Below are 121,896 nucleotides of genomic sequence, written 5' to 3' on the forward strand. Positions count from 1 at the left end.
AGGTGACCACGGTGGAAAAAACATGTCTCCACATACTGTAAACATTAGGGTCATTCCAGAACTGGAGGACATTTTACATCCCAAATAATCCATGTACAAAATACTAAAACATGCAACATAAATATATCAAATAAGTCTGGAGTTTCCCCTAAAATGCCATTTTTTTTCAGTGTGTCCCACCCCACTGACGACCAAACTGAATGTCAATAAAGCAGTCAAAATTAAATTTAAACCTCCTTTTTTTGGTTTTATTTTTTTTCCATTGATGTCTCTTGTAATTGTGGGAACATTTTTTAATCAACATAATGCTTATTATTCATGGACGTGTGTCCCACAACATGTTAGCAGAACCTGTTGATGTTTTTGTCATTTTGTGTCTTGTGTTTGTCATTTACATCATCAAACAGTGTTCCCAAAGAATGTTTAGAGCAAAGCTATGTCCTCTTTTCTATTTTTCATGTTTTTATCACATTGTCAGCCTTGATTGGATGCCTCACTCTACCTCATATCATCAGGATCAGACTCATTCTTTGGACTGTTTTCCATCAGTCAGTTTGTCTTCTTGGTCAGCAGTAACAGCTAGCTAAATATCTAGCTTCTACTGCTGAGAAAAAGCTAACATTAGCATGGATTAGCAACCCTGTTACTGTAATTAGAGCAGGGTTCGCAAACAAGACAGAAAACATGGAATAAAAATGGTACCATTGATGTGTAAGCTGAGCCAATCAAACCTTTCATAGTTAATCACCTATTATTGATGAATACGGAGCAGAAAACTGTAAAAGAGAAGGTTTATTTTTCTAACGTTTTAAAGCCCAAATGTCCTCCAAATCTGGGATGAGTAATTTAACTATCTCCATGTTTTCTCTCCAGACATTTTCTCTACTCCGAGAAAGAGCTGTAGAAAGATGTTTCACCATGCTGAATGTATCGTCAACATAACAACAGACAGGCCACAAGGAAACACAAAATGTTTTGGACACGGTTTGGGCTGATGTTGGACAGATTTTAGACGTGGTTAGTCTTTGATTTACAGCTGGCTTTAGATTGATTTTGGACTGGTTTGGGACTGGTGTGGAACGGGTTTTGGACACAGTTTGGTCAGGCTTTGGACTGGTTTTGGGCTAGTTTGGGAAAAAGATCTAGACTGGTTTTTAGAATGGGTTTTGGACAGGGTTTGTATGGTTTTGGACTAGTTTGGGAAAGGGTTTCAACTGGTTTTGGACAAGGTTGGGACTCCATTTGGACTGGTTCTGAGCTGATTCTAGATTTGTTTTGCCTTTAGTTTTGGACTTGGTCTTGGGCTAGGTTTTACTGAGCTTTGGACTGGTTTTAGACTGTTTTTAGACAGGGTTTTGGAATGTTTAGGACAAGTTTGGGACTGTTTTAGACTGGTACTAGGCAAGGTTTTGGACCATTTTGATAGGGTTAATGTAATTTAATAGGCATATCATTACTATATTTCCACAGCCCATAAAACCCTCCTGTCCACCTTTAGGACTAACTGGATTCACCGTCATGCTGCAGGATTCACCGCTAACAGGAGCATTTAGCCGGTGTAGCGTCAGAGGTTTTCTGGCTGAGAAGGGGAAGCATCACTCCCTCCCCTTCGCCTCCCCCTGCCTCCCCCTCCATGTAAATGTGAGGATCTGACTGGAACGCAGAGGGTAATAATGGCATACGTGTTTTACATGAGTGCAATGAGGCGGTAAACTGCTTTGGGTTTGTCTTTCAGTCTGTGTGCGGGGACAAACAACATCTCTAATCACAACTTCACCCTCTGCCAGAACAAATGCTTCACACTGATTATCAGACGCACAAATGTGGCGAAGCCGAAGCAGATATTCAGTCATTTAATAACACCATCTTCCTTCTGACTTTCAAGCTGCTGCTCTGCTACTGAAAGAATCCTTCTGTTTATTACAACTTCGGTATTATCTCCTCAGTTTGACAGTCGGTGGAAACAACACCTCCGTCTTTTACTGCTGGTTTGCTTGATTGCCTCATGTCAACAATGTTTGTATTACTGTATGTAATGCCTGGACAAACCCATCAAAACCGTCTGATTTCCATTCAAATTTCACACTAACCTGATAAAATGCAGCCAACAGGACAAAAACTCTGCCAACATGAGGTCATTAGAGCTGGAATAATTAGTGGGAAGGAGGTGAAACTTTACTTACATAGAAACCAGAGCTTTAGTTCCAGGAACTAAAGACGAGGAACATTCCAAGAGACTGCATTTGAGTCCTCGTTGATCTAAAATTATTTTTTAGACTGGTTTAAAGCTTAGTTTGGGCCTTGTGTTGGTGATGTGTTTGGGTTGGATTTGGTCGTAATGATGGACTAGTTTTGGATACATTTTAGGCTGATTTTAGCTTTAACTTTGAACTGATGCTGCTTTTCATTTTATGCTGGTATTGGACTTTGTCTTGGTTTAGACTGTGAGGTGGCTTTGGACTTGTTTGTAGACTACTTTGGGTCTTCATTTGGACCTGGTTTAGGTCTTAATTATGGACTAGTTCTGAGCAGGTTTTGGACCTGGTACGGAACTTTGAACATGGTTTTTGAATAGTTTTAGTCGTGATTTTGAGTTGGCTTTGGACTGTTTTGGCCATAATTCTGGATTAGCTTTTGCACTTGGTTTTAGACTGGTTGTGGACTATTTTTGGACTGCTTTTGTACTGGATATGGTCTTGATTTTTAGCTGGTACTGGACTTGGTTTGGCCTATTTTTTCAGATTGCTTCAAAGCGGTTTTTGATTGATTTTTAGGTGATTTTGGACTTTTTTGGCTCTAATTTTAGACTAGTTCTTGGACTTGATTAGGACAGGTTTTGGACTGTTTTGGCCTTAATTATGGACTTGTTTTGGATTGATTTATAGGTGACATTGGACTTGTTTTGATTCTAGTTTTGGAATTGTTCGTGGATTTAGTTTTAGATAGATTATGGACTAGATTTATACAGGTTGTGGACTGTTTTGGCCTTAATTATGGACTTGTTTTGGCTTAGGTTTTGGATAGGTTGTTGGACTTGTTTTAGACTGGTGTTTGGACTAGTTTCAGACAGGTTTTAGACTGATTTGGCCTTAATTATGGACTTGTTTTTGATTGATTTTTAGGTGATTTTGGACTTTTGACTCTAGTTTTGGATTTGTTGGTGGATTTGGTTTTAGATAGATTATGGACTAGATTTATACAGGTTGTGGACTGTTTTGGCCTTAATTACGGACTAGTTTTGCATTGATTTTGGACGTGTTTTGGCTTTAATTTTGGATGAATTCTTGGACTTGGATTTAGACAGGTAGTGGACTAGTTTTGTACCAGTTTAACGAGCTCACTGTTTGCTTTGACTCTTTAGTATAACACACAGCTTTAACCTGCATTTTCCAAACACTCGCTCTTGGAGTCATTTTGCGGCAGTTGAGCTCGCAGGCAGTCAAAGCTGAGAACAACAACCAGCTTTCTGCTCACACAGTATAATAATAGTTCACATTTGGTGAGAATTGCACAGAGAGCCTCTGAAGGAAACACAAAACTGACTGGGCTGTTAGTACAGAAACCTCTTGCCAGCACAAGACAGTCGGTGTGAGTTTAAAGCGTTGGTTTAAAAGTTGTAATCGTAAGCATATGCACCACAATCTGTTCTGTTATTTATTGGTGCGCTAATCACCGAGCACAGCAACATTTCCCTCCTCTCCCTCCTCGCCGCCTGCACGCACGAGTCTGGAAGGATTTCACAAGTAATAATTCATAGGCTAATCTCACTCCATGACTCTAATTAACGCATCATTAAAAGCATAATTCAGATAATTATAATTTCTCACTTTTTAAATGAGAGATGGGGAAGAAGGGGAAGGGTGTCTGAGGAGCCAATTTAGTGAGTGAAACAGATTCTGAGCCGAGTGGAGGCTGGAAGGAGGAAAAAAAACACACAGCACGACGGAAAATAAAGAAACAGAACACCAGCGACAGTAAAGTCAGAGAGGAGGAAGAATAAAACTCAGCGTCAGGCTACAGTTCATCCCCATGGTTCTGAAAGGGTTTGGTCACCTGCAGTTGGGTCTTCATTCTGGTTTAGTCTTTGTTTTGGGCTTTTTGTTCCGGTTTGAGATGGTTTTGGATTGGTTTAAGGCTTATTGTGGACTGGTTTTGTTGTGATTTCAGACTTTTTTGTGTTTGGTTCTGGACTTGGCTGTAGACTTATTTTTGACTGGTTTTAGACTTTTGTCTTGTTAAAGCTTTGTTCTTGTACTAGTTTTGACACTTGTTGGATTTGATTTCAGGACAGTATCTGCCCACATTTCGGGTTTATCTTGGACTGGTTTTGTTCAGGTTTTAGACTTAAGTTGGACTTAATCTGGACTCTGACTTCATTTTTGAGTGGTTTTAAGTTTTTGTTTCTCAAATCGGTTTTCATTTTAGTTGTGGTCCCATCTGGGACTGGCTTTAGCCCTGGTTGGGGCTTTTATAAACACTTGTTTAGACCTAGTTTTGGGGCAGGTTTTGCAACAGGTTTGGGGTTTGCTTTGGTTTCATTTTGGACTGGTTGATGCTGGTTGTAAACTTCATTTTGGGACTGGTTTTGTCTTTGGTTTGAGCCTTATTTTGGACCAGTTTAGGACCATTTTTTGGCTGATGTATGGCTGTGTTTTGTCTTGTTTTTAAACTTTTTTGTACTTGGTTCTGGACTTCTCTTTGGGCTTATCTGGTCCTGGTTTTATGCTTTATTTTGGATCTAGTTTTATCCTTGGTTTAAGGCTTATTTTTTCTTATTAAAGCTTTGTTCTTGTACTATTTTGAGGTATTTGAAACTTGGTTTTGGGGCTGGGTTTGGACTTGATTTTAGGACTTTATTATTCATAGTTTGGGGTGTATTTTGGACTGGGCTCTGGACTCTGAATTCATTTTAGGTTTATTTTCTAATGGTGTTAGGCTTTCATTAATTTTTTTTGATGGTTTTAGTCTCATTTTGACCTGGCTTTGGCCTTTTTTTGGATTTGACTTCCTTTGAGACACCTGAAACAAATCCTTTATGATCTCATCCAGTAAAATTCAAAAGATTATTTGTTACTGTCACCTTTTTTCTGGGCTTTAAAGATACAAAACTGGAGATCTTTTACATCTCCATACCCAGGTCCAGCTGTCTGACTGGGTCCTAATGAGGTCGTCTATGAGGAGTTTCAGGTGGGCAGTGTGATGTCATCGGAAGGCGGGGCTTTAATTTCCTTCCTGTCGACCCTGCAGATGCTGCTGCTTCCTGGCGACTGTCCAAATTAATTATCCCACCTTCAAACACACCTCAGCTCTCCTATCAGAGGTGTGAACGAGGTAAGCATCGCTCTGTTCCATGTTTCCAGTCGAAGACCCAGCACCTTTAAAAAAACCTGTCTGTTAAAATATGCAGCTGCAGCCATTCGGGGTTTTACACCGTAAAAAAGAAGAAGAAAAAAACAGACTGAGAAATGTTCAAATCTTAAAAACACTTTCTTAAATTCATTTTCTTTCTCACAGTAACCAGGAATGTCTGATGATTTATTTATTAGGAAGTGAGATGCAGTTTTATGGCCCATCCTTCAGTCATAGTTTTAAAGACGACTTCACACCAAACATTATCAATAAATCAGGTTTAAGTCCACGAGGAAACAACTTAGAGCATTCAGATAATTACTTCACAAAAGGAAAAGAGACACTAGGAACAGAGACGTAATCATCATTATCACTCCCTCATCACTGCTAGGAGCTTCCTGGATGTGCTGCAGAGTTCAGGCCAAAAATAAGACTCCTGACATTCTGCAGGAGCCCAAATCTGTTTAGAGGATGATGAAAGATTTAGCTGATGATCATCCAGCAGCATCTCAATGTTTTCACAATAAGTCATGACTCACAGGTCCACCTCAGGCTGACGAACATCCCAACACTAGTCACTAGCATGTCTAGGCTAGAGAGTAGCATTTCTTGGCTAGTCATGAGCATCCCTTTCAAAGTCAAAATTGACTTTTTCAAAGTTAAAATCCTAAGGTTAGCAACGAGGATCCCTAACAAACACAATACCACTCCTGAGCTAGCAAGTAAATAGCAAATAGCCTTCCTTACTAGCATCCCAAGGTCAACAAATAGCTTTTCTTTGGTAGTCACTAACATCTCCATCAAGGCTAACAATTAGCATCTCTTGGCTAGCAGATAGCATTCGTAGAGTGGTAGTTAGCATAGCCGATAGAACCCAATCTTGAGAATTTCATTCCTTGGCCAGTCAATAGCATCCCAAGGCTAAAAAACAGTCCTCCTAAGGTTGTAACTAGCTAAACTAATAATAGTTTAGTAATACTAACTGTATCTGTCCACATTTTGGGGTCTATTTTGGTCTGGTTTAGTGTAGGGTTTAGACTTCATTTGGACTTGGCTCTGGACTCTGGCTTCATTTTGGAGTGGCTTTAGGCTTTTTCTTCTCAAATTAGGGTTTCATTTTAGTTTTGGTCCTAGTTTGGACTGGTTTAACAGTGGTTTGAATGTAATTTTGGGGCCCTGGGGACTGGCTTGGACCTGTTTTGGATTCAGCAGAGGGTCTTGGGTTGAGGTTTGCTTTGGGATTATCTTGAACTGGCTGTTGCTGGTTTGAAAACCTATTTTGGGACTGTCTTTGTCTTCAGTTTAAGGCCTATTGTGGTCGGGTTTTGTTGCAATTTCATATACTTTTTTGTGCTTGCTTACAGATCTCCTTGGGTCCTACCAAGCTTCCCCGGGGAAGTCAGTAGCTATTCAAGGCTAGCACCTAGCATCTCTGGGCAACAAACAGCATTCCTAGCTAGCTTTGTCCGCAAAAGGTGGATTTTGGAGAAGAACAAACCAAAGAGAGAAACTTATTTCTTAGTCTGCAGTCCCACACTTCATAGTAAAAGTGATAAAATATGCACTCCAAAACCCCAACCTGAACCAAACGGCAGCACTCTGAGACCAGCAGTCATCCTCATTACGTGCTCTGGATTGTTTGTTCCTTCTCACCTGTCGGAGAGCTGGAGGTGTGAGCTCCGCCGCCTCAGGTGTAGAGATGATATCACCTCCTGAACAACAGAGTCGCTGTGATTCACACACCTGAACGTCGCTCTACCTGGAGCCTGCGAGGGAAAAGAAGACGACGGAGGAACTTCACACTCAGGCTGAGAAAAGTGTTTTTTTTTGTCGCTCATTGTTTAGTTTACCAGGAATAACTGGAGGAGCGGTTATCGGAAAACGTTAAAAAAAGAGATGGACGTTTGCTGTGGCTGACTGAATAAACAGAAGCTGTAGCACGAGACACCTGGAGATAAAACTCATGTGAGTGATGTTACTACGGAGACGTTAAGTCCTGCTGGTTCTAAGAAACATAAACAATAATCAACAGAGGAAGACAAATTATCCTATTATCATCGTTTAACTGTGCTAAAAAAAATACATCTATAATTGTCAGTTTTAAGTTATCCTCCCTGGGCATTTTTTGCAGAAATTTGACCCATTCTGTTCGAACTTTGCGTCATTTTGTACCATTTGTCTGGCATTCAGACAGATGTAGGACACTTTGGAAGATTTTTGAGTCAATTTTTTGGTCAGTTTCAGTCATTGTCCACATGATTTAATTACTTCTGTTTGAGAAATTTGAGCCATTTTTGACCAATTTTGAAGCCATTTTAGTCAATTTACTCAATTATTTTGAACAAGTTTCCAGGTTTCAGTCGTTTTTGAGCCATTTTGGACAAACATGGAATTATTTGGACCATTTTTAGAGCATTCAGACAATTTTAAGTCATTTCAACATTTTTTAAAATAATTTTGGAGAAATTTGAGCCATTTTTGGACAAATTTTATCAATTATTTTCAACATGTTTCCAGGTTTCAGTCATTTCGAGTAAGGTTGAGCTGATTGGGACAAACTTTGAATTGTTTTGGACATTTTTCCCCCCAAGCTTTCAGAAAAGTTTAAGTCATTTGAGACATTTTCCAATTATTTTGGAGAAATGTTTAACCATTTTGGGCAATTTCAACTAATTTCAGGCAATATTTTAGTCATTTTGGACAAATTTTGAAGCAATTTTAGAAAACTTTCTCAATTATTTTGGACAAGTTTCTGTTATTCTGCCAAACTTTTTGTCATTCTGGACAACTTTTTCAATTATGTAGATAAGTTGGAGTCACTTTGGACACATTTTGAACATTTTTTAAAATAATTTTGGAGAACTTTTAACAATTTCAAACAATTTTGTTGATCATTTTGAATAAATTTCCATGTTTCAGTCATGTTTGGCCAATTTTGAGCTATTTTTGAACAAATGTTGATTTATTTTAGTCAATTCTTTGGCATTCAGGCACATTTATGACATTTTGGATGATTTTTGCATTCAGACAGAAAGCTCATTTAAATTTTGGAAAACTGTAATTTCATCCTCACACGTAAAATAGTAAATTAATATTTGTAAAATATAAAGATGATGTGGACATCTGCTTATTTTTTAAATTTATTTTTATTTACAGTGAATGTGTGAATTCTAAGGGTAAATTTGAAAAGTAACAGTTAATAAAAAAATATCCCATTGCCACGGTTTGCAACTGGCTAACCAGTCCAGTTACGAGCATTTCTAACAAAGACACAAAAAAATTGCATTCCAAGGTTAGCCACTAGCGTCCATTGGCTAACAAATAGTATCCCAGACCTGGCAGTTACCACTCCTGAGCTAGCAAGCTAGCAAATAGACTTCCAAAGGTGGCCACCTGCATCCTCACTAGCATCCCTTAGAAAGACTGTAACCTCCCACGGTGAACAAACAGCATCTCCATCAAGGCTAGCAACTAGCATCCCTAGGCTTGCTGATAGCATTCATGGAGTGGTAACTGGCATCCTCTGGAAAGCCAATAGAACGTAAGCTTGAGAATATCATTCCTAGGCTGGTCAGTAACATTTGTACACAAGCCATTAGCATCCCAAAGCTAAAAAAAAAGTCCTCCTAGGGTAGAAACTATCAACTCATAGCATTTCTAGAACAGTAACTGGCATTCAAAGGACAATATAAGTTCAAATACAAGAAAATTTTAAATGCGGTTTGGTCCTGTTTGTTATGGTTAAAATCTAAATTCACATATATTTCTGTGACTTTACTTATTATTATCTATAATTCAACAAAGGAAGGGAAAAATCTGATGAGAACAGATAAAAACTACATTTTTTAAAGTTTTTTTTTACAGTGCACATTGTTATTCATAAAATTATCTCATGTAATGTTGATCACTTCGTATGGGCATGGAATCATTATTGTAATGTAGAAGGAATCAAAGCTGATAAACTCCCCTTTATTGTGAAAAATCTTCACCTTATTTTTGCTGTTTGCAGCTTTAAGCAACTGGAAAGCATAAAATGGAACAAGGTGCAACTCTTTCAGGTACGTTTCTGTGTTTTGAACTCATAATTGAGTTAAACAATGGTAGAGAACAACATAAACGGTTTAAAATCAAATGTTCTGATCAGGTTTGGGTGCATCTCTGAGTTTCTGCATTTAGGAGATTCTAAAAATGAGGCTTTCTTCATTTTAACATGTGTTCAGTCTCAAAACGCCACAAAGACTTCTTGATTTTTCCAAATGAAGCTCCAAAAGACGACCAAACTAAACTCAGAGTCGACTTACCGGCTGCAGACGTCAGTTTCTCGGGTGTCTTTATCCTCCGTAGAGATGTATAGAAGAGTAGATACGCCACGTGCCTACATGGCGGCCATCTTGGAGGGGGCAAAGCTCCCATTCAAAGCAATGCATGTACGCTGAAAATAAGTCATAATTTGCTCATTCCTCAACCGATTTTCATGTGGTTTACTTTATTGTCAAAGTCAAAACATGTACTATTAATAGAGAATATTTGATCTGAAAAAAACAAACAGAAAAAGGCTTCCTACAAATGTAGCCTGCAATTTTAGTTATCTTATTATTTAGGTCCAGAGGCCAGGGAATCTTTTCAGTTCAGCCATTACATATATAAATGTAAATACTTAGATATGTAGAAAATGTTTTTAGATCAAAAGATTTAATTGCAAATGTAATCTATTTATTTCTTACTAATATTAATTTATTATTATTTATTTATATCTCTCTCTCTAGGCTGTTTTATACATATAACCAGGAGCTAGACTAGAACAGGATAGAGTTATTTGCATTTACAATAAAAAAACACAATTATTATTAATATAAATTACTTATTTTTTCTCTCTCTCTTTAGGATGATGTATACGTATAAGAAGGAGATAGACTAGAACAGTTTGTTTAGTTTTACAATAAACAACTGAAGTATTCTTATAAATCAGTTATTATTTATTATTCTTTAATCCATTATTTAATTATTTCGTTCTCTTTCTCTAGGTTAGGGTTACAGGTAGTATTGGTGGTAGTAATAATAACGTGACTACTACTAGCAGTAGTGGTAATAAACTGGCTACTGCTGCTGATACTGTCACTGCTACTACAACTTGTAATACTAGTACAAATGCTGACACTACTTCCACGACTCTAGCGGCTACTTATACTACTACTGCTGCTTGAACTTTTGGTATTACTATTACTGCTTCTACAGCTACAGCTACTATTAATAGTCTGGTATTTGGTTGTCCAGCTGTTAGCCCGTGTTAGTGTTTTGCTAGCGGCTAACTAGTTAGCTCTCATAGACTGGAAGCTCTCAACAAGATTTAATAATGAAAAAAGAGCCAAAAACTATTGTTACCTGTGGAAAGTTATTCCAAGTTTCCTTGTCTTGATCGTCCGACGTAGTGTGCAATTTTATTTAGCACAGTGAGCCGGCATTCTTCTTGTTTTTGTTTTCGTGCCATTGACATCAATGGAAAACACTGAAACTTTGCCCCCACTAGCTTAGCGTCTCCGTCGGCACGCCGCTCAGAGGGGCGTGTCGTATCTACTGATTCATATCTATTTTTTTTGTTTTGTTTTTAATATTTATTTCACAAAGTCACAGGTAACATCCAAGAATCATATCTATGTTGTCCTCCAGGTACACTTCCTGGTTGTGATGCACCTTCCTGCTCAAACAGGAAATGACGGCTTTTAAAAGTTTCTGGGGAGTTTTATTGGAATCTTTTTGCTTCAAAATGCACAAATCAGTTGGTCATTTTTCATGTTTCTTTTCCAACCAGGTGCTGATTTATTGATTCTGCCGTACAGACAGCACAAAATAAAAAGATATAAACAAAAAGCACATGGAAATAAAATTAAAATACAACATTTAGAACCTCTAATGAAGGGAGACAGACATTAATAAGGAAAACGTTTATGAAAAATATTAACATACCAAACAAATAATTCAACAGATGCTTGTCTTTTTACAAGGATTTCAGTTCTGTCCTTTTAACATAAACAAATGATGTTGCTACACAATAATCCAAACGTAGACTCATTTTTAGCATCTTATTTTCTTTAAACGTCTTTCGTCCACAACCCAAACTCGTCCACAATGACTGAAGATAAAAAGCAGTCAAAGATTAGTTTAAATTTGTCTGAAATGGTTTGAAATTTGTCCAAAATGACGAAAAATAATCCTGAAAACAACTCGAGATTTGTCCAATAATAACAAAAACTTGTCAATTAAAATATAACATTTGTCCAAAATTACTCTTACTTTAAATGACAAAAAATGTCAGGAAATACAGCATGCAAATGAACTGAATCAATCCTGACATTATTTTTGATGAACGACCACAAAACTACAACCGTTACAAGTGTTTAATTTTGTTCTTTATATATTACAACTCGCTTTTCTGCTTTCTTATCTACACAATATCAAATTAAATCGTATTTCTTGACATGCTTTGGCTCATTAGCTGCTTTTAAACTCTCATAAACTGTCAGAGTACGACTTGTTTTATCATCAGTGTTATAAAATCTCAACTTTTCTCCTCCAAATAATCAAACATTGTTTGATTTTTCTGCAATCTGTGGCCGTTAAAGCGTTGAAATGAAGAAGAGAAAAGGTGGAATTTGTCCTCACGAAGCTGGAACAAAACAATAAAAAATTAGACACAAAACAGCAAAAACGAGACACAAAATAAAACAAAAAACACACAGAAGGAGATGAAATGCCAAATACCAAAAAACAAGACACAAAACAAATATAATGTGATGGAAATTTAGACAAAAAATAAACAAAATGACAAAACGAGACACAGAATGGCAAAAGCAAGACACAAAATGACACAAATGAGACACAAAACGAACAAAAGACACACAAAATGAGGCAAAACGCCAAAACTGAGACAGAAAGCTATAAAAATGAGACACAAGGTGAGACAAAAAGCCAAAACTGAGACACAAAACTATAAAAATGTGACACAAACCGAGACAAAATACCAAAATGAGACACAAAACAGTAAAAACGAGACACAAAATGAGACAAAAAGCCAAAAATGACACACAAAACAATAAAAGCAAGAGATATAATGACCAAAAACACACAAAATGAGATAAAATACTAAAAATAAGACACAAAACTATTAAAACATGATGGAAACTGAGACAAAACACCAAAAATGAGATGCAATGTGACAAAGAATTAGACACAAAACAATTAAAACAAGACAGAAATTGAGTAAATACCAAATATTAGACAGCTATAATGTGTAATTGACTTGTTTTATCATCAATGTTGCAAAATCTCAACTTTTCTCCTCTAAACATTCAACCATTGTTTCATTTTTCTGTCATTAAAGACTTGAATTGAAGAAGAGAGAAGGTGGTTGAAGCTGGAAGGCTCTGAAGTCTCGGTATTTAAATGTAATTTCTCTTCAACCATGACTAGTCAGAGCGTTTGCTTCCAAATGAAATGTAACAGGGACGCTGCAGCCGCTGATTTCCATCGCCGCTTTCTTCCTGGCTGCTGGCTGCTGAAGGCCTGGCGCTGCAGATGGCCGCCTCGTGCCCAGTCCGAAATTTTCCAACACAAGATGTCTGGACCGGCTCCCGCTCGCCAACGGCCGGCTGCAAACACAATGACGAACGTCCAGTCACGAATAAAAACCCGATCGATTCGACATCTAACCCCCCACCTGCTGCAGAGACGCTTTTATTCATCCCAACGTCTAAAATAGACGCAGGGAACAACTGCTGCTGTTTGAGGTGGACTAACGTGATGAATCAGGACATTTTCCTGTCGTCATTCCGGCGGCTAAACGTCACAAAAAGCAGCAAGTTTCTCTTCAAACTTTCTCTCTCTGCAGAACGTCTGAGATGATGTTCTGCCACCGATTGTGGCGTAAGTGTAGGAGTCCTTTTTGTTTTCCAGTCATCTCTCGTTTCTTGGATCGGCCCGGCCTCATTGTTCCTCTGCGTTTGGAGATAATTTGTGCGTCCCCTCCTCTCATGGTGGGAGTCTGAGTTCTGACCCGAACAGACGACGCCGCTCGGAGCCCAGCTTCCTCCCAGATGATGTGGTCGGACGTGGGAAGCGGCCGCGGCCTCCAGGACGCCGGCGCCGGTGGGAGTTTGGCCCGCTTCGGCCTGACGTTGCCGTCGTGGGCGTCGGCCTGGATTTGGGCTTCCGTCGGGACGTTCAGATGATCTGGGACGGTTCAATGTAATATATAATATAGATATAAATGAGACACAATTAATTAAAAGAAGAAAATCCACACACAAGTCGACACCAGGTTAAAAATATGAAACGCCAAAACTGAGATGCAAATGACAACAAAATGAGCAACAAAATGAGAAAAATGAGACACAAAATGACAAAAATAGAACAAAAAATTATGAAAACGAAACAAAATGAGAAAAGCGACACAAAAAATGATAAAAATGAGACACAAAATGAGAAAAACTAGATAAAAAATGATAAAAATGAGACAAAATGACAAAAATGAGACACAAAATGGCAAAAACACGACACAAAATGGAAAAAAAGATGAAACAGCAAAATGAGACAAAAACGAGACACAAAATGATAAAAATGAGACTGAAAATTTAAAAAATTTGACACAAAAAGGCAAAAATGAGACATTATATAACAAAAATGTTACACACGATAAAGATCGGACACAACATCACAAAAATGAGACCGAAAATGACAGAAATTTGACACAAAATGAAAAAAAAATGAGACACAAAAGGCAAACATAGGACACAAAATGACAAAAACCAGACACAAAACTATGAAAACCAGACACAAAACTACAACAAATAAATCATTTTGGTGAAATTCATTTCACTGCAGTGGAATCAGACCCAGTAAAAGAACCAATCAATGTTGTGCCACGTCGAACTTGCAACAAGTTCCTGGCAACCCGGTCTCACGGGGATTCGTGAAACTGTGACCTAAGTTTTTGTTTCGGTTTCGTGCGCACCAACACGATGTCGTCATGTTTTTCGTGCAGCTCACCACGAACGAAACCGGCTGTGGTAATCACATCTGAAAGTGGTTTATACCGGCGGATTCATGACGATCTAAGCTGTCCATCGGTGTTTGCGGCCGCGGCCGCCGCCGCCGGACATTCTTTAAATTCCTATGCGAATTCGTCGGATTCATGACGATCTAAGCTGTCCATCGGTGTTTGCGGCCGCCGCCGCCGCCGCCGCCGCCGCCGCCGCCGCCGCGGCCACCGCCGCGGCCGCCGGACATTCTTTAAATTCCTATGCGAATTCGTCGGATTCATGACGATCTAAGCCGTCCATCGGCGTTTGCGGCCGCCGCCGCGGCCACCGGACATCCGGCCGCAGCGGCGGCCGCAAACGCCGATGGACAGCTTAGATCGTCATGAATCCGCCGGTATAAACCACTTTCAGATGTGATTACCACAGCCGGTTTTGTTCGTGGTGAGCTGCACGAAAAACATGACGACATCGTGTTGGTGCGCACGAAACCGAAACAAAAACTTACGTCACAGTTTCACGAATCCCCGTGAGACCGGGTTGTTCCTGGAGGAGTTCACCAAAGACTTCAGTTGGAGAAAAGTTCCAGTTCTGTTCTGGATCTGAGGAAACAAAGTGACACCGCCGATCTGTAGCGAATAACTCAGTTGTACAAAATCAAGAAAGAAGACTTCTACGATCTTTTTGCTAACGTTTACTCCAGTCCAACAGAATGTTCTGGTCCAACATCATCACCTGGAGGTGGTCACCAAGGACTTCAGTTAGAGACCTGCAACTAGAAAAGTTTCAGTTCTGCCACAATTTGCATCAAATACACTGAAAATGTCCTCAAATGTAACCGGCTTTATCGTCCCTCTTCCTGTAAATGGGACCATCATTTACTAAAAACACTACTTCCTGTACTGAAAAAACCTTAAAACCCTCCATCGAGATCCTCGAACTGCAGTTATGTCCAGTAATTAGGACTCACATTTCACTGTGGTATAATAATGTCATTTGACCACAAAATTACAACATTTATCTGCAATGAAATAAAAAACATCTAATAACAACAATAATTTTGTCTCTCCTTTTTTTATTTTCCAAAGTTTCTGTCCAATTTATGTCATTTAGTGTATCTCTGTAACTGTATTGTCCCTAAGTTTGCTTTTTGTGGTTATTTCGCGTCTCATTTAGTTGTTTCATCTAGTTTTTGGTCATTTTGGGTCTCATTTTTTCTCATTTTTGTCATTTTGTGTCTTGTGTTTCTCGTATAGTGTCTCATTTTTGTCATTTTGTGTCTTATATTTGTCATTTTGTGTCTCATTTTTATCATTTTGTGTCTCATTTTTATCATTTTGTGTCTTATATTTGTCATTTTGTGTCTCATTTTTATCATTCTGTGCCTCATTTTTGTAATTTTGTGTCTTGTGTTTCTCGTATTGTGTCTCATTTTTGTAATTTTGTGCCCTATTTTTATCATTTTGTGCCTCATTTTTGTCATTTTGTGTCTTGTGTTTCTCGTATTGTGTCTCATTTTTGTAATTTTGCGCCTCATTTTTATAATTTTGTTTCTCATTTTTGTCACTGTGTCTCATTTTTGTCATGTTGTGTCTCAGTTTTATCATTTTGTCTAGTTTCTGTCAAATTATTTCCATTTTGTGTCTCATTGTTGTCATTGTCTCATTTTTTTCCTCATTCTGTGTCTTATTTGTCTCATTTTGTCTTGTTCTTTTCGTTTGGTGTCTCATTTGTGTCTTTTTGTGTGAAATCTTTCTCAATTTGTTTCTCATTTTTGTCATTTTGTGTCTCATTTTTGCCATTTAGTGTCTCATTTTTGTTAATTTTGTCTCATTTTTGTTTAATTTTGGCATTTTGTTGCTTGTTTTTCTCATTTTGTGTCTCATATTAGTCATTATGTGCCTTATTTTTGTCATTTTCTCTTGTTTTTGTCATTTTGTGTCTCATTTATGTGACATTTCTGCCATTATTTACAAGATATTAATGATTATTTTGTGCTTTTTTTGAAGGTTTTATGACTTTTTAAAGGGTTTTTTGCATCCATGCTGACAGGTTTTTACATTTTTTTTTCCCCTCAGGATTTTGGATTTGGATTTTGTTTTACTGGTTAAATCCCAGTAAACCCACAGCGACGACTGCATCTTCCACATCTCAGCAGCTTTGTGAATAAATTATCGGAGCTGCTGAGGAACACATGACTAACGCCTCCCTGCCGAACCTTCTCCTGCTCTTTTGTTGTGTTTCTGCTCGACCGGTTGCCACGGCGCTGAACACCGGCGGTAAACAAAGACTTCAGACGAGAGCCGACGTCTGTCCGAACGTCGCCATCGTCGAAGAAGCCGAGACGAAGGCCTCAGATGTGGTCAGGTGACTCACGGTGAGGAGCCGCAAGGCCATGAGACGCTTCCTCCTCGACAGACAGACAGCAGGAAATGCTGGAGTTTAAAATAGAAAAAGCTGCAGTGGAAGCTCGCTTTGCAGGCAGGGAGTAGGCTGCGGTAAACAACATGTGGTTTTTGGCAGGCGTTAATTTTCACCCATGAGGGGAAACCTGGAAGGATGACACATATTCTGTCAAATTCCTAATTATGGATCGTAATTATGAGACTCGTCTGAGTGTTGCAAACTGATACTTCCTCCAAATGACTGAACGGCATTAGTGTAAATTAATGAAACTACACAAACCCAAAAACGGTTCAACAGAAAGACGAAACATTTACACTTCTCGGGTTCTACTAAGCAGTGGTTCATTCAACCAAATAACGCCCAAAAACAAGATGAGGATTGAAAGAAAATGTCAAAAATGAGACACAAAATGACAAAAACGAGACAAAATGAAACAAATGAGACACAAAGTGATAAAAAAAGAGACCCAAAATGACAAAAATGAGACACAAAACAAAACAGGAAAACACAAAATGACAAAAAATGAGATGAAACAACAAAATGAGAGGCGAGATGACAAAAAAAAGCTTAGTTAGAGACAGTCACAAAGGGACACTAAATGACATAAAATAGACAGAAAATGAGGAAAATCAAGACACAAAGCAATGGAAGGGAGACAGAAAACGCCCAAACACGAGATGAAATGACACAGTTGAGACGCAGTATGACTAAAAAAAAGCCACAAAAGGACACAGAAGACCAAAAACTAGACGAAATACCAAAACTGAAAAGCAATATGACACAAAATGAGACAGAAAACAATTCAAACATGATGGAAACTGAGACAAAACAAAAAAAAAAATTAGACACAAAACAAGAAAAACAAGACATAAAATGAGACAAAAAGGTAAAAATGAGACATAAAATGATAACAAACGGTCACAAAAGGACACAGAAGGCCAAAAACTGGATGAAACGCCAAAATTGAGACACAATATAACACAAAAAAAACTGTCACAAAAGAAAAGGAGACACAATTGCAAAAACAAAACACGAAGACACAAGACACAAAACAATTCAAACTTGATGCAAACTGAGACAAAACACCAAAAACTAGACACAAAACTATCAGGTAACTGTCTTTGTCGTCCATCTTCCTCTAAATGGGACCATAATTTAGTAAATGAACCACTTCCTGGATTGAAGGAAACTTAAAAGCCTCCATCCAGACCATAAACTCTTTATCAAAGTGTTGCGTCTTTATTGTGAGTTCTTAGAACTGCAGTTATGTCCAGTAATTAGGACTTCTGGTCGTTGCGGTGAAGTTCATCTCACTGCAGTGGAATGAGAAAGACTACAAGAACCTGCAACAAGTTCCTTTGAAGAAACGACACCTGGAGGGGGTCACCAAGGACTTCAGTTAGAGAAAAGTTCCAGTTCTGTTCTGGATCTGAAGAAACAAAGTGACACCAGCAATCAGTAGTGATGAACTCGGTTGGAAAAAAACAAACAAGAAAGACGACTTCTACGATCTTTTTACAAATGTTTACTCCAGTCCAACAGAATGTTCAGTCCAACATCGCAATTTAAAACAGAAAGACTGGACGTGCCAATTGGAGGCCCATTCCTGACGCCGTCTAGAACCAAAACCAGCTCCAACCCGGATTCTGTTGACCTTTGAAGGTTCATGTGGAACTTTTAAGTCCTGGACATTGACAGTTCAAGTCAGTACATCTCCAAACACTTGACTGGATTTAATACAAAAGAAAGAAAGCACAACAATTCTGCTTCTGTTTTAACTCTAACGGCACCAGTTGGCGTCTTCGGTGAACCTGTTTGGTCCGAAATCTTCTCAAAATGCCAAATTTCAGTTCTTTATGACTTGAGCTCCTCATTTTATCGTTGTTTTTTACCTTGTCCAGCCTGGAGGTCCCTCTAACTACAGGACTAGTTAATCAAACACAACAGTCTTCTCAAAATGGCAACTAGTTGTGTTTTATTGACTAGTCCTGTAGTTAGAGGGACTTCCAAGGTGGAAAAGGTTAAAAACTATGATAAAATAAGGAGCTCAGGTCACAAAGAACTGGAATCAAACGGCAAAAATGAGTGAAACCTTCAGTAGACTTTAGCTGAACGTCATCTCTTCTTGGACTCCCGCTCTGACTCCTTTGTTTTGCCGTTTTTTGGACTCGGGCCTCCAGAACTCGGTCCAGACGAGAGCATCGAGAGACTCAGGCGGAGAGGGGAGGCAGAGGGAAGCAAAATGAGCGTTTAGCGGCGGTGTGAATTGCCTTTCGCACCAGACAGATTTCCTGATCCCGTAATGGCTCGAGCTTCCCGGTGTCGGCTGCACATGCTCCGGAGGCCTAATGAGGCGGCATTAGCCGGGGGAGCGGCGGTAATTAGAGCCAACGTCAGCGCCGAGGACAGATGGCACGCTAAGACAAGCCTCCCGACTTCACCTCCGACAGAAGAGAGGGAAGAAGAAATGTGTCAAAGAGGGAAAAGAAAGACGCCAAACGTGTCCGAGAAAAGAGAGCTGAGAGGATCGAACACGGAGGTTTATTTATAACGGAGCGAAAACAGAAGGAAAACACTCGCCGGTGCAGACGCACACGATTAGAAATAAAACCACACTGCAGACATTTAAACCCTGGGAGTCCTTTTAAAAAGATGCACAGAGGTCCTTAAAGACAAACACATCTAAAATATTCACACATTAACAGATGATTTTATGCAGTGTTAGATTTAAATAAAAATCAGGACCTTAAAGACAAAAACCTCTGCAATGAATTCAGTTAATTATGACGTGCTAAGTGGGATTTAGGGGTCGATTATTACAGTCTGGGATGTGTGAATGATGATCATACATTGGTTCTGATGTGTAAAAAACTCTACTATGAATATTATATATCTACACATGTAAAGGTCCATGTCAAGAACATATCTTTAATGCAGTGTTTTACAATAAAGACAAAACAAAAACTAATTCAAATTTGGGACCTTAAAGACAAAAATGTCCACAAAACAAACTTAAAATGTTATATATTTGTATATTTTTATGAAGTGTCAGATTTTTTTTAAATGAATAAAGTATAAGAACAAACATATTTATTGTATTTCACTTTAATTTATTTTATCGTATTTTATTTTTACTTTATCTTTTAAAATTTTTTAAATTACCTTTTTTATTTTTCCTATTCTACTTTATTTTTTATCTTTTTAAATTTCATTTCACTTCATTTTATTTGATCATATCTTATTTTACCTTATTTTTTTATCCTTTTTAACTTTATGCTATCTTTTTATATTTTATTTTAATTTGTTTTTTATGTTATTTTATTTCACTTCATCTTATTTTATTTTACCTCATTTTGGTTCATTTAATTTTATTTCACTTTATTTTTATCTTATTTTATTTTACCTAATTTTGCTTTATTTCATTTTATTTCAATTTATTTTATCTTATTTTATTTTATTTTGCTTTATTTTATTTTATTTCACTTTATTTTATCTGATTGTATTTTATTTTATCTTATTTAATTTTTTTATCTTTTTTATTTTACTTTATGTTATTACATTTTTTCTGTTATATAATTTTATTTCTATTTTTTTACTTATTTTATTTTACTTTATTTTATTCTGTTTTACCTTCACTTTATACCCTAATTTTCTGTGTCGTCTTGTTGTTTACACCTTTATTTAATATCCATAATTAATAAAGTCTAAATGACAGAAAGGAGGACAAATAAAAGGGAAAACGGCTGCTGATCGGGAGAAAAAAAAACAGGAAATGTGTGGAAAAGGAAAGACGAAGCGTCGCAGAGACGAAGGGTGAGAATGTGGAGGAAGATCGACAAAAATAGACGAGAGGTGAGGAAGGAGAGGAGGAGGAGGAAGAAATACGAGCAGAAGAAACAAAATAAAAGGACGACGAGACGAAGAGGACAGAAGAAATAAATCCAGGAAGAAACATCCAGATTAAATCTGAAGAAGAAGAAATTTTAACATTCTGTTTATCAGCTGAGAAAAAAGCAGGAAATGAAAAATAAAATACAACTCTGCAAGAGAAAAATATTGTCTTTTAATCAAATATTCAGCAGAAAAATGTCAGCATGTTTCAATATTTCATTATTTAGTTGTAATTTAGATTTTTATTACATATTTTTTGACTCATTTTAAAATTACATTTTGTTTTATTTAATATTTTTCACTTTTAATATCATAATTTTTTCTTTTTTCTTGTAATTCTGACCTTTTTTCTTGTAATTTTGGCCTTTTTTCTTGTAATTTGTCTTCTCATTTTTAATTATCATTTTAAATCAATTTTTAATTTTACTCTTTTTCTGTTTTGTGTCCCATTATTTTTTTGAATTATCATAATTTTGACTTTTTAAAGCTGTACTTTGGATGTTTGTTTTTTTATCCTGTTTCTGTGTTTATTTTTAGTTTCAGTAGTAATATTTGCATATGTAGATTTTTTAGAAAATAATTTGTACTTTCATCATAATTTATCAAATATGAAAAATAATCTGGACTTTTAAATTTTGTGATCATAATTTTAACATGTTTCATGATTTGAATTTTTAATCATTTTTTAAAAAATGTTTTATTCCAATTTAATGTTTTTACTTTAATATTTAGACTTTTATTTTGTACTTAGGACTTTTGAAACGTGTAATTTATTATTTTAAAATAATTTCAACTCTTGAATTTTGCTGTTTTTTTGTCATATTCATAAATTGTTTCATAATTTGGATTTTTAAATCTAATTTATTAATTTTTTAAATCATTTTTTATTTTGTAATTTTATGTTTTCAAATTCATCATTTCCATGTTTTTAAATAAATAAATTTATATGTATATATCTTTCTTTGGGATAGATAGATAGATAGATAGATAGATAGATAGATAGATAGATAGATAGATAGATAGATAGATAGATAGATAGATAGATAGATAGATAGATAGATAGATAGATAGATAGATAGATAGATAGATAGATCTGTTTAATTTGGAGTTTCTCCAAAGTAAAACCTGGAGAATGAAAACATTTCTGAGCTGTTTGACTTCTTACCTGCAAACGTGACGATGGAGGAGATGTTTTGACCTCTTCAGGTGTTTCACTTCCTCTGTGTGTGTGTGTGTGTGTGTGTGTGTGTGTGTGTGTGTGTGTGTGTGTGTGTGTGTGTGTGTGTGTGTGTGTGTGTGTGTGTGTGTGTGTGTGTGTGTGTGTGTGTGCTTTCAGTTGTCGTGGCGACAGATTGGCCTTCGGGCACTGCAGGTGTTTGAGGAAAAAGAAGGAGGGAGTTAAAGAAATGAAAGAGAAGACAGACGGACAGAAAAACAGACGATGAGCTCGTTTATTTACCTCTTGGTGTAAGCCCCACTCCCTTATTGCTAGCAACAAGTTTCTTTTTAAAAAAAAAAAATCTGGTTGGAACAATTTCAGCTCAATTCCCTCCAGTTTAGTTTCTTTTTTAAAAAATCGTAAACTCTGGGCATTTGAAAAGTTATCGGTGAAATTTTATCTTCATTCATCAAACATTTATCAAGATTCCTTATTAATGGTCCTTTTAACCTTATGAATCCTTAAAATGGCAGAAACGAGACACAAAATGAGAAAAATGAGACAAAATGGCAAGAATGAGACACAAAATGAGAAAAATGAGAAACAAAATACGAAAAAATTTGAAAAATGAGGCAAAATGAGGAAAATAAGACAAAATGAAAAAAATTATACCAAAAATGAGACACGAAATTACAGAATTGAGAAACAAAATGAGAAAAATAAGGCAAAATGAGGAAAATGAGACACACAATGAGTAAAAATGAGACACAAAATGACAAAAATGAGAAAAATTATAAAAACAAAAACTCAGAAAAATTAGACATTAAATGACAGAAATGAGACACAAAATGAGAAAAAAGAGAAAAAAGAGAAGACACAAATGAGAAAAAATGAGACAAAATGAGAAAAACAAGACACAATGACAGAAATTGATAAAAATGAAAAAAAATAGAAAAAATGAGACACAAAGTGACAAAAGTTAGACAAAATTAAAAAAAACTGGACAAAATGAGAAAAATGAGAAACAAAATGAGAAAACTGAGACAAAATGAGAAAAATGAGAAACGAAATGAGAAAAATGAGACACAAAATGAGAAAACTGAGACATGAAATGAGAAAAATGAGAAACAAAATGAGAAAATGAGGCATTAAATGAGAAAAATAAGACATAAATGAGAAAAAGTAGGCACAAAATGACAGAAATGAGACACAAAATGAGAACAAGAACAGAAATAGGACAAACTGTTTCACTGTGTTTGTAAAAATGATTAAAAAAAAATTAATACCTGCCATTTGTGGTGTCTCCATCTTGTTTCTGGTCTTGGTAACATCTGTGGAAAATGCTGGATGTTGCTTCCAGGATGGTTTTATTGTGGAAGCTTCTGTGTCTGGAGTTTGGTGCTACATAAAATTCTGTGTTCCGTGAAAGAAAAACAGTTGATAAACAGAAACTTCCAGATTCATTCAAGATAGAACCAAATCAAAGCTTCTGTTTACGACACATTTCATGGATTCTGTTTCCACGGAAACCAGATTTATTTCAGCTGCTAACTAGACGTCTCCTGACTTTCTTCTTTCCTCAGATCTCTGGAGGCCTTGACTTGAGCCTCGGCGGAGCTTCTTGGTCGCTTCTCCTTTCTTTAGAGACTCTTGTGTGGAGGGGAGGCCGACCGGCTGCCAAGAGTCAGACAGATGGCCGTTTAAAACCATCCTCCAGGACCGCCAGGCGATCCGACATATGCTTCTCCATCAAATGGCCCCAAGTCTGGTGGAGCTGGAGGTCACCGGTTTCATCCCCAAGGCTGACCGGATCCTGGATGATGGACCACCTATAGGATGAATCCAGACCCCACAGATCCACCTCACAGTTGTCTGCTGCAGCTTTTAGCCACCTCTCCTGGACTTCATCAGCAACCTGATCAGACAGAAGTCAGGAGGTCACTCAGCTTTCTGAAGCACTTCTAGGTCCTTTAACATCTTTCTGAGGTTCTCATTTTGTCTAATTTTTGTCAATTTGTGTCTAGTTTTTGCCATTTTTGTTGTTTCGTGTCTAGTTTGTGTTTCATTTGTGTCATTTTGTCTCTCATTTTTTATTTTGTTTTTCTCATTTTGTCTTATTTTTCTCATTTTGTGTCTTATTTGTGTTGTGTAGTGTCTGATTTATCTCATTTTGTGTCGTGTTGTCATTTTGTCTCATTTTTGTCATTTTGTGTCTCATTTGTGTCGATTAGTCTCATTAATCTAATTTTGTGTCTTGTTTTTATGTTATTTTGCGTCTCGTTTTGTCATTTTGTTTCATTTTTCTCATTTTGTATCTTATTTGTGTTGTGTAGTGTCTCATTTATCTCATTTTGTGTCTTGTGTTGTCATTTTTTCTCTGTTTTGTCATTTTGTGTCTCATTTTTCTCATTTTGTGTCTTGTGTTGTGTAGTGTCTCATTTATCTCATTTTGAGTCTTGTGTTGTCATTTTTTCTCAGTTTTGTCATTTTGTGTCTCATTTTTCTCATGTTGTGTCTTATTTGTGTTGTGTAGTGTCTCATTTATCTCATTTTGTGTCTTGTGTTGTCATTTTTTCTCAGTTTTATCATTTTGTGTTTCATTTTTGTTATTTTGTGTCACATTTTTGTCATTTTGTGTCTCATTTTTTGTCATTTGTGTTGTGTAGTGTCTAATTTTTTGGCATTTTGTGTCTCAATTTTCTCATTCATCTCATTTATCTAATTTTGTGGTTTTCTCATTTTGTTTCATTTATCTCATTTTGTGTCTCATTTTTTTTCTCATTTTGCCCAATTTTTTCACATTTTGTCTGTTTAATATTTTTTAGTAGTCAGTTTGTCAGTGTGGGTATTTTTTTCTACTTTTTGGGATTGTTTTGTGTCAGCTGTGTTCAGCAAAGTGAAAACACATTGTAAGTTTGAGCAAACATTTGGTCATTGTGCACCTTTTTGAAGTTGTTTTCTATCACATGTTGCTTGTTTTGTATCTTTTTGAGATCATTTTACATTCTTTGAAGCCATTTTACATCTTTTATAGCATTTTGTTGTGTCATATTTTGGTCCTTTTGCATCTCATTATAGTTGTTTTCTTTCACATGATGTTTTGCATCTTTTTGTAGTTGTTTTGTATCAAATTATGCTTATTTTGCATCTTTTTGACATAATTTAGCATCTTTTGGAGATTATTTTACATCTTTTGGAGATAATTTTACACCTTTTATAATATTTTGTGTCATATTTTGGTCATTTTACATTTTTTTATAGTGGTGTTCTATCACATTCTACTTGTTTTGCAACTTTCTGAGGTCATTTTGCATATTTTATAGTACTTCTGTTTCACATTTATGTTGTTTTACTACTTTTTGAGGTCATTTTACATCTTTCTACGGTTGTCGAGTGTGACATTTTGGTCATTTTACAACTTTTAGTGGTTTTCTGCGTCTCATTTTGGTAGCTCTGCACTGATTTATTGGAGCGTAGAGGAACATTTTGCAGCTGTGGATTAGTTAAGAACTACTGCATGTCTCAGATCTCCTCCTCCGACACCCCAGAGGACGGGGGTTGAAGGCTTTTGGCAGAGAGTCCAGCGGAAATGGGAGGACGGGTTGATCAAAGCCGGCGTCCGTCCCCCTCCATAACGAGGTGAAGGAGGTGGGCGGAGCTCCGGAGGGCGGCAGACGTGACGTGAAAGTCTGTGTTTCCGGCTGCGATAACCTCTGCAGGGGAAGTGACCAGCAGCGGCCTTTCTGCTAATTGAGGGGCAGATAAATCAGAGCGCTGCCGGGAGGCCGAGGCCCGACAGCGAGGCCTTTGTGTGGCAGCAGATCAGCCTCCGGAGGGGCAGCAGGAGGGGCGTCTTCACTAATCCTGCAGGAACAAAGTGGGATTATGGGTTCCCAGCGGCATGGGGCTGCTCCTCCCATCACGTCATTAGGCGGCTTTACAGCGCTCGGCCTTTCTGGAACCCCGACCGGCCCGAGATCAGCCCACCACAAGGTCTAATTGAGGAACCAGGACGCCGGTTGTCAATGAAGCCATGTTTCCCCGCCGGCGCTTTGAGAGGCTCGACAAAGAGGATTAGTAACGCTGATAGCTGGAGGAAGCCCAGGAGTTTAACTTTCTCCTCTGGAGCTTTCTTTATGTCAAATTAAGATATTTAGGAGCAAATGCTGCAGTTTTCTCTTTATTCCACGGATCAGCTCTCTGATTATGAAGTCTGTCTCATGAAAAAGCTGCAAAACGACCAAAATATGTCACAAATCAACCACAAAAAAGATGCAAATCAACCAAGAAAACATGCACAAAGACCACAGAAAGTTTCAAACTGACCATAGAAAGTTGCAAAACGACCACAAATGCTTAAAAAAACAGCAAAAAATATGAAAAAATTGACCACAAAAAGTTGCAAAACGGCCAAGATATGACACAAATTAATGACAAAAAGATGAAAATTAACACTAAAACGGTGCATAAAGACCACAGAAAGTTGCAAATCAACCACAAAAGTAAAAAAAATGAGCACGAAAAGTAGCAAAATAGAGTCCAGCTTTCTCCCCTGGAGCTTTCTTCACATCAAATTAAGATATTTAGGAGCAAATGCTGCAGATTTCTCTTTATTCCTAGGATCAATTCTCTGATTATGAAGTCTTTCTGATCAAAAAGTAGTAAGACAATCAAAATATGACACAAATCAACCACAAAAAGATGCAAATTATCCAGAGAAAGCTGCAAAACAACCACAAAAGCTTTTAAAACAGCAAAAATATGACACAAATTAACCACAAAAAGATGCAAATCAATCATAAAAACATGCATTAAGACCACAGAAAGTTAAACAGTAAAGTAAATTATTTCATGTCATATAAAACAACCCAAAAAGGTTAGAGTTAACTGATAAAATTGCCCAAATATTACAGAAATGACTACAAAAAGATGCAAATAAACCCTAAAGAGATGCATAAAGATCACAGAAAGTTGCAAAATGATGAAAATATGACACAAATGAACGAAAAAAACATGAAAATCAACCATTAAAACGTGGATAAAAACTGTAAAAGGTGCAAAATAGAGTTTAACTGTCCCATTTGGAACTTTCTCTGCGTCAAATTAAGATATCTAGGAGCAAGTACTGCAGTTTTCTCTTTATTCAGAAAATGAGGACAGGAAGACACACAAAAAAAGTTAAAAATCAACCAAAATGAGACTGAAAATGACAAAAAAAATACACGTAAAATAAGCAAAACGACAACAGAAAGACAAAAAAAGAGCAAAATGTGATGGAAAATGACTGGAAGACACAAAATGAGTACAGAAAGTTAAAAATCAAACAAAATGAGACAGAAACTGTCAAAAAAAAATACATGAAAATAACTTAAAATGACCAAAACAGCAACAGAAAGTTGAAAAATGACCAAAACGTGACATATAATTTTCAAAAAAAGGTAAGAAATCACGACAAAAACATGTGAAACCAACAAACTGTGATGGAAAATGACAACAAGGAGACACAAAATGAGCATAGAAAGTTAAAAATCAACCAAAATGACAGGCGAAATGACAAAAAATACACGTGAAATGACCAAAATGTTGACAGAAAGATGTAAAATGACCAAAATGTGATGCATAAAGGACACAAAATGCCAACAAAATGATGGAAAGCAATATAAATTATTATGTAAAAACATATAAAATGACCAAAATGTGACGGAAAATGACAAAAATACACATAAAATGACCGTAACAATGACAGAAAGTTGAAAAACAACGAAAATTTGATGAAAATGATTACAAAAAGGCACAAAATGAGCATAGAAAATTAAAGATCAACCAAAATGAGAAGCAAAATGACAAAAAAATTCCCACGTAAGCTGACCAAAACGATGACAGAAAGATGAAAAATGACCAAAATGTGATGAAACACCGACACAAAAAGCAGCAAAATTACAACAAAGGGATGTAAAATGACCGAAATGTGACGGAAAATGACGACAGACACAAAATGAGCATAGAAATCAACTGAAATGAGCCGCAAAATGACAAAAAAAGTGAGAAATGACGACAAAAAGATGTAAAATGACCAAAATGTGATGCATTAAAGAGAGAAAAAGCAGCAAAATGACTACAAAAAGATGCAGAACAACATAAAATGTGATGCAAAAACATGCAAAACGACCAAAATGTGACGGAAAGTGACGACAGAAAGAAAACCCTCCGAGTGGAGCTCAGATTTCGTCGCCAAACTCGGACGTGAAGTTGGCGTCACGTCGGACGCTAATGAGTCCCCGCATCACCTAATTGTCCGACAAACTGTTCCTCTAATGTCCGCCAGTGTGTTTGTAAAGTGTGCTAATTTATGCAGGACGCTGAGACGCCTTCTGCCGAGCTGCTTCTTCCTCCACAATAACACACCTCCTCCTCCTCGCCTCAACCTTCTGTTCTCCTCCCTCCTTCTCACTTTCCTCCCCCCTTTCCTCCCGTCTCTCCCAGACAACTGTGACAGTTTTAATTCTGACCGCTGATTAGCCCAAATCAATTAAGTCCTCCACGCTGCGTCCGACAGCAGAGCAGCGAGGGGTATTTAGAGTATTTAGGCTCCATTCAGCGGCTCCAGCCTCCTAATCACCCTTTAATTACAGCCGGAGACTACGGGGGCCTGAGAGGGACACGGGGAGGGTCCAGGGTGGAGTGGACCAATCAGGACCAAGCTCCTGATGCCTGATTGCACAGCAGGAGAATCAATTATCGGAGTTCCTGAGGACGCAGAGCTGCTCAGGTTGATGGAAAACCAACAAACTCTAGAGTGAAAGTTGGAATTAGAGAATGACCTAATCATCAGTGAGTCACGGCTGCTGTTTCGGAAGTTATTCACGGTCGACTTACACTGGAAAGAACTGTTTCTACTTTGTATTTCAGGTCTTTCTCTGACAATATCCCCACAGAATGATGCAAAATCACCACAAAATGATGCAAAATCATCACAAAAAGATGCGAAAACACCACAAAATCATTCAAAATCATGACAAAATGATGCAAAATCACGACAAAATGATACAAAATCACCACAAAAGGATGCAAAATCACCACAAAAACACACCAAGTTACCACAACGAGGCTAAATCACCACAAAATAGTGCAAAATCATCACAAAAAGATGCAAAATCACCACAAAACACACAAAGTTACCATAAAGATGCCAAATCATTACAAAAAGACCCAAAATCATGACAAACAGATGCGAAAACACCACAAAATGATTCAAAATCATCACAAAAAGATGCAAAATCACCACAAAACACACAAAGTTACCATAAAGATGCTAAATCATCGCAAAGTGATGCACAATCACCGCAAAATGATGCAATATCATCCCAACAAGACGAAAAAATCACCACAAAAATATACAACGTTATCACAAAAATGCTAGATCATCACAAAAAGATGATGGTGGCACTATGAAGAATGGCGGTGGCAGCATCGTGACATGAAGTCATTCACGGTCGACTTACACTGGAAAGAATTGTTTCTACTTTTTATTTCATCTAGAGAGGGAGGCCACCAAGACGCTTATGACTGTTCTTCATCAGTCAAAGCTTTATGGAGACAAAGAGAAAGACTCTGTTGGAAAAAGGTCAAATTAAATCTGGACTAGAGTTCACCAGAAGACATGTGGAGACTCTAGAAACACTTAGAAGAAGGTTCTTTGGTCTGAGGAGACCAGGATGGAGCTTTATGTCCGTCAGACTGTTTGACACCAAATACTGAACATCATCACAAACATCCCCACTGTGAAGCACGGTGGTGGCAGCATCATGATGTGAAGCAGGCAGTAAATGTTGTGTTTTATCTCTTGTTGTGTTGTGTAGTTGTTGTGTAGTTTTTAGAGTCTCTTCCTGTGTGACTTGTTGTGTTCAACTGTTTTCACTGTCGGAGTGAAAACAACAAATTCTGTCAAGCTTTTTGTGTATTTCTGTGAAACTCCGAAGGTTCTAAACAGAAATAAACTCTGAACGTGATCAACCTCCACAACTCTCCGGGAAGCAGCTGATCCAGAACCGTCTGATTTCCCTCCTGGCGGCGTCCAGCAGCTCCACGTCTCAAACACAAACAGCATATGTCGAGTCGTCGCCGCCGAAACGCTAAAAACGAGCCGTGTGAAGGAGCGGCGTCCTGCTAACAACTTCGCCAAACAACAACAGCGCTGCTGCGAAAGCGGCGCCGAGAACAATGGCCGCCTTGTTCGGTCGGCGTGTGGTTGGCACGGCGACGGCGGCCAAATATGTCACCGCAACATGTTTGGGACCCGAGTGGAAGAGAAGCCGACGATTCTCACCGAGAGACGGAGCTGCAGAGGAATCACAGAGGAGGAAAGAAGTGTCTGAGGCAACACAACAACAACACAATAACAACAACAACACTACAACAACAACACAACAACATAGAGACGGAGCTGCAGAGGAATCACAGAGGAGGAAAGAAGTGTCTGAGGCAACACAACAACAACAACAACAACACAACACTACAACATAGAGACAGAGCTGTAGAGGAATCACAGAGGAGGAAAGAAGTGTCTGAGGCAACACAACAACAACAACAACAACACAACACTACAACATAGAGACAGAGCTGTAGAGGAATCACAGAGGAGGAAAGAAGTGTCTGAGGCAACACAACAACAACACAATAACAACAACAACACTACAACAACAACACAACAACATAGAGACGGAGCTGTAGAGGAATCACAGAGGAGGAAAGAAGTGTCTGAGGCAACACAACAACAACACAATAACAATAACAACAACAACAACAACACAACACTACAACATAGAGACAGAGCTGTAGAGGAATCACAGAGGAGGAAAGAAGTGTCTGAGGCAACACAACAACAACACAATAACAACAACAACACTACAACAACAACACAACAACATAGAGATGGAGCTGTAGAGGAATCACAGAGGAGGAAAGAAGTGTCTGAGGCAACACAACAACAACAACAACATAGAGACGGAGCTGTAGAGGAATCACAGAGGAGGAGGGAAAAGTGTCAGAGGCAACACTACGACAACACAACCCTACAATAACAACACAACAACAATAACTCTATAACAACAGCAACGACATAACAACATATAGACAGAGCTGTAGAGGAATCATAGACACAACACACCAACAACAACAAAAACGGCACAACACAGAGACACAACAACACAGCAACAACATAGAGACACACACAACAACAACAACAACAACGGCACAACAACGCAGAGACACAACAACCACCACCAACAGTAACACTAGAACAACAACATAACAAAACAACACAAACCAACAGTACAACAACAACAACACCACAGAGACTCCACAACCAATAACAAAACAACAACAACAGCAACACTACAACAATAACAACACAAACCAACAGCACTACATCAACATAACACAGACACAACAACACAGAGACACAACACAGCAACAATACAGCAACACAGAGAGAAACACAACAATAACACTACAACAACAACACAACAACGGCAACACCTAATTTTGGAGACATTTCTGATCATTTTGAGTGAGTTTTTGGGGATATTGTGGACGTCTTTTGAGTCATTTTGCACAATTTCTGAGTCATTCTTCACAGGTTCAGGGGAAAAAAGTGCATTCTGGGTAAAGTTTAAGGCTCATCATGTGTGGAAGAAGAAACCAGGATCATCGACTGAGAATTTACTGTCAACTCATTCTGCTGCTGGTCGGTTAGAAGTATCACATGACTTAATTATGACATGGAAAAGTTTGAGTGTGTGTGTTACAGCAGCTGTTCACCTCCCTGTGGTTTTGGTTAATGATGGAAGACAAGCTGCAGATACAGATGGTGGACAGGTGGACGTTTACTGCTGAACAACACTAACCTTAATGTAACGTTATTGCAACCTTAACTTCAACCAAACAATAACGTGCTTTCAGGATAATCCTAATATGTAAATTACCTGAACTTAAGGAAAACATAATCTCATTATATTACTTACGTAAACCTGATGTTAGCATAAACCTGATGTTAGCGTTAAACCTGAGTTTAAAGTTAATCTGATGTTAACGCTAACCAGATCTTAATGTAAACCTGAACTTAATGTAATCCTGATGTTAGCTTAAACCTGATCTTAACATAAAATTGTTAGCAGAAACCTGATGTTAGCGTAAATCTGATGTTAGCATAATTGTGATCTTAGCATCAACTTGATCTTAATGTAAACCTGATGCTAGCACCTGATCTTACCGTAAATCTGATCTTAGCATAAACCTGATGTTAGTATAAACCTCATGTTAGCATAAATCTGATCTGAACATAAACCTAATGTTAGCATAAGCCTGATTTTAGCGTAAACCTGATGTTAGCGTAAATCTTACCTTACCGTAAACCTGATGTTAGCATAAACTTTATCTTAGCATAAATGTGATGTTTGCATAATTCTGATCTTCGCATAAACTTGATCTTAACATAAAGCTGATGTTAGCTTAAGCCTGATCTTATTGTAAACCTGATGTTAGCACCTCATCTTAGCATAAACCTGATGTTAATGTAAACCTGATGTCAGTGTAAATCTGATCTTACTGTAAACCTGATGTTACCATAAATCTGATGCTAGCATAAACTTGACTTTAGCATAAACATGGTCTTAATGTAAACCTGATCTTAACAAAAACATGATGTTAGCATAACCCTGATCTTAGCATAAACTTGATATTACCATAAACCTGATCTTAACGTAAACCTGATCCTAACGTAAACCTGATCTTAACGTTAAGCTGATCTTCGCTTAAACCTGATCTTAATGTTAACATGATGTTCAATTAAATTTTATGTATATAGCGCCAATTACAGTCGCCTTTTTTCTTAGCATAAACCCAGTGTTGACAACTCCTCAGTAAGGAAAGTAGCTATATGCTGTCCTAAAAGTCATTAGAAGTCGCTAAATGACGTCATCTCCTAATTTGCATATTTCCCAGTTTGCATGTAATTGTAATCAACGTTGTCGGAGAGAGGAATAACGTTGTGGAAGAGATGAAAAAGTGAGTATAAAACACCCAAAATATGTTTTTTTCACTAGAGGCTAAATGCTGTGGTTTATTTTAGTATGACAGTGAAAAAACATTTTCATTTATATTCCGTTCCCTAAGTCTGGATGGGACCTGTAGTGACTTTGCGCATGCGCGATTCATCTGCCGTCTGGCCGCGGAGTGATCAGACACTGGGACTGCTGCGGAGTTACTGGACTGACAGCCTGTGCTTTGGGAGGGGGAGAAGCTCACAGCAGCACCTGCTGCTTGTTGAGGACAGTAACTACAGAATGATCCGAGTTTTCCTGTCAGAGTCTCCAAAACGGCAGAAAAAGTCACTAGATTTGTAGCTAGTCGCTTTTGACAAAACAAGTCACTAGGACGCTTTGGAAAGTCGCTAGATTTAGCGAGAAAGTCGCTAAGTTGGCAACACTGCATGAACCTAATGTTGGCGTAAACCTGATGTCCAATCTATCAATGAAATCACAATGACAAGTTGTAGTATTGGAATAATTCAGGAATATATGTTCAAAATCCTTATTAAACAGATTTGTGCTCCTGTAATGCAAATACACCAGCAAATACATGATACTGCAGTGAGCAGTAACCTGACACATGTATGTTCAGGTCCACACATGCAGACGCTTCAGTGGGTCCCTGTAGGCAAGCATTAGCTGTGTTTAAGGTGTGCAGGGAGCTAGTTAGCATCATCCCGAGGGTCGTCATTAGCGACTCTAAACTCCCCATTTACTGTCTGACGAAGCCGACAAACACCAAACAAACAGCAGAGGAGGGAAAAACGAACTTCCACTGTAAAACTCTCACCTAATACCAAACATTGACGATCAAAATGATGGAAATGTTACTCAGAAAAGCCACAAAAACCAGGAGGACCAATATGGATCCCTGTGGAACTCCTTTACCAGATACCCGGAGCTCTAAAAATTCAAACAATCCACCTAAACAATCCTATCTGACCACAAAATAAATATCTGGAAAAAAATGAAACGTTTCCAATGTGAAATTTAAATTAATGTTGGTTTAATAAATTGTCCATAACTGCAAAGAATCGTCAGAAATAAATCAATTATTATCCAAAATGTGTCCTAAACTGCTTAAAATTTTTCCAAAATTTCTCAAAAGTTGTCCATACTCTTAAAGAAGTCCAAAATGTGAAAAAGTGTCCAAAATGACACAAAATTGGTTCAGAATTGTAGAAAATTGTCTGAAAGAATCCAAATATTGTCCAAAATCTGTCCAAAATTGCATAAAATCTGTCCAAAATGACACAAAATTTGTCCATAAGTGCAAAAAAAGTCAATTATTATTCAAATGTGTCCAAAACTGCTTAGAATTTGTCCAGAATTACTCAAAAGTTGTCCAGAAATAGAAAAATGTGTCTTAGATAAGCCAATTATTTCCCAAAATGTGTCCTAAACTGCTTTAAATTTGTCCAAAATGACTCAAAATTTGTCCATAATTGCAAAACATTTGTCCATAATTGCAAAAAATTGCCCCATTTAATCAAATTTTATTAATCCAATTGTTATCCAAAATTTGTCCAAAACTGCACAAAATTTGTCGACAATGACTCAAAAGTTGTCCATAATCACAAAAAATAGTCCAAAATGTGAAAAAATGTCCAAAAATGACACATTTGTCCTTAATTGCAAAAAATCATCTTAAATAAGCCGATTATTATCCAAAATGTATCCAAAACTGCATAAAATTTGTCCAAAATGACTCAGAAGTTGTCCGTAGTTTTTGTAAATATGATCATTCACTTCTTGTTAAATTAGGATTAATAACTCAGTTTTACAGGTGTTGGCCCTGCTAAGCTAAGTTAGCCGCCTCCTGGATAATTGCTAAGCTAAGTTAGCCGCCACATGGCTAATTGCTAAGCTAAGTTAGCTGCCACCTGGCTAATTGCTAAGCTAAGTTAGCTGCCACCTGGCTAATTTCTATGCTAAATTGATTGCCTCCTGACTAATAGCTCAGCTAAGTTAGCTGCCTCCTGGCTAATTGCTAAGCTAAATTAGCCACTTCCTGGCTAATAGCTCAGGTAAGTTAGCTGCCTCCTGGCTGATTGCTAAGCTAAGTTAGCTACCTCCTGGCTAATTTCTATCCTAAATTAGCTGCCTCCTGGCTAATAGCTCAGGTTGGTTAGCTGCCTCCTGGCTAATTGCTAAGCTAAGTTATCTGCCTTCTGGCTAACGTATGAAACTCCAACAATCATCTTTCAACAGAATGCTAACATGTGACTCGTGTTCAGATTTTTCGTTTATTCTTCCGACACTAAGTCTTTCTCTCTGGGGAGGCTTTTGTCTTTCAGCGGGGTTTAAACGAGGAGGAACATTTCATTCCTGTGTGGTGTTAATCCTTCCTGAATGGAGCTTTAATGTTCTCTCCTGGTTAACGAACAAAAGCAGCCTGTAATCCTCACTGTGAAGGATTCTACACACAGTATCAGAATATGTGGATCTGCACGTCTGTTTTAGAATAGCTTCTGAGTTACTGTAAACCAACTGCCAATCATAATGGACATTTGTTGTCATTCTGGACAAATTTTGGATAATAATTGACTTATTTAAGATGTTTTTTTTGCAATTATGGACAGAGTTTGTGTCTTTTTAGACACATTTTGGATACTAGTTGGCTTGTTTAAGACACATTTGTGCATTTCTGGACAACTTTTGAATAATTCTGAACAAATTTTTTAGCAGTTTTGGACATATTTTGGAGAATAGGGGAGTTATTTCAGATATTTTTTGCAATTTTGGACAAATTTTGTGTCATTTTGGGCAAATTTCAAGCAGGTTGGAAACATTTTGGATATTAATTGGCTTATTTAAGATGATTTTTTGTAATTATGGGTAACTTTTGAATCACTTTGGACAAATTTTAGGCAGTCTTGCACTCATTTTTGGGTAATAATTTGCTTATTTAAGACATTTTTGCAATTATGGACCAATTTTGTGTCAATTTGGAAAAATTTTGAACAGTTTTGGACAAATTATAGATAATAATTGCCTTATTTAAGATGCTTTTTTCCACTTATGGACAAATTCTTCTATGTTGGACAAATCTGAAGCAGTTTTGGACACATTTTGGAAATTAATCAGTTTATTTAAGATTATTTCTTGCAATTATGGACAAATTTGTGTCATTTTGGACACTTTTTCACATTTTGGACTATTTTTCGTGGTTTGGACAAATTTTAGGCAGTCTTGGGCACATTTTGGATAACAATTGGCTTATTTAAGACTATTTTTTTTACTAATTTTACTCCATTGTTATGGAATTCACTTTTTTGCTGAGGTTTTCTCTAACTAGCAGAGGTTGTGCCACATCTGTTTCTATGTAATATATAAATTTAAGGAGTCTGAGCCTCTCCCAGTCTGCACCACAGATGGACGAGCGACTTGATACCCTCCTCAGCTCAACAAAAACACTTCAAGCCTTCGCCTCCTGCAGCAGCACCTTCGGGTGGAGGGGGAGAGTCGGAGCAACGCCTCCGGCCATTGGAGGTGAGAAGATCTAATCCCGATTTAAATGATCTGGCACTTTACAAAATACACCACAATTAGCCAGATAATTACACCAAGCCTTCACAGCTGCAGCTCAGACCTGCTGCTGAGTGTGTGGATGTTCGTTACACAACGCCAACGCTAACATGGTTGTGTTGCTGTAAACTGGGCTCAAACATCGACTAACTTCCGTTGGTTTGGTTGGAAAAGTCTGCAGCTTCAGGCTTTGTTTTCTTATTGTGTGACTCGCTGCACCTCAGGGCTGCAACTCACTGATTTTATATTGCTGTGCTCTCATTTATTATTCAAATCCAAAATCTGTCCAAAGTGACCTGAAATTTGCTCAAATATTGTCCAAAAATTGTTCTAAAATCCCCAAAAACTCATCAAGACTTCCAAACCTGTCCAAAGTAACTCAAAGGCTGCTTTGAATGACAAAAATCAGGAGAAAATGACTCAAAAAATCCACTCAAAATGATTCAACAAATGTCAGAAATCACTCAGATGTCAGCTCAAAATGGCTTAAATATGGTTTAAAATGACAAAATCTGTTCAAAATATACAAAATCTGTCCCAAATGTCTCAAAAAGTGAGTACAACCACTCGAGTATTGTCCAAAAATGACTAATAATAAAGTAGTTTTTAATTGTTCATTTTTTGAACAAATGTTTTGTCCAGAAAAAGTTGCTTCAACAAAAACTCCTCCAAACCTGTCCAAAGTAATTCAAAAGCTTAAATGACAAAAATCTGTAGAAAATGACTCAAATATGATCAAAAATAGCAAAAATCATCTCACAGTGATTTAAAAATATCCGAAATCACTCAGATGTCAGATTAAAAATGACTCAGATATGGTCTAAAAAGACAAAATCTGTTCAAAATGTTCAAAATCTGTCCAAAATTACTCAAATACTCTCTAAAAAAACATAAAAATCTTCCAAAATGCCACAAAATGTGACTAAAATCCCTCACATATAGTCGAAAAACTAATAAAATCTGTCGAAAGAGAGTTAAAGTGTTTACAAAACGACTAATGATTTGTCAAAATTAGTAAAATCTGTCTAAAAAAATCCTCTTAAATAAATCCATTTCTCTGCAAAATTTGTCTAAAACCGCTTAAATTTTATCCAGAATGACGTAAGTTGTCCATAATTGCAAAAAATCGTCTTGAATAAATCAATTATTATTCAAAATGTCTCTTAAACTGCTTGAAATTTGTCCAAAATCACTCATAAGTTGTTCAGAAATGCAAAATTCATCTTAAATCAGCCAATTATCATTGAAAATGTGTCGAAAACTGCTTAGAATTTGTCCAGAATGACTTAAAAGTTGTAATAAATGGAAAAATGTGTCTTAAATAAACCAATTTTTGTCCAAAACATGTCCAAAACTGCTAAAAATGTGTCCAGAATGACTCAAGATTTGTCCAAAACCACAAAAAATAGCCTTAAATAAGTCAATTACTATCCAAAATGTGTCCAAAACTGCTTAAAATGTATCAAGAACAACTCAAGATTTGTCCAAAACCACAAAAAATAGTCTTAATTGGTATTCAAAATGTGCCCAAAACTGCTTCAAATTAGTCCAAAATGACAAGAAAAAATTGTCCATTATGATTAGCAGTTGGTTTACAGTAACTCAAAACCTGCTTGAAATCACTCAAAATATGTCCAGAATTTTGAACTTCTGCGGACAGATGTGGCACAACTTCTGCTAATTGGACAAAACCTCAGTAAAAAGTGAATTCCGTATCAGTGGAGCACATTTAAGATTTAAATTGTTTGTGTGATTTGGCGTCGGTTTGGTCTAAAATGCTGCGATAGATTTCAATCAAAGGGTAAAAAGGTTTTTAAATGCCTACATCTCACTTCCTGTTTCCTGTGTTTTGGTTTTTATTTAAACCGTCACAAAAAAACACGTCTCAAACTGGCGGCGCCTAAAGGGAAAGTGTCTTCAGTAATGTCTTCCTTTTCTTGTCCGATCGCTGGAACGTTTCCCTCCGTGGACTCGGCGGTGTGATTTCCACGCCGCCGGCTCTTTGGTTTAGTTAAGTCAACACGGCTGGAAAGTGGCCGATCAAACAGACTATCGGGTTACGCTGCTGTCAGCTCTGAGTGTTACATCACAAACACACCTGACACACCTGAGTGCTTCAGGAAGGACTTTAGAGGATTAACAGCTCCCGAGTGAGGAAAGAAAGAAAGAAGCTCCGTCACCTTCCACCGGTTCACCACCAATCAGCGTCACATTTACTTCAAACGGCTCAGAACACGTATGACTGCATGTAATGATTAACGTGTTGGAGGTATGTCATAGCAGAAACCAACTGGACGTCTGTGGGAGCTTCTTGAAGACGTTTCACCTCTAAGAGGTTGTCCAATACGCCCAAAACAACGGAAAATTTATACAAAATGACTCAAAAGTTGTCCATAATTGCAAAAATCATCTTACATAACCAAAATATTAGCCAAAATGTGTCCAAAACTGCTTTGAAATGGTCCAAAATGACAAAAAATGTCCAATATGATTGGCAGTTGGTTTACAGTGACTCAACAGTTTTCAAAATGACTGAAAATTTGTCCATCATCGCTAACACAAATTTGCTTGAAAAAGTGTGTTCCTCTGCAGATATTTTAAAACACGACTGCGTTTGTTTCTGAATCCAAACACTTTCCTGCAGATGTCCAATCAGATTTTAAGCATTTTCTTTGGCTTTTATAACAGTTTGAGGCGACTTTAACGAACAACTAAACAAACATTAATGACTCTGACGTTCTGTCGTCAATCATCCTGTACGTTTAGGTCTAACCTGGACCGATGCCACAATGAAAGAATAAAAAGAAGCTGTAACTGTGAGCATTTCATTGGTAGCTAAACCCGTCATTTAAATCCTGCCACGCCCTGCTTCATTGCAATCTGGTTTCATTCTGCTGGGTCGAGTCCAGAACCAACAAGGCGTGTGCTGTCCCTGTTTACATACCACAGACGTGTGATTGGCAGTTGGCGTGTAGCTTCCTCTGCTGATTAGTTGACACACGGTGGAAGCGCTAACAGGAAGGAGGTGTATTAAATCCATCCACTTATAAGTCGACTGGTCAAACGGTGATTAGCTCCTCTGACTGGATGCTAACGTGAATAAATTGCCAGCTAAGCTACCATGCTGCTAGTCATTTCTGGACAAATGTATGTTCCTTTTGAGTCATTGTTGGCATTTTTAAGTTTATTTTGGAAAATTTTTGAGTCAATTTTGGTACTTTGAATTATTTTTTGACAATTTTTGGATGATTTTTTTTTGTCATTTTGAACACATTTTTTGCTAGTTTGGACTCATTTTGGGTGATTTCAGACTTTCTAGTTACTGGTTTAAATAACGTTTACAGTCATTTTGGAAAATTCATCAATCACTATGGACAAATTTGGAATCATTTTTGACAAATGTATGTTCATTGCAGACAAATTGGAGTCAATTTTGGTACAATTTTTAGTGGTTTGGGGCAATTTATCAATCACTATTGACAAATTTAGAGTCACTTTCAGAGAAGAGAAATTTTGAGTCATTTTTGGATTTATTTTGGACAATTTTGGTACTTTGAATTATTTTGGACAAAATTTTGTGGTTTTGGGTGACTTATTTTTGTCATTTTGGGAACTTTTTATTATTATTTTGAACTCATTTTGGGTCATTTCTTACTTTCTAGTTACTGGTTTAAACCGCTTTTACATTAATTTGGACCAATTTTGCTGTCACCGATCCATCAAATTTATGGGCTGTATCTCTGGCAGGGTTCCAGCTCAGGTGTGTGGAGCGGTTTTCTAATCGGCATGTCATTTACAACGTTTACTCAATCACATCGTCCAAAATAACGTCACGTTCACTACGCCGTTGCTGTCGCCCTGGTACGATGATGGACAGCATCAGTTTGTGTCAGATGAGTTTTAATGGATGTTCTGGAGAGTAATTTATGGCTGCTTGTCACGACCAGTTTACAAATCCAAATGCCAGAGCTTCCCTCCTCCCTGAGAAACGCAGAATGCCTCTTGCTACAATCACACACTCATCTGGCTGCTAGAATACCTGTTATTATCCCCGACAGGTATGAAGACCTACAGCTTCACACATGTCAGGTAATTTCCACACGTCCGTCTTTCAGAAGAGAAAAAAGCAAACACGCCACCGTGCTGCGCTCGCTGGAGGTGTGTCGTCTCTGGATTTACTACCAGACTTCTTCTGTCTGCTTAAATATATCATTATTTTCACATTTCCTTCCTGCGGGGGTCTGATGTGGACCTACATGCAGGTTCACCACAAGTTTCGAAAAAAAAAAGCAAAGGTTGTCGTGGGGAAACGCAGTTTAAAAAACCAGAAGCCAGACCTCTCAAACTTACTAATTAATCCTCATTTGAATCTAGAAGAAAATAAAAAAAGCATATTTCCTTTAATGGTACATAATCCTGGGATTCAGCTCGTCTTGTTGCTTCTGAAATGTCCCTTTAAAATCAGCAGCGTTGACTGTTTCTGTAAAACTAGTTTTTAATGGAGGAGTTCCTCAGGGAGCGTGTTTCGGTCCTCTGACTTTGTTGTTTTAACATTGTCAAAATTTAAACATATACAAAAAAAAATCAATGTCTGCACTATCAATACAATTTAAAATAAATCTGAACTCAGATTTACAAAACTGAAATAATTCTGCACAATTTTTTAGTAATTTCAAACAAATTATGAGTAATTTTGAACCACTTGTATGTCAACTGGGACAAATTTTGACAAAATGTGAGTCTTTTCTGGAAAATGTTGGAGCCATTTTAAATAAACTTTCAGGTTTATTTTAACTAAGTTTTAAAATTCAGTTTGGAAATAATTTTGAAACCGTTTTACATCACTTTGGACTATTTTTGTATTTTGGGCAAACATAAATTTGGAAACATTTTAAACCACTTTTATATTAATTTGCACCAGTTTTGTGTCATTTTATGGAAATACTTTGCTTCCTTTATTTCTGAGTCGTTTTGGGCAATGTATTAATCACTATAGACAAGTTTGGAGTCATTTTTGGGCAAATTTTGAGTCAATTTTGGACAATTTTTTCATTAGTTTAGACTCATTTTGGGTAATTTCGGACTTTGTAGTTGTTGGTTTAAACCACTTTTACGTTAATTTGTACCAATTTTGAGTGATTCTTTGGAAAACATTTGCTTCCTTTTTGACAATATCTGAGTCATTTTGGGCAATTTATTAATCACTTTGGACAAGTTTGAAGTCATTCTGGACAAATTTTGAGTTCATGTTGGCATTTTTTTAAAATTCATTTTGGAGGATTCTTGAGTCAATTTCGGTAGTTTGAGTCATTTTTGACAAAACTTGGTGATATTGGCTGATTTTTTTTGTCATTTTGGACACATTTTCAATTATTGTGGAGTAATTTTGGTTAATTTTTGGACAAAGAGTTTGGGTTGTGGCCAGAACAAGACATTGGAGAGTGTCGTCTTGGGTTTCCGTGTCGTCTATTAATCTTAATTATCTCAAACTATTCCACCGTTTCCTGCCACTTTCAACGTTTCTCCATAATCTAATCAGAGGCTCCATAAAGAACAAACCACCTTTAACTCCTTTGCAGGAGCTCAACGGAGGAAGTCTTATCTGATCCAGACCACTTTAGGACGACACCTGAGGTTTCCAGGGCGATGATTTAACGAGGAGGAGCTCCAGCCAGGTTCAGACAGGAAGTAAAACAAGCGCTCAGGTTGGCTAAATTCAGTTAAGCTTCCAGCCGTCATCAGTCACTTTATCTGTGAAGGAAATCTTGTCCGTCGTTCGTTTCTGTCAAACCGTTGCATTCGCACATTATTTACTTCTCAGGTCACAAAAACTGCAGCCAACAAGTGTTTTAATGTGAGAAGTGAACAAATACCTGAGGATAGTTCAGCTTAATTCAAGTTCAATTTTATCACAAACATCTGAAAAAACAGAATACACTCTTTAAAGTTTAGTGAAGAATTCAATTTCAGTCAAACATTTTACCATTTTATGACATTTATAGTATCTCTGGATAATTTTTGAGTCATTTTGGAACAGATTTTTGCCGTTTTTAACTAATTTTAGTCATTCTGACCCTTTTTTTGGGACAATTTTGAGTCATTTAGGCCATTATTATATCATTCTGGACTGATTTTTGAGATATTAACCAAATTATAGTCATTTAACCTCTTTTTTTGTGGATAATTTTGAGTCATTTGGGCTATTATTGCATCATTCTGGACTGATTTTTGGCATTTTTGTCCTTTTTTTAAACCAAATATTAGTCATTTGGACCCTTTTTCTTGGAACAATTTTGAGTCACGAACTTGCTTTAGCCATCTTGGAAAGATTTGTTTTTTGTTTTTTTTTGCCATTTTTGACCAAATTCGAGCCATTTTTTGACAATTTCCTTTCATATTGAAAAATCTTTAAGTCATTTTGTACAACAATTTGGACTCTTTTTTTGGTATCATTTTGGACACATTTCTAAATTATTGTGAACTGTGGATAAATCAGACTTCTGCTTTAGGACCGCAGACATCTTTTTAAAATAATTTTTCTGCAGTTTTGAGTCATTCAGGACAACTTTTGAGTCATTTTAGACTATTTTTACGCCACTTTGGATGTATTTTTGCCAAAAATAAAGACTTCTAGTCTTTATCGACGAGGGGAGAAAAGTACTAACCTTGTACTGAGAGTGATTCTCCATTATATAGAGGGTTTTCATTTTAGTCTGTGCCTGATTCATAAAGACTTCCAGTCTTTATTTTTTCATTTTTGGACATTTTTGAGTCACTTTAGCCTTTTTTTTGTCTTCTTGTAAAACCTTTTGGTCATTTTAAACACATTTTGACCCAATTTGAGTCGATGTTTTAACTATTTACTGTCATTTTGAACAACTTTTTAGTCACTTTGGACTAATGTTTTTGACTTTTTTGGACAATTTGGCTTAATTTTGGACTAAGTTCAATTACCTTGGGGGAAGTTTTTGTCATTTCAGGTAGATTTTAGTCTTTTGGACAATGTTTGAATAACTTTTAGACAGATCTTTGCCATTTTGAACAACTTTTGAGTCACTTTGGACCAGTGTTTTTCTTTTTTTTGACAATTTGATGTCATCTCATGGAAGTTTTTGTCATTTCAGATTGACTTTAGCCTAATTTTTAGAGAAATACTTGCCATTTTTAACACCTTTTGAGTCACTTTGGACCATTTTTTCTCAATTTGTGGACATTTTTGTGTTATTTAGAAGAGCTTTACTCGCCTTTTTTGTCACTTCAGTTCATTTTGAGTCGTTCTGTACAGATTTTAGTCTTCTGGGCAATACCTGAATGATCTTTTAAACAGATTTTTGTCTTTTTAAACAACCTTTGAGTCACTTTGGACCTGTGTGGATTATGCAGAACAACGTGTTTTCATGTCTGATTGATTTCTCCATCACGGATCAACCTGTGTCCAGTGTTGTGGATGAAAAATGCTAACCAGGTAAACACACCTGTCGGCGTAAGCAGGGCTGCAGGTAAAAGCCTGACGTCTGTTTACGGTATCAGAGTCTTTGTCTCTTTACATCGGTGAACCTGTTTTTCTCTCCGGACGTACCTGTGCAGGTAAACAAACAGGGAGGCGTTCAGCGGCTAATTGTGTTCAAGTGGAGGAGGCCAGGAGGGGAGAGGAGGAGAGGGGGGAGGAAACAGCTACAGGAAGAGCCTGAGGGGGACGACCCACCTGGACACACACACCTGACTCACAACACACACACACAGAAAGAGAGAGAAGAAATGCATGAGTGTCCCTCACACACACCTGAAGACAAAGGGAGTGTCTATCAGCACACCTGAGCAGCCCCGCCCCCTCCTCACCTGTCAACACCTGAGCTCAGGAATCAACTTCCTGCTATCAGCTTCAAAGAGTCGCAGCGACAGATCAATGATCCCACCGATCGATCAACAGATCAGCAGAAGCTAAGCCATGTTTGAAGTGGCCGTCCTGTGATTGGTCGAACCGGAGGCAGGTGTGTAGGGAAACCTCCCAGCATGCACTGCAACACAAAAACATCTCACAATAATACTGCAACTTTACACGACTAAAATACATTTCCAGGGTTTGATTTAATGAGATTATGTGTTCTTTCTCTTTATAATGTTGAATAAAAGATGTTTAAATGTTGAAAACAATTAAATGACATAAAATAAAATCTATATTTATGGGACATTTATTAATAGATTAGATGACAAACTGTAACTTTGGAGTCAGTTCGACGTAGTTTTTGTCATTTGTGTGATAATTTCTGAGTCGTTTGGAGAATATTTGATTCATTTTGGACAAATTTTGCAGAAACGCTGCACCAAAATATTCTCAATTTCCATTTAAAAGCTTTTAAGAAAAGGAGGCAATAATGTCCAAATATTACTTTACACAGCATTAAAATCAGCAATAATTACTGTTTTAAACAGACATTCACTGTTTTTGAAAGAAAATGTGTATATTTTAGGGACTGTAAAACAGTTTGTGTCTGTTTGTGGTTGTTTTGTGTCTCTTTGTGGTTGTTTTGTGTCTCTTTGTGGTTGTTTTGTGTCTCTCTGTGCCTGTTTTTTGTCTCTCTGTTCTTGTTTTGTGTCTCTTTGTGGTTCTTTTGTGTCTTTTTGTGGTTGTTTGTGTCTTTGTGGTTGTTTTGTGTCTTTTTGTGGTTCTTTTGTGTCTTTTTGTGGTTGTTTGTGTCTTTGTGGTTGTTTTTTGTCTCTCTGTTCTTGTTTTGTGTCTCTTTGTGGTTGTTTTGTGTCTTTTTGTGGTTGTTTGTGTCTTTGTGGTTGTTTTGTGTCTCTTTGTGGTTCTTTTGTGTCTTTTTGTGGTTGTTTGTGTCTTTGTGGTTGTTTTGTGTCTCTTTGTGGCCGTTTTGTGTCTCTGTTTAGTCATTTTGATGCTGGTTTTCCAGATATATTGTGTCCTTTCTTGGATCTTTGTGTATTTGTTTTCTGTCTTATCTTACATTCAGACCGATGCGATGGATCCGGGACAGAAATAGAGAATCTGAACGTTGAAGGAAGCAGAAACTCTGAAATGCTGCTGGACTCTCAGACGTCCTCGGACATGTCGCTTAGATTGAAGTGCAGCTTTTTATCACCAGGACTCGGGGGCCATTTTCACGGCGGACCGAGGTCGTGTCGAGACGCATCGGCGACCCGTGGACTCCCGCTGAACCGAACACTGGAGGCGTCACTTTATAATCGAGTCGCACCTTCAAGCCCGCGGTTCAAAGACGAACGACTTTGCTATGTGGACACAGAAAACAGGAAGTTCAGTTTGGAGAAATGAGATCCGAACAGGATGAGGCAGGAAGGAGAACACTCTGCAGCAGCACGACTGTTTCCTCACATGAAGGAATGAAAGAATGAATGAAAGAAGGATGAATGAATGAATTAATAATGAATGAAAGGATGAATAAATGATGATGAATGAATGAATTATGAATAAATAAATTAATAAATGAATAATAAATGAATAATTGAATTAATAATGAATGAATGAATGAATGAATGAATGAATGAAAGGACGAATGAATGAATGAATTAATTAATTAATTAATTAATTACGAACGAACGAACGAACGAACGAACGAACGAACGAACGAACGAACGAACTAATTAATTAATTAATTAATTAATTAATTAATTAATAATGAATGAATGAATGAATGAATGAATGAATGAATGAATGAATGAATTAATAATGAATGAATGATCGAATGAATGAATGAATATTTGAATGAATGAATGAATGAAAGAATGAACAAATGAACCAATAAATGAATGAATGAACAAATGAACGAATGAATGAATGAATGAAGGAATGAACAATCAAATAAATGATTTAACAAATGAATGAATGAATGATTTCTGGGGGCTTTTTTATTTTTCGTAGATATTTTATTTTTTGTGGATATTTTAGAATTTTGTATTTTTTATACATTGTTGTGCTTATTTTGTATTCTTGTTTATTTTATATTTTTGTGGATATTTTAATTTTGTGGATATTTCATATTTTCTAGACATTTCATGTTTTCGTAAATATTTCATGTGTCTGTGTTTATTTTATATTTTTGTTTATTTTATATTTTGTAGATATTTTATATTTTTGTGGCTATTTTATGTTTTTGTAGATTTTGCGTTTAATTTTTGTATATTCATACACGTTTGGTTTTCGTCTTCTGTTCTGAACATTCTTTTGTCCTGATTTATTGCAAACAATTTTATCTTCTACAAATTAAAAGTTTGTGTTTTCCATGCCTTTCCCTCCAAACCTCCACAGAACGTCCAGAGAACGTTGCTGTGAGTCGGCGCTCTTCCTCCTCCACAGCTCGTGCTTTGTGAGTGCTGACATTTTTGGAATAGCTGGGCTGCAGGTGAAAACACGTCGCTGTGAAATGCAGTTTAGCTAATGGTGCACCTCCTGCAGCAATTTGTCCTCCACAACAACACATAAATTACCGTTTAGGAGACGACTGGAGGCCCGCGGCGCTGCAAGACGCTGACTGACAGCCGGGCGAGGACGGCGGCGCTGCTCAAACCGAGGCCCGGAGACCCCTGGGGGTCCGCCAGGGGGGCTCCAGGGAGTCCCCGCTCACATCTCAGCTTTGATTTACAAGAATTTCCCCCCAATTACAGACTGAAAGAGTCTTTAGATTAAAGTCACTGATCTACAGGTAGCTGTCTGATCACGTCGGCTAGCTCAAGCTGTCTTTTATTTCACTCTCTCTGTGGTTGTTTTGTGTCTCTTTGTGATTGTTTGTGTCTCTTTGTGGTTGTTTAGTGGTTATTTGCAGTTGTTTTGTTTCTTTGTGGTTGTTTTGTGTCTCTTTGTGGTTGTTTAGTGTTTATTTGTGGCTGTTTTCTGTTTCTTTGTGGTTGTTTTGTGTCTCTTTGTGGTTCTTTTCTGTTTCTTTGTGGTTGTTTTGTGTCTCTTTTTGGTTGTTTTGATGATCGTTTTCCAAATATATTCTGTTTTTAATGGATCTGGACAACTGCAACTAAAATGACTAAAAAAGGAAAAAAATTACCACAAAAAGACAAAAAACTACCTTGAAAGGTTCAAATATGCCAAGAAAAACATGCAAAATCACCACAACAGGCACAGACATCACCACAAAAAGTACCAATATTACCACAAAAAGTACCAAAATTACCATTACCAAAACTACCACAAAAATGTGGCACAAAAAACAAGCAAAATAACCACAAAAGCGGCCGAAATTACGATAAAAAGAGCCACAACTACCTTGAAAGGTTCAAATATGCCAAGAAAAACATGCAACATTACCACAAAAAGTAGTAACATTACCACAAAAAGGACCAAAATCACCACAAAGAGACATCAAACAACCAACAAAAAGTGCAAAAAGAAACACAAAAACACAGAAAACCACAAAATATGCAAAAAAAAAAACCCCACAAAAGGACAGAAAACAAAAAGATGTGTAAACACTAAAAGACAAGAATGCAAAAAATAGAAACACGAAAGACATAAAACCACAAAAAATGTAAAAAGAAGTACAAAATAATGGCAAAGACACACAAAACGACCAAAGACAGACGCCAAGTGAACACAAAAAACACTAAATGACGACAAATTGATCTAAAACCACCACAAAGAGACAAAACAACCACTGGTCATGTTCGGTTAAATCTCATTTCCATTCCTTCTTCTGCCGTTTGTCGTTTTTATTCCAGTTTGTCAGAAATGTGAAGTTCATGACAAACTTGTTGTCATTTTCAAACTGAGACTTTTAGTCCTCTGAGCCGTTTTGAGCTGAAATGTGTAAAAACTCTAAGACAGAGTTCAGCAGAAGGAGCTTTAAAAGACTTAAACTCATTGGAGAGCAGCTGCAGGAAAACATTGAACTCATTAAAGAACCGTCTGATGATTGGTTTTCATGTCTGCAGCTGATAAATGAACTTTTAAATCGCTTTCCAGTCGTTGAACATCAGACAGGAAGCTGAAGCAGCTCATTCCAAACAGCACAGCGCCCTCCAGTGGCCGCTCTGAGGATCACACCATGCAACAGTTACTCATTCAAATGGCTTTCATTCATCCGAGAGCTGCTTTTATTATCAGATTATTAAACATGTCTGCTTTAATTACAACTTTATGCCACGTTCAGTGGTTTAAATGACACAAACTATTCAAGATTTTCACTTCAGCTGCTCATCAAAGCAGGTCTTCTCTCAGTGTGTGTGTGTGGTAATATTGTTGTAATTTTGCATAACTTTGTGCTATCTTTTGGTTTTGTTATATTGTTTTGAGGCTATTTAGTATTTTTTGTTTATTTTTGTTTTCATTTTGTGTAGTTTTGCTGTCATTCTGCATCTCTTTATGGTCAATTTGTGTGATTTTGTGTCATTTGATGTAATTTGTATTATTTTGTGTCACTTTATGCTCGCTTTGGGCATTTTGTCCTTTTTCTTTGTTTTCTTTTTTATAATCAGTGAACATTTCTGTTCCATTAAGATTATTTTGTGTTGTTTTGCAGAAATTTGGTGTAGTTCGTGGTTATTATGTGTCGTTTTGTGGTAATTCTGCGTTGTGTTTTAATATTTTGTGGTCATTTTGTGTTGTATTGTTGTAATTTCAGTCTGCGTCTCTTTCTTGTCATTTTCTCAGATTTTCTATCATTTGTTCTTATTTCTTGCCTCCTTGTGGTGACTTCGGAACTATTTTCTTCCCTCTTTGTTGTCTTTTTCTGACATCAGTTGTCATTTTTGTTCTTTTACGATAATTCTTGTGTTGTTTTGTGAAAAATTTTGTGGTCATTTCATTGTTATGTGGTTGTTTTGTGGTAATTTAGTAATTTTGCCTTATTTTGCGGTCATTTATGTAACCAGGTGGTAAACAGAGACGTTTAAATTAACTGAACTCCACTGAAATCCCTGTTTGTGGCTCTTCTGCTGATTTTCGGTTTGGACAGCAGGGGGCGTATTGTGACCGGAAGTTGTGGCAACAGAGACAGTCGTGGATCGGGACAGGAAGAAAATGTAAATAATACCGTGTTTTGAAAGACTGAAATGTGAAATATAGTGACAGAGTGGTAAATTGTTTGTTATTTGCATTGAAAATTTACTCCATGTCTGTTTACTGTGCGCAGGAGTACCGATGGGGAGAGAATGAAAACACTACACATGTGCTGCGGGTGCTAATGGTCCGTATGCTAGGGAGGAGACTTCCGGTGTATCATTTTATGTTCTTAGTTCCATGAAATATGACTGTATTTTTATATGCATTGTGTTTTTTGTGTCGGTTAATGATGAGATATTTGTAACTGCTTTTTTGTTACTGCAGCATGTGTTGAGCACAGGAGCTTATACAGGGCAATGTGGTAACTGTGTGTTTTATTTATCCGCGAGGTGCCACAGCTGTATGTTTCTTGTAGGTTTCTATTTTTGTATGGTTCTAGTACTGTTTCTGGTACCGGTTCTTATATTATTGTGCCACAGGTTTTGTGAACCACATTTCATTGGGTAATTTGTATTATATGTAAAATAAATTGGGAAACAAAGAACTCCCCACAAATTTAATTTGAAGTATTGGTGTCTGCTTTAACCTGGCTTCATTTAGTGTTACCTTGTAGTCATTTGTTTGGTATTGTTTTGTGATTGGGTCATTTTGTGATAATTTTCTATGTTTTTGTGTCACTTGGTGTCATTTCTGGGTCACTTTACAGTCAGTCTGAGTGCTTTTGTGATTATTCGTTGTCATGTTGCGGTCATTCTTTCTGCTTTATTTTTGTCTTTGCGAAACTTAACTGAATAATTTGACCAAAAATACTGTTTGCAGTTGAATCAGGCAGAACATGTAGATTAATTACAGGCAGGAATACAGTCCTGTTTCATATCATTTACTAGAATTTGTGCTATTTCGTGTCACTTTATCGTCGGTTTCTTGCCTTTTTTCTTCTCTCTCTGTTGTCCTTTTGCAGAGTTTAACCTCTGAATATGTTTGGTTTGTGTAAAATCATTATCCAGACTTTAAATAACATGATGGATTTTATATATTCAATTTTTACATTGATGGTTATGAGTTGTTTCATGTTGATCGAATTTGTAAGGCAGGAGGGGTTGCTTTGTTTATTCGAAGCGATTTGAAATGTAAAATAATTGAGTACATGACTACAGTAATTGAAGATTCAATGGAATGTTTAAGTATTGAGATTGAAATGAAGAAACAAAAAATATTGTTGTCTCCTGTATATATAGACGCTCTGGGTCAAGAAAACCCTGTTCATAGAAAAGTTGGATCAGTTACTAGATTGAATGAATGACAATAAAATCTCTGTAATATGTGGGGATTTTAATTTAGACCTCTTAAAGGTGTCAGGTACCAATAGTTCTGATTTTTTGGATGTAATGTACAGTAAAGGGCTTCGCCCAACTATTACTAAGCCTAGTCGAATAACCTCTTTTTCTGCTACATTAATTGATAATATTTTTGTAAATTTGCCTTTGAACATTGTTAAAAGTGGTCTTTTGATAAGTGATACAAGTGATCATTTACCTGTATTTCTTACTCTTGACTGTGAAGTACAAATAAACAAAGAAAAATATAAAAGAATGCTTAGAATGCGAAATGAGGAAAGGGTAAATAAATTTAAGGAAGATTTAATGAGGGAAGACTGGAACAGTGTTTATGATGCAAACAATGTAAACAAGGCCTATGAGGATTTTTTACAAACATTTCTGTGGTTATATAATAAAAACTGCCCAATAAAGACAGTGGAAGAAACAATTAGAAGTAATAATAAGCCATGGATAACAAAGGGGATATTGAAATCTTGTAAGAAAAAAATAAGCTTTATCAGCACTTTATAAAGTATCGAACAGTAAATTCAGAGAAACGTTATAAAGCATATAAAAATAAGCTGACTAGCATAATTAGACAAGCAAAAAAGATTATTATACAATTTTGCTATTGCAAAACAAAAATAACATTAAAGGTACATGGAATGTTTTGAGAGATGTTATAGGTAGCAAAATGACTATTTGTCAACCGTCTTATTTACTAAATGAACAAAATGTGGAAATTCGTGTAGAAAAAATGGCACATGAATTTAATTATTTTTTTGTGAATGTCGGCCCAAACCTTGCAAAATCAATTTCTCCAGATGATAATAAAATACACACGTGGACAAAATTGTTGGTACCCCTCAGTTAAAGAAGGAAAAACCCACAATTCTCACTGAAATCACTTGAAACTCACAAAAGTAACAATAAATAAAAATTTATTGAAAATTAAATAATCAAAATCAGCCATCACTTTTGAATTGTTGATTAACATAATTATTTAAAAAAACAAACCAATGAAACAGGCCTGGACAAAAATGATGGTACCCATAACTTAATATTTTGTTGCACAACCTTTTGAGGCAATCACTGCAATTAAACGATTTCTGTATTTGTCAATGAGCGTTCTGCAGCTGTCTACAGGTATTTTGGCCCACTCCTCATGAGCAAACAGCTCCAGTTGTCTCAGGTTTGATGGGTGTCTTCTCCAAATGGCATGTTTCAGCTCCTTCCACATATGTTCAATGGGATTCAGATCTGGGCTCATAGAAGACCACTTTAGAATAGTCCAACGCTTTTCTCTCAGCCATTCTTGGGTGTTTTTGGCTGTGTGTTTTGGATGGTTGTCCTGTTGGAAGACCCATGACCTGCGACTGAGACCAAGCTTTCTGACACTAGGCAGCACATTTCTCTCCAGAATGCCTTGATAGTCTTCAGATTTCATCGTACCTTGCACACTTTCAAGACACCCTGTGCCAGATGCAGCGAAGCAGCCCCAAAACATTACTGAGCCTCCTCCATGTTTCACCGTAGGGACAGTGTTCTTTTCTTCGTATGCTTGGTTTTTGAGTCTATGAACATAGAGTTGATGTGCCTTACCAAAAAGCTCCAGTTTGGTCTCATCTGTCCAAAGGACATTCTCCCAGAAGCTTTGTGGCTTGTCAACATGCATTTTTGCAAATTCCAGTCTGGCTTTTTTATGAGTTTTTTTCAGCAGTGGTGTCCTCCTTGGTCGTCTCCCATGAAGTCCACTTTGGCTCAAACAACGACGAATGGTGCGATCTGACACTGATGTACCTTGGCCTTGGAGTTCACCTTTAATTTCTTTGGAGGTTGCTCTGGGCTCTTTGGATACAATTCCAACGATCCGTCTCTTCAATTTGTCATCAATTTTCCTCTTGCGGCCACGTCCAGGGAGGTTGGCTACTGTCCCGTGGGTCTTGAACTTCTGAATAATATGAGCCACTGTTGTCACAGGAACTTCAAGCTGTTTAGAGATGGTCTTATAGCCTTTACCTTTAAGATGTTTGTCTATCATTTTTTTTCGGATGTCCTGGGACAATTCTCTCCTTCGCTTTCTGTTGTCCATGTTCAGTGTGGTACACACCTTTTCACCAAACAGCAGGGTGACTACTTGTCTCCCTTTGAATAGGCAGACTGACTGATTATGAGTTTGGAAACACCTGTGATGTCAATTAAATGACACACCTGAGTTAATCATGTCACTCTGGTCAAATAGTTTTCAATCTTTTATAGAGGTACCATCATTTTTGTCCAGGCCTGTTTCATTAGTTTGTTTTTTAAAATAATTATGTTAATCAACAATTCAAAAGTAATGGCTGTTTTTGATTATTTAATTTTCAATAAATTTTTATTTATTGTTACTTTTGTGAGTTTCAAGTGATTTCAGTGAGAATTGTGGGTTTTTCCTTCTTTAACTGAGGGGTACCAACAATTTTGTCCACGTGTGTAAGTTTGAACAGTGAGAGCAGAGTCTTGCAGTCTCTGTATCTAGGTGAAATTGATGAGAATGAAGTGATAGCAATGGTTTCAAAACTGAAAAGTAAAAAATCATGTGATAGTGATGGTCTAGATATGTTCATTATTAAAGAAAGTATACATTGTATATTAAGCCCATTAACCTACATATTTAATTTGTCATTCAGTACAGGGGTATTCCCAGATAAGATGAAGGTAGCCAAGGTTATTCCTCTTTTTAAATCAGGCGAAAGGAAATGTCTTACAAATTATAGGCCAATATCTTTACTGTCTCAATTTTCAAAAATATTGGAGAAGCTGTTTGTTAAAAAACTTGATTCTTTTATTGAAAAACATTTGTTGTTACATGAAAATCAGTTTGGCTTTCGAAGTCGCCACTCAACAGCCTTGGCATTACTGAAAATCACTGAGGACATTACCACACAATTAGATAATAGGAATCATACAATTGGAGTTTTTATTGATCTTAAAAAAGCCTTTGATACGCTTGACCATGGAATAATGATATCCAAACTACAGAAATATGGAATTAGAGGGATTGCATTAGATTGGGTCGCTAGTTATTTAAAAAATAGACAACAATATGTTGAGTTTGCAGGTTATCAATCCAAATTAGAAACAATTCAGTGTGGAGTTCCACAAGGCTCAGTATTAGGGCCCAAACTTTTTATTTTATATATTAATGACCTCTGTGAATTTTCAAAAGTGTTGCGCTTTGTCCTTTTTGCAGATGACACAAATTTTTTTGTGTCTGGAAATAATTTAAAAACATTAATAAAAACGATTGAGACAGAAATGGTCCTGCTTCGGAAATGGTTTAATAAAAATAAATTATCATTAAATTTAAGCAAAACAAAGTTTATGTTGTTTTCAAATCAAAAAAGTCCAGAAATTGTAAACTTGAATTTAAATGGACAGTGTATAGAAAGAGTGTCTGAATTTAAGTTTTTAGGAGTATTCATCGACGAAAAATTGAAATGGAAGTCGCATATTGGACATGTAAAGAAGAAAATATGTAGAAATATAGGTGTGATGAGTAAAGTTAAATATTTGTTAAATTATAATGCATTGAGAATATTATACTGTTCTTTAATTTTACCGTATTTGGTATACTGTTTGGAGGTTTGGGGTAATTCATATCCTACTCATCTGTTACCCTTAGTTATTTTACAAAAGAGGGCTCTTAGAATAATTAATAAAGTCGCTTCAAAAGAGCATACAACAAAACTGTTCCTGAAGTCAGGACTATTAAAATTGAAGGATTTAATTGTTTTACAAACATTAATAGTCATGCATAAAGCAAAAAAAGGCTTGTTACCTTGTGGTTTGCAAACACTTTTTACTTTGAATAGTGAAAAAAGTAGAAGAAATCTTGACTTTAAATATAAATCTGCAAGAACGACTCTTAAAGGAATGTGTGTATCTGTCGCGGGTGTGGAAAAATGGAATTCCTTGGAAAAAGAAGTGAAGCAATGTTCAAACATTTTGCACTTTAAATGCAAGTTTAAAGAAAAAATATTTAACATTTACGCAAAGGAGCAATAACAATGATGTAATTGATCTGTAGATTGATTGTGGCCATCTGATGTTTTTTGTTGTGGTTGTTTTCTGTTTGAGTTTGGAAAAAAGACTGGGGTAGGAGTTAAAAAGACTTATTCTTCATCCTACTCCTGTTCTTGTACATGGGATGTGTGTATTTTGTGCTTTATAAATTGTATCCATTTGTTGTTGTTTTTTTTTTTACGCATTACCATGGAAAAGAATAAATGAAATGAAATGAAATGAAATGAAATATATCAGATAAAGAAATGATCTCTTTTCCACTGATCTTTAAGATAAGACTGAAGTTATTTTGATGAATTAGTAACATTTCAGTCACAGCTACAGTCACTGATGAATAGAAAACTGCATTAAATGAGTCGGACTGTTTTTTTTAGTGCTGCTTAAACCAGGAAAAAGAACTGGTCTGGTAATGAGGTGGAGCATAGAGACATGAGGAGACTCACAGCAGCTTTTATCCAACATCAACCTTCACCTGGACTCACCTGCATCGTCTCCTGTCTCACCTGTGTGCAGCTTTTTCACTCACTCTGGGCATTTCCACATCAGGATTCATTCTGTGCACAAACTCAGCAGCTTGTTGAATCTTTGTTGAGTCAGACGTGGAGCAGCTGCAGAGATTCATCAACCTGCTGCCTGATGTGACAAACGGCTTCTTCACTGCTGTTTTCTGACACATCTGATGGTTCAGCTTCCACCTGCAGAGTAAAAACTAAACGGAGATGAACAGCAGCTCCGCTCTCATTTAGGAAAAACGTTCAAACTCCCACAACTGGACTCATCTGACATTTTCACATCTGTGCTCTACAGATGTTGATGTTGCAACAGCTGACTCACCTGAGATACACACTGTCCTCTGCTGCCTCCTGGTGGACACTCTGGTCAATCACAGCAGTCAACCACAGATCTGAAGGGATGATGGGATTTTTCTACAAGGAATGTTTTGGACTCTGGACACTGAGTGTGAACTTGGAGGAGCTTCAACTCTGCGTTTGTTTCACTGTCAATCTTTGTTTCTCTTCTTGTCTCTTTGTTAACCACGTGGGGTTACTGCATTTGGTGCGGTATCTAAGGTCCCCTGCTCAATTGTGGAGTTACAGGTCAGCAGATCAAGTAGGAAGGGATATACGTAGAATGATCAAAATTGATAAAGAGTATCATGCATAGGCGTGATTCTGCCATCTACTGAGGGCTCGTCTACTTTAGTATGTCGTCCAAAATGTGACGGAAACGTGGGTGCCTGTACAGCTCAAAGGGTTACGCAGGTGAACCATGTAGAGGGGCTGGTCTCAAACACAGCAGCCCGGGTTCAATTCCTGCTTGTGGCCCTCTGCTGCATGTTCTCCCCATTTTCTGTCTCCTCTATCTCTCCTATCAAATAAAGCTGAAAAGGCCAAAAAAATAATATAAAAAAAGTGACAGAAACGTCATAGTTTAGTATGTCGTCCAAAATGTGACAAAAACGTCATAATCAACCACGCCTGACGTGTATGTCAGCGGGGCTACTGCATTCGCTTCGGTATCTGGCTGGCTGGGTAAGTATGTATGTATGTGTGTATGTCCGTTCCGATATCTCTGCAAGTGCTGAAGTCAGGAAAATCAAACTTGGCACTGAAGATCAGTCTAAGATCCCCTGCTCAGTTGTGGAGTTAGAGGTCAGCAGATCACGTGGTTCAGACCTTTACTGAGGGCTCGTCCGGTTCCCCCTTCAAATGAAGCTCACTGATCTCTCTGATGGAAAATAAACTAAACGCTGGAACATACATGACATGTTGTGTGAAAGTCACATTTCAACTCCATCAAATTCCAGGAGAGTCGCTAGGAATCCTCTTCTAGATTTGTTGTCAACAGACTCAGTGTGGAAAAGAGAAAGAAGAAATAAAACACCAGATGGTCGCAGCTGAAATAAGATGACTGATTTATTGAAGGAAGTTGTTGAGTTAACACAAATCAAACAACACAGGTGACAGAAAAAGGAGCAACGGAGGGCGACGGATGCTACTGAAAAGAAATCAAGAGAAACTACAAGAAGATTTCTGACTACAAGTTAGAACCAAACTGAACTCTCCTACGTTGAGCAGATAAAAGTCCAAATGAAAACCCTGCTTGGACTCACCTACACTCACTGCCCACAACTAAAGCTACAAACAGGAGAAACACCTGCTGTGGAATTTTCAGGACATTTCATCTCAAGCAAAAACTAATATGTGCTGGAAAAGTCCTAATTAAACACCTGAAGGCCCTGAGTGTTATTTACAAGCTGAGTCAGGATGTGTTTCACGATCATGTGTTAATAAAGGTCAGATTGAATCATTACCAACCATGACGTCATGCTAATGTGAGGACAAAACTAAAAGATAACTCTGGAACATTCCCACAAACAGACCAAGGGCTGAAAACCTGGAATTGAGGCTCCAAGTGGGCAGATATCAGTCAGAGTGGAAACATCCTGAAACTTCCTGCACACTCTGCAACCTGACATCAACCTCCAACGGATCAAGTCAACATTAACTGAACTTCTCCATCATTCACTGTGTGGAGCTGCAACACTAAACTATACAGGAACAACACACTTCATACTGGTTCCCAGTCCACCTCCCAGTAACATGGTCCAGTCAGAGTCTCTACACACCAGCTGCTGCTGCTGCTTCAACCTCTGGATCATCAGGACACTTCATCCTCTCAGCACAAACACCGTCCTGATCAGCACCACTTCCATCTGCAGAGAGAAGAAGAAAGATCAGAGGAGATGAATGAGTTTGATCAGCATCAAATGTGTTTCTCTGCACATTTCACTGCAGTCCACAGTGGAAACAAACTGCTGACGGTCATCAAGCTTCATTACTGCACAAACTCTTCACTTACAGCTTCACTGAGAATCTGCAGGTTTACAGGAGACACTGGATCTTTGCTTTGATACTGACTGTGTTCAGTAGAAAACTGCTGGAAGCAGCAGAGACTGATGGAACCTTCTACTGACCTCAGAGTCTTCAGGCTGCAGTCTGGACTCTCCTTAAGATCTAACAGATGTTTCACTGATGAATCCTGCAGGTTGTTCTCACTCAGGTCCAGATGTTCCAGATGGGAGGGGTTGGACTTCAGAGCTGAGACCAGATAATCACAGCTGATCTCTGACAACCTGCAGCGAATCAATCTGAATAAAGAATGAAAGATGTGTATAAAATCATTGATGATCCATCAGATGTGTTCAGGTTCTGAATGTGCAGATCAACATTACTTTGTCCTCATCAATCATCCATCCATCCATCCTCTATACACTGCTTTATCCTCATAAGGGTCGTGGGGGGTGCTGGAGCCTATCCCAGCTGACTCGGGCAAAGGCAGGGGACACCCTGGACAGGTCATCAGTCTGTCACAGGGCTACATATACAGACAAACAATCACACTCACATTCACACCTACAGGCAATTTAGAGTAATCAATTAACCTCAGCATATTTTTGGACTGTGGGAGGAAGCCGGAGTACCCGGAGAAAACCCACACATGCACAGGGAGAACATGCAAACTCCATGCAGAAAGATCCCAGGCCCACCCCGGGATTCGAAGCAGGGATCTTATTGCTGCAAGGCAAAAGTGCTAACCACTACTCCACTGAGCAGTCCTCCTCATCAATCAGCTTTTCTCTAAAAGCAGCACAGTGACTTTGTCCTTCTCTTATTGTGGATCATCATCATGTCAGCCTTCTACACACATCATCCACATGTCAGCACAACATTCATCCACCTATTCATGTCCATACATCAGTAACATGCTGCATCATCAACAGGATCAGGATCAGTCAAATAAAACTCAACACAACCAAACAAATATTTAGACTTCACTCACTAAACTTTGTCTCTTCAGACTGATCTGAGTTCAGAGGATCTTCTGGATCCAGATGTGACTCTTCAGCTCAAATTACAAACATTCATTTGCTTTAACAACTAACACTCAACATTTTACACACTTTCTGCTACAAACACAACTTCTGACACAACAAACTGAATTGAGAACAAAAAACAGAAAATATGAAGCAGAGCAGATTTACAGCTTCATGGATGGAAGTTCTGTTGAACAGAAATGAGCTTCAGTTGTCATTAAACACTTTAGATCTACAACAGTAACAGACAGACAGTGAACTGACCTCAGAGTCTTCAGGATGCAGTCTGGACTCTTCAGAAAAACACTCAGATGTTTCACTCCTGAATCCTGTAGGTTGTTGAAGCTCAGGTCCAGATGTTCCAGATGGGAGGGGTTGGACTTCAGAGCTGAGACCAGAGAATCACAGCTGATCTCTGACAACCTGCAGCGCCTCAATCTGAAGAAAGAATAAAAGATGTGAGTTGAGGAGACAAAGTTCCTTCCTGAAATCATTCAGAGTTTCATCATGAGTTCAGAGCTGAAGAAGCTTCAGAAGGTCCAAGTTTACAAAATGGAAACTCCAAGCAGCTGAAGCCAACAGGATGCAGCTTCAAACAGTCCAACAGAAGCAGTGAAGAAGAAAACAGACGTTCCTATGAAGATCCTCAATGTGGATCAGTAGAACATCAGCCTGATGGCTGCAGTTTAGAGTCACCACAACTTTACATCACATTCATCTCAGCACACAAACAAAACATGATGTCTGACCTCAGAGTCTTCAGGATGCAGCCTGGACTCTCCACAAAACCACTCAGATGTTTCACTGATGAATCCTGCAGGTTGTTCTCACTCAGGTCCAGATGTTCCAGATGGGAGGGGTTGGACTTCAGAGCTGAGATCAGAGAATCACAGCTGATCTCTGACAACCAGCAGCTCTCCATTCTGAATAAAGAATAAAAGATGTGTATAAAATCATTGCTGATCCATCAGATGTGTTCAGGTTCTGAATGTGCAGATCAACATTACTTTGTCCTCATCAATCAGCTTTTCTCTAAAAGCAGCACAGTGACTTTGTCCTTCTCTTATTGTGGATCATCATCATGTCAGCCTTCTACACACATCATCCACATGTCAGCACAACATTCATCCACCTATTCATGTCCACACATCAGTAACATCTGCTGACCTCAGTCCACTCTCTCATCAAAGGATCAACATCAAATCTCTTCATTCTTTCATTTATTCCTTCTTCTTCTTCTTCTGTGGAAATCAGCTTGCTAGCTTTGTCTCCTTCACATCTTCCAGTGTGTCTCCAACAACAGTCACATGTCATCTGTACATTACAGAGGGATTCTGATTCCTGCTGTTCACACTGACTGTCCACTGCTCTCTTCCTAACACAACTCCACTGGAAGGAATCACTTCATCAGCTCAGCTCACACTAACATCAAGCTTCAGCTTCTGACTCACTCTAATCAACTTCCACACTGTTGACAACTAAACTCCTCTTTGACTTCCTGAGGCTCCACTGCAGCTCAGCACAAACACTGTGGAAACACAAACATACTGACTGGATGTGTGGAAGTCACACTGCTGAAGCCTCACATCACTTTCACATCAGCTTTACATTCAGACACACAGCAGGACTGTGGATTCTGTCCTCCATCTGGAACTCTGCAGTCAGCTGATCAGGGCATTTATTCACACTTCAACAATCTCAAACATCTTCAAAATGTTTTCAGGAAAATACTCAAAATTTATCAACAACAAACTCCAAACTTCAGTCAAGGATTTTATTTGAATATATTGAAAAACCATCAAGAGTGAACTGACCTGAGAGTCTCCAGTTTACAGTTTGGACTTTGCAGTCCATCACAAAGATGCTTCACTCCTGAATCCTGCAGGATGTTTCCACTCAGGTCCAGTTCTATCAGATGGGAGGGGTTGGCCTTCAGAGCTGAGGCCACGACTTCACAGTGACTCTCTGAGAGTTCACAGTCATAAAGTCTGTTATGACACATAAATGGCAAAACATGTTATTATGAAAAAGGACACTTTATATTTCCTTCATGCATTTGATAGAAGAACATCTGGACTGGTCCTGTTGGACATTTAGTTCTTCAGCTGATCTTCTCTGATGTTTGACATCAAACTGAATTCTCATCAGCCTCTCTCACACCTGCACACTTTCAATCTGGAATAATTATCTCTATAATCTCAGTGTTTAATCTGCAGATGGAGGACAGAAGATGGACTTCCATTCAGGCTTCCATAGTGTCCAGTCTGTCAGTGTGATCTGATCCCACGTCTGAATCCACAAAGTTATCAGGAGAACATCTGGATCAGAACAACATTTTCTGTCTGAATGTTCACACAACACTTACAGAAAGAATAAAAACAAAACAATTCAAGAAAAACATCACAAATTACTTGAAATAAATTAAAGAAAAACCAACTCAAAAATAATAACAGCAGTAATTCCATTAAATCAATTCTCACAGACATCAGGAATGATTCAGATCTCATATTTAACTCTAAAGAAGAGGAAAAAAATCCTTTAAAAGCTGTAAGTCTGGTTCTAGAAGATGCTTCCAGAAGCTCCTCATGTAAGAATAACTGATGCTGAGATAAAACCTGGACAAGAACCTCTACAGTTCTTCATGTGTTTCAGCAGATCTGCATGTTTGCTCCATCAGCCAAAGGAAGAAACTCACAAGAAAAAACTGTCAGATGGAACAATTATCAGAATGAAATAGAAAAACTGTCATCATTCATTTAACAGCTTTAAACAACCAACTGAAAAATCCACATTTTCACAGAGTTTCAACATCTGAGACTAAACACAGCTGACATGGAAAGTTAGAAATAAACTAGTGGAACACTGAGAAGAATGAGAATGTTCTAGTGAGAACATCTGAAGAACTCAACTACTGATCTACTCTGACTGATTATCTTCATCACATCTAGACTCACCGAAACTTTCTGCAGTTCCTCACAGCTGGAATCAGTCTCCGTTTTCCCTCCCATGATGTTCTGTACTTGTTCAGGTCCAATTCATCCAGAACCTTCTCTGACATCTGCAGCATGTAGGCCAGAGCTGAGCAGTGGATCTCAGAAAGTTTCTTCTCTGATCTGTCCTCTGACTGCAGGAACTCTTGGATCTCCTGATGGACTGAGAGATCCTTCATCTCCATCAGACAGTGGAAGATGTTGATGCTTCTGTCTGGAGACATTTCATAACTGTTCATCTCCTTCAGGTTGTTGATGACTCTCTGGATCATTTCTGGACGGTTCTTTGTCTGACCCAGCAGACCTCTTAACAGTCTCTGGTTGGACTCCAGACAGAGGCCATGAAGGAAGCGAACAAACAGGTCCAGGTGACCATTTTTACTTCTCAGGGATTTCTCCATCACTCTCTTCAGGAACACATCCAGAGTGTCTCTGTTCTCATCTTTCCAGTCTTTTCCCAGGAAGTCCTCCAGAACCTTCTCCTTCCTCTTGGTGTAGCAGTGGAACATGTAGACTGCAGCCAGAAACTCCTGAACGATCACATGGACAAAGCAGAACACCTTGTCCTGGTACAGTCCTCTCTCCTCTTTAAAGATCTGTGTGAACACTCCTGAGTACTTTGAGGCTGCTTCCACATCGATGCCACACTCTGTCAGGTCGGACTCATAGAAGATCAGGTTTCCTTTCTGCAGCTGTTCAAAAGCCAGTTTTCCCAGAGACTCAATCATCCTCCTGCTGTCTGGACTCCAGTGTGGATCTGTCTCAGCTCCTCCATCATACTTGACCTTCTTGATTTTGGCCTGAACCACCAGGTGGTGGATGAACATCTCAGTCAGGGTTCTGGGCAGATCTCCTCGATCTTTGCTTCTCAGCAGCTCCTCCAGAACTGTAGCAGTGATCCAGCAGAACACTGGGATATGACACATGATGTGGAGGCTTCGTGATGTCTTCACATGGGAGATGATGCTGCTGGCCTGCTTCCCATCACTGAATCTCTTCCTGAAGTACTCCTCCTTCTGTGGGTCGGTGAACCCTCTGATCTCTGTCACCATGTCCACACAGTCAGGAGGGATCTGATTGGCTGCTGCAGGTCGTGTGGTTATCCAGAGGCGAGCAGAGGGAAGCAGATTCCCCCTGATCAGGTTTGTCAGCAGCACATCCACTGAGGTGGACTCTGTAACATCAGTCAGGACCTCATTGTTGTGGAAGTCCAGAGGAAGGCGACACTCCTCCAGACCGTCAAGGATCAACACAACCTGGAAGTCTTCAAACCTGCAGATTCCTGCTGCTTTGGTTTCACTGAAGAAGTGATGAACAAGTTCCATCAAGCTCAACTTTCTCTCTTTCAGAACATTCAGCTCTCTGAAAGTCAATGGAAACATGAAGTGGATGTCCTGGTTGCTTTTGTCTTCAGCCCAGTCCAGAGTCAACTTCTGTGTTAACACTGTTTTCCCGATGCCATCCACTCCCATTGTCATCACTGTTCTGATTGGTCCATCTCTTCCAGGTGAGCCTCTAAAGATGTCTTCTGGTCTGATGCTTGTTTCTGCTCTGTCTGCTTTCCTGGATGCTGCTTCAATCTGTCTGATCTCATGTTCATCATTGACCTCTGCAGTCCCTCCCTCTGTGATGTACAGCTCTGTGTAGATCTCATTCAGGAGGGTCGGTCGTCCTGCTTTAGCGACGCCCTCAAACACTCTCTGGAACTTCTTCTTCAGACCACGTTTAAGTTTACGTCTACACACTGCAGCGGCAAGTTCTGAATGAAAAAACAACATGAGATCAATGAATAAATGACAGTAAATATTCCAACAGTTCATCTTCCTAAAGACTGATTGTGTGAAGATATTGTGAGACTTTAGTAAATGTTCTGTTGATCAGCAGCTTCAGTCTTTACACAAATCCTCTTACTGCTCTGCAGACAGTCAGCCAGCTTCTCCTGCTTCATCCTCCTCAGGAACAACACTGTGATCTGCTCAAACATCTCTCTGCTGCTCCTCTCATCTTCATCATCACCCTCCAACTCCTCCTCATCCTCCCTCTGACTCTCTGAGCATTCTGGGTAATCTGGACTCATAACCTTCTGCATCTTCTTCAGCTCCTTCTTCACATAAGTCACCATGTTGTCCTCCAGCAGCTGGAACAGAGAAATGTGTCAATGAGTCCATCAGAGTGAAATCATGGAGCCAAACATCAGATCCATGTTGGACACACTGACAGTCCACTGGTCTACAAAGAGCAGCATGGAGACGCCTGAACACAACACATGGAGAACAACTTGTTGTCCATGAACTCACCATGAATATGGAGTCCAGGTGATGCTGCTGGACAGACTGAGCTCTGGGAACCTCTGAGTTCTGCTGCTCCACTCTGTGGATCAACATCAACAGTTAGATCTCAGTCCGTCTGTCCACACAGACAAATGACATCAAATCAAATGTATTTATAAAGCCAGTTTAAAAACAACTTGAGTTGACCAAAGTGCTGCACATGCTCACTGATAGACAGCAAAGAATGCTGTACAGACAATTTAAGAACATAATTTACAATACACATGTATAGACAATATAGAACTAGTAAAATCAATGAGTAAAACTAAATTACAAATTATAAAATACTACAACAGACAAAAGGGGACAGCAATGAGGAAGATCAATTTCTTAAAGAAATACAGTGCCTATCATAAGTATTCACCCCCTTTGATGTTTTACCCTTTTATTGCTTTCATAAATCAATCATGGTCAATAAAATTTAGCTTTTTTAACAAAAGAAATTATTGGAAAAAACTCTTTAATGTCAAAGTGAAAACAGATATCTATAAAGTAATTTTAATGACAGGAAATTATATAAATGAAAATAATTGTTTGCATAATTATTCACCCCCTTCAAGTCAGTATTTATTAGATGCACCTTTGGCTGCAATCACAGCAGTGAGTCTGTGTGGATAGGTCTCAAGCAGTCTTGCACATCTGCCCACTGCAATTTTGCTTCATTCTTCTTTGCAAAACTGCTCAAGCTCTGTCAGGTTGCGCGGGTATCGGGTATGAACAGCCCTTTTCAAGTCCAGCCACAAATTCTCTATAGGATTGAGGTCTGGGCTTTGACTCGGCCACTCCAGAACATTTACCAGGTTCTTTTTTAACCATTCCTGTGTAGCTTTTGCAGTATGTTTTGAATCATTGTCTTGCTGGAAAATAAATCTTCTCCCAAGACGTAGTTCTCTTGCAGACTGAAAAAGATTGTCCCCCAGGATTTCAGTGTATTTTGCAGCATTCATTCTGCCCTCTATCTTTACAAGCCTTCCAGGTCCAGTTCCTGAGAAACATCCCCACAGCATGATGCTGCCACCACCATGCTTCACAGTGGGGATGGTGTGTTTTTGGTGAAGTGCAGTGTTTGGTTTCCGCGAAACATGACGTCTTGTCTGATGGCCAAAACGCTCAATTTTGGTCTCATTAGACCAAAGAATCTTCTTCCACTTGACCATGGAGTCTTCCACGTACTTTTTGGCAAACTCTAGTCCAGATCTAATCTGACTTTTCTTCAACAGTGGCTTTCTCATTGCCACTCTCCCATAAAGCTTTGACCGGTAAAGAACCCGGGCAGCAGTTGCTAACTGCACAGTCTCTCCCATCTCAGCAGCTGAAGCTTGTAACTCCTTCAGAGTAGTTGTAGGGGTCTTGGTGGCTTCTCTCACTAGTCTCCTACTTGTAGGTCACTCGGTTTACGAGGGCGGCCTGATCTAGGCAGATTCACACAAGTGCCATATTCCTTCCATTTCTTGATAATTGATTTCACTGAACTCCGGGGGATGTTCAGTGCCTTGGAAATGTTTTTGTAACCATCCCCTGAATTGTACTTCTCAATAACCCTTTCCCTGAGTTGCTTAGAGTGTTCTTCTGTCTTCATGGTGTAATGGTAGCCAGGAATACTGATCAACCACTCTCTGGACCCTTCAGACAGGTGTTTTACAACTCAATCACTTGAAACACACCCACACCACTCAGGTGATCTTCATTTCACTAATTGTGAGACTATTGGTAACAATTTGATGAATCTCTATTGAATTAGACCATTAAATTAAAAAGGGGGTGAATAATTATGCAAACAACTATTTTTATTTATATAATTTTCTTTCATTAAAATTACTTTATAGAAATCTGTTGTCACTTTGACATTAAAGACTTTTTTCCAATAAATTATTTTTTAAAAAAAGTTAAATTTTATTGACCATGATTGATTTATGAAAGCAATAAAAGGGTAAAACATCAAAGGGGGTGAATACTTATGATAGGCACTGTATCAAGTTTAAACACCACTGAGAGCAGCCAGAAGCCATTGAAAACTTGAACATCTTGAGGTTTTTCTTGAAAATATCAGATTAGAAGAGGAAGACTGTTCCAAAGCTTTGGACTCTAACCCGACTGCAAAAGTTCCACCTCCGAGCAGCCTCAGTCATGGACCAGTTATTAGCAGTTGGTCTGATAAAGCTCATTTGAGGCTTTGATGTGGAGAAGGAGCAAAGAAGTTCAGAAATGTCACCAGGTGCCAACCCTTGCATGGCTTCATACATAATAATCAGTGTTGCCATCAGAGGACAGGTTTAAAGCTTTCCATTGTTTTGGTGCCAGTTAAAAGTTTAGTAGCAGAATTCTGCAGCAGCTGCAGACCAGACAGTGAGGACTGACCAATAACCAGGAACAGTAAGTTACAGCAGTCTAACATCAGGAAACTAGCGCCGTCATTACAGTCTTCATGTCTTTCTGACAGAGAGAGAACCAATCAGAGTGAGCTCCACTCCAAACATGTTTCACTTTGACAAGAGAAAAGTTTGTAAGAGCAACAATTGCAGCTGAGCCATGAATCGATTTTACAATAAAATCATTTTGAAATAAAGCCGTTAGCAGATAATGAATGCTGCATTTTAGGATCCAAGTTACACAACACGTCTCAGAGTGTAAACTGTGTGTCAGTGGTTTTCCACATTCCTGCTGCCGTCCTCCTGCTGTGACAGTCACAGTTTGATGCTGTCTCATGTGGTGAAGCTTCATCATGTTTTTAATTTATTACACAATGAACATTACACTGAAGTTTGACTTCAAAACATTATCACAAATCTAATCACAATAGCAGTCAGAGAAAGTTCAATTAGATATTTACCAGAAATCATACAGTCCTAATGAGGACTAATCAATAAGTTGATCAATGCTAACTCAGATAAACTGTCCCAAAACTAATCAGATCAGAGCTGCTGATGTGAAGCAGCATCATCCAGGACTGACTCCCCCACACTGGGGATGAATTAAAGACCATAGAATCAGCTACTGAATGAAACTCTGGTAACCAACACTGTTAAAAAACAAACAAACAAAAAAAAACCCACCGTAAACACTGAAAAAGCGGCCGGAATTATAGAAGCGACCAGTGAAATTTAAAATCCTGTTACAATTTACTGATAACAGGACCGGGAAAACCTGTTGACCAGCCACAAGACACCGGCCCACCAGGACAATACCCGCTATGCCAGATGGCCAGTCCACCCCTGGTTGTGTGTCTTTGTGTTCATGTTGTGTCTTTGTGAGGATGAACTACAGATCAGCATCTTACTTCTTTTCGACAGAAGGTTGTCGTCTTTTAAAGTTAATCAATCGACCCGCTGATCCATCACTCTTCATAGACACACAGCTGGGTTCTGGTCCTGGTTCTGGTCCTGGTTCTGGTCCTGGGTCCTGATAGATCCTGGTAGAAAGAGAGGAAAACCAGCAGGGAGTCAAATTCACTGTTTATCGGCCATCAACAAGGAGAAGAATGAATCTGGAAAAGTTCAAAGGTTGATGCTCTTCACAGTGAACATAAATCACAAATACACTGATCAACCAACATTAAAACCACTGCAAAGACACACAAAACAACTACACACAACACCACTGAAAAGAGACAATAAATAAGATGTCATGTTTGTTGTGTCCTCATCACGTTCATGTTGTGTGTCTTTGTGTTCATGTTGTGTCTTTGTGAGGATGAACTACAGATCAGCATCTTACTTCTTTTCGACAGACGGTTGTTGTCTTTTAAAGTTAATCAATCGACCCGCTGATCTATCACTCTTCATAGACACACAACTGGGTCTTGGTCCTGGTCCTGGTCCTGGTCCTGGTTCTGGTCCTGGTTCTGGTCCTGGGTCCTGATAGATCCTGGTAGAGAGAGAGGAAAACCAGCAGGGAGACAAATTCATTGTTTATCATCCATCAACAAGGAGAAGAATGAATCTGGAAAAGTTCAAAGGTTGATGCTCCTCACAGTGAACATAAATCACAAACACACTGATCAACCAACATTAAAACCACTGCAAAGACACACAAAACAACTACACACAACACAAAGCCACTGCAAACAGACGATAAACAAGATGTCATGTTTGTTGTATGTAGGGGTGGACTGGGGCAAAAACATCAGCCCTGGCATTTCAAGGCCAGACCGGCTCACAACATCAGTTGACTTAATCAAGCACTAATTTTTGAATGCAAGGACAAAAAGTGACAGAAAGGTCAGATTTTCAGAACAAAAATTCCAAAACATCCTTAGAGACCTATGCAAAATTGTTGACAAGTTGGAAAAAAAATGCAATCCAGTAGAGCAGGGGTCTTCAACTAAAATTCAAAGAGGTCCAGTAAGAGAAAATGTATTAAAGCAAAAGTCCAGAACATCATAATGTCTAACTTGAGTTAGTGTGATATATGTTGATGTAACGTGGTAGTTTTATTAGTGTCTACATGTAATGAATAATTGACTATCAAATCAAATAAATTCAGTACGTTTCAAAAACATTTTGACAGCATTTTGTAATAAATAAATTTTAACTGTACATCTGAAAATAAAGTGCAGAACTTGAAAAAATAATGACTGAACAACCTGAACCAACTTCTATACATATTTAACAACACCTAAATCTGAAACAATTTCAACAATTGAACAATTACATTTTTTTCTGTCTTATATCCCTTCCCTAATATCCCTGCTGCTTAATGGGAGAACTGAGCTGTCGCTTATCCTGCCAGTGTTTTGAATCGTGGCCTGAATGGTGTCAAGGTCGTTAGTTTTAGTTAGATAGTTGAGAAAGCGGTCTCACAGCTGTATGTTTAGCCGAACAAAATCAGCATGTGCAGAGATGCTTTTCTCTCGATGTCCTCCTCTCGTCCGTCCCTTGCCTCTCAGCTGTTTTCTGAATGCAGAGCTTGCTTAGCAGCTACAATGCAGGGACTTCATTGGCTGAGTAGCGTCACATGGGATGTCTGAACTCGTACATAATTGGTCTGTGTGTTTCCTGACCTGATAACCAACACTGTTAAAAAAAAACAACAAAAAAAAAAACCCACCGTAAAAACTGAAAAAGCGGCCGGAATTATAGAAGCGACCAGTGAAATTTAAAATCCTGTTACAATTTACTGATAACAGGACCGGGAAAACCTGTTGACCAGCCACAAGACACCGGCCCACCAGGACAATACCCGGTATGCCAGATGGCCAGTCCACCCCTGGTTGTGTGTCTTTGTGTTCATGTTGTGTCTTTGTGAGGATGAACTACAGATCAGCATCTTACTTCTTTTCGACAGAAGGTTGTCGTCTTTTAAAGTTAATCAATCGACCCGCTGAGCCATCACTCTTCATAGACACACAACTGGGTTCTGGTCCTGGTCCTGGTTCTGGTCCTGGTCCTGGGTCCCGATGGATCCTGGTAGAGAGAGATGAAAACCAGCAGGGAGTCAAATTCACTGTTTATCGGCCATCAACAAGGAGAAGAATGAATCTGGAAAAGCTCAAAGGTTGATGCTCTTCACAGTGAACATAAATCACAAATACACTGATCAACCAACATTAAAACCACTGCAAAGACACACAAAACAACTCCACACAACACCACTGAAAAGAGACAATAAATAAGATGTCATGTTTGTTGTGTCCTCATCACGTTCATGTTGTGTGTCTTTGTGTTCATGTTGTGTCTTTGTGAGGATGAACTACAGATCAGCATCTTACTTCTTTTCGACAGACGGTTGTTGTCTTTTAAAGTTAATCAATCGACCCGCTGATCCATCACTCTTCATAGACACACAACTGGGTCTTGGTCCTGGTCCTGGTCCTGGTCCTGGTCCTGGGTCCTGATAGATCCTGGTAGAGAGAGAGGAAAACCAGCAGGGAGACAAATTCATTGTTTATCATCCATCAACAAGGAGAAGAATGAATCTGGAAAAGTTCAAAGGTTGATGCTCCTCACAGTGAACATAAATCACAAACACACTGATCAACCAACATTAAAACCACTGCAAAGACACACAAAACAACTACACACAACACAAAGCCACTGCAAACAGACGATAAACAAGATGTCATGTTTGTTGTATGTAGGGGTGGACTGGGGCAAAAACATCAGCCCTGGCATTTCAAGGCCAGACCGGCTCACAACATCAGTTGACTTAATCAAGCACTAATTTTTGAATGCAAGGACAAAAAGTGACAGAAAGGTCGGATTTTCAGAACAAAAATTCCAAAACATCCTTAGAGACCTATGCAAAATTGTTGACAAGTTGGAAAAAAAATGCAATCCAGTAGAGCAGGGGTCTTCAACTAAAATTCAAAGAGGTCCAGTAAGAGAAAATGTATTAAAGCAAAAGTCCAGAACATCATAATGTCTAACTTGAGTTAGTGTGATATATGTTGATGTAACGTGGTAGTTTTATTAGTGTCTACATGTAATGAATAATTGACTATCAAATCAAATAAATTCAGTACGTTTCAAAAACATTTTGACAGCATTTTGTAATAAATAAATTTTAACTGTACATCTGAAAATAAAGTGCAGAACTTGAAAAAATAATGACTGAACAACCTGAACCAACTTCTATACATATTTAACAACACCTAAATCTGAAACAATTTCAACAATTGAACAATTACATTTTTTTCTGTCTTATATCCCTTCCCTAATATCCCTGCTGCTTAATGGGAGAACTGAGCTGTCGCTTATCCTGCCAGTGTTTTGAATCGTGGCCTGAATGGTGTCAAGGTCGTTAGTTTTAGTTAGATAGTTGAGAAAGCGGTCTCACAGCTGTATGTTTAGCCGAACAAAATCAGCATGTGCAGAGATGCTTTTCTCTCGATGTCCTCCTCTCGTCCGTCCCTTGCCTCTCAGCTGTTTTCTGAATGCAGAGCTTGCTTAGCAGCTACAATGCAGGGACTTCATTGGCTGAGTAGCGTCACGTGGGGCGTCTGAACTCGTACATAATTGGTCTGTGTGTTTCCTGAGCTGATAACCAACACCGTAAAAAAAAACAAAAAAAAAACCTCACTGTAAACACTGAAAAAGCGGCCGGAATAATAGGAGCGACCAGTGAAATTTAAAATCCTGTTACAATTTACTGATAACAGGACCAGGAAAACCTGTTGACCAGCCACAAGACACCGGCCCACCAGGAAAATACCCGGTATGCCAGATGGCCAGTCCACCCCTGGTTGTGTGTCTTTGTGTTCATGTTGTGTCTTTGTGACCACTCACTGGGACTGTTGCCTTGTCGTGGCTGAGTGGCTTGTGTGTCCCAGTGACTCCAAGAGCTATGCCGGCGGGGGTGTTTACACCCCTGGTAGGGCCTCCCAAGCCGGAAAGGTCAAGGAGTAGGGTCCAGACTAAAGTCAGTCCCATGGCCCTCCAGGCATGGGAGTTAGGCTTGAGGCTAACAACCTCATCCTGTAAAAAGAACTTGTTACGGAAACAGCAACGAACACAACCAACATCCTGCACGCAGACCTCCCAAGGTCTTTGAACCATATGACTGCCAGTGGTGAAAGCCAGATGGAAACTACTGGCATGAAGTTGGAAGTGATGAGTGCAAAAACCAAGACCAGGATTGGCTTCTGGAATGTACGTACTATGTACGAAACTGGGAAGCTTGCACAAGCTACAGCAGAAATGAGGCGATATAACTTGCACGTATTGGGCGTAAGTGAAAGCAGATGGATAGGGACAGGGAGATTAAAGACGGTGTCAGGCGAGACGGTACTGTATTCTGGGCGGGACGACGAGCTACATCGTGAAGGTGTGGCAATTATTCTGAAGAAAGGAGCAGATAGATCGCTGTTGGAATGGAAACCTATTAATAGTCGCCTCATAAAGGCCAGGCTGAAAGGAAAGCAAATCAACTTGACCCTGATTCAGTGTTATATTCCGACCAATGATAGTGAAGTTGATCTGAAAGACAATTTCTATCTCAGTCTCCAAGCAGAGATTGAGCAGGTCCCAATGCAAGATGTTATCATCATCATGGGGGATCTAAACGCCAAAGTTGGTGCTGATAACTCAGGCAGTGACAGAGTGATGGGAAGACACGGGAGTGGCATCATCAATGAAAATGGTGAAAGGCTTGTTGAGTTTTGCACAGCGAACAACCTGGTGATAGGGGGCACCCTTTTCCCACACCGAGAGATCCATAAAATCACATGGTGCTCCCCAAATGGCAGGGATAGAAATCAAATTGACCATCTGCTGATCAATGGAAAATGGCGGAGATCCCTTCGGGATGTCAAGGTGAGGAGAGGAGCTGACATTGAAAGTGACCATCACTTTCATCACGGAGGGGATCATCACGTCTCCTCCTCCCCCTCCTTCTCCTGCCTTCCGCCCTCCCCCTGGGGGTGGGGCGGGGGATGGGTGTGGGATGGAAGGGCGGGTGTGGGATGGGGTGGGGGGGCTTGGGGGCTGAGGGGGAGGAGGGTAGGGGGAGGGACCATGGTGGGGGAGGGGGGGTGGCGTGGGTGGGTGGCGGGGGGTGGGACGGTGGGGGGGGCGGGGGTTTGGGGTCTGGGGGGCGGGGGGGCCGGGTTGTTGGGGAGGATGGGGGGGGCGGGTGGTCGTGGGGGAAGTGGGGCTGTGGGCCGGTGGGGCGCCGTGGGGGTCCGCTATGGCCTGTCCTGCTGCGCGGGCCTTGGGGCTCTGGCTGTGTCGGGGGGGGGGGGGGGGGTCGCTCCGGGCTCCTGGGTTGGGTCTCCGCTTGGTGGCTCCTGCGGGGGGGCTGGGTGGACCTCCTTGGGCTGGAGGGGACAGCTCCCTCCTTTTGGTGGAGGTTTTCATGCATGCCAGACCCACCACACCGGCACCTACCAAAACTCAATAGAGTTTGTTCCTCCGGTTGCTGAGTCAGTGGAGGTTGCTGGGTTAGTGTCTGTGGATCTCACTCTGCTCTATCTATCCTTCTTGTGGCCTCCTGACATCTTCATGATTGATCCAGTTGGGACTTTGTCGTATTAGGTGTTTGTGAAGGGTTTTAGATTTGTAAATGGTTTTAAGGTGTGAATTAAAGAGTACAAACAAATAAAATGCACCTTTTCTCTTAGAACACTGTCTATGCCTCACCTTTCTGTCTGTCCTGTGTTTGTTTTATGTTTCACTTGGGTGTGCACAGCCCTCAATGGCATAATGTAGAAAACAGCTTGAAATAAACATGATAGGTTAATTTGCCATGAGGGCCGGTGGTGGTCACAGGCACAAAGAAGAAAAAAAATTGCACATGAAGCTTAAGCAGTGGCACCATGAGTGGTTGGTGTCATTTTTGAGCGGACTTGCAGACAAAAAAAAAAAAAGAAAGAAAGTGACCATCATCTTGTAACAGCCTGTCTTAAACTGAAATTAAAGAGTACAGGGCGTCTAACCAAGGGGTGCAGTCGTTTCGATGTGAGCCAACTGAAACACCCAAACGTGCGAAAATCTTTTATTCTGGAGGTGCGCAACAGATTCGAGGCTCTTGTGGAACCAGACGGAAGGGAGGATATTCGCGATGAAGGGGTGAATAGGGACTGGGAGAAAACTGTTACTGCTTACAATGATAGCAGCAAGGCATGTCTAGACTGCAGGCAGCGGAGGCCAAAGGAATGGATGTCACCTGATACCTGGAAAGTAATTGAAAGTAGACGGAGACTAAAAAAGAAAGTTATGGACTTGAAATCCCAACGGCTTAAAGAAAGGCATCAAGAGATGTATCGGGCAGTGAACAAGGAGGTGAAATGTCAAACAAGAGCAGATAAACGGAAGTACATGGAGAACCTTGCATCCCAGGCAGAGGAGGCAGCTGCACGCAATGAACAAGGAACAGTATATAAGATCACCAAGATCATAACAGGTAAATGCCACACAACCAACGTCCTCGTAAAGGACAAGAACGGTATCTTATTAACATCAGAGGGTGAGCAGCAACGGCGCTGGACGGAACACTTTAAAGAGCCTTTAAACAGACCACCACCAACAGTAGTGCCAAACATCCAGGAAGCCGCAACTGACCTTGACATCTGCACAGATGCTCCAACTAGGAGAGAAATCATCCAAGCCATTAATTCCTTGAAGAATGGAAAAGCTCCTGGCTATGACAATCTCAGTGCTGAGCTTTAAGCTGCGGTCAATTTTCGCCTGAAATTTCTACTGAAGATGTACATAAAGTAAATTGAATGCTGTTCTTGAACTGTTTGGAGTACAGGCATGGTTGGGGTCTCCTTTGAAAGCTGACAACCTGAATTTTCACCCAGTGCAGTCAGAATTACTCTAGGTGCTACTGGCACAGAGTTATTTATGTTGAAACACACTGAATTAGGATGAATTTTATTCTCGCCTAAATTTTTTCCCTAATAAAACACCTGAAAATTAGTGTGGCAGCACTGTGACAGCTTGAAACACAACAAGGCAACAGCCTGGGGTCTTACATAGTTCAGGACAAAATTTCAGAGCAATACTACAAGAAATGAGTGTTTCACACGTTTTTGTACTAATATGCCCAATTATGTCAATTTTGGACACCCTATGTACACCCTGTGCAAAAATGGTATATGTTCGTTTATTAGCCCTTTTTCACATTATTTTCACTCCAAAAACTCATAAAGAACTCAAAAAATCACTTCAGATAAGCTTCAGTGTGGATCTTGATCTGAATCAGAGGCACAGACGGAGACAGAGAAAAGCTGCAGCTCCTGGCCGCAGCAGGATTCAATTCAATTTATTTCAATTCAATTTTATTTATATAGCGTCAATTACAGTCAAATCGTCTCAAGACGCTTTACAGAACCCATATGCCTGACCCCCAGAGCAAGCCTTAAGGTGACAGTGGCAAGGAAAAACACCCTTTTAACAGGGAAGAAACCTCGAGCAGAACCCGGCTCTATATAGGGGGGACCCATCTGCCTGCTGGCCGGGGGGGTTGAGAGGGACAGAGGAGGGCAAGGGGGAGGGATGGGAGAAGAGGGAGGGGTGGGAAAGCAAGGAAAACACAACACACATTTGGATACATGTATGACAGGATATGTGACACAAAGTATAAGCTAACATTGAAAACTGACTCATAGTTTAGTCTGATGATGTACGGCTCTGACATTAAACATACTCCATATATAGCTAGCAGTAAAATTCAAACAGTATGTAAGTTAGCATAACAAGAGAACTTTTGGACATTTACACAAAAACTGTAAATGTCCACTGCCCAAAATGGACAGAACACAGTAAATTGAGTATATAGGTGGATTTCTCCCTGCAGGAGAGCAGGGAGGTGTGAAAAGTCACACAGGGCCGCTAAAACCCGCCTCTCGGCTATTCAGCAAGCTCATTGGCTACATGCACTGTCAGTCAAACGTTTCCTCCGACGTGATTTGCTCAGAATTTACTGATGAGATGAGGGTCACCAGATCCATCGGTCTCAGCAACGGTTGGCTGTTTAGGCTTCGGAGGCAGCGATAAGTCACTTGATTGGTTGAAATGCGGTTGGAATCGAAAGCAGAGGCTTCAGTCGCCATTTTCTGACCGAGATCGTGTGGATTACAGAAAGCTTCATAAAATTATGGACAAAAATGCAGTGAATTATGGAACGCGCAGCGCCACCATGTGCCGCGTGGACGCGCACGGAGCCGAGCTATTTGTGGATTATTTACTTAAATGGTAAATGGTTGTATTTATATAGCGCTTTTATCCAAAGCGCTTTACATGATGATATGTCACATTTACCCATTCACACACACATTCACACACTGATGGCGGGAGCTGCCATGCAAGGTACTAACCACAACCCATCAGGAGCAATGAGGGGTTCGGTGTCTTGCTCAGGGACACCTCGACATGAGCTTGACGGGCCGAGGATCAAACCGGCAACCTTCCAGTTACAAGACGGCCACTCTACCCACTGAGCCATGCCGCCCCCATTTACTTATTTCTAGACATGTTTTGGACAAAATATTATACTTGCTAGTATTGTCTGGATGACTACTCTTGGATTATGGCCGTTTTTTGTGGACTATTTTCATCGTTGACCGGTAAAAGACCATCGAAAGGTGAGTTGTGCCCTTTATGTGTCCCTTTAAATTTTTGTTGTTTGTTTTAGAAATGTGTTTATATTACCCGCTGTGGTAATCACATCTGAAATTGGTTTATACCGGCGGATTCATTAGACTCTAAGCTTTCCATGGATGTATAGTGTTTCTTTCATCGCGTTTGAAGCTAAAAATGCTTTTGCCGTTAAACTTCAGCCGGCCATTTTGGGCCCGAATACGGGCCCGTGCGGGTTAAGGGGTTAAAGCAGACCCTGAGCTTGCTGCAACCATTCTGACCCCCTTGTTTAGAGTGCAGATTGGAGCAGAGGAGTGATAATCAAAATACCAAAGAAAGGGTCTCTAAGTGATTGTAACAACTGGCGAGGAATTACCCTTTTATCTGTGCCGAGAAAAATCTTCTGCAAGGTCATTATACAGCTCATCACCCAAGCTGTTGAAGACATCCTGCGGAACGAGCAACCTGGATTTCGCAAGGGGCGTGGATGTACGGCTCATATTTTCACACTGCGGAACATACTTGAACAATGTACTGAGTGGAACAGGGAGTTATATGTAAATTTCATCGACTATGAGAAAGCATTTGACAGCATTCACTGGGACAGTCTCTGGCAGATTCTGAGAGCATATGGCATTCCACAGCGCATTGTTAATATCATCAAATGCTTCTACTCAAATTTCACATGTTGCGTCGGCCAGGAGGATCTAAGTTTAGAAGTTAAAACCGGTGTACGGCAGGGATGTGTCATGTCATCCATGCTATTCAATATTGCTATTGACTGGGTCCTTTGTCGAACAATGGAAGATCAGCGAAGAGGCATAAGGTGGACGCCTTTTACTACGCTCGAAGTCCTCGATTTCGCAGACGATTTAGCCCTATTGTCCTACAACCGACAGCACATCCAGGAGAAGACAGACCGGCTCAGCATGTTCAGCAACCAGGTCGGCTTGAGAATTAGCTTGAAGAAGACAGAGGCCATGTGTGTTAATGTCCCTTCCCCAACAAAGATCAGGGTCAGAGGACAGGACATTCCATACACCAACAAGTTCACATACCTTGGAAGTGTGCTTTGCCAAGATGGAGGTACTAGTATAGATATACAAAGCAGATTAAACAAAGCAAGAAATGCATGTATGAGCTTAAGATCAGTATGGAGGTCAGCAAGCTACAGCATAAAGACGAAGCTTAGAATCTATCAGAGCTGCGTATTGTCCACTCTCCTTTATGGCTCGGAATGCTGGCGAATGTTAGAACAGGACCTCTCAAGACAAGCATCCTTCCACACAGCTAGCCTCAGGAAGATTTTGAGAATCTTCTGGCCCCAGAAAATATCAAACGACCAGTTAAGCAGGAGGACATTCATACACTTGTCACCAGGAGAAGATGGAGGTGGATCGGACATGTGATGCGGAAGGCTAGTAACAACATAGCCAGAATTGCAGTGCACTGGACACCAGAAGGGAAATGAAGCAGAGGGCACCCGAAAACAACCTGGCGCAGGACTGTAGAGAAGGAAATGAGGAAGCTCAATTACAGCTGGAGCACCATTGAAAAACTGACTAAAGATAGGCAGGGTTGGAAGGATTTCGTTGTTGCCCTATGTGCCACACAGGCATGATGGGCAGTAAGTAAGTAAGTCTGTCTTTGTGAGGATGAACTACAGATCAGCATCTTACCTCTTTTCGACAGACGGTTGTCGTCTTTTAAGATCAATCAATTGATCCACTGATCCATAACGCTTCATAGACACATAGCTGGACCCTGGTCCTGGTCCTGGTCCTGGTCCTGGGTTCTGATAGATCCTGGTAGACAGAGAGGAAAACCAGCAGGGAGACAAATTCACTGTTTATCGTCCATCAACAAGGAGAAGAATGAATCTGGAAAAGTTCAAAGGTTGATGCTCTTCACAGTGAACATAAATCACAAATACACTGATCAACCAACATTAAAACCACTGCAAAGACACACAAAACAACTACACACAACACAAAGCCACTGCAAACAGACGATAAACAAGATGTCATGTCTGTTGTGTCTCATCTTGTTCATATTGTGTCTTTGTGAGGATGAACTACAGCGTCAGCATCTTACTTCTTTTTAGCAGAACGTTGTTGTCTTTCAAAGAACATGGCGGCGCCCTTTGAGGGAGCATCCTCCATGGAGACAAGACTGAGTTCTGGTTCTGGTTCTGGGTTCTGATGGATCCTGGTAGACAGAAAACCAGCAGTTTAGTAATTGCAGCACAAACAAGCAGCTTCACAACAACCTCAGCAGCAGACTGAGACCCCCCCCCCCTTGCAAGAAGGAGCACGATCGCAGGTCATTCATCCCATCTGTTGTAAGACTGTACAACATCAGCATCACTGGCTGATGTTGACATGAACTGGACTCATATCATATCATGTTAAACCATGGTAATGTGGGGAATATTCATTTTACATATATATTAAACTATCATGTTTTTATTGCTTTCTGCTTATTACTTATAATCATTTTAATTACTCTTTTGCTTATCAATTACAATCATCATTTTATTACTTTTTTACTAATCACTTATAATCATCATTTTAATTACTTTTTACTTATTGCTTATGATCATCATTTTATCACTTTTACTTACAATCATCATATTAATCACTTTTGCTTATTACTTATGATCATCATGTTATTACTTTTATTCATTACTTACAATCATCATTTAATTACTCTTTTACTTATTACTTATATTCATCATTAACCTTCGTTGATCATATTATGTGTGCTTGCAACTTGTATTAACCCTATAATCAAATGTAATAAAGTGCTTATGAATGCATGTTTGAGTTCTAGCTCATAACCTGGAAAAGTGTTGATCTAAGCAGGTTGTGCAGGTTTCAACATCTAACTTAAAGGAAAGTGTGTTTAAGGTAAATGCTTGATGCTCCACTTGACTAAAAGGCTTGTGGTTACAACTGACCTTTCAAAGAGCTGAGGGGAAAACTCTCCCCCTCGCTTCAAAACTAACAAACTGAAATAAGAATAGCATCTAGGATGGCAGTTTAGTGTGGACAGGTGACAGTTTTAAATTAAAAATAAAGAACATCCGTTAAAACTATGTAATACCTGGAAGAAAGAGGGGGGTCTGCGGTTACAGAGATGTGCAACTTGTCACGTACTCACAGAGGACAGAGACAGGGCAAAAGGTTCAAACAACAGCTAGATGTTTAAACAAGAATAAAAGTTAAAGTATTAAACCATAAAACAATATTGGGGAATTAAGATTAAAATATAATGTTCATAAGAAAAACACTTAAAAGAAAATGTAATCAACAATGTCTTAAATTAACAGTAAATTGGGGACAGGCATAGAAATCTTATATTAACCTATGAGGATCCTAGATTAAAATAGGGATAAAATCAGATTAATCTGCCTTATACAAATAATTAATTTATTGATATTGTTGTACTATTATGAAATATAAATTTAATAAGCTGAATTAATAAAACTCAAAGCTCAGCATAAATTGAGCAAGAAGCTCAGACCTGTTGTCTGCAGAAAGCTGAGTTGTAGTCTGTGGAAAGCTCACAGGAAGTCACACCTCAGGCAGGCACATACACACACATGCAAAGTACTCTCAATACAGGGTGAAGACGGCTGTGGTTGGACGAAGACTGAAGACATCCGGCAGTGTGAACCAATCAGAAGACAACAGCTTCTTAGTTAAAAACTCATGTAATAGTTTAGAATTCGCTCTTTGTTGTGAACAGCTGCATGCAGAGGAATATTGTCTTAGTTTAAGTCAGTCTGATGCCAGCTAGATCAACATGGAGTCTGCATGCATGTATTTTCTGTACTATCCAATGCGTTTTTACTAAATATTCTTAAATGAATATTTTGACTCTGGGTCATCCTTGTCTCCGAGTGTTTTTTCCTCATTAACAGTACCAAAGAATCCGCTCTGACAGTAAAATCTGCACAACAATTCCTTGCACTGCAGGCATTTTCTGCACTTTTACAGTTACATTTATTCCACAAGCCACTTAATGCAGATGTCACTTATAGTGTAGTAATACTGTATTTATTCATTTTTTCATTCTTCATTCTTGTATATATTGTTATTATGATTATTATGTTGACTGTACATATGGTTAGTGCTGCTCTGAAAGATTTTTGCTGCTGTAACACTGGAAATTCCCCCTGACCTGGGGACTAATAAAGGACTATCTTATCTTATGTTAACACTAAGTCATAAATCAAAGTCCAAACTCGCAGTCTGCTGGATCTGCTGTCAGGATGCAGCTTCATCATTCACTCTCTTTACTGGACTCCATCCAGAATTCACACACAACTGTGAGGCTCAGCTGACTGTCTTACCTTTCCATGTTGGTGAAAACCTGCAGCCACCTGAGGACACAAACACACAAAGTTCAGCTGTCAGTCTCAGTCAAACACACAGCTGACTGTCTCTGCACATTTCATTCTGTTTCTCTGAAAACTGATCCCAGACCAGCCACCGACCAGCTGATTGTGGACGTCCACAGCAGCAGACAAACAGCAGCTTGTTGATGACAAACACAAATCAAAGGTCCACTTACTCTACTTGTTGCAGTCCAACAGCTTTCTGCTCCTCTCCTGAGCTCCACCGTCGTCCTTCTTCAGCTCTGAGGAACCAAACAGCTCGAAGCACAAACCAGTGTGAACCTGCACAGATCAGAGGTCAGCTCTTTATCCTTCTCATATCACACACACAGAAACAGCAGATTATGAGAGTCCAAATCAATCCACCCTCCAGTCATAAACATTTTATTTCCCTACAAGTACAGTCAGACTCAATCAGCTTAATCATTAACCTGAAACCTGAACTTAGAACTCCTTTCAAAGTCTCACTTTTAGTCTCTCACACCCAACTGGAAAACACAAAAACCAGTTGTGCTGCTTGTTGTATTCACCCACCTGCCCCTTATTCTGACTTTTATCTGAGTTCTCAGTGGATTCAGTTCAGATAAAGCCGTGACTTTAACATCCACGTGGACTCTGAGAATGAAGCCTCAACTCTGCATTTAACTCACTCTTACACTCAGTTGGTTTTTCTCTAAATCCAGATAAACCAGCTCACTGTTTTAATCACAGCCTCCATCTTGTTCTGATCAATGACATCCAAACTGAACGTCTGATTGTTTTTCTCCAAAACTCTCTTTGGTCTGATCATTTTAATAAAGTTTTCATTTACAGTGATGGACTGATGGACCCAAACAGAGACAGAACACTAGAAGTTTGTCACTGAAAATAAAACTTGGCTTTGAGAAAGAAAACATCAGAACTGAAACACGTGGAATTAAACGTGTTGAAAAGTTCAACTGAAAAATAAAACACAGATATTCAAAACCATTTTGTTTTTATGTTTTTTGTGTTTTAATGTGATTTTTTGTGTCTGTGATTTTACCATCAAATATTTATCATTTTTCTACTAATGTCAGTGTTTTCTGTTTTCAGTTCAGTTCTCTTTTTCAATACCAAATTTTATTTTCATAATAAACTACACTGTCTCTGTTATGGTCCCAGACTACAGAGAATGTTGTAAAAAGTGTCATTACCGTAAAAGTGTTTGTCTGAGAAGCCAGAAACTAAATTTAAGGAAGTAATTCCATTATTATTGACTTCAGAGACAGTTTCTGTGTGTGAATTCACCTCACTATGTAAAGCATCGATATCAAATGGAATGAATAAAACTGAATAAATAAATGTAGAACAATAAAATGGAAGTGAATGTTGCTGACTGACAGCAGCTCCGTCAGTGAACTGATGGAGGAAGAAAGTCTGAATAACAGAGCTGACAGGTTGCTTTGAATCACAACAAAACTCCCACATCATCAGAACTGCTCACATCTTTGGATTTACAGTCGGGAACATCCCAGCTGACAGAGAACGGTCTGACAAGGTTGAAGAGTTTTACAAGGAAAAAGTTTCAATCAAACGTCTGAAGAAAATATAGACTGTAAGTTGTCATGAACAAAATACAGTGCGTGCCAAATTATTATGCAAGTGGCATTTTTGTGGATATTTGAATAACTAAGTTAACAGTCATCTTCAAATTTGTTAAGAAGTCAGATAGTGAATATATTTCTTCATATTTGTGGTTAATATTATGCTTTTCAATGTGTTGTAGGTTTTATTTTTAAATTAACGCAAAATCTGCAGATAAAAGTGTGGCAGATTATTATGCAAGTTGGTGATTAGAGCATACGATTCCTGAAAAATAAAATGTAGGTACCTTTTAAGCGTTTTATTGATTGTAAACAAGAACATTTTTTTTACAATTCTATTCAAGCTTAAACAAAAAAAAAAAACAGTTCCTTTACAATTGTATACAAAAATAAAACTTTTACTGTCTTTGAAATATTTCAAATATAAAGTGCTTCTCTAATGTCCAACATAACCACCCTTCCTTTCAATGAGGGTCAGAAGTCGCTGGTCAACCGATTTAGTTAGGGTTTTAATGACTTCTCTGCTGACGCTGTGTGCTGCACCTTGTATGGCTTTCCAAAGCTGGTCTTTTGAGCTGTATTGCTTGCCCTCACTGCAAATCATTTTCTTTATTATTGACCACAAGTTCTCAATCGGGTTGAGATCGGGGGAACAGGCGGGCCAGTTCGTGAGGCGGTCGTCTTTAAAGCCCTGCGATGCCAACCAGTCTTGGGAGTAACGTGAGGCATGCGAAGGTGCATTGTCATTCATGAACACTCGAGTCTTCTTCACTTTAGTTGATAGTTTTTTCCACCATGGAATTAAATTTGTCTTGAGGAAAGTGCAGTTCCCCTCATAATTCAATTTTACATCATCATGAACCCGGAAAGGACCAACAAGTTCATCATCAACAACGGCAGCCCAGAACATAACACCTCCACCACCTTGTTGACATCGCAGTCGAGTTGGAGCTGCATGGCCACTTGAAATCCAACCAGATGCCCACCCATCTGGTCCATCAAGGGTTGCCCGGCACTCATCAGTGAATATGACTTTGGAGAAGTCAGCTTTCATGTATTGTTTAGCCCATTCCAATCGTTTTTCCCGATGTATTCTTCAGGGGAGGTCTTGTCTTTGCCTTTTGGACCTTTGCCACTCGTCTTAGCATCCTACATGGAGTAGACCTGGGTACATCATTGAGCCCCAATGCTTCAAAAATGGCCTTACCAGTAGCTAAGGGTCTTTAAGCAACCTCTCGTTTGATTCGGGATAGTTCTCGGCTTGATAATGTTCGACAAGCTTTTTCTACTCTGGGTTTTCCCCCATCTTGACTGTTTTGGACATATCTATTTACGGTTTGGTGATCACGCTGCAAATTCTTGGCTATATCATTTGTAGATTCGCCCTTGCTCAGACTCTTGACAATTTCACTCTTTTCCTCTTTGGTCAGGTCACTTTTCTTACCCATGGTCAAAGGTGAATAGGACTTGCATAACAATGTGGCACACTTATATAGGCATGATCCATGATAGAGGATATTAAAAAGCTTTGTACATTCAAACTACAAGGGTTTTGTGAAAGCACAAGGCCTTAAATACATCATACTAAAACTCAGTTTTTTTTTTCTGAACAGCAGCCTTCTAGATTTTGAAGAAATGATCACTTGCATAATAATTTGGCACGCAGTGTAAATGCTAAATACAAAACATAAATCAACGACAATCTGTGTTGTGACTTGAATTATAAGTAAAATGATCAACTGAAACTTACCTGACAGATCATAAAACACAGTGGTAGTTGTAGTAAAACAGCTGAGACACACCTCATATTTACCTGACGTCACTTTAACCCTTGTGTTGTCTTCAGGTCATTTTTGACCCCCCAAAAAATGTTTAACAGCACAGAAAACCCCCTAAATGACCTTTTTCAACTTGAAATTGGATGAGTCTTCCTAAAGTCACCCCAACATTAGAAAAAGTGAAACATTGATTTTGTTTATATTTTCATCAAAGCTGTACATCAACAGTGTACATAGATGGTCTTCAGGCCATTTTTGACCCAGCAGTTAAAAAATCACAGTCACAGTGAACTAACGCACAGTCACATCACACACATCTAAAACCACTACGACACACACACACACATGCAACGGAGGTTGAGTGTGCTACTGACTGATCTCAGAAAAAGTAAAACTTTCTTGTGCAGGAGCCACATCACCCAGCAACAACAAATCTCAAGTTTGAACAATTTCAGACAAATGAAACATTTCTTGAAAGCACCGTTTACTAAAAGGGAATGTGTTCAGAGGCTATAAAGGTGCTGCAGATGACAGCACTACAATCACCTCTCGTTGCTAAAGTCATGAGTGTAGTTTTTAGAATGCAGCAGGTCATAGCAGGTCAGATTTTTTTCAGATGTCCAAGAGTAACAAGAAGGACTGAGTAACAAACAGTGTGTGCTGCATATATGAGAAATACATTTGCAAAGTCCATGCCACACACCTGTGTATTGTCTGACATATGCTAATTAGAGCTTAATATGCTGTTCATGTGTTTGTTTTACATCTACTTTTTCATTTTATTCTTATTATTATTATGTATCTTGTGAGTGGGAACAATGATTGAAAAGATGTCAGAAGACCAGCATTTTGCAGTTGTCGTTTTCCATTCTATTTTACAGCACACAGCACACTGTTGTTTCTCTTCAAAAATGAGTTTAAAGCTACATTCTCCACATTTCTGGGACTTTCTTAGGACAGAGAAGTACTATCTCTTGCTAAAAAAATAATGTTTACACCTATGCAGTACCTTTAGCAACAATAACAGTGATAATAAACCTCTACTTTAGCAAAGAAAGCAGTTATAACATGTGATGCAATAAATATGAGTGGATACAGTGTTTCTGCCTTCTGAAGAGCAAAAAACTCAGACATTCACAAAGTGTGTGATACATGACAAGTTGTTTCTTCATGTAAAACAGATTTTTGGTTGAGAATTCAATTAAGCTGCTCTATTTTAGCGGCTCTGTGGAGACAGGCCATTTTTGACCCTGAGGACAAGAGAAGTGTACAAGACCTGAAGACAACACAAGAGTTAAAGTGACAGTGTGAGACCAAGATGCATCTCCTCCTCTCTGCTGGGAGGAACTAAGACACCAGGAAAGGAAGTGAGGATGTGCAGTTAGTGAAAAGAGATGAGAGGCAGGTGTCACGGTAGAAAGTGTTGGTCTACCAAAAACTGAGAGTGTAATCAGTATTGCCAACTTAGCGACTTTCTCGCTAAATCTAGCGACTTTTCAAAGCTCCTAGCGACTTTTTTTGTCAAAAGCGACTAGCGACAAATCTAGCGACTTTTTCTGCCGTTTTGGAGACTCTGATAGGAAAACTCGGCTCATTCTGCAGTTACTGTTTTCAACAAGCAGCAGGTGCTGCTGTGAGCTTCTCCCCCTCCCAGAGCACAGGCTGTCAGTCCAGTAACCCACAGCAGTCTCAGTGAGGGGAGGGGGAGACCCACCTCACTCCGCGGCCAGACGACAGATGAATCGCGCATGCGCAGTCACTACAGATCCCATCCAGACTTACGGAGCCATATAAACGAAAATGTTTCTTCACTGTCATGCTAAAATAAACCACACCATTTAGCCTCTAGTACAAAAACATATTGTGATTGTTTTATACTCACTTTTTGGTCTATTCCACAACGTTATTCCTCTCTCCTACAACGTTGATTACAATTACATGCAAACTGGGAAATATGCCAATTAGGCGATGACGTCATTTAGCGACTTCTAGCGACTTTTAGGACAGCCAACAGCGACTTTCCTGACTGAGGAGTTGGCAACAGTGTGTGTAATTTCTACCTCCCACGTTCTGCTTCTCAACAAACTGATCCCAGACCAGCCACCGACCACCTGATTGTGGACGTCCACAGCAGCAGACAAACGGCAGCTTGTTGATGACAAACACAAATCAAAGGTCCACTTACTCTACTTGCTGCAGTCCAACAGCTTTCTGCTCCTTTCCTGAGCTCCACCGTCGTCCTTCTTCAGCTCTGAGGAACCAAACAGCTCGAAGCACAAACCAGTGTGAACCTGCACAGATCAGAGGTCAGCTCTTTGTCCTTCTCATATCACACACAGAAACAGCAGATTATGAGAGTCCAAATCAATCCACCCTCCAGTCATAAACATTTTATTTCCCTACAAGTACAGTCAGACTCAATAATCAACTTAATCATTAACCTGAAACCTGAACTTAGAACTCCTTTCAAAGCCTCACTTATAGTCTCTCACACCCAACTGGAAAACACAAAAACCAGTTGTGTTGCTTGTTGTATTCACCCCCCTGCCCCTTATTCTGACTTTTATCTGAGTTCTCAGTGGAGTTCTCAGTAGTTCCCAGACTACAGAGAATGTTGTAAAAAGTGTCATTACAGTAAAAGTGTTTGTCTGAGAAGCCAGAAACTAAATTTAAGGAAATAATTCCATTATTATTGACTTCAGAGACAGTTTCTCTGTGTGAATTCACCTCACTATGTACAGCATCGATATCAAATGGAATGAATAAAAGTGAATAAATAAACGTAGAACAATAAAATGGAAGTGAATGTTGCTGACTGACAGCAGCTCCGTCAGTGAACCGATGGAGGCAGAAAGTGTGAATAACTGAGAGCCGACAGGTTGCTTTGAATCACAACAAAACTCCCACATCATCAGAACTGCTCACATCTTTGGATTTACAGACGGGAACATCCCAGCTGACAGAGAACAATCTGACAAGGTTGAAGATGTTTTACAAGGAAAAAGTTTTAATCAAACGTCTGAAGAAAATATAGACTGTAAGTTGTCATGAACAAAATAAATGCTAAATACAAAACATAAATCAACGATAATCTGTGTTGTGACTTGAATTATAAGTAAAATGATCAACTGAAACTTATCTGACAGATCATAAAACACAGTGGTAGTTGTAATAAAACAGCTGAGACACACCTCATATTTACCTGACGTCACTTTAAAGTGACAGCGTGAGACCAAGATGCATCTCCTCCTCTCTGCTGGGAGGAACTAAGACACCAGGAAAGGAAGTGAGGATGTGTAGTTAGTGAAATGAGATGAGAGGCAGGTGTCACGGTACAAAGTGTTGGTCTACCAAACACTGAGTGTGTAATTTCTACCTCCCACGTTATGTCTCCCTGTTTCATGTTGAACAGTTTCTATCCATCTCCAGCTGCTTTTATCTGCTCAAACAGTCACAACATGAAAACACACAACTTAATGTCTGCACTGAAAGCAAAGGTTTGTCTCTGTCAAACTTAATGTTTCTTGGAACTGTGACCAAAGACGGTTTTGCAATTAATAGTGTAATTAGCCCTGATATCATCATTATAAGTTATTATACAGGGATGTTTCTGATGTTTAGGCTGTATGTGTTTAGCATGTCTGATATCTGTGCTTAAACTGTAATTAACATGATTTATAGGTGGGTTTTATCTATGAAATAAAGATATAATGAATGTTTTGTAATTGTCCTGTGAGTTTTAAATACAACCAACATGAACGAAATAAAGTAATTTTGATGCATGAACAGCATTTCAGTCACAACATCACAAATGCTGAAGTCACTTCTAACAGGTGAAAAACTGCATTATGTGAGCTGAACTGATCCTTTAAAGCTGTCTCAACCTCATATGTGTTTTAGCTGGAGATATTTGTTTTAAGATGTTTATCTAATCTCACTTTAGACACACAGGTTGGTCTAATATTCACAGAAATATAAGAACAACATCTGCAGCACCAGTGGAGGAGCATGAAGGAACCTCAGCAGACAACAAGAAACTGCAGCAGAGAAAACATGGAGACAGACTTTGGCTAAACTCTGCATGATGGTTTTAGTTAAATACAGAAATAAAATGGTGTTTCTGGCGGCAGCATTAACGTTACTGTAACCTTCAGTCAACATAAAGAAATGTTCATGTATCCGAGGATTCACTGAGGCTGAAGTGAATGTTAGTGAGTGAGCTAACTGCAAAGCAGCTAAACTATGCGTTAACGGATTAACGGCAGCTATGTCGTTATTTAGAAAAACTACCTAATGTTAGCTTTGAGGTGACAAAAACAGAGTAGTGTAGTGGGTTTACATAATTCACCACGGAACATTGAGAGTTGTGGCTGTGTTTTGCACACGGACGATTTATGCTGTTACGCTATGGAATAAGATTACTGTCAAAAGTATTCATCCACAATTCTAACCATTCGTATTCGTAATGTTAAACATTTGTATGTTAATAAAAAACTTGTACACAAAATTCTGCTGTCATATGCATGAGTTTGATAAATTAAGGGTTAGGATTGTTTTTACGAGTATGAACCTAAAAGTTGTGAGTGCAACTCTAATTTCTACGACTACGAAGTCTTCCCTGTGAGGACGAATTCAAGTTTATGGGTACGAGTAGAAAAATACTGGAATGACGTCACATAGGTCACAGGGGAACGTAATCGAACACCGATTGCTCCAAACGCGCATGCGCCATTTATAAAGAGTAGACGCCGGGTGGACCCGGTGGACCTACCGGGGCAGGTGACGCCTCACAGGTCAAGTAAATAACACATCCAACTTCTTGTAATTTATTTATTTCATGAAACTGTACTGTTTTAATTGATATACAGTTTATGGACGAAAGACGGTACTGCTTAGCTTGCACGCTAACGAGCCGGGCCGGTGACACATTAGCCTTCTAATGCAAGGAGGCTAATGAGGAGGCTAAGGAGGCTTAATAACAAAACAAACATAATTTGAGATTATGAATCGTGGCAATTGGCGTATGAATCAGCCCATTGTACAGCCTAAATTGCTGTAAATTAAGTCCAGTTTTAGTTCTTTGCAAACTCAGACACGTGCATTAGTTTAGTTTACAATGAATCTGGCGGAGTTCGGTAAAGTTGGAAAGATATTCACAGATTCGGACTTCCGGCATCAATAACTCATGAGATATATGTTGTCAAAACATGAACGATGCCTCTTTCAAATCGTTGTAAGGTAGACAATGTGCTACAAGGCCAATTTTATCAAAAGTCGCTGTATTTCAAGCTACAGAAATAACATTGGCGTCTATGAGCAGCCGGCGGTGCAACGAGTGAACAGGGACCGTCTGCAAATAGCAAAACCGCTGCAACAGCGAAAAGAGACACGACACATATATTCAATAACTTCACTGTAGAGCCACCAAAATCACTGGAGCCATGAATGGGCTCTTGCTGGTCAAACTACAACTCTTGCTTTGGCGCTAAATCAAAAATCTGAATTTTAAGGAATTTTTATGTTTTGTATGATTATTTTATGAGTATTAAAATGGCACTTTTCTTCATGTATGTGGTATATTTTATATAACACACAGGGAAAATGGCATAAGGGCATAGTGTACTTGCTGTGACCTGTGCTGGTCAGACCGTCAGGTTTATTACCTCCAAGTATTGTCTGTACAGTCCTTAACTAGAAAAATATTACTCTCAGTTTAACATTATGGTATAAATGAATCAATTGACACTGAAACTTTGCAATAAAGTGTCTTATCGTCTTTCTTCTCAATCATCAGTACTTGAGGTGACAGTCTAAACAGTTTGTTTGGTATATTGGTGTTATCTGATACTCTCTTTGGTAAGGATTGTAAATTCCATTACTATACAGAATTATGTGTTTGGACAAACAAGTACATTATGCCCTTATGCCATTTTTCCTGTGTGTTATATAAAATATACCACATACATCAAGAAAAGTGCCATTTTAATACTCATAAAATAATCATACAAAACATAAAAATTCCTTAAAATTCAGATTTTTAATTTAGCACCAAATAAAGAGTTGTAGTATGACCAGCAGGAGACAATTGATGGCTCCAGTGATTTTGGTGATTGTACAGTGTGTAAGAGTGAAGTTATTGAATTTTATTACTAATAAAATGATAATTATAAAAAATACAAATTCCTTAAAATTCAGATTTTTCATTTAGCGCCAAAGCAAGAGTTGTAGTTTGACCAGCAAGAGCCCATTCATGGCTCCAGTGATTTTGGTGGCTCTACAGTGAAGTTATTGAATATATGTGTAGTGTCTCTTTTCGCTGTTGCAGCGGTTTTGCTATTTGCAGACGGTCCCTGTTCACTCGTTGCACCGCCGGCTGCTCATAGACGCCAATGTTATTTCTGTAGCTTGAAATACAGCGACTTTTGATAAAATTGGCCTTGTAGCACATTGTCTACCTTACAACGATTTGAAAGAGGCATCGTTCATGTTTTGACAACATATATCTCATGAGTTATTGATGCCGGAAGTCCGAATCTGTGAATATCTTTCCAACTTTACCGAACTCCGCCAGATTCATTGCAAACTAAACTAATGCACGTGTCTGAGTTTGCAAAGAACTAAAACTGGACTTAATTTACAGCAATTTAGGCTGTACAATGGGCTGATTCATACGCCAATTGCCACGATTCATAATCTCAAATTATGTTTGTTTTGTTATTAATCCTCCTCATTAGCCTCCTTGCATTAGAAGGCTAATGTGTCACCGGCCCGGCTCGTTAGCGTGCAAGCTAAGCAGTACCGTCTTTCGTCCATAAACTGTATATCAATTAAAACAGTACAGTTTCATGAAATAAATAAATTACAAGAAGTTGGATGTGTTATTTACTTGACCTGTGAGGCGTCACCTGCCCCGGTAGGTCCACCGGGTCCACCCGGCGTCTACTCTTTATAAATGGCGCATGCGCGTTTGGAGCAATCGGTGTTCGATTACGTTCCCCTGTGACCTATGTGACGTCATTCCAGTATTTTTCTACTCGTACCCATAAACTTGAATTCGTCCTCACAGGGAAGACTTCGTAGTCGTAGAAATTAGAGTTGCACTCACAACTTTTAGGTTCATACTCGTAAAAACAATCCTAACCCTTAATTTATCAAACTCATGCATATGACAGCAGAATTTTGTGTACAAATTTTTTATCAACATACAAATGTTTAACATTACGAATACGAATGGTTAGAATCGTGGATGAATACTTTTGACAGTAATCTTATTCCATATTACGCTTGCTGTTTAGAGTTACGCTCCACATGTACTGAGAGGTAGTGATGGCGAGATGAAGCACTGAGGCTTTCCATCCAGTTGGTTCACTCATGGGTCGAAGCTTCTTGCCTGGGGACCAGACAGCCTTTATATTGTGTATTACAAATACACATAAAGTCAGTCTGGAACTGCTCCATTGAACCAAATCTAGCCCAGAGGCGGGACTACCGATCACAGCTTGAATTGGAGAGAGCCAATCAGCGTAACGCATGTGTGACGCAATCACTAAGCGACCTAACAACTGCCTTTCCGCCATGATGTTTTGTAGTTTTAACAGCTTCCTTCGCCGTACAGGGGTCCTGAGGAAAATCTAAGCTCTCCCTTTCAACAGTGGAGAGCAGCATTACGCATTCTATCGTACAGCCTGCCGGAATTAAAAGAAGAAGAAGAAGAAGTAGTCCAAACAGTTATGGCGACCAGTTTTAAGGACAAATTCAGCCCGTGCAAAACAGAGGAAAGCGCACGAGAGAAACCTCGCTCTGTTGCGGTCGCCATTTCGTTTGTATGCGGGAGGTGCACAGGTGTTAGATGGGTAATCTCGGCCCTGAAGATGACGCATCGTTAACTCCCGCCTCTGGTGCTCTGATTGGTTCGGTCTGATCTGCTCGGAGCTTGACAACCTGTCAAAATGTGTCAATGGAGGAGGGCTAGACCGTATTCCCGTATATCCCTTATAACGGGAATACAGTCTAGCTAAGCTAGGCTACGAAGCTTCATGGTGTGTCATTTGCTCTACTGCGCCATCAAGTGGACAAATAAAAGTAAAACAGGCAGAGTGCCTATAATGACACACTGGCTTTGCTATGTGAAGCTTTGAACTGTGTTTAAATGATAATGCCAATAAACATATAATATACTTAATATAGTGTCTGTTTTTCCTGACAGCAGAGATAGAGAGGAAAGTGGAAACAAATGGGGAGAGATTTGAGATCTGTAGTTTGACTTCTTGATTGAGGTCAGGTTCTGGTTTTCTGTAAAGTGTTTAAATACTTTTAATAGTAATCAGGGCGACATAAATAAAATGTGCTTGTGCTTCTTTTTGTTTTGTGACTGTGCTTGTGGTACCATTGCAAAACTAAAGTAGGGACAGCATTTTATTTGATATTATTCAAAAATAAGAGAATTTTTCCACAGAGCTGGGATTTAGGTGGTTTCTTTTTTTTGGACAATATTTCTCCAGCTCCTTGGAACACCTCATCATTAATAAAATCATACATATTAGGACTGATAGTTTAATATATGGCAAGTATCCAATATATTATGAGTTTTCCCACATAAAACCTTATTATGAGTAGTCAACTCAAAATACTCCCACACGGGTGAGGACTTACTAACACATGCTTTGTAGGCCCTGCTGTAGAACTGTGGCTCCCAGTGGCTTCTTTACATACACGTCAAAGTAGAGTCTAGTTCCCATGTGACTGAAGAAGGTGACAGAAGGTGCAGACACCAAATGGAGTTACATTTACAAATGGTAAAACTGACACACACAAACACCCATAATTTTACACAACCCATAAACCAATGTAAAAGAAAAATATATGTACTGTCTCACATCAAAGCACTGCAGTTGGGAAATAATCTAAACTGCTGCTCTTCCTACACTTCTCCTACTCCTCCAGCTACTGCTATTTCACACCGAATAATACTAACCAATAATATTTACTAAATAATACTAACGACAACTCGCTCTCACTCCTCTCTCCACAAAAGCCAACAACACCCACAGTGTGGCTCGAGATTCGAAACGTTTTTATGGGACAGCGATACGTTGAACGAACCAATCACGTGATCTGCACAAACCGAGGCCTCGTTTGTCATCGGTCACGTGACTTTTCCAGAAGCGACCCAAGCCTCGAAGCGAAGCTTCATCTGACACGCCCACTTTTACTCGAGACACGCCTCGATGCCTCGGTTCATTTGTCCCATCACTACTGAGAGGTTAATTCTGTCGATTGATGTCAGTAAAGAGGTTAGCACCTGTGTTTGACACTCCGCCTCAGACTCCAGTTCTTCGGCACTACAGTAGAAACATTTTGTAATGACGTTAATAAACATTTAGTACAGTTGCTAACATTGTTCAAGTTATTTAACCGAGCAAATGTTAGATGTTTTTCTAAATTAGCTGACGTTGTTAGTTAGCAGTTAGCCAATGTTCGTTAGCTGACCGATGCAACGTCAAGTATATTTTAAAAAAAAATCATATTTTTACTTTAATACAACCAACTTCCAGCTGCTGATACTACAACACCAAAGTGTAGAAGTTGTCTCCAGGATTTGTCTGTGTTTATTCTCTAAAACTGACCGTGTTCAGGGTTCTGCTGACGGTTCTTCTGACAGTTGGACAACAGAACAATTGGGTCCATGAAGCTCCAAGCTGCTGAACTGTTAAAGCTGCTGGTCTCGCTGATGTGAAAGTGGATTTCAAACAGCATTAATACTTTAAACTGTCCGAAAGGTTTTATGTGATTAAAACGTAGAAAACATGGAGACTCAACGCTTCGGTCAGACATCTCTGCTTTAATGGAGAAACGCACTCAAGACATGGACACTTAAAATCTGTTGCGCATCTAGTCTGCGTTGTACGGTAAAGAGCGGACAGAGATTTAGTGTTGTCCTCAGATCTGTCAAAGCACTTAGTCTGTCACCACATTGGAGATCTGTCACTACAGGATTACCTCCGTTACACATTTCAGGTTAGTTGTCTGCAGTATTTTAAAAATAATTTCTTGTTAAAGTTGTGACCAACATGCATTAATGACTGAATATGCAGATTTTTGGATCTCCAGAACTTCATCAAATCACATCATCATCAAACTCCACCATGTTCTTGTTCATCAGGTTTCTCTCTGATGATGTTCAGCTTGTTTGACTGCAGCGTTGTTAAATAATTATATCACCAGGATGCTTTGTTCTATTATATGCAGATTTATGAAACTATAACTAATTAAAACAACAACACAGGTCAGGCCAGCATGAGAAAAGACTCACATATAAGCGTCTAAACAACCAGGACGAAGCAGAAAACAGACTAATAACATGCAGGGATGTAAAATGAGTTGAGGATGAGCTGGGAAGGCAGGCTGCTGATGGACTGATGAGTCTGATGGTGGAGTTTGATGACAGCAGTTTGGTGAAGTTCTGGAGTTTCAAAAATCTGCAAATATGGGAAATAAAACATTATGTCTCTGATTGTAAGACGTAATTATTTCAATAAGCTGCAGTCAAACAACCTGAAATTGATAGCAGAGGTAATACTTTCATGACAGAACATGTAATACAGACAGAAGTATAAACTTTCCCCGTTTTTAAACAATCGTTCAGCCGTATTAGTGCATCTTTGAGTTCACCGATGCACCTGAATGCACCATTTAGTTCTTTTGGGCCCAGCAGCGCCTTTGAAAGAGATTTCTGAAACAATTCCATGAAGATGAAGAACTGTCTGATAATTTGTTTTTGTCTCTGCAGCTGATAAATGAACTTTTAAATCACTTTCCAGTCGTTGAACCTCCGACAGGAAGCTGAAGCAGCTCATTCCAAACAGCACAGCGCCCTCCAGTGGCTGCTCTGAGAATCACACCCTGCAACATTTCCTCATTCAAATGGCTTTCATTCATTCCAGAGCTGCATTGATTGTCAGATTATGAAACATCTTTGCTTTAATTTACAACTTTATGTCACGTTCAGTGGTTTAAATGACACAAACTATTCAAGATTTTCACTTTAAATCCAACATTTCATTTCAAAGATGTGAAAATCGCGTTAAATTGGACTAAATGGGCTAAATGTGCACATGAAAGTCTCACAGTTCAGTGAAAATGCCAGATTTTGACATAAACCTGCATAAAACTAGAAACAAAACACATTTGAACTCCGTCAAATTCCAGGAGAGTCTCTAGGAATCCTCTTCTAGATTTATTCTCAACCAGCTGAGTGTGGAAAAGAGAAAGAAGAAATAAAACACCAGATGGTCGCAGCTGAACCAAAGATGACTGATTTATTGAAGAAAGTTGTTGAGTTAACACAAATCAAACAACACAGGAGACAGAAAAAGGAGCAACGGAGGGCGACGGATGCTACTGAAAAGAAATGAAGAGAAACTACAAGAAGATTTCTGATTACAAGTTAGAACCAAACTGAACTCTCCTACGTTGAGCAGATAAAAGTCCAAATGAAAACCCTGCTTGGACTCACCTACACTCACTGCCCACAACTAAAGCTACAAACAGGAGAAACACCTGCTGTGGAATTTTCAGGACATTTCATTTCAAGCAAAAACTAATATGTGCTGGAAAAGTCCTGATTAAACACCTAAAGGCCCTGAGTGTTATTTACAAGCTGAGTCAGGATGTGTTTCACGATTATGTGTTAATAAAGGTCAGATTGAATCATTACCAACCATGACGTCATGCTAATGTGAGGACAAAACTAAAAGATAACGCTGGAACATTCCCACAAACAGACCAAGGGCTGAAAACCTGGAATTGAGGCTCCAAGTGGGCAGATATCAGTCAGAGTGGAAACATCCTGAAACTTCCTGCACACTCTGCAACCTGACATCAACCTCCAACGGATCAAGTCAACATTAATTGAACTTCTCCATCATTAACGGTGTGGAGCTGCAACACTAAACTGTACAGGAACAACACATTTCATACTGATTCCCAGTCCACCTTCCAGTAACATGGTCCAGTCAGAGTCTCTACACACCAGCTGTAAGCGACAGCTGAATTGTTCGGCTCCATCATTAAAGGGTTAAAGCTCCGCAGGTCCTCATAACCTGCGTGAGCGAGCGGAAGCAGTAGAGCATAGAAGCTAAAAGGAAATAGCCTCCTGCTGCGTACGCCTCGGCGGCGTCTGTTCGGATTGGCACGGTATGTTGAGGTTTACTTCGGTCACTAAATGCCAGTCTTACACAGAATGCGATGTTAACCCGCGTTCGCGGTTTGCCAACGTGTGTTTGTTTTTAGGACATCGGTGTGATGCTCCGCTGCGGCGCTGTTGATGGTACTGGGGAAGCTAGCTAAGGCTAAGGAGTTTTTGCACCCTTGGTGAGCGGAGCGAGGCGAGTCCGCTCAGGCTGTGTTGCAGGCACATGGTTATTGTGTCACGTAATTTGTGTATTGATATGTATAATATTTTGAGTCGGCTGAATAATTTAAGGTGCTGCTTGGTTTTATGTATGTAAATATGGTGCTGTAAAATGTAAGAATGTGCTTTGTGGTGTTATATTTGTGCTTACACTTTTGTTTCTATTTATAGTTTCACGGTGCTTGACTATATGCTATTAAAATTGCACCCGTTTTGGAGACTCTCTGCTTCATTATTGACGCCAAGCGCAGCTACACCAGCTGCTGCTGCTGCTTCAACCTCTGGATCATCAGGACACTTCATCCTCTCAGCACAAACACCGTCCTGATCAGCATCACTTCCATCTGCAGAGAGAAGAAGAAAGATCAGAGGAGATGGATGAGTTTGATCAGCATCAAGTGTGTTTCTCTGCACATTTCACTGCAGTCCACAGTGGAAACAAACTGCTGACAGTCATCAAGCTTCATTACTGCACAAACTCTTCACTCATGGATTTACTGCTGCTCCATTTAAACCAACAGTCTCTGAGTGTCCATCAACATCTCATCTGCTCTGAAAACATCAGCTGACAAACCAACATGGAGGCTGGCAGTCAACACATCTGGATCAAAGCACACACAAGGACACACATCCAGATGTGGCTGCTGGACCTGAGCAGAGCTTCTGTTCTGTACAAACACCTCATGGTTCCTCCATGTGATGCTGCTGCTGCTGTGAAATAAGAGGCGCTGGTTTGCAGGCTTCAGTCTCACTGATCTCAGAGCTGTGACAAACATCACACTGATCAGCTGATCACTGTTGGAATCAGACAACAAACAGTGAGATCACATCTGATGGACACTTTGATGAAGGAGGACCACTGTCTCTGCACATCTGGAGGGCTGACAGCTGGAATCAGCGTCATTTCCTCAACACATCAACACAACAACAACAGTCGGCTTCACATCCACTCAAACACACCATGACAACAAGCTTGTGGCTCCTCTGATTGGCTGACTGCTGTCTCTGTGTTTCTGTCTCCATTCTGCTCTCACAGCTTCACTGAGAATCTGCAGGTTTACAGGAGACACTGGATCTTTGCTTTGATACTGACTGTGTTTAGTAGAAAACTGCTGGAAGCAGAAGAGACTGATGGAACCTTCTACTGACCCCAGAGTCTTCAGGCTGCAGTCTGGACTCTCCTTAAGATCTAACAGATGTTTCATTGATGAATCCTGCAGGTTGTTTTCGCTCAGGTTCAGATGTTCCAGATGGGAGGGGTTGGACTTCAGAGCTGAGACCAGAGAATCACAGCTGATCTGTGACAACTTGCAGTGAATCAATCTGAAAAAAGAATAAAAGATGTGTATAAAACCATTGATGATCCATCAGATGTGTTCAGGTTCTGAATGTTCAGATCAACATTACTTTGTCCTCATCAATCAGCTTTTCTCTAAAAGCAGCACAGTGACTTTGTCCTTCTCTTATTGTGGATCATCATCATGTCAGCCTTCTACACACATCATCCACATGTCAGCACAACATTCATCCACCTATTCATGTCCACACATCAGTAACATGCTGCATCATCAACAGGATCAGGATCAGTCAAATAAAACTCAACACAAACCAAAGAAATATTTCTACTTCACTCACTAAACTCTGTCTCTTCAAACTGATCTGAGTTCTTCTGGATCCAGATGTGACTCTTCAGCTCAAATTACAAACATTCATTTACTTTAACAACTAACACTCAACATTTTACACACTTTCTGCTACAAACACAATTTCTGACAGAACAACTGAATTTAGAACAAAAACCACAAAATGTGAAGCAGAGCAGATTTACAGCTTCATGGATGGAAGTTCTGTTGAACAGAAATGAGCTTCAGTTGTCATTAAACACTTTAGATCTACAACAGTAACAGACAGACTGTGAACTGACCTCAGAGTCTTCAGGATGCAGTCTGGACTCTCCACAAAACCACTCAGATGTTTCACTCCTGAATCCTGAAGGTTGTTGTAGCTCAGATCCAGATGTTCCAGATGTGAGGGGTTGGACTTCAGAGCTGAGACCAGAGAATCACAGCTGATCTCTGACAACCTGCAGTACCTCAATCTGAACAAAGAATAAAAGATGTGAGTTGAGGAGATAAAGTTCCTGCTTGAAATCATTCAGAGTTTCATCATGAGTTCAGAGCTGAAGAAGCTTCAGAAGATCCAAGTTTACAAAATGGAAACTCCAAGCAGCTGAAGCCAACAGGCTTCAGCTTCAAACAGTCCAACAGAAGCAGTGAAGAAGAGCTCTCATTAATATTAATGACAACAGCAGTGATCTTCATCATACTCATCCCTGATCACATGACTTCATCCAACAGTTGAACCAGCAGATGCTGAATATTAGTTTCTGTCTCTCAGGATGAAAAACAGCTTGAATTACAGCTCAGACTATCAGTCCACTATTTGATGAGTCCATAGAAAAAAGATGAAAAACATTTCAATCATGGTTTCACTCATTTATCCAGAAAAACATCAAACTGCTTCCAGTCTGTCCACTGTCAACATTCTCTATTTTCTCTCACATTAAACTGAATATTTGTGCTTTTGGACTAGGTTGATGCTGGAGGTACGGATCCGTTAAGGTCACTGAAGAGCTGGCGCCAGTTAACTACTATTTGCTGCACATTACAGGCAGTTTATATGAATGACTTTGACGGCGAACATTGTATAATTTAACCAAAAATACACCGTCTCCTCTCACACTTTAGACATTGTAGTTTTTACGCTTTTAGACGCCGTGTCTAAATTGTTTGAAGTCCAGTTCCTATTAAGTAGTTTACCGCGTTCAGTGGTGGAAGCGGCTGACGAACTCCATTGCAAATGTTCCCATTTAATTTCGGACGCTAATTTACAAGGTAAAGTTACGGATGTCGAATATGAAACAAACACTGGTGAATGGTGAGGAGCAGCTCTTTAATTCGGCACGAATTAAAAAAACCCACAAACTCGATTTACTGTGATATTGTGAGATTTGTTTGTGGTTATGTAACTTAGCCATTCAACAGAGTCCGCTAACATTAAAGTGACTGTGAAAGGGTCTGTGTTGACAGACGTAGAAAATACGTCAGGGTTTTGTTTAGGTTGTTATATGTAATAGTCTGTCGTTTGTGCTTTATTAGAACAGGGTCACGTGAATAAAAAGTTTTGCTATTTTTAATAGTAGTGCTGATTTCAACCCCCAAATCGCTGTCCGTGAAAAAGTCAGATAATGATATTTATAAGACATTATGCATGATAGAAAAGAGAACAGCAGATGACTGACATGACAGGCTCGGCACGCAGATTCACCTCGAATCACGGAAGCACCTTCATCACTCGGATTACCAAACCGGCTCATTAATATTTATGTACGTCGGATTACCAGCCAATCACAAAGCGCGTTCATCAGCCGGCTCATTAATATTCATGTACGTCTCATTAATATTTATGATAAGGGAAAGTGCCGTATCTGTAGGCCACAGGCTACGGGTACGGGTCCGTATCTGTAGACACTACCTTTGGACTAATGCTGGAACAAAACCAGACATTTGAAGATGTCACCTTCAACTCTGACAAAGTGGATCAACATTTTTCACCCATTTTAACATTTGATAAACCAAACAAGTGAAACACCTGAAAGCTTCATCAGGAATAAAAACAGCTGTTAGCTGCTGCTGTCAGTTTGAACTCCAGAGAAACATGAGGTCAGATCTGAGCTGAAGATCACGTGTGTCAGAGTTTCACTGTCAGTTATTCACTGGAGGATTTTTATTGTTAGACTGAGCTTTGAAATGTGCAGCTCAACATTTCTCTGAAAGAGTCCAAGGACTAAAGCAGAGAAGAAGAAAACAGACGTTCCCATGAAGATCCTCAGTGTGGATCAGTAGAACATCAGCCTGATGGCTGCAGTTTAGAGTCACCACAACTTTACATCACATTCATCTCAGCACACAAACAAAACATGATGTCTGACCTCAGAGTCTTCAGGATGCAGTCTGGACTCTCCACAAAACCACTCAGATGTTTCACTCCTGAATCCTGAAGGTTGTTGTAGCTCAGGTCCAGATGTTCCAGATGTGAGGGGTTGGACTTCAGAGCTGAGACCAGAGAATCACAGCTGATCTCTGACAAACTGCATTGCACCAATCTGAAGAAAGAATAAAAGATGTGAGTTGAGGAGAGAAAGTTCCTGCTTGAAATCATTCAGTTTCATCATGAGTTCAGAGCTGAAGAAGCTTCAGAAGGTCAAAGTTCACAAAATGGAAACTCCAAGCAGCTGAAACCAACAGGATTCAGCTTCAAACAGTCCAACAGAAGCAGTGAAGAAGAGCTCTGATTAATATTAATGACAACATGCTGCTGCTTCAATAAAGACGGAGTGACTTCAGCTCTGAAACTCTGCAGCTCCACCAGTGGCTCCATCCACACAAACTCATGCTGAGCAACAAACACAAGGAAAAACACTCGCACATTTATTTCACTTTCTGCTCACAGTCACACAAACACACAAGAAGGAAACGTGGACAAAATGAGGCTGCAGACTCTAAAATATCTTCATGTTCTGGAACCATGGAGACCTTTCAATCAGGACTCTACATTCACATCATTTCAGTCTTCATCCATCTGTTATTGATGGTGGAAAGTGTCCATCACAGTTTTCAGAGGACCAGATGACGTCTTCAAACTCTTTTCTCAAACATTTTGACTTTGAAATGAGTCAAAGCAGAGAAATGAAGTGTGTGAGGGGTGGAGCAGCTGTCACCACAACTTTACATCACATTCATCTCAGCACACAAACAAAACATGATGTCTGACCTCAGAGTCTTCAGGATGCAGCCTGGACTCTCCACAAAACCACTCAGATGTTTCACTGATGAATCCTGCAGGTTGTTATCACTCAGGTCCAGATGTTCCAGATGGGAGGGGTTGGACTTCAGAGCTGAGACCAGAGAATCACAGCTGATCTCTGACAACCTGCATCGCTCCAACCTGAATAAAGAATAAAAGATGTGTATAAAATCATTGATGATCCATCAGATGTGTTCAGGTTCTGAATGTGCAGATCAACATGACTTTGTCCTCATCAATCAGCTTTTCTCTAAAAGCAGCACAGTGACTTTGTCCTTCTCTTATTGTGGATCATCATCATGTCAGCCTTCTGCACACATCATCCACATGTCAGCACAACATTCATCCACCTATTCATGTCCACACATCAGTAACATCTGCTGACCTCAGTCCACTCTCTCATCAAAGGATCTACAACAAATCTCTTCATTCTTTAAGCTTCTCTTATTAGTTTTTAAATGTCTTAACAGCCGTGCACCTTCTTATTCATCTGATCTTCTTTTACCACATCGACCCTTGCGGATCCTGAGGTCCTCCGGCAGCGGCCTTTAATCCATACCACAAGCCAGAACTAAAACCCACGGCGAGGCGGCATTTCGCCACTACGGCCCCCGTCTGTGGAACAGCCTGCCGGAGAAACTCAGGACTGCAGAGACTGTCGATGTTTTTAAAAGAAGGTTAAAAACGCACCTTTTTAATCAGGCTTTTAATTAACCTTTAAATTCCTTCTTATGTTCTTATCAGTACTTATTTATGATCTTATGGCTTCTTTTCCTTTCGGCTTTTCCCTTCAGGGGTCGCCACAGCGGATCAATTGCCTCCATCTCACCCTGTCTGCTGCATCCTCTTCTCTCACACCAACCACCTTCATGTCCTCCCTAACCACATCCATAAACCTCCTCTTTGGTCTTCCTCTAGGCCTCCTGCCTGGCAGTGGGAAACTCAGCATCCTTCTACCAATATATTCACTCTCTCTCCTCTGGACATGTCCGAACCATCTCAGTCTGGCCTCTCTGACTTTATCTCCAAAGCCTCTAACATGTGCTGTCCCTCTGATGTACTCATTCCTGATCCTATCCATCCTGGTCACTCCCAGAGAACCTCAGCATCTTCAGTTCTGCTACCTCCAGCTCTGCCTCCTGTCTTTTCCTCAGGGACACTGTCTCCAGACCAAACAACATGGCTGGTCTCACCACAGTTTTGTAAACCTTTCCTTTCATTTTAGCTGAAACTCTTCTATCACACATCACACCTGACACTTTTCTCCAGCCGTTCCAGCCTGCCTGTACACGCTTCTTCACCTCTTTTCCACACTCTCCATTGCTCTGGACTGTTGACCCTCATTACTTAAAATCCTCCACCTTCTTGATCTCTTCTCCCTGTAACCTCACTCTTCCACTTGGGTCCCTCTCATTCACACACAGATACTCCGTCTTGCTGCGGCTAACCTTCATTCCTCTCCTTTCCAGGGCAAACCTCCATACCTCTAGCTTCTCCTCCACCTGTTCCCTGCTTTCACTACAGATCACAATGTCATCTGCAAACATCATAGTCCATGGAGACTCCTGTCTAACCTCGTCTGTCATCCTGTCCATCACCATAGCAAACAAGAAGGGGCTCAGAGCTGATCCCTGATGTAGTCCCACCTCCACCTTGAACTCCTCTGTCACACCTACAGCACACCTCACCACTGTCTTACAGTCCTCATACATGTCCTGTACCACTCTAACATACTTCTCTGCCACTCCAGACTTCCTCATACAAAACCACAGTTCCTCTCTGGGCACCCTGTCATAAGCTTTCTCCAGATCTACAAAGACACAATGCAGCTCCTTCTGACCTTCTCTGTACTTCTCTATTAACATTCTCATTTATTATCTTATGTATTTTTATTATTTCAACTGTTCATTTCATTCATCTTATCATACAGTCCCTTTATTTTATACTTTAAAGTTGTTTTTTTTTTTTTTTTGTTTTAACTCCGGTCTTTCCTCAGGGGGGTCCTCCTCACTGGGGGTATATCCGGTCTGCTGCAGGAGGTGTTGTCCATGGGCCCTTTTGCCCCGGATGGATGGGGGTCTTCCCACCTTGGTGTGGGCTCCCTCTGTCTGTCGGGGTCTGAGTGGTCCGGGCGGCGGCACCCCCGGCGGTCATGGCCTGCAATTCCTCCCAGTGTGGACGGCCCCAGTGGTAATGTTTGCCATGACCCTCAGTGCCATCTCCATACAGTCCATGGTGAGAGTGTGCGCACGCGCATGTGTGTGTGTATGCAGGTGTAAATATATGTATACTGACAGTCAATAGAAACTTTGAGGTAGAAATGTACACAGAATTCTACTTGTAGGGGGGTTGTAATTATTCATGGTGGATTTACTGATGATCTAGTGCCCTGGTAGTTGAGATAATGAGGAGTTGTCATTTTGTCATGATTCATTGCACATGGGTTGGTCACTTTGCAAAAGTGAACCAAATACACACCAAGCAATACTCAGTGAGTATCTGCACAATGTGAGAATGGGTTCTGAAGGCCTATATAAAGGCCCAAAAAAGGCCACCATTGTTAGTCCAGTGAACAGCATCATGCCGCGTCTATGAACAACGTCTCCGGGCACTGGGTATGGTGGAGGCCGGTTTGAGCTACAGTGATGCAGCCAGGCGTATGGGCTGTTCCCAACCCACAATCAGAAGCCTGGTCCAAAGCATGCGCCGACGGATTGCTGCCTGGATCCAAGCAAATGGAGGCCATACTCGGTATCGACTGTTGTGAATTTGTGTTTGGCAGGTGCCGTTTTCTTTTGTGAAATTCTTTATTTTGAAATCATTCTTGAAACTTTAGATTTTTGTTTCTGTATGCCAATATGCTAAACAAATGATTCATATGAAGAAAATCCAGTTTCGGGCTTCAAAATAAAAATTATATTGAAAAATATGGTCTCAAAATTTCTATTGACTGTCAGTGTACATACCCACGGTGGGAGGGAAAGATTTTCTTGTTTTTATTTCAGTGTTTTTAAGTCAATGTTATTAATGTTGTAAAGCACTTTGTGGTGCAATTTCATTGTATCAAATCAAATCAACTTTATTTATATGGCACTTTTCATACAGTACAGTAACACAAAGTGCCTCACAGAGGATAAAAACAAGAACAACACAATATAAAACACTATGAAAAACCCGAAACCTCCCACCCCCCACAAATATACACACAGATACACAATTACATATACATTCACATAGTTTAGTGGCTAACTTTGAGAATGTGAAACACCCTAAACGTTGCTTGTTAGAAGCAGGCATCCGATTTGTGGGTAGAGTGGATGTTCGTAAATGAAACCTCCATGGATGCCATTTCTCAAACTCACTATTTTGGCCGCCATGACAGTTTTAAAAATGGCCGCCGTGATGGCTCTCTCATCCACTAACTTTGTTTATAATAATGATAGAGGAGCACGGATTTTTGCTTTATATACATTTATGATGGTGCAGGTTTCAAAAATGCTAATAAAATTCGCGTTACTGTCAGTTTATTGTGAGAAGGTTGAGGTCTGCACCATTTCATATACATTATTTCTTTTGCGGAACTGTGTCCTGTGACATTGTCTCTTGCAACAGCCGATGGCTCACTGCGACTGCCTCGCAACAAGGCTGCCTTGGCAAAACTTCTTCAAGGAGATCTGGCACAGACTGAAATCCAACCTGACAACAGGCCACTGTGTACAGTTGTAGATGGCATGGCCATGATTCAAGCCCTCGGCAATCGTGCTGGTGCAAAGACATTTGGAGAGTGGAGTGACAATGTTACAAGGCATGTCACGAGTTTGTTCTCCGACAACTGCACACGGGTAGACCTTGTCTTTGATAGATACAATCAGCAGACCATCAAGTCATCTTCCCGCAAGAAATGGGCTGGAGAAAGGAAAGCAATCAGACGAAATGTGGATTCCAGAAACCAGGCCATTGGTCAGTGTGAGAGATTCATACTGTCTGATGAAAACAAAGCCAGTCTAGCCAGTTTCCGGCGCACTCAGCTGTCCGAGAGATTCCCCAGTGAATGGGGCAAAGAACTTGTACTCAGTGGTGGATTTCTGGATGCCTAACCTGGCAATAGCCAGATTAATAATTGTGTAGTACTTGATAGTACTCCACAATATCCATTTTGGACCGCTCCATGTAAATCCGTTCAGAGGAAAGAGGCACGGATTGGACAATGCAACCGTATGTCCCGCCTCTGACAGGTTTTTTTAAGCCAATCGCGGCAAACTTTAATATGTCGTCATCGGGTTTGCGCGCAGGTGCTAAGGTGTGGTCAAAGTAAAACTGACTTAATAGCAGCATCTACACGATCGCAGTGTTTCCCCTCCTATAAGACCCACGAGGCGGGCCGCCTCGCTGGTATAGGCCTCCGCCTCACTACAATTTTGCTGAAATTGCCGCCTAACTGGTCCGCGCCAAAAAAAACAAAACAAACGGAAAGCACCAAGCCACCGGAGCTGTCATTTTTAACTGTGCGGGTCCACCGGCTGCTCTCCCCCGGTCTCCCCCGCTAGCTGGTCGGCTAAGACCTGCCGCCGCTCGTCTGCCCGGGACAAACCACGCACGCACGTACGTCCCCCACGTTGGCCCTTGCCTACACCCCACCGCCTCACAGCCATTTCAACCCAGGGGAAACACTGCGATCGTTGTCCTCCGTTGCCATGTTTGTTTTGATCTACTGGCGCTTGGTGTTGTCGTCACACCCGGATATCCCGCACATTATCCCGCCCCACACACGAATACTGCTGCGTGATTGGCCCGAACCAACTTGGTTCTGCACGAACAGTGAATGCGGGAGCGGAGCAAGATGGTTTCTTGAGAGATTTGTGAACTCACAAATATCGCGAGAAATCAACTTGCTGGCAAGGTTACTGGATGCCACCAAAGTCTGGTCATCTTTAGGCAGGGATGTGCCACAGCTGTCAGCAACTGATCATGAGGAGGCTGACATTCGCATGCTCCTCCATGCTAAGGAAGCCCATGAGCAAGGATTTGGCCAAACCATCATCATAAGCCGTGACACAGATGTTCTTCTTCTCCTGATTGCCCACCAAGCACAACTCAGCCCTGCCTTATGGATGCAGAGAGGGACTGTCAAGAAGATGTGCTACGTACCTATCCACCAGATTGACTTGACTGAGGAACAAAGATCGTCGCTGCTTGCATTTCATGCACTCACGGGATCGGACAGCACCAGTCAGTTTGCAAACATTGGCAAGCTGACTGCATGGAAGGAGTTTGTGAAGAACCCACAGCTGCTGCAGGATCTGGGTACTGCAGACTTTCCTGACCAGGAGGTGTTGGACAATGCAGAGGCATTCATTTGTAAACTGTATGACCCAAAGACAGTCAGCCAGTCAATCCATCACGTGAGGTGTGCTATCTTTCACAGCGCAAAGAAGACCATGGAGAGTCTTGCCTTGCACACGATCATGCCAGTGCAAGGACAACTGCAGGAATCCAAGATCTGCACATCAGGAGGACTAGATAGCTAAAGCTGAAGAACTGACTAGTCATTAGCTATTTCTATTTTCCAGCTATCCTTGATTCAGTCATAGAGCTGATCGTTGTATATACGTACAAGCACCTACTTGGAGACAAGTGAATGTTACTTGACATTTTTAATTTCACCTTTACGGCAAAGAATGCAAAGGTTTAATAATCAGTATGATTTGTTCTAAAACGCTCAGCACTGGATGTGCGAGAAAGTATTAAAGAAAGATTTGGCCTGATTACGCAACAAGCGTTTTTTTTTTTTTTTAAATCCCAATAAAACAGTCATTGCCAACAAATCTTGTAAGAATGTAATTTTTCTTGCATAAAAATGTCAAAAATCAACTTCCCATACCTAAAAACCTAAAATTAAACACAAACTCGGTGCAAATATTTGCCATAGAACTCGAGATATTGAAAAATCTTGCCACGAAAACAGTCATTTTGAAAACTGTCATGGTGGCCAAAATATTCATTCTCAAACTTGGCATCTACCACAAATGTCCTCAAGTGCTACATGGCTACACATACAAATAAGATGCTTGCTTCTAACAGACAATGTTTAGGGTGCCACTTTGTTTGAAAGCTACAGATTTCAGCCACTAAACTACCACACATACGTAGACATACAAACAGACATACATACCCACACACACAAACATACCAACATACACACACCCACATACACCATCTGTCGGTAAGGAGATATAGAGGAGACATGGCTGGGCACCGAAATTCGAGGTGAGGAAGAAGCTACCTTTGGGGGCCACGCACACCGAGAGGAGTGATGGACCATGACTGCAGGGGCGCCGACACAAGGACCACCCCAGCCCAGGCAGACAAGAGGCTCCACACGAAGGTGTAAAGCTCTCCAGCCACCCGGCCCAGGGCCAACCATGGGCCAGCACCCCCATCAGTGGACCAGAATCAACTTCAGGTGTGGTAGGTCCCCAGGAGGAAACACTGGAAAATCGAGGGACTAAAACAGTAAAACAAAATGAAAAGTGTGTATGAAAAGTGCTATACAAATAAAGTTTGATTGGTTGACTGATTCTTTCATTTATTCCATCACTTCTTCTTCTTCTGTGGAAATCAGCTTGCTAGCTTTGTCTCCTTCACATCTTCCAGTGTGTCTCCAACAACAGTCACATGTCATCTGTACATTACAGAGGGATTCTGATTCCTGCTGTCCACACTGACTGTCCACTGCTCTCTTCCTAACACAACTCCACTGGAAGGAATCACTTCATCAGCTCAGCTCACACTAACATCAAGCTTCAGCTTCTGACTCACACTAATCAACTTCCACACTGTTGACAACTAAACTCCTCTTTGACTTCCTGAGGCTCCACTGCAGCTCAGCACAAACACTGTGGAAACACAAACATACTGACTGGATGTGTGGAAGTCACACTGCTGAAGCCTCACATCACTTTCACATCAGCTTTACATTCACACACACAGCAGGACTGTGGATTCTGTCCTCCATCTGGGAACTCTGCAGTCAGCTGATCAGGGCATTTATTCACACTTCAACAATCTCAAACATCTTCACAATGTTTTCATGAAAATACTCCAAATTTATCAACAACAAATTCCAAACTTCAGTCAAGGATTTGACTTGAATATATTGAAAAACCATCAAGAGTGAACTGACCTGAGAGTCTCCAGTTTACAGTTTGGACTCTGCAGTCCAGCACAAAGATGCTTCACTCCTGAATCCTGCAGGTCGTTGTAGTTCAGGTCCAGTTCTATCAGATGGGAGGGGTTGGACTTCAGAGCTGAGGCCACAACTTCACAGTGACTCTCTGAGAGTCCACAGTCATAAAGTCTGTTATGACACATAAATGACAAAACATGTTATTATGAAAAAGGACACTTTATATTTCCTTCATGCATTTGATAGAAGAACATCTGGACTGGTCCTGTTGGACATTTAGTTCTTCAGCTGATCTTCTCTGATGTTTGACATCAAACTGAATTCTCATCAGCCTCTCTCACACCTGCACACTTTCAATCTGGAATAATTATCTCTATAATCTTAGTGTTTCATCTGCAGATGGAGGACAGAAGATGGACTTCCATTCAGGCTTCCATAGTGTCCAGTCTGTCAGTGTGATCTGATCCCACGTCTGACTCCACAAAGTTATCAGAACATCTGGATCAGAAGAACATTTTCTGTCTGAATGTTCACACCACACTGACAGAAAGAATAAACACAAAACAATTAAAGAAAAACATCACAAATTACTTGAAATAAATTAATGAAAAACTAACTCAAAATAGTAACAGCAATAATTCCATTAAATCAATTCTCCCAGACATCAGAAATGATTCAGATCTCATATTCAGCTCTAAAGAAGAGAAAAAGAATTCTTTAAAAGCTGTAAGTCTGATTCTCGAAGATACTTCCAGAAGCTCCTCATGTAAGAATAATTGATGCTGCTGTAACCCGGGTTTATGAGGCCCTGGTTATTTAATTATTTGTTTGTTTATTTACTTTTCGTCTTTAGCTGCACCCTATGTATTGACGCTATGTTACTGCTCCTTTAAGAGAAGCAGTTGCGACTCCGTGGCGCGAAAGGCGCGAGGAGTGATCATCTTTTTTGTAAGCTATCTTTGACGTTTTTCCCTTCCTGCCTGTGGTGCGGTGTGGTGTGTGTCATCCTTGATTTTTGGAATTGAAAAGAATAGAGAAGAAAAGAAAATAGAGGAGACAGCAGACTGGAACATCACTGTATACTTTGAAGTTTCTGAGGAGCTGTCATTTTGTGCGGCTTTTGACAGAGTGAAGGAAAATCGTTCCCGGTGAGTAGCATAGCTGCTGACATGGCATCGTGGCATTCACTGCTGTTTTTTTAGTATTTGCTTTAATTTTATTATTTCTGAGCTATTGAAATTGCAAAATTTCTATTCTACATTTAAGTGATTATACTTCCTTTTAAAGCTTTACATTTTGTCACCGTGTGTTCCTTGAGGTGGAATTTACATGTCTGCTTCCACAGACAGGCCAGCATAAAGCCACCTCCTCTTCGAGCCTAGGTCAGAAACCCTTTTTTTTCCTTCTTTCTTTTGTAGCACCTCACCCTGTCTTAGGTGATGGGTGCTAGAGAGGGTTACACTGTGATAAAACCTGGACAAGAACCTCTACAGTTCTTCATGTGTTTCAGCAGATCTGCATGTTTGCTCCATCAGCCAAAGGAAGAAACTCACAAGAAAAAAATACTGTCAGATGGAACAATTATCAGAATGAAACAGAAAAACTGTCTTCATTCATTTAACAGCTTTAAACAACCAACTGAAAAATCCACATTTTCACAGAGTTTCAACATCTGAGACTAAACACAGCTGACATGGAAAGTTAGAAATAAACAAGTGGAACACTGAGAAGAATGAGAATGTTCTAGTGAGAACATCTGAAGAACTCAACTACTGATCTACTCTGACTGATCATCTTCATCACATCTGGACTCACCGAAACTTTCTGCAGTTCCTCACAGCTGGAATCAGTCTCCGTTTTCCCTCATATGATGTGTTGTACTTGTTCAGGTTCAACTCATCCAGAACCTTATCTGACATCTGCAGCATGTAGGCCAGAGCTGAGCAGTGGATCTCAGAAAGTTTCTTCTCTGATCTGTTCTTTGACTGCAGGAACTCTTGGATCTCCTGATGTACTGAGAGATCCTTCATCTCCATCAGACAGTGGAAGATGTTGATGCTTCTGTCTGGAGAGATTTCATAACTGTTCATCTCGTTCAGGTTGTTGATGACTCTCTGGATCATTTCTGGACGGTTCTTTCTCCGACCCAGCAGACCTCCTAACAGTCTCTGGTTGGACTCCAGACAGAGGCCATGAAGGAAGCGAACAAACAGGTCCAGGTGACCATTTTTACTTCTCAGGGATTTCTCCATCACTCTCTTCAGGAACACATCCAGAGTGCCTCTGTTCTTGTCTTTCCAGTCTTTTCCCAGGAAGTCCTCCAGAACCTCCTTGTTCCTGTTGGTGTAACAGTGGAACATGTAGACTGCAGCCAGAAACTCCTGAACACTCAGATGGACGAAGCAGAACACCTTGTCCTGGTACAGTCCTCTCTCCTCTTTAAAGATCTGTGTGAACACTCCTGAGTACTTTGAGGCTGCTTTCAGATCGATGCCACACTCTGTCAGGTCGGACTCATAGAAGATCAGGTTTCCTTTCTGCAGCTGCTCAAAAGCCAGTTTTCCCAGAGACTCAATCATCCTCCTGCTGTCTGGACTCCAGTGTGGATCTGTCTCAGCTCCTCCATCATACTTGACCTTCTTGACTTTGGTCTGAACCACCAGGTGGTGGATGAACATCTCAGTGAGGGTTCTGGGCAGATCTCCTCCCTCTCTGCTTCTCAGCAGCTCCTCCAGAACTGTAGCAGTGATCCAGCAGAACACTGGGATGTGGCACATGATGTGGAGGCTTCGTGATGTCTTCACATGGGAGATGATGCTGCTGGCCTGCTCCTCATCTCTGAATCTCTTCCTGAAGTACTCCTCCTTCTGTGGGTCGGTGAACCCTCTGACCTCCGTCACCATGTCCACACAGTCAGGAGGGATCTGATTGGCTGCTGCAGGTCGTGTGGTTATCCAGAGACGAGCAGAGGGAAGCAGATTCCCCCTGATCAGGTTTGTCAGCAGCACATCCACTGAGGTGGACTCTCTAACATCAGTCAGGACCTCATTGTTGTGGAAGTCCAGAGGAAGGCGACACTCATCCAGACCGTCAAAGATCAACACAACCTGGAAGTCTTCAAAGATGCAGATTCCTGCTGCTTTGGTTTCACTGAAGAAGTGATGAACAAGTTCCATCAAGCTCAACTTTCTCTCTTTCAGAACATTCAGCTCTCTGAAAGTCAATGGAAACATGAAGTGGATGTCCTGGTTACTTTTGTCTTCAGCCCAGTCCAGAGTCAACTTCTGTGTTAACACTGTTTTCCCGATGCCAGCCACTCCCTGTGTCATCACTGTTCTGATTGGTCCATCTCTTCCAGGTGAGCCTCTAAAGATGTCTTCTGCTCTGATGCTTGTTTCTGCTCTGTCTGCTTTCCTGGATGCTGCTTCAATCTGTCTGACCTCATGTTCATTATTGACCTCTGCAGTCCCTCCCTCTGTGATGTACAGCTCTGTGTAGATCTCATTCAGGAGGGTCGGCTGTCCTGCTTTAGCGATGCCCTCAAACACTGTCTGGAACTTCTTCTTCAGACCACATTTAAGTTTACGTCCACAAACTCCAGCAGAAAGTTCTGAATAAAAAACAACATGAGATCAATGAATAAATGACAGTAAACATTCCAACAGTTCATCCTCCTAAAGACTGATTGTGTGAAGATATTCTGAGACTTTAGTAAATGTTCTGTTGATCAGCAGCTTCAGTCTTTACACAAATCCTCTTACTGCTCTGCAGACAGTCAGCCAGCTTCTCCTGCTTCATCCTCCTCAGGAACAACACTGTGATCTGCTCAAACATCTCTCTGCTGCTCCTCTCATCTTCATCATCACCCTCCAACTCCTCCTCATCCTCCCTCTGACTCTCTGAGCATTCTGGGTAATCTGGACTCACAACCTTCTGCATCTTCTTCAGCTCCTTCTTCACAAAAGTCACCATGTTGTCCTCCAGCCGCTGGAACACAGAAATGTGTCAATGAGTCCATCAGAGTGAAATCATGGAGCCAAACATCAGATCCATGTTGGACACACTGACAGTCCACTGGTCTACAAAGAGCAGCATGGAGACGCCTGAACACAACACATGGAGAACAACTTGTTGTCCATGAACTCACCTTGAATATGGAGTCCAGGTGATGCTGCTGGACAGACTGAGCTCTGGGAACCTCTGAGTTCTGCTGATCCACTCTGTGGATCAACATCAACAGTTAGATCTCAGTCCGTCTGTCCACACAGACAAATGACATCAAATCAAATGGATTTATGAAGCCAGTTTAAAAACAACTTGAGTTGACCAAAGTGCTGCACATGCTGACAGATAGACAGAAAAGAATGATGTGCAGACAGACAATTTAAAAATCTGATTGACAATGTACATGTATAGACAATATGAAACTAGTAAAATCAATGAGTAAAACCAAATTACACATTATAAAATTCTACAACAGGACAAAGAGGATAACAAAGTCTAAGATCAATTTCTTAAATAAATATGACGTTTAAAGACCACTGACAGCAGCCAGAAGCCACTGAAAACCTGAACATTTCGAGTTTTTTTTGAAAACATCATCAGATTAGAAGAGGAAGGCTGTTCCAAAGCTTTGGACTCTAACCCGACTGCACAGGTTCGACCTCCCAGCAGCCCCAGTCATGGAATAGTTAGTAACCACGCCTGACGAATGTCAGCGGGGTTACTGCATTCAGTGCGGTATCTGGCTGGGTAAGTATGTATGTATGTGGCTATGTCCGTTCCGATATCTCTGCAAGTGCTGAAGTCAGGACAATCAAACTTGGCACTGAAGATCAGCCTTAGGTCCCCTGCTCAGTTGTGGAGTTACAGGTCAGCAGATCAAGGAGGAAGGGATATACGTAGGATGATCAAAATTGATACAGAGTATCACGCAGAGGCGTGATTCTGCCATCTACTGAGGGCTCGTCTACTTTAGTATGTCGTCCTAAAAGTTGACAAAAAAATGGGTGCCTGTATAGCTCAATGGGTTACGCAGGTGAACCACGTATAGGGGATGGTCTCCAACACAGCGGCCAAGGTTCGATTACTGCTCACGGCCCACTGCTGCATGTCTACTCCCCATTTTCTATCTCTCCTATCAAATAAAGCTGAAAAGGCCAAAAAAATAAGATTAAAAAAAAGTGACAAAAACGTCATTGTTTAGTATGTCGTCCAAAATCTGACAAAAACATCATAATTTAGTATGTCGTCCAAAATATGACAAAAACTTCACAGTTTAGTACGTCGTCCAAAATGAGACAAAAACTTCATCATTTAGTATGTCGTCCAAAATGAGACAAAAACTTCATAGGTTAGTATGTCGTCCAAAATAAGACAAAAACCTCAGTTTATTTAGTATGTCGTCCAAAATGAGACAAAAACGTCAAAGTTTAGTATGTCATCCAAAATGAGACAAAAACGTCAGTTTAGTATGTCGTCCAAAATGACACAAAAACTTCATAGTTTATTTAGTATGTCGTCCAAAATGTGACAAAAACGTCATAGTTATTTAGTATGTCCTCCAAAATGAAACAAAAACTTCAGTTTGGTCTGTCATCCAAAATGAGACAAAAACATCATAGTTTAGTATGTCATCCAAAATGAGACTAAAAGTCATAGTTTAGTATGTCGTCCAAAATGAAACAAAACGTCAGAGTTTAGTATGTCGTCCAAAATGAGACAAAAACGTCAGTTTAGTATGTCGTCCAAAATGAAACAAAAACGTCAGAGTTTAGTATGTTGTCCAAAATGAGACAAAAACTTCATAGTTTATTTAGTAAGTCATCCAAAATGAGAGAAAAACCTCATAGTTTATTTAGTATGTCGTCCAAAATGAGACAAAAAGTCATAGTTTAGTATGTCGTCCAAAATGAGACAAAACCTCATAGTTTATTTAGTATGTCGTCCAAAATGAAACAAAAACGTCAGAGTTTAGTATGTCGTCCAAAATGTGACAAAAACGTCATAGTTTAGTCCGTCGTCCAAAATGAGACAAAAACGTCATAGTTTAGAATGTCATCCAAAATGAGACAAAAACGTCACAGTTCAGTATGTCGTCCAAAATGAGACAAAAACGTCAGTTTAATATGTCGTCCTAAATGACACAAAAACTTCAGTTTATTTAGTATGTCGTCCAAAATGAGACAAAAACCTCATTGTTTAGTATGTCGTCCAAAATATGACAAAAACATCACAATTTAGTACGTCGCCCAAAATGAGACAAAAACTTCATTGTTTAGTATGTCGTCCAAAATGAGACAAAAACTTCATAGTTTAGTATGTCGTCCAAAATGAGACAAAAACCTCATAGTTTATTTAGTATGTCATCCAAAATGAGACAAAAACGTCACAGTTTAGTATGTCATCCAAAATGAGACAAAAACGTCAGTTTAGTATGTCGTCCAAAATGACACAAAAACTTCATAGTTTATTCAGTATGTCGTCCAAAATGTGACAAAAACGTCATAGTTTATTTAGTATGTCATCCAAAATGTAACAAAAACGTCACAGTTCAGTATGTCGTCCAAAATGACACAAAAACTTCATAGTTTATTTAGTATGTCGTCCAAAATGAGACAAAAATGTCATAGTTTAGTATGTTGTTCAAAATGGGACAAAAACGTCATAGTTTACTGAGTAGGTCGTCCAAAATGAGACAAAAACATCATAGTTTAGTATGTCGTCCAAAATGAGACAAAAAGTCATAGTTTAGTATGTCGTCCAAAATGAGACAAAAACATCATAGTTTATTTAGTATGTCGTCCAAAATGAAACAAAAACGTCAGAGTTTAGTATGTCATCCAAAATGAGACAAAAACGTCACAGTTTAGTATGTCGTCCAAAATGAGACAAAAACGTCAGTTTAGTATGTCGTCCAAAATGACACAAAAACTTCATAGTTTATTCAGTATGTCGTCCAAAATGTGACAAAAACGTCATAGTTTATTTAGTATGTCGTCCAAAATGAGACAAAAATGTCATAGTTTAGTATGTTGTCCAAAATGGGACAAAAACGTCATAGTTTATTTAGTATGTCCTCCAAAATGTGACAAAAACGTCATAGTTTAGTATGTCATCCAAAATGAGACAAAAACATCATCGTTTAGTATGTCGTCCAAAATGAGACAAAAAGTCATAGTTTAGTATGTCGTCCAAAATGAGACAAAAACCTCATAATTTATTTAGTATGTCGTCCAAAATGAAACAAAAACGTCAGAGTTTAGTATGTCGTCCAAAATGAAACAAAAACATCGGAGTTTAGTATTTCGTCCAAAATGACACAAAAACTTCATAGTTTAGTATGTCGTCCAAAATGAGACAAAAACATCATAGTTTATTTAGTGTGTCGTCCAAAATGAGACAAAAATGTCATAGTTTAGTATGTCGTCCAAAATGAGACAAAAACGTCAGTTTAGTATGTCGTCCAAAATGACACAAAAACTTCATAGTTTATTTAGTATGTCTTTCAAAATGAATCAAAAACGTCATAGTTTAGAATGTCATCCAAAATGAGACAAAAACGTCACAGTTCAGTATGTCGTCCAAAATGACACAAAAACTTCATAGTTTAGTATGTCGTCCAAAATGAGACAAAAACCTCATAGTTTATTTAGTGTGTCGTCCAAAATGAGACAAAAATGTCATAGTTTAGTATGTTGTCCAAAATGGGACAAAAACCTCATAGTTTATTGAGTATGTCATCCAAAATGTGACAAAAACGTCATAGTTTAGTATGTCGTCCAAAATGAGACAAAAATGTCATAGTTTAGTATGTTGTCCAAAATGAGACAAAAACGTCACAGTTTAGTATGTCGTCCAAAATGAGACAAAAACGTCAGTTTAGTATGTCGTCCAAAATGACACAAAAACTTCATAGTTTATTTAGTATGTCGTCCAAAATGAGACAAAAATGTCATAGTTTAGTATGTTGTCCAAAATGTGACAAAAACGTCATAGTTTATTGAGTATGTCATCCAAAATGTAACAAAAACGTCATAGTTTAGTATGTCATCCAAAATGAGACAAAAACTTCATAGTTTATTTAGTAAGTCGTCCAAAATGAGAGAAAAACCTCATAGTTTATTTAGTATGTCGTCCAAAATGAGACAAAAACGTCATAGTTTAGAATGTCATCCAAAATGTGACAAAAACGTCATAGTTTAGTCCGTCGTCCAAAATGAGACAAAAACGTCATAGTTAACCACGCCTGACGTAAACGTCAGCTGGGTTACTGCATTCGCTTCGGTATCTGGCTGGCTGGGCAAGTATGTATGTGTGTATGTCCGTTCCGATATCTCTGCAAGTGCTGAAGTCAGGACAATCAAACTTGGCACTGAAGATCAGCCTTAGGTCCCCTGCTCAGTTGTGGAGTTACAGGTCAGCAGATCAAGTCGGAAGAGATATACGTAGGATGATCAAAATTGATACAGAGTATCACGCATGGGCGTGGTTCTGCCATCTACTGAGGGCTCGTCTAGTTAGAAGCTGGTCTGATGAAGCTCATATGAGGCCGTCATGAAGTTGGGGTTCTCCCCCTTCCACTATCAGTGAGTAACTGTTTCATTCCGCACAGGAAACAACAACAGCAATCTCTGGGCAGCAAATAGTTTCAACTTAAGATGAAACTAAAACACAAGTTTTGCTCAGTATTTGGATCGTGCAGTAATGCAGCTCTAAAAGTTTCAGAAAGAAATTATCCACTGTAATAACAGTGATCGTTTCTCTGCACACAAATGTTCCACAACAAGTCCAGCTGTCACTATTTTCAGTCAATGACAGCTGGGATTCATTAGAAGAAATACAAACAAGCCAGAGTGTTTTCCTCCATAACAGAATAATGGTGTGGTGCAGCCTGTATGCTCTATAGAGTGGGCTGGTAAAGCCACAGTATTCAGATGGAGACGGTTCATGTCCATCCACTGCTTCACCTCTGGGAGATGGAGGTGGTGTCATCAGGGTCTAGTGGCAGGTATATGTGGGTGTCATCGACATAGCGGTGGAATGATATGATTTATGGAAGATGGATGACAAAAGGAGCATGGTAAAGGGAGAATTAAACTGGCCCTAGTATTGAATTTCACACCACAAGTAATCAGCGTAGATGAGTAAAAAACAATCTGGACTGAAGAGGATCTGTCAGCCCGATAGGAAGTAAACCAGTTTAAAACACTTAACCTGATCCAACCTCTTCCTTCAAGTGGTTTCAAAGAATTCCAGGATCAACAGCATCAAAAGCTGCTCTGAGTCCTAAAAGAATTAAAATGGCACAAATACCAGAGTCTAAAAACACATCAAGTCATTAAAACCTTTCAATAGATTCAGTGCTACGGTGAGTCCTGGAGCGTGATTGGAACTGTTTGAAAATGGCATCAAAGAAACACCAGCTGAAGGTCCATGAGGAGACATGTGGATGTGGACAGAGAACCTGAGGACTCCCTGCAGCAGTAAAGGTTTACTAGTCCTGCTGATTCCACAGACAATCAACAGCTCTGTCTGAAGCTGACTGCAGCTTTCAGCTCACTTTGGTTTTGTCCCAAAGGCTCCCAGCAGCTCCTTCATAAAGCCTCATTCCTCCCAGAGCCAGTGTGAGCTTGTACTGGGCAGCTCCCAGTATAAATGTGTTTGACTGTGAGACAGAGTGCTGCTGAAAACTAAGTCAGTCAGTAAATGTTTAAACCTGGACAGATGATGAATGATCCATCACATGCTTTCGTTTGTGAATCATTTTAAAATTCTTACCTTTGATCCACAGGGCGGTGTCTTTTCCTTAAATTATCAGAATGTTTTCCAGTGCAGCCAGTCTTCATGGACACAGAGTCCAGTTCTGGTTCAGATGAGTTTTGCTTTTCCAGCTTCCTCCTAATAAACACAGGTTAGTTGCTTCACTGCACTCTCACAGTTTACTGACAATAAGTTGGATGAAACTTCATAAAAACCTGTAAAATTGTTTTATGTGTCAGTCAGTGTTGGTCCTGCTCTAAAAAAGTTCTATCATGTTGTCACCTCAGTGTTCCTGCCCTCAGTTTACATGTTTGCTGCTTCCTTTGGAGCCGTTTTTCTCATTAAATCTCACCTATCACACAAACAGTTCCTGCCTTCATACCTTATGTTAATCTTAACACCTGCTTTTGACCATCAGACCAGAACTGTTAAAGTGCAGAGCTGCTGACATGAAGACACTCAGAGGATCCACGTCTGGACCAACAAAGTTACAAGACGGCAGTGAACACACAAACAGTTAAATAAAGTCAATAATTTGCTGCTTTTCTTTCATTACAAACAGAAAATTGTGATGTTTTTGGGCTTTTGCTCAACCAGAACATCTAGATTTTCAAGTTTCACACATTTATTGATTTATGGACTAAATTAATCGATAATGAAAATGCTTGTCATCTGTCACACTGCAGTGATTGGCTGCAGTGACCTCATTAACATGTAACTGGAGAGAGAACCAATCAGAGTGAGCTACACTCCAAACAACATGTTTCACTTTGACAGGAGAAAAGTCCCTAAGGGCAGCGACTGCAGCTGAACTATTGATCAATTTCGCAATAAAATCACAGTTTAAGCTAAAACCATTAACAAATCATAAATGCTGCATTTTAGGATCTAAGTTACACAACACGTCTCAGAGTTTAAACTGTGTCAGTGGTTTTACACATTGCTGCTGCCGTCCTCCTGCTGTGACAGTCACAGTTTGATGCTGTCTCATGTGGTGAAGCTTCATCATATTTTAAATTTATTACACAATGAACATTAAACTGAAGTTTGACTTCAAAACATTATCACAAATCTAATCACAATAGCTGCCACAGAAAGTGCAATCAGACATTTACCACAAATCATACAGCCCTAATGAGGACTAATCAATAAGTTGATCAATGATAACTCAGAGAAACTGCCCCAAAACTAATCAGATCAGAGCTGCTGACGTCAAGCAGCATCATCCAGAACTGACTCTCCCACACTGGGGATGAATTAATGACCATAGAATCAGCTACTGAATGAAACTCTGCTCCTGGAAATAACAGCAGGTTCCTGTTAGCAGCTAATGATGAGCGGCTAATCCTGCATCACAACACACCAACATGTGCAGCAGCTGAGCTTCAACTTCCACCTCTGAGCTGCTGCACACACGGCCTGGAACTGAGTTTACAAAGAAATAAAGTCCAAACTTCTTCCCTCTGGCTTTAACTTCATTGCTCACAGTAAATGTTCTTCACTTTGTCAAAGCAACAATCCCTAACAAGCATCCACAAACCTCCATGAAGCCAAATGTCTCTCCAGGACATCACAGCAGCGTTCACCGTTTGCTATTTGTCCTCCTCCATCCAGCAGCACCTCAAACCTGACTGCAGCTTCCTGTCTACACTGTTTGAGCCAAAGCACAAAGACGCCACCTGCTGGAACATCTGCTGTCCTGCAGCTGCTTCACCACAACCACAGCATCCATTCTTTCCACTCTGACAGCACACACTGCCTCACACAGGAACATTTTTATGGATGTGACAAAGAGCTGAGCTGACACTCAGCACGTGTTTGAGGATTCCATCAGAAAGACGATAAAACTGACTCACTGACATTTTATACAGTTATAACATTTAGACATGAATTATTACCTCTTTGCAGCAGAAGGTTGTTCTCCTTTAAATTCAACAAAAATATCCTTTGACTGGTCGCTCCTGAAGGACACACAGCTGGATGCAGATTCAGGTTCAGATCCAGGTTCTTTCCTGTGAATAATGATGGCAGTGATGAGTGCTGAGCTCTGACATGCAGAAGAGTCGTGGACACTTAGAGATGTGGTCTCACCTCTGAGCTTTGTTCTGCTTCTTCTGTTCCCCCCACAGAGAGCTGTGAGGATCCTCACACTGATCCATGCTGATGAACTCACAGCAGCTCACACACACCGTTTACCTTCACCTGCACAGGAAACACATCATTCAGCTCCATCAAATCCTCCTGTTCATCCTGTGTGCTGCAGAAACATCAGCTGCTGCTCTTCTATCAGTCCATCAGATCTACAGTGTGACCTGCTGCTGGGTCCTGGTCCACATTCATTCTCTCTCTGGGATCATTTAGAATTTAAGGCATTTAAAGTTAGCATTATTGGGGAAAATCATTAATCATTAAGCTGTTTGTGTCTGTTTTCATCACAGGAAGATGTTGTTAATATGAACACTTAGTGTTGTGACCTCATAGATTACAAACTGTAGAGCAAAGTACAGAAAAAGATGTGCTGTAATTTTGGAAAACAAAGTGTGTATTGAGCAACTCCTTGATGGTTTTGGATGAATATCGTTGCTGAAATGAGGAAAAATCTCCCTGTTAATTATTATTTATGCATCTCTCTCCGTTAATGTGTCGGTTCACTTCACACTTGTTCCGTGTTAAAATTGGACAGAAACGTTTCCTGGTCTGATCCAGTCACATTGCTGGTGTTGCGCCATAAAGTGATCTTGTGACCAAAACTGATTCTGAACTTCCTGTTGAAGGAACATCCAGTTTAAATCCATCTACATGTCTACAGTCAGAACAGGCAAATACTCACTACTTTGTGGTAACAGCGAAAGTGTTTGGTATTTCTAATATATTTGTTTAGACTGTTTAATGTGTTGTTTTTAGAATTAGCTTTAGTTGTTAGCTAGCTTCCTGTTGTTGGGTGGATCATGTCAGCCGGTCGATGAAACGTCAAATATAAAACTAGAAAAGCACTCAGAGAGTGCAGTCCTCTGCCAAGGATAGAGAGGAAAACAGGAAACCCATGCAGTAAAGGATCATGAGCTGGAATTGAACCTGCATCTCTGACACAGTTCTGCTCATGAATCACCTCCTTAACCAGTTGAGCTATCTGGACACCTTGCTCCAATTTGTTGGACGACATACTAACCTATGATGGTTTTTTTTGTCATATTTTGGACCACATACTAAAACATACTAAAGAATTCAAAGTGATCCAGAATCCAGGATCCTTTCTGGATTGCCACCAAAATTAAATCAGCTCTTCCTCTTACCATAGTCTACATCCCCTCAAAATTTTATCTGAATCTGCCCAGGCGTTTTTGAGTTATCTTGCTAACAGACAGACAGACAGACGGACACACAAACGCCGGGTGTCACATAACCTCCTTGGCGGAGGTAATAAGCTGCTGAATGTTAGCAGAGCTGTGGAGACACATTTCTGCTGCTGGAACTAAAATAACAGCAGCTGGACACAGAGAAAAGTGTCGTTTACTCACCTTCACACGGAGAAAAGAAGCTGCGACACGAAGGCGGTAGAAGTGAAACTAACTTGTTGAACAAGGAAGCTGTGACGTCACTGTTGTCAGGGCAACGGAGGAGGAGAGTCTGTCAGCGTCCATGTTGTAGTTTTAGATCTGTGCTCTAATGTGGTCAACAAAGCAGTGAACTCTGCCTTTTGTTCATTTTCACAAATACAATAAAGTTGTGACAGATTAGAAAATGAGTTTGATAAAAAAATGAAGGTTTGACCTGAAATGTGGAAAAAAAACTAATAATCTCTGGAATGAAGTTTCAGATAATTTCCCCTTAACTTCAGGGCTATTAGTGACACAGAATATTATTGAAACTATTATTAGCCCAGCTGTCAC

General features: G+C 39.6%; 1 protein-coding gene and 1 long non-coding RNA gene across 5 annotated transcripts; one reads left to right on the forward strand and one right to left on the reverse strand.

Moving 5' to 3' along the window:
- The first annotated feature begins 48,943 nt into the window (after positions 1-48,943).
- LOC127535868 (uncharacterized) lies at positions 48,944-49,997 on the forward strand. Its single transcript, XR_007944751.1, has 2 exons — positions 48,944-49,457; positions 49,568-49,997. It is a non-coding gene; the product is annotated as an uncharacterized LOC127535868 (long non-coding RNA).
- Positions 49,998-56,740: 6,743 nt separating this feature from the next.
- Positions 56,741-121,567, reverse strand: LOC127535872 (NACHT, LRR and PYD domains-containing protein 12-like). Of its 4 annotated transcripts, none has more exons than XM_051954796.1 (14): positions 85,966-86,820; positions 80,614-80,719; positions 80,393-80,422; positions 78,130-78,243; positions 77,715-77,840; positions 67,733-67,882; positions 63,986-64,058; positions 63,600-63,825; positions 61,653-63,447; positions 60,513-60,686; positions 59,448-59,621; positions 58,963-59,136; positions 57,799-57,972; positions 56,741-57,537 (listed from the first exon to the last, which is right to left on the reverse strand). In XM_051954796.1, exons 3-14 carry the CDS (start codon positions 80,398-80,400, stop codon positions 57,522-57,524), a joined length of 3,204 nt encoding a protein of 1,067 aa, XP_051810756.1. In that variant the 5' UTR covers positions 80,401-80,422; positions 80,614-80,719; positions 85,966-86,820; the 3' UTR covers positions 56,741-57,521. The 4 variants fall into 4 exon arrangements, with proteins under 4 accessions (XP_051810756.1, XP_051810754.1, XP_051810753.1 ...); XM_051954793.1 differs by lacking the exons at positions 59,448-59,621; positions 60,513-60,686; positions 61,653-63,447; ... (6 more) ...; positions 80,614-80,719; positions 85,966-86,820 and adding exons at positions 98,117-98,290; positions 100,184-100,357; positions 101,026-101,199; ... (6 more) ...; positions 120,098-120,208; positions 121,525-121,567 and having other exon boundaries at positions 56,751-57,537; XM_051954794.1 differs by lacking the exons at positions 59,448-59,621; positions 60,513-60,686; positions 61,653-63,447; ... (6 more) ...; positions 80,614-80,719; positions 85,966-86,820 and adding exons at positions 100,184-100,357; positions 101,026-101,199; positions 108,242-108,415; ... (5 more) ...; positions 120,098-120,208; positions 121,525-121,567 and having other exon boundaries at positions 56,749-57,537.
- Positions 121,568-121,896: the final 329 nt, after the last annotated feature.

The sequence above is a fragment of the Acanthochromis polyacanthus genome, chromosome 10 (assembly GCF_021347895.1).
Source record: "Acanthochromis polyacanthus isolate Apoly-LR-REF ecotype Palm Island chromosome 10, KAUST_Apoly_ChrSc, whole genome shotgun sequence".
NCBI classification, from domain to species: domain Eukaryota; kingdom Metazoa; phylum Chordata; class Actinopteri; family Pomacentridae; genus Acanthochromis; species Acanthochromis polyacanthus.

Bases quoted from the DNA above. Each gene is read 5' to 3' on its own strand.
- LOC127535872 (XM_051954793.1), bottom strand. From the start codon at position 120,165: ATGGATCAGTGTGAGGATCCTCACAGCTCTCTGTGGGGGGAACAGAAG. The intron at 120,019-120,097 runs GTGAGACCACAT...CATTATTCACAG, and splicing joins AAGCAGAACAAAGCTCAGAG to GAAAGAACCTGGATCTGAAC. The intron at 112,232-112,391 runs GTGAGTTCATGG...TCTGTGTTCCAG, and splicing joins ACCTGGACTCCATATTCAAG to CGGCTGGAGGACAACATGGT.